At 39.8% G+C, this 144179-nt stretch overlaps 1 protein-coding gene across 3 annotated transcripts; it reads left to right on the top strand.

Annotated features, from left to right (window-relative positions):
- Positions 1-49604: 49604 nt before the first annotated feature.
- On the top strand, positions 49605-139828 carry HS3ST1 (heparan sulfate-glucosamine 3-sulfotransferase 1). Of its 3 annotated transcripts, none has more exons than XM_083365088.1 (2): positions 49605-49816; positions 137438-139827. In XM_083365088.1, exon 2 carries the CDS (start codon positions 137564-137566, stop codon positions 138488-138490), a length of 927 nt encoding a protein of 308 aa, XP_083221214.1. In that variant the 5' UTR covers positions 49605-49816; positions 137438-137563; the 3' UTR covers positions 138491-139827. The 3 variants fall into 3 exon arrangements, with proteins under 3 accessions (XP_083221214.1, XP_083221216.1, XP_083221215.1); XM_083365090.1 differs by lacking the exon at positions 49605-49816 and adding an exon at positions 49833-50016; XM_083365089.1 differs by lacking the exon at positions 49605-49816 and adding an exon at positions 108573-108836 and having other exon boundaries at positions 136946-139828.
- Positions 139829-144179: the final 4351 nt, after the last annotated feature.

Here is a 144179-nt window from a genome sequence, read left to right as displayed (position 1 = left end):
GAGCCAACAAACAACAGTCGGCGCCGTGGAGCACAGTCAGCTGGTCGGCGCAAAAAAAAAAAAAAAACACACACACACACAGCGCAAGGCTCAGCCAGCTCCTCCGGCCCCGCACGGCTCTCCCAAACTTCCTCCAAGCAGCCAGAGGGCCAAAAGCCGACAGTCAGCTGGTCAGCGCTGAAGAAAAAAAAAAAAACCAACACACAGCGCTAGACTCAGCTAGCTCCTCCGGGCCCGCACAGCTCTCCCGAACTTCCTCCAAGCAGCCGGGGCCCTCCGAGAGCCGACAGTCAGCTGGTCGGCGCTGAAGGAGAAAAAAAAAAAAAAAAACCCAACACACAGCGCGAGACTCAGCTAGCTCCTCCGGGCCCGCACGGCTCTCCCGAACCTCCTCCAAGCAGCCGGGGCCCTCAGAGAGCCGACAGTCAGCTGGTCGGTGCCGAAGGAGAAAAAAAAAAAAAACACAGCGCGAGGCTCAGCTAGCTCCTCCGGGCCCACACGGCTCTCCCGAGCTTCCTCCGAGCAGCCGGGGCCCTCCGAAAGCCGACAAGCAGCTGGTCGGCGCTGCGGAGCACAACCAGCTGGTCGGCGCCGAAAAGCACAATATGGAGCTCAGCCAGGTCTTCCGGGCCTAGACGACTCACCAAAGTCCTCAGGACAGTCGGGGCCCTCCGAAGAGCCGACAAACAGCCGGTCGGCGCTAAAAGTGACTTAGAAGTAGTTCAATGAGATCAGGATGCTAGGGGCCACCTAACAATGTGTATGTGTGTGTCAGACTCAACCTTATTGTCTGAGCATATATGCAAATGTTATTGGAATAAGATAGTCCTCGAAGTGCAACAACAGTTGGGACCAGAATTTCTGTTGCTAAGCAGGGTGGTTTTAAATGAGTCATACCCAACTTTATCACCTTTTTGTCACTGCAGTTGTTAAGTGAATCAAATGTCATTAAGTGGATCTAGCTTTCCCTATTGATTTTGTTCATCAGAAGCCAGCTGGGAAGGTCACAAATGGTGATAACATGACTGTCAGATGCTGCAACTATTATAAATATCTCCTGGTTGCCAAGCACCCAAATCTTGATCACGTAACCATGAGGATGCTGTGATGGTCATAAGTGCAAGGGCTGGTCATAAGTCACTGTTTTCAGTGTTGTTCTAATTTCAAAAGGTTACTAAGTGAATGGTTCTAAATTGAGCATTATCTATATTGTGCAGGGATCTTCAAACTTGGCCCTTTTATGACTTGTGGACTTCAACTCCCAGAATTGCTCAGCCAGCATGCCTGTTGGACAAACACATATGTGTACTTTGTAGAAGGCATCCCATAATTGTGGATTTTTTGCAGTACAGACTATAGTCAAATATTTGTACCATGTAATATAAAAGGTCTAATTATGTGAGTAGAGTGTTAATGAATAATAAACTACCATGCAGTGATGCAGCTATATAATTTTAGATCCTTGATTAATGATTCTGGAGGGGGTTGTAATGCTGCATTTCTAAAAATGCTTCTAACATTTCTGATTCATTAAAGAAAAAGAAGTGTGTTTGCCGATCTGCATAAAAGAAGAGATGTTTTATCATTTTTAATGCTCTTTAAATAATTATTATATAATGGCTTTAGGTAATGATTGTTTTATTTTACTGTTTTACTGAATTGTGGTTTACTGCCCAGAGTCACTTTCCATGAGATGGGCAGTTATATAAATCTGATTAATAAAATAATAAATACTTTGATGAACTATAGCATGTATATTTTCCTATCTTAAGTAATACCTTCATATTTATAGAAATAAAATTGATTTTATTGCCCTCACAATAAACACGTTTCCTCTGGAATGAGTACCATTTTCTTGCAGAAGAGCATGATTATTTTAAAATTATAAAATATTTGCAACCAAGAGGATGAAAGGCATGCAAGCAAGAAAGAAAGAATGCTGTGATGTAGGCATCTGGTAAAAATCATAATCATGTCACATACTTCATCATGTCATTCCACAAATTACATAATTCATTATATTTACACAATGACATCATGACATGTGCAGCATTGCTGGTTTCCCTTAACTCTCCTGTGCTGTAATGACCAGATAGGTCATTCTAGAATTGATGATGTGCCTATCTGCCACTATTCCTTTCTCTCACGAATGAAGGTGTACCAGGACATATTATATATTGTAAAGATCACTTGGAGGTGAGAGATACTTCCACTGTAATCCACCGGATCCCCTGCATGGATTGCCCCTGTGACTATGTAGGACAGATTGGGAGGAAGCTAAGCACAAGATTCCAAGAACACAAGCAAATGGTCAGACAAGGAGACCCAAATTCATTGGTTACCTCACAATGCAATAAACAAGGACATACATTCAATGTTACAGCTATTAAGATTGTGGGACGAGCAGGCACAAAAACAGCCAGGGAAGTGATTGAAGCCTGGGAACAACAGTCAATGCTGTTTTACCACCAGCTTATCAAGTATTTAGGAGGTGAGGGCTTGGCAGAAGGCACAAGGGAATAACATCCAATGACTTAATAAACAGTCAACACCCCAATCAACAGTTGAAAAGCCACACAGGTCAACCAGGCATCCTATAAATACCACACACACAAATAGCCCAAAGCACACACTCTGCTAGAGAGAAATTCCCTGAGGATAGGCTACAGCATGAGGCTGAAAACTCAGAAGACTAAACCTCTGGTTCCAGTGACTAACCCAGACTGGATCATGCACTATTCCTTTCACCTATCCTTCTCTGGGTGATAATCCATAAGCCCACAGTTTTTAGGAACTTGGATACAAGTCCCAAAGCAGCTTTAACTCATTCTGAAATTGGATTTTACCTGAAACTTTGTTTTCATTTGTCAGATATATCTAACATTGTCAGCATAGTAAGGCATATAGATGGTTATTGCTCCAGGGGAAAAAAATTGCACAAATTACACAGATAGAGTCTATCTGTTCAATTCCATCTAAAAACACATACACACTCAGAGATCTAACAGCTGGTGAACAAAAAACCAAAAAAGAATAACTGCTGACAAGGGAGTTATAATACAAACTTTAAATGAGAGATTGTGCCTGAAAGTATATTTGCAGGATCATAATGTATACTAAATTTAATTCATAATGTTGAATGAAAAATGAATTAGAATTGTTATTTTATATTAAGCTGCGGAAACTCATCCATTTGGAAAGAAAAACGAACTATTGTCTTAATTTTGTATAGCATTATTAGGTTTATATTAGGACAGATGCTGATGGAGAAAACAATGGACAAATTTATGTGCCTTTGTTGTCCTCTCATCTTAATTGTTGACTGGAAGTATTTTATCAATTCATAATATTTGGCATCCATTTGGCCACATAATGCTGAGGAATAGCCTAGAAGACAGGAGGATCAGCCACTACTACTAAGGCAGCTGTCCGATAAGAGGGGATTGAGCCGGGGCCAAGAAATTAGTTTGAGTAAACATCCCAGAAAAGCTTCTCTCTACATCATTGTAAATCTTCTTGGGTGTGGTTTTCTTTTTTTTTTATTTAAAAAGTTTTACAATACATTTTGACTTTAATCCCCCCCTCCCCCACCCCTATCCCTCTCCCCCACTCCCTCCTCCCCCCCCCGACTTCCCAGAGGCATACAGGGCATAAAATCAAAAAACAAACATAAATACCCCTATATTATCAACAATAAACTATAAATTCTATCTCTCTCTAGCTCATATAAAATGAATACAAACAATATTAATATTACAAATAAAGTAGAGAAGAAAAAGAGGAAAACAGAAAAAGATCTTTACTCAAAATAAATTTTCTTAATCCCAGTCCTTATTCATATTAATTTCAAAAAAAAAAAAGGGAAAAGAAAAAAAAACTTTCACCTGCTATTTGCATTCTCCCACCTTTCTCTAATTTCCAAACAAATTCTCAGTTACGCACCAAAAGCGCTTATCTCTGTTAATCTTAATAATCTCCAACCAAACTAAACTATAATCTAAAATAGTTCTTGCGTGTATCACGCCAAATGTCTCACAGTTCTAAATCATCCTTAAGTTCAAATAAAAGTTCAAATAAAAAGAGTATATATAAAAAAAAATTTTTTAAGCAATCTCTAAGACAACTTGTTATTAATTAGGAGCTTACATACCCACTCTTAGTTCAACACATACTTTAAGTCCATAACCCTAATATACTTTTCTAACAAGCAAATAACATCAATCTTAAATTGTATAAAATATTTAAAAAAAAAGAAAAAAACTTTCTTTCTCCTCTATAATAATTTTACTCCATTGACATTCTAATCTAAAAATTTAATCAGCAATCTTAACGCCCCAAAACTTTCGGAGCACCTCTATCATGACCCCCAAAACTTCTTTAGACCGCTCTCCTCCTACATCTTCATTGTAAGCACACTTTGAAGATTCCATAACTTTCCGCTGGTCTTGCTCTTGCTCTCGTCTCGCTCTTCTTAGGGCGGCACGCGTCATCTAATGGCCTCCTGCAGCAACCGATGAGACTGTAGCTTGATCCCCTCCACCACCATTGTCCTCTGTCTGTCTGTCTGCAACATCTTGAAACTTTCCCACACCGTGTCCTTTTGCAACTTCCAAAAATGATAGGGGGGTTGCTTTTAACACATTACTATAAAAATCACGTGCCTGAGCCACAGTAACCAAACGATGTCTTTTACCTTCGTGCGTTGTCACCAACCCAACTGGGATCTCCCATCTGAACTTAATATCACGTTTCTTAAGTTCCTGTGCTAGAAATGCGAAATCTTTCCTTCTCCTTAGGATCTTCGGAGGAATCTCTTTTAAAACCAAAACTTCTTGCTCAGCCACTACCAAATTAGTATCATAAGCAGCTTGAATGACTTCATCTCTAATTACTCTCTTTGTAAAATAGACCACCACATCTCTGGGTAACTTTCTCTGTCTTGCAATCCATGAATTTACACGAAAAACTTTGTCCATATTTCCCTCAATTTCAGATGCTGACTGGCCCAGTACCCCTTCCAGAGCCTCAGAAATCAGCTGCTTTAAATCTTCTTTACCATTCTCCTTTAAACCCCTAATTCTAATAGCATTCTGCATCTGATTATACTGAACAAGGCTCAATTCTCCGTCCATTTTATCCCTTATATCTTCATTTTCTAATACCTTTGCTTCTAATATAGAGTTCTTTTGACTGAGATCCTCCACTTTTATATCCAGCTGTAGCACACATTCAGCTACGGATACAACCTTAGACAAGATGTCCACCCTCATTGCTCTCAGCTTCTCTTCCATCTTCTTCTCCAGTTTCTCCATTTTCTCCTCCATTTTCTCCTCCAATTTCTCCTCCAGCTTTTTCAACTTTTCATCCATCACATCAGACATCAGTTGTGCGTGCTTTCCAAAAGCGTCTTGTAAATCCTTAAGCGTCAATACCGGAGGAGATGCAGGAGGAAGCAAAGCTTGCAGTGAGGTCTCTTGCACCAGGGAAGACCCCGCATTCCGAAGAGCTTTAGAAGTTTTAGCCGCCATCTTCCCCCACTTTCACTTATTACGCACTTTCACTTTAAAGCTATAAAATCCATTGAGCTAGAGAGTAAAAATAAAGAGTCCACTTCACCTTGACCTCCTGTACCGCTCTGCCTGCATCTTGATAATCAAAAGTATTTCCTTTTGGCAGGGGTGGTTGCTAACGCCTGGCTCTGCTCCAAGAATCCCAGAGCAGAGGTGCTGCGCAGCTCGGAGCAACCCAGGCTTCGGGGGGGCTCATCCTTCAGCCGCCCAAGCTCTCAGCTCAGGCGGCCCCAGAGAGCTCAACCCCTACCTGGGGCCTCACCCCCTCCTCTTCTCCTGAGGAGGGGGCTTCAAATCCATTTAAACAGCTGATAGACGCTGTTTATGATGGAAAAACACAGCTGCGGAGCGGGCAGCCCGAAAACGGCTGTCTTTCGACGTCGCGTCGCCACCGGAAGTCTTGGGTGTGGTTTTCTTATGCATGTTCTATCTTGCCCTCAGTGTTACCTGTTATGTATTCACATGATAATTGTTGTACACACAAGTTATGGATATACAAGTTCAACGGGGCTGAGGTAAAAGCCGCGGCAGCTTTTGACAGCTGTCAAAAGCTGCCAGAGAACAACTACGCAAGCGCGAGCTGGCTGACAGCTCTCGGCTGTCAAAGTCTGCCGGCTACCGCACAAGCGCAACCAGTTGACAGCTCGGAGCTGTCAAACCGGCAAGACACCGATTGGCTTAACTAAACGAGCGGGAAACCGGCACAGCCCCGATTGGTTAATGGTCAGACAGCTGTAGTATAAATAGAAGCTCTGTTTACTTGTTCCTTGCCTGGTTCCTGAATAAAAGTTGGTTCTGTTAGCCTGCTGTCCTGCCTGCTTCTTACAATAGAGCACTGGTGACGAGGATGGGATTCTCTGATCCGCGTGGCTGAAGTCACTATCCAAGGGAAGAAGAGATTTTTTCCCTTGGTCCCGAGCTAAAGTCACAAGCTGAAGTCACTGACTGGAAGCACAGCTTCCTCTGTAACGCGAGCAGTACCCTGAGAAGATTCCACAATACAAACAGTCCTCGACTTACACCCATTTATTTAGTAACCATTTAAAGTTATAACAGCACTGAAAAAATGATTTACAACAGGTACCCATACTGGTAATTACAACTGTTGCTGTGTCCCCAGGGTCACACAATCAAAATTTGGGACCCTGGCCCCTTCCATCATGTATTAAGGTTGGGCGCAGCATCCCAAGATCATGTGATTGCCATCTGCAACCTTCCAGTCAGCAACATCAATGGGGGAAGCTGGATTTGCTTAATGACTGCATGATTAACTTAACAGTTGCAATGATTCACTTAACAACCCTGCCAAGAAGATCCTAAAATCAGGCATGACTTCCTTAACAACCGCCTTGCTTCACAACTATGGTCCCAACTGTGGTTATAAGTTTGAGAACTAACTGTGATGGAAGGAAGGAACGCAGACCACATTCAGACTTAACAAGTTTCTTTGACTGCTGCAAAAAAGCAGCTCCTGGCTTCTGTGGCATGGTTTCTTAATCTGGTCTATTGTTTTGAGCAACTACCTCGTACAGTAATTAAGATCAATGAAAGAAATATTTCTATTTCAGCAAGACTATTGTGTGCCTGACCAGATTCATCTAGAACAGACATGTCAAACACAAGGCCCGAGGGCCAGATCCAGCCCGTGAAGTGGTTTCATGCGGCCCGTGAAGCCATCCTGGAAACAGTGAGGGAACGGCCCCCACTGTATTGGCCCTGGCCCAGAGACCCTCCTTCTGCCAGAGACCCTCAGATCTGTCCCACTCCTGCCCAGGCCCCCATAGGCACCCTTGATGCGAACGATGTAGAGCTGGCCATGCCCACCCAGTAGGCCATATGCACTTTAGCCACGCCTACCCAGTAGGCCACACCCACCCAGACCACACCCACCTGGCCCCCTGAGGGCAACCGCAATGCTGATGTGGCCCTCAATGAAATTGAGTTTGACACCGACTTCCGGTGGCGACGCGACGCTGAAGACAGCCGTTTTTGGGCTGCCTGCTCCGCAGCTGTGTTTTTCCATCGTAAACAGCGCCGATCAGCTGTTTATATGGATTTGAAGCCCCCTCCTCAGGAGAAGAGGAGGGGGTGAGGCTCCAGGTAGGGGTTGAGCTCTCCGGGGCCACCTGAGCTGAGAGTTTGGGCGGCTGAAGGATTGAGCCCCCCCGAAGCCTGGGTTGCTCCGAGCTGCGCAGCGTCTCTGCTCCGTGATTTTTGGAGCAGAGCCAGGCGTTAGCAACCACCCCTGCCAAAAGGAAATACTTTTGATTATCAAGATTCAGGCAGAGCGGTACAGGAGGTCAAGGTGATGTGGACTCTTAACTTTACTCTCTAGCTCAATGGATTTTATAGCTTTAAAGTGAAAGTGCGCAATAAGTGAAAGTGGGGGAAGATGGCGGCTAAAACTTCTAAAGCTCTTCGGAGTGCGGGGTCTTCCCTGGTGCAACAGACCTCATTGCAAGCTTTGCTTCCTCCTGCACCTCCTCCGGCATTGACGCTTAAGGATTTACAAGATGCTCTTGGAAAGCATTCACAATTGATGTCTGACATGATGGATGAAAATTTGAAAAAGCTGGAGGAGAAAATGGAGGAGAAAATGGAGGAGAAAATGGAGAAATTGGAGAAGAAGATGGAAGAGAAGTTTAGAGCAATGAGAGTGGACATGTTGTCTATGATTGAATCTGTAGCTGAATGTGTGCAACAGCTGGATGTAAAAGTGGAGGATCTCAGTCAAAAGAACTCTATATTAGAAGCAAAGGTATTAGAAAATGAAGATATAAGGGATAAAATGGACGGAGAATTGAGCCTTGTTCAGTATCATCAGATGCAGTATGCTATTAGAATCAGGGGTTTAAAGGAGAATTGTAAAGAAGATTTAAAGCAGCTGATTTCTGAGGCTCTGGAAGGGGTACTGGGCCAGCCAGCATCTGAAATTGAGGGAAATATGGACAAAATTTTTCGTGTAAATTCATGGATTGCAAGACAGAGGAAGTTACCCAGAGATGTGGTGGTCTATTTTACAAAGAGAGTAATTAGAGATGAAGTCATTCAAGCTGCCTATGATACTAAATTGGTAGTGGCTGAGCAAGAAGTCTTGGTTTTAAAAGAGATTCCTCCGAAGATTTTAAGGAGAAGGAAAGATTTTGCATTTCTAGTACAGGAACTTAAGAAATGTGATATTAAGTTTAGATGGGAGATTCCAGTTGGACTGGTGGTGACGCACGAAGGTAAAAGACATCGTCTGGTTACTGTGGCCCAGGCACGTGATTTTTATAGCAATGTGTTAAAAGCAACCCCCCTATCATTTTTGGAAGCTGTAAAGGGATACGGCGAGGGAAAGCTTCAAGATGTTGCAGACAGACAGACAGAGGACAATGGTGTTGGAGGGGATCAAGTTACAGTCTCATCGGTTGTTGCAGGAGGCCAGAGGATGACGCGTGCCGCCCTAAGAAGAGCGAGACGAGAGCAAGAGCAAGAACAGCAGAAAGTTATGGAATCTCCAAAGCGTACTTACAGTGAAGCTGTGGACGGGGCACGGTCCAAAGAAGTTATGGGGGTTATGACTGACGTGCTCCAAAAGCTTTGGGGTGTCAAGATTGGTGATTAAATTTTTAAATTAGAATCTCAATGGATTAAATTTATCATAGAGGAGAAAGAAAGTTTTTTTTTTAATATTTAACACAATTTAAGATTGATGTTATTTGCTTGCTAGAAAAGTATATTAGGGTTATGGACTAAAAGTATGTGTTGAACTGAGAATGGGTACGCAAGCTCCTAATTAACAACAAGTTGTCTTAGAGACTGCCTAAACCTTTTTTTATTCTTTTTACTTGAACTCAAGGATGATCTGGAACTGCGAGACATTTGGCGTGATACATGCAAGAACTATTTTTGATCATAGTTTAGTTTGGTTGGAGATTATTAAGGTTAACAGAGATAGGCGCTTTTGGCGCATAATTGAGAATTTGTTTAGAAATTAGAGAAAGGTGGGAGAATGCAAATAGTAGGTGAATTTTTTTTCTATTTTTTTTTTGAAATTAATATGAATAAGGACTGGGATTAAGAAAATCTATTCTGAGTAAAGCTCTTTTTCTGTTTTCTCTTTTTCTTTTTTACTTTATTTGTAATATTAATATTGTTTGTATTCATTTTATATGAGCTAGAGGGAGATAGAATTAATAGTTTATTGTTGATAACATAGGGGTGCTTATGTTTGTTTTTCGATTTTATACCCTGTATTTAGCTCTGGGAAGTCGGGGGGGGAGGAGGAAATGGGGGAGAGGGATAGGGAGGGCTAGATAGGGGTGGGGGAGGGGGGGATTAAAGTCAAAATGTATTGTAAAACTTTTTAAATAAAAAAAAGAAAGAAATTGAGTTTGACACCCCTGATCTAGAAGCAAAAGCAACTTGAACAGTTACAAGTTTTTTAAATGCCAGACTTTCCCCCTATAAATCATTCTTTCCTAATTCTTGGCTTTATGCCTAGTACAGATAGTCCTCATTTACTGACCACAATGGGAAATGATTGTGGCTGTGTTTATGATTTTACTTCAGCTTTCCTTTGCTTTACAGACCTGCAAAGATCCAAAATGAAAGGAATGGTCTCAAAGTTACTTTTTCATCAGTACTTGTTGCCAAGCGTCTGAATTTTGTCAAAACTGCAAAGGGTCACTGTACGAAGTAGTTGCTAAAGGAAGACTACTTGTATCCATATAAATGTTTCTTTGAATATTTTTTTAAGCATGGCAAGATGATTCAGTTTTAGAAAAAACAGAGAGGCTCAGGCCTCTTTTATCTGATGGTTGTCTTCATAGTGACTCTTCCTCCTGTGCTTCAAGGCCATTCCCTATTCCCTCTATATTATGTGGAGAATGGATACCAAATATTATGGATTAAGAAAATGACCCTGTGAGTATGTAGGACAGGAAGCTAGTACCAGATTGCAATAACTTAAGTGAATAGTCAGACGAGGAGACCCAAACTCATTGGTACTCTCACATTGCAATAAACAAGGACATACATTCAATTTTGCAGCTACTAAGATTGTTGGATGAGCAGGCACAAAAACAGCCAGGGAAGTGATTGAATCCTGGGAAACAAGCCCCTCATCAATCAACAGGAATGTTGACTTACCCCCAGATGATGATGATGATGATGATATTATTATTATTATTATTATTATTATTATTATTATTATTATTATTATTGATAATAATAATAATAATAATAATAATAATAATAATAATAATAATATGTGGTTGTGGGGCTTGTGTACTCTGAGGAAGATGAGAGCTATGCCAGAGGTTCAACCATACTGGACAGGTCTCATCAGAGGAGTCAGACAAAGAGTGTCTCTCCCATAAAAAATATGGTGAGACATAAATTTCAGAATGCCATACCGGCTCGGATGTCGCCCGGGTTAACAAGGTCCACACTACATGTTGGAGTTCCTGGATATCTGGTGAACAATGGGTTACAGGACTCAGGACTGTTGGCTAAGCAACCAGGGCCAGCAGCTGCAGAACTATGGAAGAAAAGGTGTTTACCCGTTGCAAATACACAGTGATTGAAAGCAAAGAAATAATGATCTGTTATTACAGATCAAGTCCAACAAGAAGAGGATATCTACAACGAATGCACCTGCTTTATCGAAGAAGCAGGCGAGACCAAGGTCAAGGAACTCAACTTTATTTACGAACCAGGCAAACAACAGAAGAACATGACATCTATTTATACTGGCAGCTGTCAACAGGTTAGCCAATCAGGGCTGAGCTGGGTTCCCGCGCCGTTCGTTTCCGCCAATCGGAGCCGGCTGGTTTTGACAGCTCGGAGCTGTCAGCGGTAGCGCGTGTAGAACTGTCAGTCAGTTGGCGCCTGCGTAGTTCTGTCCGGCAGCTTTTGACAGCTGTCAAAAGCTGCCGCGGCTTTTACCTCAGCCCTGTTAATCTCTGTTAACCTTTATGTGAATGTATAACAATATATGTAAATACACAACACCCCTTACCCCTCCCTCTGATTGAGTTGATTTTTCCCCAACTGTTTCTTTTTTGGGTTTCCCCATTCGAAGTCTTTTAAGTAGGCGGGGGGTCTTTTTATTCTTTCGGAGCGCCGGGGGGTTGTCTCAGCTGGTTGTTCCCTTTCCCCAGGCGCATCAAGGTCTGGCTCAGGGGGCATGGGGCATGGCTCCGTCATTTCAGCATCGATTGGAACGGGGTGTTGAAGTGGTACATTATGATCGGGGGGTTTTTGGCGTGAAAGTGTCTGCGGCGGGGCTTCTGCCTGCATTTCGTCGTTCCCCCTTTCCCCTATATTTTGAGGGCTGCGATGCCGAAGTTGGTCGATGTGTCTGCGGATGTGGGAATTGTGTCCTGTGTCTATGATGTATGATAGGGGACCAGTTTGTTCAATGACAACCCCCTGTGTCCATTTGTTGCCCGCTCCGTAGTTCCTTGCCCAGACAGCTTGCCCTGTACAGAGAGTCCTGTGCTGGAGGGGCAGTTCTGGGTCTGGAGGGGATCTGTCAGGATGTAAACGGTCCAGTCTGGTAGTTAGTCTTTTGCCCCAGTGAAGCTCTGCTGGAGACTTTCCTGTAGTTGTGCATGGGGTGGTGTGTTGTGATAGAAGGAATTGAGCAAGTCTGCGGTGCCAGTTGCCGGAGATAATTTTGCGCAGTGCCTCTTTTGTTGATTTCACCATCACCTCTGCCAAGCTGTTCGTGGATGGGTGAAACGGAGCCGTGGTGGTGTGCCTAATAGAGTTCGCCGTTGTGAAACTCTGGAATTCGTAGGAAGTAAATTGGGGCCCGTTATCGGAGACTATTACATCTGGAAGCCCATGTGTTGCGAACAACCCCCTTAAAACTTGTATTGTGGCTGCTGCAGTCGTGCTAGTCACTGGTGCCACCTCCAGCCATCTCGAATAGCTATCCACGACTATTAGGAATGATTGTCCCTGGAATGGACCTGCATAATCTATGTGGATACGTGACCAGGGTGTCTTTGTAGTTTCCCATCTGTGTATGGGAGCCTGGGGCTGGGCGGCTCTAACAAGTTGGCAGGAATAGCAGCCGGCTACATGCGTTTCAATTTGCTTGTCTAAACCTGGCCACCAGACATAGCTTCTGGCCAGAGCCTTCATTTTGACGGTCCCGGGGTGACCTTCGTGGAGGCTCTCTAACACCTTGACTCTGTGTTTGTCAGGAATGATTACCCTGCTGCCCCATAATAAACACCCCTGATGGGTGGATAATTCCTTTTGCTTTAAAATATAAGGTTGGAATTCTGGGTCTGGGGGTGTGCATTGCCAGCCAGACGTGACATAGCCTAAGACTCTGCCTAATATCTTGTCTGCAGCAGTGGCTGCAGAGATGTCTTTAACAGATAATGGGCATTCAGGCAGGTCTGAGATAGCCAGTATCTTCCCAGCTGGAGCTGGGTCTGGGTCAACTATCGGTTGGGGCAGTCTGCTCAGCCCATCAGCATGGCCCATGGATTTCCCTGGCTTGTATTCTAAGTTGTATGAATAGGCTGACAAAAAGGTAGACCATCTCAGGATGCGGGGAGATAATATTTGTGGCGTTAGTTTGTTTACTGTAAAGAGTACTAATAGGGGCTTATGGTCCGTAAAAATGGTGAAATGCCGGCCGTATAGATAGTCATGAAACTTTTTTACGCTGGCCACTATAGCTAAAGCCTCCTTATCAATCTGAGCGTAATTGCGCTCAGGTTTTGACAGCGTTCTGGAATAGAACGCTACAGGGGTTTGCGTTCCTTCCTTACTTAAGTGGCTTAGGACCGCTCCGATGCCGTAGGGGGAGGCATCACAAGTCAGACATAAGGGCAGATGTTCATTGAACAGGGCTACCGTTGCATTGCTAGTAAGTTTTTTAGTAGATTAAAACTCTTATCATGCTCAGATGACCAGTTCCAGGGTTTGCCTTTATCTAATAGCCGGTGTAGGGGTTCAGCGATGGAGGCTTTATGAGGCAGGAAGGTATGATAAAAATTAACTAACCCTAGGAAGGCTTGTAGTTCCTGTTTATTTTTAGGGGTTGGTGCTGTTTTAATGGCTTTAATTTTTGTTTCAGTGGGGTGAATTCCCTTAGCATCAATTTTAAATCCTAAAAACTCTGTTGATGGCACTCCGATGGAGCATTTATCTCGTTTTAATTTGAGGCCAGCCTCCCTGAATCTAAGGAGCACCTTTGTTAATTTGTCAGCTAAGTCTTTTTCTGATTCCCCTGCAATTAGGATGTCGTCGAAATATGGACAGACCCCGGGGATCCCTTAAAGTGTTTTTTCCATGATTTCTTGGAAGATCCCCGGGGCTGCAGAGATGCCGAATTGAAGGCGGTTAATTTTAAATGCTCCTTTGTGGGTGACGATTGCCTGAGCTAAGGCGGTGTCAGGGGTGACAGGCAGCTGTAAATACGCCTGCGCCAAGTCTAACTTGGCAAAAATGGTGCCTGACTTAATGGCCGCGAGGATGTCTTTGACAGCCGGGACCGGGTAGGCATGGGCATTTAATGCGCGGTTGAGTGTCGCTTTATAATCAGCACATAATCTTATTTGGCCATTTGGCTTAATTGGGGTCACTATGGGTGTCTCCCACTCTGCCCCTTCTACTGGTTCTAGGACTCCTAAGTTAGTTAATCGGTCTAGTTCAGTTTCTATTTTTTCTCTCAAGGCGAAGGGAACTCTTCTTGCCTTGATTCTGACAGGCATTACATTAGGGTTTAGTTTTAGTGATACAGGCGGTCCTGTGTACTTCCCTAGCGAGCTGTCAAAAACGTCCACGAATTGCAGGCAGACGGTTTCTAAGTTTGACAGCTGAATGGCATTGACGCCTGTCAACGCTATCCCTAGCGCCTCAAACCAGTCTAGTCCTAGCAGGCTGATTCTGTTTTCCAGGGTCACTAGTACAGGGAGGGATCCTTTAAATTGTTTGAACTCCACGGGGACAGAAGCCTTTCCCCGGAGTTTAATGGGCGTTTTCTGAAAATCAGCTAGGCGGAGTTTGGTGGGTCGAAGGGCGGGCCGTTTTCTACTGCGGTTACAAATGTCCCTGTAAGTTTGCCATGAAATTAGTGAGACGGAGGACCCAGAGTCCACTTCCATCTCACAGGGAATCCCGTGAATCAGGACGTCCACCTTGACTTTTGGCTTAAGGGTGCTGTGGACTGTTTGTTCCCTTGCCCTTCCCTTCACGTTAAGCACTAGGGGTTTGGAATTAGCCCTGACCCTGGGTGTGTGTCTGTTCATACCTGCGGGCGTCACTTCCAGTTCATGCAGGTTTTCTTGACTCCGGCTACGGCACACGGCTTTGAGGTGACCTGTCTTTCCGCATCCATGGCACTTGGCACTACGGAACCGGCACGTTGCTCTCGGGTGGCTTCCGCCGCAACTGGCACATTTGGACCTGTTTGGCTGGTAGCTAGCGCCCCTCTGGTTGTTGGCAGGGCCCCCTCTGTTGTTGCGTGGCAGCCTGAGCCTTTCAAACCGCCGCTGCACCGCATCAATGTCCGTGGGGCCGTCGTCATCTTCGGGACCGCTGAACCCGCCGTCCTCCTGGTGCACGGACCCGCTGGGCCCGCTGTCAGGGGGACGTTGGTTGTCACCGTGGCTGTCCTCGTAGGCGATGACTTCCCTCGCCACTTCAGCCAGTGTCAGTTCGGGCTTGGTGATCAGCTTTCTCCTCAGCCGCTCATCTTTAAGCCCAATGACGATCTGGTCCCAGATTCGGTCCTCTAAGTCCGGCAACCGACATCGCCGTGCGGCGTGTCTGACCCGGGTTATGAAGTCATTGGTGGGCTCGTCAGGGAGCTGTATTCTTCGAGCGAAATTTACCCTCCAGAATAGCTCTGACTTCGTGGGCATGAAGTGCCTACTCAGCCCCTCGGTGAGGTCAGCGTAGGAGATCGTGGCGATAGGTTCTGGACTGAAGAGTCCCACAGCGGCGTCGTAGACAGCGGGCCCGCTGAGCCAGAGGAGGGCGGCCGCCTTTGCCCGGTCATCTGTAATCTTCTTAACCACCAGGTACCCTTCTACCTGGCCCAGATGAGATTCCCAGCATTCTGGGTGGTGAGTGTTGAACTCCCGAATGTGGCCGTGGTTCGTCATGCTGTCTGTCTGGGCGTGGGTGCAGCTGCTTGCGAGGTGTGGGAGATAGGCTCCCAAGTGACTTCAGCGAGTGACAAGCTCAGGCTAAGGGAAAAAATCTCTTCTCCCCTTAGGCGGTGACTTCAGCTAGGCAAGCAGGCATCCCACCTTCGTCGCCAGTGCTTTATCGAAGAAGCAGGCGAGACAGCAAGGTCAAGGAACTCAACTTTATTTACGAACCAGGCAAACAAAAGAAGAACATGACATCTATTTATACTGGCAGCTGTCAACAGGTTAGCCAATCAGGGCTGAGCTGGGTTCCCGCGCCGTTCGTTTCCGCCAATCGGAGCCGGCTGGTTTTGACAGCTCGGAGCTGTCAGCGGTAGCGCGTGTAGAACTGTCAGTCAGTTGGCGCCTGCGTAGTTCTGTCCGGCAGCTTTTGACAGCTGTCAAAAGCTGCTGCGGCTTTTACCTCAGCCCTGTTAATCTCTGTTAACCTTTATGTGAATGTATAACAATATATGTAAATACACAACAGCACCAGTTCTGGAAAGAGCAACATCCAGAATCAGAAATAACAGAAGAGAGACTGGCAGGTCAATGCCAATTTATAATACGAAATACAGTATTCACAGAAACACAATTGGATGAACTGCAAAGGTTTACCCAGGGCAAATAAATCAAAGCCTTGCCAGAAGTAATTCAGAATGTAGAGGCAAGCCAGGGGGAGTTGGCAGTGAAGGAATCCAGCAGAGATATACAGTACAACTGTTCTCATCTGGAAACCAGGCACCTCTTCCTGAAGGAAGAACAAAGCCCTCTAATGAAAGAAATAAAAGAATTGAAACAAAGAATAATTGAGCACCTAGAACAGCATAAAAACAACAGAATAAGGCTGCCTGCATTGAAGCTTGTCCCAAAGAAACAGCTAGCACAAGCATTAAAAGATGCAAATACTGCAATATCAAGTATAAGCACCAATTCAATGCAAGAAACAAACCAACTAATGTACAGCACAGCTGCAGTTATAACTGAATACCTGGGATGCAAAATCAACAAAGAAGAAAAACAAAGAGCACACCACAAAAACGGAAAGTTAGACTAGAAAATAAGATCAGCAAGTTAAGATCACATGCAAGCAAGCTAGAACTGATGAAAGAAAAAAAGCTGAAAAACAAGAAGACCAAAGAATACCTAATCAAAAAATACCACTTAGAAACAAGGAAGATCATGGAAACATTGGAAATAATAAAGCAGCAAATAACAGCTCTAGCTGTTCTTAAAATTTCTAAGTTTGTAGACTCCTGAGCTAACTGGTTGGCCCTTCTGAGCTCTTCCACAATGTAGTAAGAATGGACCCCCTCCCCCCAATCCCTTCCCTGTAGCCTTAAAGACACAGTAATCAAGTGCAAAGCAAGAAAATAAAGAAACAAACTCAGTTTTTTTCTCTCTCTTTAAGCTGCCTCAGGCGTCTCACGTGTCACAATGTTGCAATTCGTGACTGAAAGGCTCCAGCAATTACAAAAAGCTTTAGCTTTAAATTAAGCCAGTTTACCTTCAAAGAAAACTTTCTAAAAGCCACAGACAGACTCAATTAAAGCTGCAGCTGCCTCTCCCTCTCCCTCTGGCTTGGCTAGTTTAGGCTCATTCCCCTCCCCTGCTACACTTGGCTAGCAATCACATACCCCCTGCCATGAGGCAAAGTACCACAAGTGGTACGCATACCACCAGTTGAAAAGCCCTGTTCTAGTCCAACCCCCTGCTCAGGCAGGAAACCCTATACCATTATCAAGTATTTAGGAGGCAAGGGCTTGGCAGCATAAGGAAACCACAGCCAAAAACTTAATAGCTAGCCATCCACACCCCAATCAACAACTGAAAAGCCACACACAACCAGGTATCATATAAATACCACACAGAGAATAGCCCAAAGCCCAAACTTCTGCTAGAGCGAAGTTCCTTCAGGATAGGCTGTAGCATGAGTCTGAAAACTTGAGAAAACTGCTGGTCCCAATGACCCACTCCGATTGGATTAAGAGAATATTTCCAGGCAACAGTCAAAATGAGAGGACCTCAAAGGGTGCTATCTTGCATGAGTTTGAAATCATCCACAACTTCTTGGACAATTTGCAGTTTTCTTAAAGTTATAGTCTAAAGCCAAACTATGTTTATTCTCAAGAACTTTTACTATTTGAGAGTTCTTCCTTTGGGCTTTATTCCCAGATTTCCAGATTAAAGGATCAGATTTATCAGATCACAGCTGTTTCTGTCTATATATTAGTTCAAAGTAGCCCTTGCCTGTGAATCTGTCAACAATAACACTCAGCTTTTATGTCAGTGACATGAAATCCATCACTTTTTCTCTCCCTCTCTAGCTGAGCTTCTTCATTATACAGAATAACAAACACCTGCATTACGATTTAAAATCTAAGAATTGGCCACTTATATCACTGAAAAATTGATGGTGTTGAACCAGGAAAAGACAGTGTGGATTACCTGAAGATACTTCTGATTTATGTGCATGATGTCTACTTATGCCTTCTTCCGTCAAATGTTTCACATCGAGAACAGTTCTGTATGCTAGAAATTTCACAACAAGGTCTAGAAGTACTCCTGTTCCTAAATGAGCTCTTCAGCATGCATAAAATGTTATGTCACCTAGATCAGGGGCCTCCAACATCCAGTGTGTGGACTGTCACTGAGCCACTGCATGCCAGAAACCGGGCCACGCAAACAAGCGAAGCCCCATCCATGGGATGCAGGCAGCATGCAAAACTATGTCCTCTGTGGTCCGCAGAAAAACTTCTCTCCACAGAACTGATCCCTTGTGCCCAAAAGGTTGGGGGTCCACTGACCTAGATATTAAAAGAGGCTGAAATTGCCCCATTATGGCATATCTATATATACTTATAATTACAATAGATGATAATGTTGTTTCTTGAATTTCAAGGTCCATTCACTGTCATTTGTATACCTGCATTTTTCATTGCAGCCATGGATCCATCCAAAGAATTAATATGGCCTGGATTGCTAGACTTAAAAGATAAGAATACAACTGCAACCAATAGCAAAGTAGCTTAGCGTGAAATAGGACTGTACAAATCCTTCAAAAGAAGGAGCTGGGAGGCAGCAGGGAACAATGTAGAAAGCAGTCAGAAAAAGACATGGCTGTTTTAATGAATCTGCATTGCAAAGCCTCTCTTCTGAAGCACCTGTGCAACTTTATAGGGCATTTCCTGTTTCACTACTCTAGCAGTCTGGAACAAGATAGTCAATGAACTACATTTGCTTTATTAATATGCTGAAATACGTTATTCATTATAAAAAAAGAATTCTTCTTTTCTAATTTATTCTCATTGTGCTTTATAATTTCTGTGGAATTTCAATGTTTTTAAGCTTACCTTATTGTTAAGAAATGAAGGGGGAAATTCACCTTATTCATCTTTCTATGATTTTAGCGTTTCTCTGGCTGTCCTTGCATTCTGATCTGAATTCGTCTCCCATTGGAAAAATTCTCATTTAAATCCCCACCCCACCCCAAATTTCCTTAAAACAAGGGAAATTAAAACACTAGAATTGCTCAATGAATGATTGACTAAACACTAAGGCACAATGTTGGCCACTTGAGTTAAGAGCAAGAACTTTACATTCCATCCAGGAAAAAAAAGTCACCATGAAAAACACCTGAAATCTATTTTCCTCAATGATAGATAGATAGATGGATGGATAGATAGATAGATAGATAGATAGATAGATAGATAGATAGATAGATAGATAGATAGATAGATAGATAGATAAGCACAATATTGGTCTATGCCTTAGTATGATATCTGAGGTATATGTTTAGCTTATTCCTTCCTCCCTCCCTCCCTCCCTCCCTCCCTCCCTTTCTCCCTTTCTCTCTCTCTCTCACATGCATACATGCAAACACTCACACACACACACACATCCCTTTTGCACAGCAATCTATAGTATCACACCATTTCCCCGGAATAGTTCTATTGTGGTCCCAGCTTCCTTCAGTATAGATACAGCACTTTCTGGACATATAATATATTTAGGCACTGTAAGTGCTATAGATGAATTGATGGCTATGAGATACTACCTTCCCTTACCACCCTTTATTAAGGTTAATATCATGCATTTGTGAAAATATGTACAGTCTCTTGCTAGTATATAGTCTGCTCATTATGAGATAGTTGTCTCGAAGATTTGCTGAAAGTGCTTAAATATTAAAAACATGCCCCAAATAAGCAAGCATTTTCCAGGATTTGAACATAAATGCTCAAAAATATAGGTTAACTGATAATGGCAACTAAATATTAAAGATTAAAAGTTATAGAAAAGTATCCATAATACAGACCTCCCAGACTAATATATATAAGGTAAAGGTTCCCCTGCACATGCGTGCTAGTCGTTTCCAACTCTAGGGTCAGTGCTCATCTCCATTTCAAAGCCGAAGAGCCAGCACTTGTCCGAGGACATTTCCATGGTCATGTGGCCGGCATGACTAGACGCCAAAGGCGCACAGAACGCTGTTACCTTCCCACCGTAGTGGTCCCTATTTTTCTACTTGCATTTTTCTGTGCTTTCAAACTGCTAGGTTGGCAGAAGCTGGGACGAGTAACAGGCGCTCACTCTGTTACGCAGCACTCGGGATTCGACCCACCAAACTGCCGACCTTCTGATCAACAAGCTCAGCGTCCTAACCCACTGAGCCACTGCATCCCTATAATATATATATATTATATATTATATATATTGCTCAAAAAAAATAAAGGGAACACAAGATAAGACATCCTACTATTAAATACAGTACATTGTGTTGTTTAAGTGTTCCCTTTATTTTTTTGAGCAGTATACACACACACACACACACACACACACACACACACACACACACACACACACACACATATATATATATATATATATATATATATATATATATATATATATATATATATATATATATATATATATATATATGTAGATCTAGAGTCTCGGGTTTCTTCCCGCGTTCCTTTCATCTTCAGAAAGTTGTGGCGACGTTTCGGCGAAATCCCATCCGTCATCATCAGGCCGGAGTGTTCCTCCTGCTGCTTCCAGGAGCAATCTACGAAAACATATATATATATATATATATATATATATATATATATATATATATATATATATATATATATATATATATATATGGATCTTTGGTTATTCGGGTTTTTCCCCGCGTAGAACTAAAGGTGTAGGGGCGACGTTTCGACGGAATCCCATCCGTCATCATCAGGCTGGAGGCTTCTGCTTCCTTCTTCTGGGAGAAGCATGTGGCTGTTTGTTCCTCTTTTTTAAACTGCCAGAGGGGGTGTGTTCTGTGGGTGGAGGTTGCTCTGATTGGGTGGGGGAGTAAGTGTGTTCTGATTGGGTGGGAGTGTGTTTTGAATGGTGGGTGTGTTCTGATTGGGTGGGGGTGTGTTTTGAGTGGATGGGCTGGTCTCAGCTGCCAGCCTTAGACCTGAGCTGGTGAGTTGTGCTGCTTTTGTTCGGCTTCGTGTTTGTGGTGGTGCCATGTTTTTATAGTGGGTGTCAGTTTGCTTATTGTGTGGTTTGGAGGGGTTTAAAGTGGCTGATGTTGCAGCTGTGGTTAGGTTTCTGTTTTGTGGTTGTGCCTCGTTATCATTGTGGGTTCGGATTTGCTTTTTGAATGGTTGTGTGGTGGTGATGTCATGTGTTATCATGAGTTTGGGTCTATCATTCTTGGTGGTTGGGACTCGTCTGTCAATCAAGGCGGGTTTCCAAATGGTTGGTAGGAGAGAGGTATCATCTCGTTTGTTTATGCTGTGGGGGCGTTTTTCTATCTCAATGGCTTCTCTGATTATTCTGTTGTTAAAATGTTCAATTTTGGCGATAGTTTTGGTTTTTTTTAAAATCAATTTCATGTCCTGTGGCTTCAAAGTGTTGGACCAGGGATGAAGTTTGTTCTCCTTTTCTGAGTGAGTTTTTGTCTTCTTCAATGCGTGCACTTATTCTTCTGTTGGTCTGTCCGATGTATGTGGTGGGACAGGTGGAGCATGGGATTTCATATACTCCTTGGTTTTCTAAGCCAATTATGTCCTTGGGGTTTCTTAGGATGGTGGATATTTTTCTGTCTGTGTAGAATGCTGTTTTGATGTTGTGTTTTTGGAGGACCTTGCTGATTCTGTCTGTGGTCCCTTTTAAGTATGGGAGGAGGGCTTTGCCATTTTCTTGTTCTCTGTCTTGGGTTTTTGTGGGTGTCTCTCTTCGGATTAAGTTGGTAATCGTGTTTCTTTGGAATCCATTGGCTGTTAGTACATTAGTGAGAGTGTGTAGTTCGGTTTTTTGGTGTTGTTCGTCAGCTAGGTGTTTTGTTCTGGAGATGAGTGTCTTGGCTACGGAGTTGATCTGTGCTGGGTGGTGGTGTGAGAGTGCATTCAGATAGCGGTTTGTGTGTGTTTTTTTATGGTAGATGGTGTGTCCTAGGGAGCCGTTGGATTTCTTGTAGACTAAGACATCAAGGAAGGGAAGTTGATTGTTAGCTTCTGTTTCCATGGTGAATTGTATTTTGGGGTGTAGGCTATTGAGGTGTGTGAGGAAGTCATCCAGTTTTTCTTTGCCGTGTGGCCAGATTACGAAGGTGTCATCTACGTATCTGAGCCAGAGTTTGGGTTTGTGGTTGGATTTTTCTAGAGCGAGGGGTTCAAAGTGTTCCATGTAGAGGTTTGCAATGACAGGTGAAAGGGGTGATCCCATGGGTGCTCCTTCCATTTGTTTGTATCTTTGTCCATTGTAGATGAAGTATGTGTTAGATAGGCAGTGGTTGGTCAGATCTAGGATGTGTTTTGGGGGGTTGTATTTATTTCGGATAGCTGTCAAGGCTTCTTTGATTGGAACAAATGGAAGGAGCACCCATGGGATCACCCCTTTCACCTGTCATCGCAAACCTCTACATGGAACACTTTGAAACCCTCGCTCTAGAAAAATCCAACCACAAACCCAAACTCTGGCTCAGATACATAGATGACACCTTCGTAATCTGGCCACACGGCAAAGAAAAACTGGATGACTTCCTCACACACCTCAATAGCCTACACCCCAAAATACAATTCACCATGGAAACAGAAGCTAACAATCAACTTCCCTTCCTTGATGTCTTAGTCTACAAGAAATCCAACGGCTCCCAAGGACACACTATCTACCAGAAAAAAAACACACACAAACCGCTATCTGAATGCACTCTCACACCACCACCCAGCACAGATCAACTCCGTAGCCAAGACACTCATCTCCAGAACAAAACACCTAGCTGACGAACAACACCAAAAAACCGAACTACACACTCTCACTAATGTACTAACAGCCAATGGATTCCAAAGAAACACGATTACCAACTTAATCCGAAGAGAGACACCCACAAAAACCCAAGACAGAGAACAAGAAAATGGCAAAGCCCTCCTCCCATACTTAAAAGGGACCACAGACAGAATCAGCAAGGTCCTCCAAAAACACAACATCAAAACAGCATTCTACACAGACAGAAAAATATCCACCATCCTAAGAAACCCCAAGGACATAATTGGCTTAGAAAACCAAGGAGTATATGAAATCCCATGCTCCACCTGTCCCACCACATACATCGGACAGACCAACAGAAGAATAAGTGCACGCATTGAAGAGCACAAAAACTCACTCAGAAAAGGAGAACAAACTTCATCCCTGGTCCAACACTTTGAAGCCACGGGACATGAAATTGATTTTAAAAAAACCAAAACTATCGGCAAAATTGAACATTTTAACAACAGAATAATCAGAGAAGCCATTGAGATAGAAAAACGCCCCCACAGCATAAACAAACAAGATGATACCTCTCGCCTACCAACCATTTGGAAACCCGCCTTGATTGACAGACGAGTCCCAACCACCAAGAATGATAGACCCAAACTCATGATAACACATGACATCACCACCACACAACCATTCAAAAAGCAAATCCGAACCCACAATGATAACGAGGCACAACCACAAAACAGAAACCTAACCACAGCTGCAACATCAGCCACTTTAAACCCCTCCAAACCACACAATAAGCAAACTGACACCCACTATAAAAACATGGCACCACCACAAACACGAAGCCAAACAAAAGCAGCACAACTCACCAGCTCAGGTCTAAGGCTGGCAGCTGAGACCAGCCCATCCACTCAAAACACACCCCCACCCAATCAGAACACACCCACCATTCAAAACACACTCCCACCCAATCAGAACACACTTACTCCCCCACCCAATCAGAGCAACCTCCACCCACAGAACACACCCCTTCTGGCAGTTTAAAAAAGAGGAACAAACAGCCACATGCTTCTCCCAGAAGAAGGAAGCAGAAGCCTCCAGCCTGATAATGACGGATGGGATTCCGTCGAAACATCGTCCCTACACCTTTAGTTCTACGCGGGGAAAAACCCGAATAACCAAAGATCCACATACGAACACCCGCGAAAACCTCTATATATTAGTTTATATAAATTAAACAACAGGGAAATCATAATGTAGATAAAAAATTGCTGGCAGATCAGGTCAGAGCAAGTCAGATTCAGTTTTGAAATAATTCCATTTATTCTGATCTGCAGACTCTATAGATGAGTGGAAGATTAGCAGGCAAGGTTTGCAAAAATAGAAAAAAATATTTAGAGAAAGAAAAGGGTGGGGCATTCCAATAAGGACTGGAAAGGCTCACTGGAACCCAAACGCTCAGGAAAAGAAGAAGATCAACATCAGAATTTCACATCGCAGCATTTTGTCGATGGAGATTCTCAGTCACCCAGGTCATGGTTGTCCCAAAGATGCTTTTTCAACCAGAATTTTTTTTCCTTGAAGATGCTTTGCTGCTCATCCAAGAAGCTTCTTCAGTTCTGACTGAATGGTGGAGGATGGAAGGATTTTCAGCAGTTCCAAGAAGGTTCCACACCAATTTGAACTATTGAGGTGACTCTGAGGACACAGGTAAACCTCCAAGTGGCCTCAACGACTCTCAGAATGAGTGCTAATGACCAGATGGCTGCAAGGAATATAAATCCTTCCATCCTCCACCATTTGGTCAGAACTGAAGAAGCTTCTTGGATGAGAAGCAAAATAGCTTCAAGGAAAAAAACAATGTCCAGTTGCCTTTTGAAAAAACACCTTTGGGATTGCAGCTTTTTCCAATGCAGCTCAGATTCAGAAACAGAATCACATGGAACCTATAAAGGTGCTTGTGCCATCTTGGTCACAACCATCAGCCTATTCTAGTCAACTGGTCAGTGGTGATTCTCAAGACTATATGAAGACTAATCAAATAGTAACCCTAATCACTTTCCATAATTATTGTTGGCTTTTACACTTTGCTGCATGTTGCCTGTGATATACAGTAATGCATGCAAGGAACATGCTGTGTTCCTTTTCCATGAAGGAAGGTGCAGCAAGGCTCAATGAAGAATTGAGACATCTATATGGTTAATAGCAATCGCACTTAGACTTATATACTGCTCCACAGTGCTTTACAGCCCTCTCTAAGTGGTTTATAGAGTCAGCCTATTGCCCCCCAACAATCTGGGCCCTCATTTTACCAACCTTGGAAGCATGGGAGGCTGAGTCAACCTTGAGCGAGTTGAACTGCCGGGAATCAGCAGAATTAGCCTGCAATACTGCATTCTAAATACTGCATTTGAAACCAAACATTAAGAAAGCCAAGATCATGGCATCCGGCCCTCTCAATTCCTGGCAAATAGATGGGGAAGAAATGGAGGTAGTGACAGATTTTATTTTCCTGGGCTCCAAGATCACTACAGACGGGGACTGCAGCCAAGAAATTAAAAGACGCTTGCTCCTGGGGAGGAAAGCCATGGCAAATCTAGACAGCACACTAAAAAGCAGAGACATCACCCTCTCAACAAAAGTGCGTATAGTCAAGGCTATGGTCTTCCCAGTTGCAATGTATGGCTGTGAAAGTTGGACCATAAGAAAGGCTGAGCGCCAAATAATTGAAGCCTTTGAACTATGGTGCTGGAGAAGACTCCTGCGATTCCCTTGGACTGCAAGACGATCAAACCAGTCAGTCCTAGAGGAGATCAACCCTGACTGCTCTTTAGAAGACCAGATCCTGAAGTTGAAACTCAAATACTTTGGCCACCTAATGAGAAGGAAGGACTCACTGGAGAAGAGCCTAATGCTGGGAAAGGTTGAGGGCAAGAGAAGAAGGGGACGACAGAGAATGAGGTGGCTGGATGGAGTTACTGAAGCAGTAGGCATGAGCCTAAATGGACTCCAGAAGATGGTAGAGGACAAGAAGGCCTGGAGGAACGTTGTCCATGGGGTCACGATGGGTCGGACATGACTTCGCAACTAACAACAACACTGCATTCTAACCACTGCACCTTGAAGAAATCTAGTGTGTTATATAAAATAATTTGCTTGCAAGTCCATTGGCCTTTGACAAAATTCACTAAGTTTAATGCCTATTTTGAGAAGAACACGTCCTGGAAATGACCATCTAAGGAGACAAAGCATAAGTAATAGATATATATCCTTCACAGCTAATAAGTTTTAAGTAGGGGTACCATCAGGGCTGGTTAAAGCCAACTGATGTCCTAAGCACAGTCCAACAATGATGCCCCTCCACAGAAGCAAAACTCTCATACTATGAAACAAATAAGATCTCTGACAAGACTTTCAACTCACACTTTTAAACTATAGCCATTCTCCGTGGCCAAAAACAAAACAAAAAAAATATTTTTAGTGATAAGGATGATAGTCTGGCATGGCAACTAAGGACAAAAAAATTGACTAAAGTTGAGTATGGTGGTGAAAGAGTTAAGGCACACTTCTTTTCAAACCTGCCTTGCCTCTGAAACAGAGAAACTCTTCATTCTAAAAGGCCATTGAAAAGATAAATAGCATCCAAAACAGTAACCACTATTTGAAATTGAGCTATCTGATTCCACCGATGCCACTGTGCATTTCACTTTTAACACTGTCTTCCAAGTAGGTGCTTAGTCAGAAATGAACCCCTTTAAATTTTGTGGAGGGTGGGCTTCAGCAGTAGAAACATACCTTGAGCTGTAAGATTATTTATTTTTTTATTTATTTTATTTATTATTGGGACTTATATGCCGCCCTATCTCCCGAAGGACTCAGGGCGGCTAACAACAATAACATACAATAAATACAGAAGTTAAGATAAAATTAAAATTAAAGGCCCCTGTACAATAAATTAAAATTAAAATAAATTAAAAATTAGAGTTAAAAAAAAAGATTATAACATGGACAAGCGATTTTCCCCATGTGTAGAGAGCCACAGAAGTGGCCTTGGGGAGAATCTGTGCATACAGTTAAATAAACAGAAACAAGCTGGAGCCCTCCCCCCCAAAAAAAAACAGAGAAGGTGTAAGAAAGAAAATCAAACTGGCTTCCCCCTAATTCTCTAGGGTAGAAGAGGGAGAGAAGGGAAAAGCAGTCAACATTTCAAGGTAGTTTTGCTATAGAGTTAGTCCTCAACTTACAACAGTTTTTTAGTGACCGTTCCAAGTTACAACGGCACTGGAAAAAAGTGGCTTATGACTGTTTCTCACACAACAGTGGCAGCGTCCCCATGTTCCGTGATCAAAATTCAGACGCTTGGTGCAAAATTCATATTTATGACAGTTGCAGTGTCCTGGCATCATGTGATCACCTTTGGCAACCTTCTGACAAGCAAAGTCAATGGGGAAGCCAGATTCACTTAACAGTCATGTTACTCAGGGCTTTTTTTCTCATAGAACACTCAGAACGGAGTACCGGCACCTTTTTCTTTTACAAAAAAAGCACTGATGTTACTAACTTAACAAATGCAATGATTCACTTAAAAACTGTGGCAAGAAAAATCGTAAAATGGGCTAAAACTCATTTAACAACTATATGGCTTAACAATAGAAATTTAGGGGTCAATTGTGGTCACAAGTTGAGGACTACCTGTAGCCTATCTCACTAGAGCAATGTTACCCAACCTGGGCAACTTTAACTTGTATTGAGTAACTCCCAGAATTCCACAGTCAACATGTTAGCTATGGAATTCTGGGAACCGAAGTCCACACATCTTAAAATTGCCCAGGTTGAGAAACACTGCAATATAATATAGTTCCACTTCTGCAGTTTATTTCTCAGACCTAGCTAAGGGCCTGACAGCTTTGAGTTTCCATTGTTCATCTATCAACAGGAAAGAGCAGCAAATGCAATTATTTGTTAAAAGCTTGTGTCAAGCAGATTGCTCTGGAGAAGGTCACCAAGCAGCAATATGAAAAAGTCCTATTAATTTAAAGATAGGGAGAATTTGAGCAGGGGATGTTCTCAAAGGATGGCAAATTCATTTAAGAAAAAAAAAACAGGAGAGGAGTTTATGTTAGGTTTCTGTTTTATTAGGGCTGCTTGGCCACCATTTAAATTCATATGATATTTTTATTAGCCATTGGTGATCAGAAAAAAAAATAGAATAAGATTTAAGGTGTTCTCCAGAACATAGCCCCATTGTTGTGTGTTCCAAAGGAGTATTGCTAACTCATCCATTGGCATTATTTTTTCCGTCATAAAATGCTTCAGATTTTCTCCCCATTTAAACTACAGTGACTATATCAGCTCAGGCACAAAACAGAGTCAAGTTTTCTTTTTCTCCCTTTTAGGAGATTATCCTATACATGGATAAATTTTAGTTTAGTTATCTTTTAAATATCTCAGTAATTTCATTCAAAATCCATTTCTTGCCACCTAAATCTATGGCTAGGATTAACTTTTGACTCCATGTGAACTCATGAAGAAACTTAGACCTAAAGAATTGAGTACGGTAGATCTAGTGTAAAATTGAAATATAAAATGAGAAATATACACAGTACTGCACTTGCATAGTATGCAAACCTAAAAACAAAGAAATTTAAAAGAGAAAGTTAAAGGTACAGAATATTCACTTACTCAAAATCTAACAGTTTATCAGAGAAACTCAGTTTCATTAAACTGATTGATGGAACTCGACAATTTCATTTTTAACATCATGCAACTGATGAGCCCAGTGCCTTGTTCTCTCTGTTTCTCTCTTCTTTATCTATTCCTGTCATCTTTTAAACCATAATGAATGTTTTACTTGATAAAAAGGATAATGATCATTCCCCAATGCCCAATAAATAAAATTCCCAGCACCAAGATGAACATAGAGAGAGTAGCCGCACATTACAGAATAGCATAAGCGTGCTATTAGATGGGATGGGATGTGGAGAGCAAAGAGAGTCACCTCAGTGTAATTATGCATAAAAGCAACCTTGGCTGTAAATTGGCTCTTGTGGGACACCTTGGAACTGCACAACTCCTGGTGACCTTAAAAGTAATTGAGACCAATCTTTCAACATCAAGCTGTAATACAGTATTCTCATTCCCCAAATCCCTGACAGGCAGCTTGCTGAGGGATCCCTAGAGCAGGAATTACCAAATCTACTCTGCCAAATGTTGAAATGCACATCCAAGAAGGCCACCAGGAAACAAAGCTAGGTGTTGAAACTCAGCAACAACTTGAGCCTTGGTGGAGCAGTGGGCTAATGCCTCCTTAAGTAACACCAGCTGCCTGCAATTAGTGCAGGTTCGAGTCCCACCAGGCTCAAGGTTGACTCAGCCTTCCATCCTTCCGAGGTAGGTAAAATGAGGACCCAGATTGTTGGGGGCAATAAGCTGACTTTGTAATAATGCGGCTTGGGGGGGGCAAAAGCCCTAATAAGCAGGCATACACATAGAATGAAGGCTATTGCTAAGCACATTGATTTGTGCTTTAGATTGTAAGCCGCCCTGAGTCTTCGGAGAAGGGCGGGATATAAATGGGATTTTAAAAAAATACTACAAGGGCCACGGGCAGATTTCCTACAGGAATACAGTTGTCCTTTCTTGTGGCTTTGGTCAGGATGAGAACAGCCTTGCAAAGTTGTTCCATGAGCTCTGCCCCTTTGGGGCAGTGTGCAATGGTCCTAAGCCTGGCGTTTAATGTTTGTTTTTTTATTTAATGGCACCTGTTTTGTTTTATGGATTTTATTATTAGAGAATTTTAATCTGGGCTCGGTGTTGATATACCGTAATCTTTTTAGCTGTTTTGATGTCTTCTTTGGCTGTGTGTCTTTCCCAAGTCCACTGGAGTTAGACCGATACATTTAAATAAATAAATAAGATGTCCTTTACTTGCTAGATATCTTGCGACCCCCTACTACTTTACAAACCTTTACTTTAGCCAGAGTTCCCCCCTCTCCCTACCTATTCTCTCTCTGTCTCTCTGTCTTTCTCTCCTCCTCCTTCCAAATTCTCATGCCTTTGGGTGCCTAACATTTAATTTATTTTTCCTAACCCACCTCTATAAGGCAGAGCACATAACTGTTTCAGTCCAGGTGCCAAAATCTGTATCAAAAGTATTCTAAAAGGTAGGGAATACATTTTTTACTTTGATTTTTTTTATAGATGATGGTGTTTTAAAGTTGGTGTAGTCATTAATTACTTTCAAATATTTTTAAAACACCTATCATTGCATTCCATCTGTGTATTACTAGGAGTCACATCATAAGCGAGCAGAAAATGAGTGCAGATGTTTGAAATCTATTGTAATTTTCTCCTGAACCACAGTGTTTCTTAGCAATGGATGACATTTTAATAGGGCTGCTTATCTTAGCATTGAATTGTCATCCATGGGATCTCATTGTTTTTAATATCAATAGATTTACATCAATCCTACTAGTTAATCTAGCTTTCTAATATATCTATATATGTGTATATATGTATTTGACAATTTGAGTATTCTGAGTAAGCATCTTGGACAAAACTCTCCCTAGTTCAAAAAACGTAAAAAGAGGAAGCACATTCAGACTTGCAAGATTCTATTATTGTAACTTTATAGCAAAAGTAGTATTGGCAGGGCTTTTTTTCTCATAGAATGCTCAGAACGGAGTTCCGGCACCTTTTTTGGATGGAGCCTTGTAGGGTAGGCAAGGTGGGTTGTATGACATGTGTGAGTTCCGGCACCTTTTTCTTTTACCAAAAAAGCACTGAGTATTGGCATTCATAATTTGGGGAAGCTCTGGGAGACAGTGGAGGACAGAAAGGCTTTGGTCCACAAAGCTTCCAAAAAGGTACAGATTGTCCATGTAAATGTGAGATTTTGTTAACATTTTTTTTTGCTGTTTGATAGCCAAGATTTATTCTCTTCAAAATCACTGCAAGTGGAATCATAGCTGTATCAAATAACAATGGTGATAATGAATCGCCCTGGAAGATGCCTCTCCTAATAAAGACAAGCCCATATTTTTCATTTCCAACCACCAATTCTTCCACTGCTTCATTATTTTTTCTATAGTCTGCTTTACTATTATGATAAATTAATAATTATATTGTTATTCCTTGCCATTTAATTAAACTGTATATTTTTGCACTAAACACCATCTAGTCTGATATTCCTTTATAGAGTCTAATCCAGGGGTGTCAAACTCAATTTCATGGAGGGCCGCATCAGAATTGCGGTTGCCCTCAAGGGGCCGGGTGGGTATGGCCAGGGTGGGCGTGGCCTACTGGGTGGGCGTGGCTAGAGTGCGTATGGCCTACTGGGTGGGCGTGGCCAGCTCTACATCGTTCGCATCAAGGGTGCCTATGGGGGCCTGGGCAGGAGTGGGACAGATCTGAGGGTCTCTGGCAGGAGGAGGGTCTCTGGGCCAGGGCCAAGGCAGCGGGGGCCGTTCCCTCACTGTTTCCAGGATGGCTTCGGGGGCCGCATGAAACCATTTCACGGGCCAGATCCAGCCCCCGGGCCTTGTGTTTGACATGTCCATTTTTTTCCTGATTCTTAAGAAATGGTTACCAAGGTAAGAAATATGTTCCTCCTTTTTCTCATATAGAACAGAAAACCCAGTTAGAGCTCAGTTAGAGATGGGAATGCATTTATTTACATGCATCCTTATTCAAAACTGCCTTTGAACTCTTTCATCTATTAAATAGCAGTTCTGGTAAACAGGGCAGATTAAAACCAGTAAGCTGAGTAATTTTATTAAGTTATTTTTTAATCTAACTTTCTCTTCCTTCTTACTTTTCTACTCTTCCTGTTATGCCTTTTATTTTATTCTCTGTTTGCTGCATCGGTTAGGCAGTTAGATTTTTAAATAGCATTTTTCTTTTGAAGTGCTAATAGGAGCACTGGAGCTTCCCTATAATTTAAATTTGCCGGCTGTCAAGTTTCACTATTAATCTTTGTTTTGCTTTTGTTATTTTTAATTGTCAGGAGAAAAGCAGCACAACAAAAATTTAACTTTAATTGTGGGTACATGTTTAAGTCCTGGCAAGTCCTGCTTCCTTCAAGTCCTTCCTTCCTTGTCTATGGAGATTCTCAGTCATCCAGGTCATGGTTGTCCCAAAGGCGCTTTTTTCAAAAGGCAACTGGACTTTGTTTTTCTTCCTCTTCCTGATGAACTTTTCAAAGCCTGTAAATAACAAAGGTTAAGCTAAGTAATTGGATAGAAAGTCGTCCACAAAAACAGGAACTTTGTATAATGTGGCTAGAGCTGAAGATTCATACTGGCTAGTAGTAACATGTAATTGATATAAGGACTGTTAGTCAGAAGTTCAAAACTAGAATCATACTTCAGTTATGAACCAGGAAGGATAATAGTATTAAGAGTCTGGTGTAGTGTTGTAGGAAGTCAGTGCACACACACACACACACAAATACACACACACACATACACACACACAGAGAGAGAGAGAGAGAGAGAGAGAGAGAGAGAGAGAGAGAGAGAGAGAGAGAGAGAGAGAGAGAGAGAGAGAGAGAGAGAAGGAAATATTTTGGGGGATAGTAAAAAAGACAGAATATTATCTTTTCCCAAAGGAATAATGGAGAAAAATCTTAGGCAGAAACTGAGCAGGCCAGCTTTTAGAAATACAGATTTGATCATCCTGTTCAGAAAGACTGGGCCATCTATTCACAAGCAAAATGCCTTCAGCCACTGCCCCCACAGAAGGCTGGAGCTGAGGGGATTAGAAAAGCAAAAATTCCAAGGGCAGGACATAACCTTTAGGACATAATAGGATTAACCCACCACCATTAGAATACCAAAAGGGCACACTGAAACTCAGGTCAAAGTGCTCAGACAGGAACAGACATTTCAAGTACAAAGTCCAAGAAGGTATAAGGACAACTCTATATTGTCAGCCACCCCAGAAACATGCGTGTCACTGACGTTTTTGGCAACTAAATAAACTAGAACCTTCTTTCCTAAGCAGCCTCCATTTTATTTCCAGCCTCTTAGTCTCCATTTTATTTACTCCCAACCTGGACTGGATGTTATGTCATGGGCTCGTGGGCTCTGGTGAGCAGGAATGAAGACACAAGGCGGCCGGTCCTTCTGCAAGCTCTACACGTGGCCAAGCAAAATTTACATCGAACTCTTTAAGCTTGCTGACCTTCGGCATCTTCCTTCGATTCCTGCGTTCTTGGATCCTGCTTCTTAGGCTCAGGGAATGCGTCCACTGAGCACGCGGCCGCTAATGTGGCTTTACTAGCCGGCCTAGAGGTGAGGGAAATGCCTCTTCCCTCCAGCGCGTATTGCCGACCCCTCGTTAACTTCAGCCCTTTTAAACAGTGAAGCAGGATCCCATCCTCATCGCCACTGTTATGTCATGGGCTCTGGTGAGCAGGAATGAAGACACAAGGCTGAGTACATAGAAACTCATTCTTTTATTCTTGCTGGAACTGTACTTGAGTTTGGGCCACTCCCAGCCACAATATATAGCCAAACCCTATGGTAGCAGCCAATAGGATTGAACCCGTGCTTGCCGCCTGGGGCTGACTAATTGCAGGACTGGAGACAGCCTGTCTGGGTTGCTGAAGAGCCGTTAGCTCTCCAGCAACGCACGTGGTGTGGTACCCAAAAGCCCAGTACATAACACTGGACCTGATGATTTTTTTTTCTTTTAACAGTATTTAAAGCATGGGCGTCAAACTCAATCACATCATGTGATATATTGCGACGTATCGCAACATTGCTTGCCTTTGTGGAGCCAGGGTGGGCATGGCCTGCACGTGACACATCTAGACCGCGGGCCGCCAGTTTGACAACTCTGCTTTAAGGCATCAGATTAGAAACCAGGAGCCGATGAATTCTAGTCCTGGCTGAGGCACAAAACCAGCTGGGTGACCTTGGGCCGGTCATTCTCTCTCAGCGCTAAGAAGGAAGCAAGAGCAAATACTTCTGAAAAACCTTACTAAGAAAATGCAGGGACTTGCCCATGTAATTGCCAAGATTCAAGACCAATTCAAAGGGACTAAAATAAATAAAAGCCTACTTCATATAAATATGCATAAGTATACAAGTTACAATCTATGTGACTTCCAATTAAAAATAGGTAGGAAGGAAAGCCCACTGTTTAAAGTCTGAAGTCAGATATAGACTATGGGGGGTGGGGGGGAGGAACAATATTATGTCTGCGAAATAGAAAAGAGGGGGGAAAAACACTTTGGTTTCTGTTATATTATTAGCAACTTACCTAATTTTCACTTTTGAAACCGATATGTGAACTGAAACAAAGTGGTAATTAAAAAATGGCACTTTCCCAAATGTTGTAATGCAAAAATACATATATTAAGGGAAAGTGGACATTGTGATATGTAAGCTAGTGAAAATTACACACAGTATATGAAGGGGAAATACAGTAGCTGCCCACAAAAACATGAGGAAAATACATATACATTTGGTGCGTTTTTAAACTAAATCTCAGTCTTTGAAATGTTAAATGTTAGTCAATCTATAAAAATACCTTAGTGGAACCTACCTAAATACAAAATGTATTTGTATTCGTTCATAATACAAAATGTTTTAGTTCTTGGTAGTATTGGATATCACAATATTTACTGCAATCCTGAGCTTTACAAGCATCGTACAATAAAAGCTATTCCCAGGTGCATAAAATTTCATCCTAAGGGATTGTACATATTTGGAATAAAGAACGTTAGCGAGGCACTATTAGAATGATGATTATTAAATGTTGTCATTCTGTTAAGGCCATAATATGATTTGGCTAATTCTGGCCTAGCATATCATGCCATGTTGGTTTGTGCACCAATTTTAGGACTTAGCGAAGAGCCAATACTAAGCAACTGTGAAACAGAGGATTATTATTGCACCTCATTATTGCACCTTGTGTGAAATGATGTTTATTTTTCTTGTATTTTGGTATGATGCTGTCATGAATTGCCTGGGATTATATTGTTTGATGGGTGATCATATCAATATTTTGATATTGCATAGAAATATGATATTTTTTTTAAATAAATAGCTGAAAGCACTTAGAATGTGAGGAGCAAAGGTTTCCCCCTCCCTCCCAGGTGAATTACCGGCTGCCCTATCACAGTTTAATTGATAACATAGGACAGGGGTAGGCAACCTTGGCTCTTTTATGACTTGTGGACTTCAACTCTCAGAATTCTTGAGCTGGCTCAGGAATTCTGGGAGTTGAAGTCCACGAGTCATAAAAGAGCCAAGGTTGCCTACACCTGACATAGGACATTCCAGATATGTTTGTCTGCTGCTCCTAATTCCAGTTGATAATGCAGGCAGAGAAGTAAGGTAGCAGTAGACCAACATCTCTGAAAGTGCTGGATAGGAAAAATTGTGTAGCAATTTTAATAGTGTAACCACATTAAAAGGGACGTGGTGGCTCAGTGGGTTAGGACACTGAGCTTGTTGATCAGAAGATCGGCAGTTTGGCGGGTCGAATCCCGAGTGCCGCGTAGCAGAGTGAGCGCCTGTTACTTGTCCCAGCTTCTGCCACCCTAGCAGTTCGAAAGCACATAAAAATGCAAGTAGAAAAATAGGGACCACTACGGTGGGAAGGTAACAGCGTTCCGTGCGCCTTTGGCGTCTAGTCATGCCAGCCACATGACCACGGAGACATCCTCGGACAAGCGCTGGCTCTTCGGCTTTGAAACAGAGATGAGCACTGGCCCCTAGAGTTGGAAATGACTAGCATGCATGTGCGGGGGAACCTTTACCTTTACCTTTTAACCACATTAAAAGTATTGCTATCTACATAGCTGGCTGTCAAATGTTCTATTCAGCACCACTGCCATCTGATCCTTTAAACAAGTCCTTTCCTTGTCATTACTAGTATAGCAGAGGAGTCATATTCAAGCTGTACAACAGCATCACTCTTGAATGAGTGATTCTTCCAGGAGAAAAGCTGCACAATTGTTATTTATATGTTAATGTGTACAGTATTTGGGGGGATTAGTGGATTAAACACGAACATGTGATATTATTAAAGGAAGAATTATGATATAAAGTTATAAGGTTAATTACCATCAGCAGGGAATGCCAAGGTGGCTTCAACAGTTGCAGCAGAGGAAACAAGAAATATAACTCAAAAATTCTGCTAATTTTCAGATTCATTCAGCAGCTTGGAACAGGTTGCACAGGGAAATGGAAATATTGTGAATATGCTGTGGTCAATGTATAAAGGTGCTGAGACTATTTTCATTTGTTAATCCTGAATGCCTCCAGTCCCACAGTAATCATGCTGCATAATTTCAACATTTTCAAATCTCTTCACAACTTAATTTTGCTTTGCTTTTTTGATGGAACAATATTCTCATGATTTTGCCTCTCTGTGGTGCCCTGTGAGAACCAGGGCATGTGAAACAGATTACTACTACTACTACTACTACTACTACTACTACTACTACTATTATTATTATTATTATTATTATTATTATTATTATTATTATTAAAAACTATAATTCAGAGGGAAACTAAGCAGTGTTAGTATTTTGGAATCTTGTTTTCTACATTGACATGTTTAATAGTGAACATCAGTAGGACTGTGCCAATTTGCAAAGTAAGTCAGGGTATTTTTCAGGTAAATCTATTTTAATTAATTAATTAATTAGATGTTTATCCCACTTTTATTAGTTTTATAAATAAGATAAAGAGCTTACATAATACTCCTTCCTCCTGCCATTATCACCAACAACAATGCTGTGAGGTGGGTAGAGCTAAGAGGGAGTTGGCTTTCATGCCTACAGTGGGACCAAAATTCATAGTCTGGTTTCTAGATCAGCACTTTAGCCACTATATCTATACCTGCTTTCCTGATCATTGCCAGATATGCTGGACCCCAATTCCTACCCTCCTGAGCCAACTGTAGTTAGAAAAAGGTAGCAGCCAATCCCCAATACTTTCAAAAACCAACGTGTTGTACAAAATGGGCTAATGCATTAAATATGCATTGCAAATTGTGTTGCAACCTTCACACTCACTAAAACAATGGTATGTCCTTTTATCTGTTGAATGCTAGACTGGGCTAGGATCCACAGAAACACAAGCTCGATATATTACTTTATTTATAAGACAGAGGTGGCCTTACAAACAATTGTTTTCAAAATGGGAACAGACTAATTGAAAAATGATGTGACATTTCTAAAACAGCTCCTGATTTGACAGGGAATGTCAGATTATTTATCATTAACATTAACCATTTGAGACAAGCATAGATCATTTCAGAAAATGTGTTTGCACTGGCACACTCCCACTTATTCCAGTCTGTCATTTTAATATTAATAAGTTTTCTAACTGGCTGCAGTTGTTTGGTGAAAAGCATTTCTTTATAAATCAGAGGTCAGGGATAATAGTACTTACAATTACTACAGAGACAGTTTTATAGCATTTTAAGCATCATGCTAAAATATTGCTAAAGCTACCCATCATCTGTTATATTAAATAACACAAGTGGCATTTGGACTTTTAAATAGGACCATAGTCCCATCCCCCAATTCTACAAACCCACTGAATGATCTTTCAAATATTGAATTTATGTACATACAAATAGAAATATAAATCATGTCAGGATTCTACAATTATAACATTCTTAACTCTTTTTTACTTTCAATGTGCACAATAAGCAGAACTAACTGACACTAACAATATTTTGCATGGATTCATTTTGTGGGCCAATTTCACCCTTTCCTGGATCAACACATCCTTCTCATAATCATTCATGCCTTAGTCAACTCCCAGAAACTATTGATGGTCCAGAACACAGCGGGATAAATAATCATGGCTACTCCTTGATCTGCTTTTGGGATATCTCTACTTCCAAGCTGCACTGACAATCAGTTGGTTTTCAAATATAATGCAAGATCCTGGTGGTCAACTGTAAATCCTTTATGGTTCTGGGCTTGCATCTGTACAGGCTCAACTCTTACCAAATAATTTTGCCCTACCAATAATACTGACTGCACATAATCTGGATTTCCATTAAAAAACCATGCCCACATTATTGGACACGGAAGTGTGCCTTCTCTGCTGATGCTCCTTTTCTTGGAAAAAGCATTGCCCTCAAGATGTGTTTGGTCTTCAGCCTGCTGGCTTTCAAGAAAGCTTTAAAAATTTGGTTGTCCTAGCAAGTCCTGAGCTGGAGTGATTTGGACCCCATACTAATGTTATTTCTAATTTTGTGTTCCACAGTGAACTATTATTATTTTACTGGTTCTTATACGATGTTTTTTAATCATATGGTTTCCTGCCTTGTACCACTTGCATTTAGAAAGCCTTACAAATCAAATCAACTAAATTACCCAAACATCCATATAAATTAATAAATAAAACAAAAAAGAGAATACATCAAAGTCATAATCCTACTGTAATGTAGGTACCTACATTCAAAATTGTTTCTCTGGGAAGGGTATCCCACAAACAGGAAGCCAGAATTGACATGGGTCTGTGTCTTTAGCTCCCTACCTTATATACTTTATAGTATATGAACCCTACCCAGCTGTTGAGGACTAGAATTCCTAAAATTTAACACAACCTTCCTGGGATGGTAACCAACAGACTGGGCAGGTATATTCTGTATGTGGGTGTCAGCTGTATTATAAGAAAGATGGGCAAATGTTATCTAAATGTATTAGTTTTATCTAGATCACATCAGAACTTAATTTTAGAATTCTAGAAGGATATATATTTGGAGTAGATTTTTTTTGTCATCAAATTCCATGCCTGGCTGTGAATGTTTATTAATTTTACTTCGATGTAGGAACAGAAAAAAAATACAATGAGTTCTGTTTTTAATACAAATTTGCAATAGTCAAATTTCTTGGTAAGTGGGCATGAGAAAAAGAATTAAGACTTACAAAACTCTTAATGTGGGAGAAGGGAAAATTGAGTGGGAGAAGGCTTTGATTCTATTTACATATTATGCAAAGCCTCCAAATCAGTGTTTTTCAGACTTGACAACTTCAAGATGTGTGCATTCCAGCTCCCAAAATTCCCCAACCAGCACATTGCTCTAAAATTAACAGTAAATTGACATGTCTTACAATAACTGAATTTGTTTGATATTCAACCAAACAAATGACATGATGCTTTTTTGAAAATCCAGGTTTGGTGTACTGTATTCAATAATATTGATATGGCTGAATTAGTACTGTCTTTTTTTCCTCCTCCAGATAGCTCCCTCCTGTTCAACAGTCATATGACACCCAAATACAACATAATATTGTGTTGGGAAAAGTTTGTCCTTGTCAATTTAGTCCTTTTGTTCAATTCCTTTATGGTTTATTATTCAGCTAAATTTGCAGATTGATTTATTTGAAATAATTCAGACTTTGAAAAATACATGTGAACGAAGCAAAGGTACCAACAGTGTCATATCTCCTTCAGATGTGAATTATAGTATAACATTATCCTATACGTGCTTACTTAGAAATAAAACCTTACTGTAACTTTCTAGCAATGAATGTTCTTTAGCCACATTTGAGCATTATCTTGGTATGTGTGTGTTTGGCCAGATCCTTAGTTAGCCAACATTTTGTCTCAGCAGAAATAAGCCTGATTTGTTCTGAATTGAGCTGGGTTATCTGATCTTATTTCTTGCCCATATCAGAAACAAATTTGTTTAAACTGGAGTTTCAGCCTCTCAAAAATGATAGAAAAACAGCATGGGAAAACACAAAATGATTGATAAAGTAGGGTTGTTGTTTTTTTGTAAATCAGTAAAATGAAATTAAATTTACAGATAAGCTAGAGTACTATTAGAAATTATACCAATGTTCACTTATATTCTTAGAATAGTTTTGGACCTGCATACCTTGAAATCCTGAGAGCCAGTGTGTAGGGGTTAAGGTGTAGGATTCACAGCAGAGAGATTGAAGTTCAAGTCTGCCCTCAGCTATGGAAGGATGCCATTGAGCCAGTTACTTTTGATTGGCCCAACTTGACTCAGAAGGTAACTGTGTGAGTCAAAATGGGAGGAAGGACCACTATCTATATCACCCAAGCTCCTAAACAAAGGTTGAAATATACATCTAAAGAATAAACCAGAAACTAGAGCAACCAACGCAGGATAGAATTTCAGAGTGACTCATGAAAAAATAAGCAAAGAGGTTGGGTTGTTTTTTAGTGAAATACAATATTTTAACTGCAGGTGTCTGCATGTATGCGTACTTTCTCCGAAGTGTCTAACCAGGATATTTGTAGACATGTTGCCTCTGCATGTGATCTGTTTGTGTATGTGTGTGAATAAGTGTGATTATGAGAATCTTATTTAAGGTGGGAGCATTGGTGTTGTATTGCCCAGATCTGGCCCATTTTTTTTAACTCAATCATTCTTTTGAGGGTTTCTCCTGCTGTATGAAAGTTGGTTCCATTCTCTTCTATTTTCAGCTAGCTTGCTGATTCTCAACTCCTTCTCATAATCTTTCCAATATTCTGCTTGGGGTGGAAAGAATCAAACACATTAGAAGACGGGTTAATCCCCCAACAGAATCAATGAAATGATTCTACTAGGGAGGAACTGATTGGAACAGAGTGAAAAGTGGATGGAGTTATGCTAATGGTAGAAAGTGGGGGGGGGGCTGGCCTGGGATGAGACAGAGAAAAAAGGTATATAAGAAAGATTGCTGTTAAAGATGTAAAAAAAGAATGATAGCTTCAAGAAACAAAGTGCAAAAAGAGCAAGGAACAGTTAAGATTAAAAGAAGCAAAAAAATGCAGTGTCATTTGATGGATTAAAAAAATGTTTTAGGTAGGGGGTGAAGAGGCTTCCAACAGAGGGAATGGGGTTAAAAATAAAACTAATGCAAGTATTTGGGATACAGCTGAAGTGAGAGGATGCTGGAAGCAGTATTTTAAAGAACTGTTCTGCCTCCACTTCAGCCGAAAGTATGAGAAAGACAAACGCAGCTGGGTGTCACTAGTCACTTCAGATCCCCAGATGAGTTCACTTAGTGATGATAAAATGCATTAAGGACAGAACAAAGACCTGCAGATAGCTTACAGCTTAAAACATCATGGAGATATAGTAGTTCTGCCGATTGCTAGGATAAAGCAGATACTCCATTTTCCTGGTATTCCAATATGGTGTTTTTATGTGGGGGAAATGGATATGACTGGACAAGGGAAATCTATATTCATCTCCCTTGCTCTAAGACGGTTTCAGAAGTATTACTTTGGAAAATCTCTGAATCAGTCAGGACAGGGTTTTGTGGAACAAGGATCAATCGATTAGAGCTGGATGGATCCTTGGAGGTCTTTTAGTCCAACCCCTGTTCAGGCAGGAGACTCTATATCATTTCAGACAAGTGACCGTCCCTTCTCTTCTTAAAAGCCTCCAGTGATGAAGCTCCCACAACTTCTGAAGGCAAGCTGTTCCACAGGTTAATTGTTCTCACTATTAGGAAGTTTCTCCTTAATTCCGGGTTGCTTCTCTCCTTGATTAGTTTCCATCCATTGTTTCTTGCCTTCTGGTGCCTTGGAAAATAAGTCAATTGGCACACATCTGGAGGGAGTGAATATTTGTCCCAAATCATCCTGCTCCACATCTGAGCTTAATTTGAACCCAATGCACATTCTAGTTCTCTCCCTGTGATAGAGTTGGACTGATCTCCAGGCATAATTAATAGGGAGCCTAAGAATAAGCAGACTTTCTGAATTTTTCATTCTGTTCCAAATATTCCTTATTACTTCCAGCATTCTGAAACCCTCCTTTTATTGCTTCTCAAGTCCTTACTGAAACTCAAACTCTCTTTAAAATATGCATGCATTTCTAACCTAGGTGAATCATTCTTTGGTGTAAACATATAAGGTGCATAAGATGCGTAATATAGAGTATGCTCAGGTGAGTGTTCCTTTTGAAATTAATGTGGTTTAAAGTTAAGGTCTTGGAACTAAGCCCTATTAAATTAAATAGGTTTGTTTTCAGGACATGGGTATAAGAGGCATGCATTCATTTATATTTCTGGGAAATCAGTTTTGCTAAAATTCCAGATTTACAAATCAAGGTTTTATTTATGACACAGCTGATCATTGTTTAATAGCTGTAGCTAGGCTTCTCTGTAGCAGGATGGCACAAACCAGAGTGTTGTGTTATATCGATTGTTAATACTCAAAGGAAATAAGAGACAAATAAGGAAAATAGATTAAAATTTTAAAACTGAATAATTTAAAAACTAAATAAATGAAAACACTGAGCTGTAAGATACCTACTTATGCATTTCCTTTATATTAGAAATGCTTTTTAAAAAAAGGTTAAAAATCCTCAGAGCATTTGTTCATGTAGATCTCACTTCATTTTGCTTTTGTGCCTCTTATAAAAGGAGTGTGCATACTCACGTGATAGGCAGTCATTAAAATTATGTCTTTAAGTTCTTCTGTGATGTGATAAAGGTCGAGTGCCATTTTAAAAAATTGCATTTGATTAGCATAGCTAAAGTCACAAAAAATCTAGTTTGTCAGAAATGCATTTGGCATCACCTGAGATTTGTCCGTTTTTTTCTTACAGATGGTTATGGTCAAGGCAATAATCCCAAGGCAGGAAGAACTGCAATATTCACTGCTGGATCAAAGATTCAAAACAGTGGTGCAAAGCAATACCAGCAACTACAGGGCTGATCCTGCTAATTTGAACTACAGTGACAAGTTATTAAAACTACAAATCAGTTCTGAGGCCAGAGAATTTCACAGTTTATCAGACTAGTCTGTGGAATCTTGCAGACAATTATTATGGCTTAGGTTTCCTAGCAAGGTAAAGCTTGTAACAGTTGGCTTTCTGGGAATATTGCAAGTAAGATCTATAGAGCGTCCTTCCCCAGGTTATTAGCATTTTTTAAAAAATGTAATGTCCCACTGACAGCCATAGAGACTCAAAATAATAGCAAATGAAATGACAGATCAGCGTCTGCAGAGCATTTTATAAGCATATGCACTGGAGACAAAAGACATCCAGTTCATCTCAGAGATTAACAGAACAACAGAATAGAATAACAGTTGGAAGGGATCTTAGAGGTCTTCTAGCCCAACTCCCTGCTCGGGCAGGAAATGCTATTCCATTTCAGACAAATAGTTGTCCAGTCTCTTCTTAAAAACTTCCAATGGTGAAGTACCCATAACTTCTGGAGGCAAGTTGTTCCACTGATTAATTATTCTGTCAGGAAATTTCTCCTTAATTCTAAGTTGCTTCTCTCCTTGATTAGTTTTCATCCATTGTGTCTTGTTCTACCTTTGAATGCTTTGGAGTATAGTTTAATGCCCCTCTTCTTTGTGGCAGCCCCTTAGACATTGGAATACTGCTATTATGTCAGCCATAGTCCTTCTTTTCATTAAACGAGACATACCCAATTCCAACAACCATTAATTATATGTTTTAGTCTTCAGTTCTCTAGTCATCTTTGTTGCTCTTCTGTATTCTCTTTCTAGAGTCTCAACATCATTTTTACATTGGGGTGACCAAAACTGGATGCAATATTCCAAGTGTGGTTTTACCAAAGCATTATAAAGTGGTATTAACATTTCACATGACCTTAATTCTATCCCTCTGTTAATACAGCCTAGGAGGAATAGAACAGTAGATAGATTAGATTAAACTTCTAGATTGTGGGAAAGGTGCTGAATCCCCCAAAGTGGCAATCTTTGTAACTCTCATTAACAACATTTCAACAGTGCATCCTCAAAACCAGGCAGAAATACAATTATTTACTAGGGTGTGTGTGTGTGTGAGAGAGAGAGAGAGAAAATAAGAACAACTCAAGCCCAAATAAAAATGGAGTGATATGGAGTAATTGATCACCATTATCCATGCTTACCAGAACAAATCACATTCTGGGACAAGCAACAGAGTCCAATTATACATAACATTTGTGGCAGAATTAAGGCTACAAAGGATCGGGGAGAGGGGAGAGTGGAAAAATCACCATTTTCTTTGCCAGCTATCTGTTAGGGTAGTGATGGATGAAGAAACAACCCTTGGGCTACCTATATTTTATCTAATATCATGGCATTGTGGAGAAAGAAATTTTTGCCAATGACCTCTTTGCTGATAATAACTAAATGTAATTGGTGGCATCCTGCCATTGTTCTGATAGGAAATTTCTTTCATGGTGAAATTTGTAGTTGGAGGAGATAGCTTTCATCTAATTTGTTCGTAAGTAATGGATAACATTCCTTGTTGTTGTTGTTGTTAGTTGCGAAGTCGTGTCCGACCCATCGCGACCCTATGGACAATGTTCCTCCAGGCTTTCCTGTCCTCTACCATCTTCTGGAGTCCATTTAAGCTCAAAACATTCCTTATAAGGTATTAAATCAAAAGCCTGCCAGCAAAACATTCTTAATCTGTAATTATCAACCAGGAAGGTTTTATTTATTCAAATATCTTATTTCCATCATTTGAAAAACAGAAGTTCTAAGTCCACTTTTTGAAAGGAAGTTTCCAATAAACTGAAGTGTTTTATATCTTATTTCCATCATTTTAAAAACAGAAGTTCTAAGTCCACTTTTTGAAAGGAAATTCCCAATAAACTGAAGTGTTATTTATTTCTGAACAGACATGGGAAAAATCTACCACTTTTATTTCAGTTCATTCAAGCAGCATACGACAAATTTCCTGAAGTTATTTTCCTGGTTCTGTGTCTCCTTTTTTAGACTTTTTCCATAGCTGTATAAATAGCTTTTGAATGTGATCTACTAGGCAAAAACCTCAAGTTCCCCAAAGGGGGAAACTTAAAATTTGTTTTAATTTTGATTTGTTCTCATCGAAATGAGTAGAGATAAGATTCTTTATAATAAAAGAGGTTACCAAAGAAATGCACTTTTATGCTGATATAAAGCTGGGTTTTCTTTAAAAAAATCCAAATTTGCAGAAACAGGGGGCCTTTTACTCTTTATTGCAGGGGTCCCTAATCCCCGGTCTGTGTACCAGTACCGGGCTGCGGCATGCTAGAAACCGGTCTGCACAAATAAGCAAAGCCCCACCTTTGTGATACAGGCAGCATATGCAACCACGCCCGCTCTGGTCCACAGAAAAACCTCTCTCCACGGAACCGATCTCTGGTGCTGAAATGGTTGGGGACCTCTGCTTTAATGTCTTAAGTCCCATTAAGTGCAGATAAGGGAGGAACCTGCCCCACTTTACATCGGGGAGGACTGTGTAGAGAGAGTTTCCTCCTTTAAATTTCTGGGAGTCTACCTCTGTGAAGATCTGACCTGGAAAGTTAACACAATCCAGGTGGCTAGAAAGGCCCAACAGAGGCTTCACTTTCTTAGGATCTTGCGGAAGAACAGGGTAGAACAACAGCTAATGACCCTCTTTTACCGGTCTACCATAGAGAGCGTCCTCTCGTATGGTATTGTGGTTTGGTATGCTGGTCTGACAGCCGCGGATAGGAAAGTATTACAGAGGGTAGTGAGCACAGCACAAGACATTGTGGGCTGTTCCCTGACACCACTGGATGACATCGCCAGGGCTCGCTGCCTTGGAAGAGTGAGGAAGATTCTCAGGGAGGACTCACACCCTGGACGGTATCTCTTTACTCTCCTACCGTCCGATAGGAGATATAGGAATATAGCCAGCCGTACCAACAGGCTGAAAAATAGCTTTTATCCGTGGGCTGTTAGGCTTTTAAATGGGACATAATCTTATGCAGAATTGACTTGGGAGGCCGGTGTGTGGTATAGTTGGTTCACATAGTGTGGTGGGATGGAGGGTTTGTTGTCACTGTGTGTTGGGGGGAGAGAGCATGGGGGGAGGCTCAGCTAATCTCAATGTACACATGTTGTACTTTGACAATAAAGGTTTATTATAACCTGGCCATGAAAGATGGTGAAATTACTATTCTACATAGAGTTTACTTCTCAAAGAAGAGAAATGTATGTTTAGACAGGAGACAAGCAATCTGTTCTTGCATAATCTAACTTCATGTCTGCATGTCCCTCTTCCCTAAAGTAAATGAAATCTTATGGTCCCATATACGATTACTAAAAGCTTACACCAGAATGTGAACATGTCACCAGGGGATCAGTAAACCTACATAAATACATTTTCTATGAGATCATTCCAATCTCATGCATTTTTAATCATCTCTAAAGATTTGGGTGAAAAATGTTTTGTATTTTATAGCGGGTAAGATGTTTATGAATGTCTTACTCTACGGCTCTCATTTAAATTTCTTAAATCATAGGCTTGCTTCAACACTAGAGGCATTTCATTTCTTACCCCCTTCAAATAAAACTCAAGTTTATTCATAATCAATCCTTACGTGTCATTATATGCTGAATTATAAAAAAAGGTTGTCACTGTCCCATAATTGAAGATACTAGCCCAAGAGATGTCCGAGTATTATACTGTCCTTGCATTCACTGGAGTATATTAGAAGAGCATAGGAATAAAGAAGTTGCCCAAGTATAGAATAGAGGATGCTCATACTGAATCCAGGTAGGGCCAAGATGACATAGTATATAGTAGTCTTCTCTGTGGCTAACATGGCACTATCTCGACAGTATCAAAGCCAATGGATCCAGGAATCCTCAAGAGTCTGCTCAGGCCCTTTCCTGTCTCCATTATGATGTCACACAAAATGTAGCTTAGAACGTGTGTGTCAAACTCGCAACGTCACGTGACGTGTCGCGACGTATCACTTTTTTTCCATTGCCGGCAATGGGCTGGGCACGGTTTCGGCATGATGCATCCAGCCCGTGGGCCAGCAGTTTTGATACCCCTGGCTTAGAATGTATGATTGGAACTAGAGTGTAACTTTGAATTAGAAAGAATGTATGTCGTTGACAAATAGTCCGTGTTTTTCAGCTGGTCTCACATTGTTATGATCTGGTGTCTTCCAACATGTAGTTGGAGGAAAGGGAAGAAGGAATGCCAGAGCTGCTGGCATCCACAACCTGTTTCTGTACACTGTTGCAACTGAAGGCATTATTTCTCACTGTTCTGAGGTAGAAACCAATTTTTAAAAAGCTTAAGCATCACAACGTAATACCAAGGAAACCCCTCCCAAATCCATCACCCAAACTCACCCCTTCAAAAATGGTACACGGTTTCACCCACTTTGCAGTACTGTAGTATTTGTACCATCTCTCCCATATGTTTAGTCTAGCACTTGTGTATTGAGAGAGGTTGTCTTGTACAGGATGCTGGTTTAACTATCAAAGAGGTTTTGAAGACCAAGAGATTACCCTTTTAATGCCACATCCGAAAGCTAAGAATTTACAGAAGACTAAAAAAAAAAAGCCATACTGTTTCCCCAAGGGATCATGGCTGGACTGAAAGGTAACAGCACCTTCTTTCTCAAGTAAACAAAATATGGATGAGACGCAACAAACGGCCTTCTGAAACTCTTAGGACAAATGGTAGAAATAACAAGTGGGTGTTCCTTTTTCCCCCCTCTCATAAACTCAGTTTTAGGGCCATTTCTGGGCCCTTTGTTCTTTGCCTATACTTCTGAAGCCCAGCTTAAGGTCAGAGAATTCCACCTACCTGGAAGAAACAAATTTGCCACCTGAACTTGGCAGCAACACAAGCGTTCATTACCCACCTAATTCCCTACCTACAAGCCAAGCCAAGGACTGTCCAGTAAACCTGTCCTTCTAGTTTTCGTCCACCGTTGTTTAACAGCCCTAGCTGGATGACAGCCCACTTTGAGATCTTGTGTGATCTGGGAGCAGGGAGGGAGTTAAGCAGAATCAAACCTGAGCTATAGGCTGAAGGAGAAGAAAAAAAAATCCTAGAATATATCGCGGCCAAGCAAACTACTGCTTGTGTGTCATGAGGCCACTGGCAGCTTAGCAGGGCTGAAAGGAGGCTTAACTTTTATCCACCTACCAGCTTCTTCTCGGAACAAGGAAGTGGGATCTCAATAAAAACAAATAAATCTTCTTTTGGAGGTGCAGTAACTTCTGGTGTACTGATTTTCCAAATGCGTAAGTCAAACGCTGCTTCGGTTGGAATAGCAACGACACAGCTCGATTGCGACTACTGCGTCGGGCTTGAATATTCGCTTGCCGCTGGAACCGTTGAACGGAGTGGCATTTCTTTCCGAGTTAAATCGCAAAAAAAAAAATAATAATAAAAAAATCAGAAGGCTGTGAAAGACCCCCGCACATCGCAAGGGTCGGTCTGGCAGCTGCACCACCCCGCAGTGGCGTAGCGTGGGTTGTCAGCACCCGGGCAAGACAAGTAATTTGCACCCCCTAACCCGTGGATTTTAGCACTCGAGTCTCTTCCACTAGATTAGTTAAAGAAACCCTTACCCCCCTAAGCACGTGTATTGTTTGTTATGAAAATACTGATGTAATTAAAGTAAAATGCATCTAATGCGCCCCCCCCAGATGTTGCACCCGGTGCGGCCAGACCCCCCTGCACCCCCCACGCTACGCCACTGCCACCCCGAAAGGTTCTCTTGATTTTTTTTTTAGCCTGTCACCACCCGGGAGCTAAACCCTTTTGGTCTACAGAGGAACACGCAGCGGGTCCCCAACTTCTGACGCCGGCGCCACGACGCGAGTTGCTCTCGCGTTTTGTTTTGTTGGTTTTTTTTTTTAAAAAAAGACTGCACGTAAGACAGGGGTCTTCAAACTTGGCCCTTTTATGACTTGTGGACTTCAACTCCCAGAATTCCTCAGCCAGCTCAGGGCTCTTCAAACTTGGCCCTTTTATGACTTGTGGACTTCAACTCCCAGAATTCCTCAGCCAGCTCAGGGGTCTTCAAACTTGGCCCTTTGATGACTTGTGGACTTCAACTCCCGGAATTCCTCAGCCAGCTCAGGGGTCTTCAAACTTGGCCCTTTGATGACTTGTGGACTTCAACTCCCAGAATTCCTCAGGCAGCTCAGGGGTCTTCAAACTTGGCCCTTTGATGACTTGTGGACTTCAACTCCCAGAATCCCTCAGCCAGCTCAGGGGTCTTCAAACTTGGCCCTTTGATGACTTGTGGACTTCAACTCCCAGAATCCCTCAGCCAGCTCAGGGGTCTTCAAACTTGGCCCTTTTATGACTTGTGGACTTCAACTCCCAGAATTCCTCAGCCAGCTTTGCTGGCTGAGGAATTCTGGGAGTTGAAGTCCACAAGTCATAAAAGGGCCAAGTTTGAAGACCCCTGACGTAAGAACGAGTTTTTCCCACCCCGCCTTGAGTTTTTCTACCCTTTTCTCCGGCCGCGGCGCTTGCCCAGCTCCTCACGCTCCCCTTGCGCTTCGTCAGCTTTTCCCCGCCGGCCAGGACGCCTCAGCTCGGGGATTGGAACCACCCTTTTCTTTCTTTTTTCCTTCTTTCTTCCTCTCCCGCTTTTCCCCCTTTGGGGGTGAAGCTTGGACCCCGCCGCCGCCGCGCGCCAAAGCGGCGGCCTCGCGTGCGACAGGCTGCGCCGCCATCTCCCCCTCCTCTTCCTCCCTCAGGCGTTGTCCGGGGACGCTCCCCGCAACTGAGCGAGGAGGGCAGGAGCCGGCGCGCCTACCTGCCCGCCTTTCAGCTCGAGCGCGGGCTGCCGAGGAAGTCACCTGCTCCCCAAGCTCCACCCCCTTTGGCAGCCCGGCCCCGCGGGGGGGGGAGGCAAAGGAGACAGGAGCGGCGAGTCGCCCTCTGGCATAGACGGCTCTTCTCGGCTCCGCTCCGTCCCTCCCTCCCGCCGCGCGCCCAGGCGAAGAAGGGCTGGCGCGCGAAGTCATGCATCCATTCGCGAAGTCGGCGCGCGGCAGTTGTTGCAGCGGGGGGCCCGGCTGGCGTTCCTCCGAGCTCCCCTCCGCTTGGCTTTCGCTGGTTCTGGTCCCTGGGACTGACGAATGAATCATGAGGTGGCTGCTGGTAAGGCATTATTGATCTGGGGCAGACGGCACCGCAGCCTTCTGCCTTCTCACGGTAGGGGTGAAGCGGGCGGGAGAGCGCGACCTGCTTTTCCTGGCCAGCTCCGGGACCCGCCGCCGACCCCAGCTTTGCCCGCTTTGCCCGCCAGCCCCTCGGGTCCTGCAGCAGAAGAACCGCGCTTTTCCATGGCTCCTGAGGAGGTAACCCCCCCAAAAAACGCGAAGTGGTTTGTTTTGGCTAGCGAGCCGCTTCTCTCTTCCGGGAGAAAGCAAAGAGAGAGAGAGAGAAAGAGAGAGAGAGAGAAAAAGAGAGAAAGAGAGAGAGAGAGAGAAAGAAAGAGAGAGAGAGAGAGAGAGAGAGAGAGAGAGAGAGAGAGAGAGAAAAGCTCGGATGTTAAAATTAGGGAGCTGGGGTTAAGAATACTTTTCCTCGGGCTGGTATCGGGGCGGAGTGTTTTTTTCCACAGAGCTTTGAACGCCGTTAGCCTTGGGAAGTGAAGTCCACGTGTAATCTGGTGCGCGTCTGAATGTTATGTCCCCGAAGTTCCTCAGCGACGCGCTGCAGCGCCTCAAAGCTCTCCTCGCCTCCTGCCTAAGATTCTACGTGCTGAGTTGGAACTCCTCTCAGCGGAGGCTTCAGGAAAACATTGCTGACTTAAAAAAAATAAAATAAAAATAAGAGGCCGTTGGCAAGAGGGAGAGCTATGAAATATTAAAAGCAGCTAATGCATTGATTTCATTTTTTCTTGCCCAAAAATGAACACTTGCAGATTAATTTGCGTACTTAACATTACCTTTGAAGAGAGAGAGAGAGCAGTGCCAAATTCATTTTCTCCCCCCCTTCCCCGATGCACTGCATTTAAATTTGCCTTAGAGAAAGACTTGAGTCACTTAAGTTGCCATCAGCTGGAAGATCACTAATTTACAATAAGTGGCAGCTATTTATTGCGTGGGAGGGGGCTGCCTTTTGAAATCTAGAGGTAATTCACTTCTGTTGCATCATTTCTTACAAGTCAACTGCCCCTGGGTTGAGTAGTAGTCACATGTCCTGATCTGGAAGATTGGCTGATATCACTGATTACTGAGAGGAAAAAAAACTCTGCATGTGCTTAGATGTACTCTGCTTGTTGCTTCAAATTGTTCCAGGGCTGAGTCCATCGTTATACAGATTCTGGAACTGAGCAAGGTCCATATGAACCCCTAATGCTCATTACGCTAGCTAATATTGCATAAATTCTTAGAGCAAAATTTGTTTAACCTTAAAATAAAGGAGTGGCCACCATTATTTAGTTTACTTGTGATTTTTTTTACCCCCACTAGGAATTATAGCCACATAACCTGTCTGGAAAGTATAATGACTAACAACTTTGGGATCAATTTAATAAAGCTGTCCTGTGGTTTGACCTAATACTTCAGTCCTAGGAATACAGTAGTAGGTCATATCCCTTAATGCGTGTTTAAAATCATTTTTGGTAATTTAGTTTGTAGTGGGGCTAAAATTACTGCAATTGAGTTCATCTTCTTTGTGTGGACACCCAGAGTAGCTAAACTTTTTAAATCTAGCTTTCTGACTTCATTGTTTGTGAAAATCTGATTTTGTAATGTGCAAATATTGAGAAAGGGAGGAATGAGTGGAACTGAAAACCAGCTAAGATACATTTTCAAAGAATAATCTATTTAACTGAGCAATCTGCATAGTAGTATGGGTGAACCATAGATAGGATCAGTGGTGGGATTCAAATATGTGAGCAACCGGTTCTCTGTGTGGATGCCGCTTCTGGAAGTCCATTCTGGGCCTGGGCAACAAAAATTTAGCTACCGGTTCTGCCAAAGTGGTGCAAACCATGCTGAATGCCAGCACTGGATAGGATCTGATAGATTTGCAAGTGCTTTTTTTAATCGCTCGGTGAGGGTACTTGGAATCCTGAACAGGAGCCGCACAATAGTTCCCTCTTAGTCTGAATGAACCTGTTGGAGTGAAGAATGCTTGGGTGAAAATCCCCAGTCAGAACTATCATTCTGCAACTAATTCTTGGATTTTAGAATCCAGGGAAATAGATCCCACAAAATCTGAAACGCCTCAAAAGTAATCCAATGCCTTTAAATAATCTTGTTTAAAATTGTCTTAAATGCATATCGTTCAAGTTATTTGTCTTAATGACTGCTATTTATTCGGTGACTGAAAGTTTTCTCCTTGTTTATGAAATCAACTATGGCTGTGAAACAAAGGCAGCAGTTCTTTGTGGGACAGAGAAACCATCCTGTCAGGTTAAGTTAAAAAACAATTCTGATATATTACTTTATGTTGCAGTCATTTATCGTTCTTGAAGGAGAACCATAAAGTGTTCATCTATTAAAAATTTACCAGAATATGCTTGTGTAATTGTTCCTAATTTCAGGAGGCTGTTCACATTTAGAAGACTAGTACTATAACCAATTGCACTCGCTTTTTTTAATTCTGTGAACCATATCATTAGTAAACATAGAAAGGATTGAAATGGGTTTGGTGTTTACTGTGCTGTGACAAACCCTCTATTTAATTCGTGGCTGCCTAGCAGAAGCATCTAACCAACCTTAACTGATCTTAAGCAGCTAAATAGGGCCAGATCTGATTAGTACTTTCATGGGAGATTAAAAGTTGCATCTGAAGGTTGTGGGCTAAACTGGAAAGTCGAAGAAAACATTTTGTAATAAGGCAATAGCAAACCACTTAAATCTTGTTGACAAGGAAACTACACAGACCTGTTCATGAACTTGGTGAGTCAAACTTGACCGTCTTTTAGTTAGCTCCAACTACAAAGGCATGTACAGTTTGCTGATAGTTCCTATGTTGCCATTGATGATAATAGCAAAATATATGCCTAACCTACCGTTTCCCATTAAAAAAATCTCAGAGCCTATAAAGTACTCTGCTTGTAGTTTTTGTGTTGTCAATTGAATTGAGACTGGACAGCCGCTTGTCAGAAATGGTAAAGGGTCTCCTGCTTGAGCAGGGGGTTGGACTAGATGACCTCCAAGCTCCCTTCCAACTCTGTTATTCTGTTTTGTTCTGAATTAAAATTCACCTGAGATTTATTTCAAAGGGACAAATGGCAACTCTGTTCTTCTCCCTACCCCACTCCCCCCACCATCTCCATTATTTATTTTATTCTTATTTCAATTCTTACGTGTTAATTTATGGTTGTGACTCTTGCTCTCCAGAAGCACTGCTGAATTCCTGATTGCCTTTTAATTTAATCCAAACAGTATGACACTCTTACATTTTCTTCCAGGACTCTTATGTCAGGATAGGAATTATGAAAATAAGGATCTGCTATAACTAATATTAAGTCTAGCAGTAAGAAAACTTCTAATTTGGTTCTGTGTACTTTTACTGATTTCCCAGTTTGTAGGTTACTTTACAATTAATCCATCTAATAAAATTCCCCTGATTCCAAGATTTGAACAATCATGTCATTAGAATATTGGTTTACTCCAGGTTTCTATGTACTTTGCTATGATTCACGCCCATAAAAACCTCATAGGAAATGAGGGTTATTAACTTCATATTTATGTGTTTAATTTTACTACTGGAAAGGAAGTTTTGAAGATAGACTTTCTCCAGAACTGGAGCCTGTAACAGTATTAATGACTTCTTTACTAACATTCTAAGGTGATATTAGTAACAGTTTGTTACTATGGTTTTGTTATTTGCTTTTGGATTCTAGAATATTAGCATTAATATTTATTTATTTATTTATTTATTTATTTATTTATTTATTAATTAAATTTTTATACCGCCCTTCTCCCGAAGGACTCAGGGCGGTGTACAGGGCTATACATATTAAAAATGAAGTACAAAAGTTAAAAAACAATATAACCTGGTAACACACTTTGAGTTAAAACTAAGAAACCTGGTTTTGACTTCTGTTAAACCTGCTATATTAGGGGTGTCAAACTGCTGGCCTGTGGGCCGGTTGCATCATGTGGAGGCTGCGCCCACCCAGCTCCGGCAATGCAAAAAAAGTCACGCTATGTCGCGTCATGTCACATGACACAGCACGTTTGACACTCATGCTCTATAGTTGGTATAAGGAATAACCTAACAATTGGTCTAAAGTTTTTAGTCCAACTTCTAAATATGCCAATCGGTGTTATTTCCAGGGAAACATTTTTGTTGTAAAGTTTGTTGTGTGCTGTTAATAAACACTCAACTTCATCTCACAATAATTCAGAGCACATGAGATATAATAGGCGTGAGATTTATGGTTTGTCAGTTTTAATGATGTGTCTTGTTTGGCATTATTGCATTTCACACTTTTAATGAGTCAGAAATTTATTGCAAAGGCACATCCTTTATGTTCATAAATGAGACCGATCCCTCATCAAGGGCACAGTTTTCATTTTGCCTCTGCTCAACTTTTTGTTTTTTTATGAATTGATCAAAAAACAAAATGCAACATATTCTAACGAATGTAAGATCCCTCCGAGATTCCTATTTATATTTATAATATATGTTATATATTGAAAGTTCTTGGAACAAGTTGAATTGCACTTGGAATATATCACATTGTACCTTTCTTCCTATGCTTTATAACACCTTCCCTTTCTTTGCTGATCTCCCTGCCCTAGCATCTGGAATACAATATGTTCAGTAAAGTTTGCTTTGTTTTGTTTTTTTTAAAGATCAGAAGTCATTCATTTCTTGCCTTTTAGGGAAACATAGAGTGACAGAACTTCAGACCTTTCAAGTTACAGAAATTTGCTACAAATTGGAATGTTCTTTGATTATTCTGTCACTCATATCAATGCAGAAAACAGTATATGAAGAGTTATGCTAAAACTTCAAAATGGAGGAAATTTGGACTGAATTTGGAATATCTAATGGTACATCAAATGCCCCAAACTGAAGTGAGAAATTGATGAGAGCTTCAAAGGGTTGGCTCACTGCAAAAACTACAATATTCTTTCCAAATTTTCATAGAGAAATGGAGCCAGTTGATTGACAGGCTGACCTTCTCATCACTGGCAATATTTTTTCAGGTGCATTCTGAATCATAGAGACCTATTTCAAATGGCTATAGAAAACCACTAGAAGATTTCACTAAATCATAATAATTGCCAAGATGAACACTGTATTAGGTTGTTAAGAACCATGCTCAAATCAAAATTCTTTATTAAACCATTGGTCTCCTAACAACTATAATGTAATTGTCTTAAAAAGAATCTCAACATCTCTGCTCCTGTTTTGTAATTTACAGATTTCTTATCCAAATGAACCAATTTGTGCAATTTTCATTGAAGTATTCTGTTAAACAGCGTTTGTGGAAGAGAAAGTGATTTAATTAAATCTTTTTGGCCTTTCAAATACTAGCTTTATATCAGAATTTGTATAAAACATAGTAGGGCTTATCTCCACAAGTGAGACAGCTATTCATGGACATTTCATCTAATTATTTTCCAAACAAAGCAACAGTGCAGACATTTTTCTAAAATAAAAAGCAAAACCCATAGAAGCTTGATTCCAAAAATCCTGCATTTGTTTCTGTCAGTTTGATGGTTTTCATTGCCTCAGACATATTTATTGTATCTTAAAATATGATTCTATTTTTTGAAATTTCAACTGTTCATGATTTTCCCATTCGCATTAAGGGGAAGCTTGAATCTTGGTTAGAGTGGGTAATAACTATCCAAGTTGAAATTGGACATTTATTATTCTAATTTATATCCTCTTTTTCTGCCCACAGACCACTCAAGTTGGCAACTATGCAAACTATCTAATTGGGTCCCAAACTAAATTTCTGTGGTCTGTGCATATTCCTATTAGAATTATCATTCTGGTAGCTTATATGATTTTATTTTGCTACCCTAATTAGTTAATGTCCTACATTACTGTGTCATAAATGAAGCTGTCGAATTTAGGTGTTTGTGGATTTTTATTCTTCTTTTCTTCCTTTCTGCTTTCTCACTGTGCTAGTCGGGTTTCTGGATACATATATTCCTTTTATTTTATTGCTCAATCTGTACCAATACTTTGCTGTAACTCAATGTGCCCAGTGCTTAATGAGGTGAGTCAAGACAGTCCCATCTGGTTTTTTAGCTCTTGTAACAGGATGAAATTGTTTGTCTCTGTAAATCTTAAAAGCACAGTGTTATATGATTCCTACTGACACATGGTTTAAAAGGAGCTGAGCCAGGCATAAGTGTCTTCAATATTGCATAATATATTAAAAATTAGATGTTTTTCTTTTGATGACTACTAGTCCATATTAGTGATTCTGAATATATATACCAGACATGTCAAACACAAGGCCCGGGGGCCAGATCCGGCCCGCGAAGTGGTTTCATGCGGCCCACGAAGCCATCCTGGAAACAGTGAGGGAACGGCCCCCACTGCCTTGGCCCTGGCCCAGAGACCCTCCTTCTGCCAGAGACCCTCAGATCTGTCCCACTCCTGCCCAGGCCCCCATAGGCACCCTTGATGCGAACGATGTAGAGCTGGCCACGCCCACCCAGTAGGCCATACACACTTTAGCCACACCCACCCAGTAGGCCACGCCCACCCAGGCCACACCCATCTGGCCCCCTGAGGGCAACCGCAATGCTGATGTGGCCCTCAATGAAATTGAGTTTGACACCCCTGGTATATACTCTTCCTTTCTTATTCAATTGAATATTATTCACCAATACTTGATACAATAAATTATACAATACTGTGTTTAGAGATTAAGATGTCAGAAATATATTTTTGCAGGGTTCAATGCAACTGTACATTTTTAAAGAATTGTGTGCACAGAATCTTATTAGGTGGCATCATCAATCTTCAGACTGCAAACCTGACAGTTCATGTTTGCTAAGCTGAGCTATTTGCTCTTTAATGACCTTCTTCTCTGAGATTTAACTCACGAAACAAAGTGAATTTGTTGCAGTGGCAGACATTTCCTTCAAAATATATTAAATCTGTGACCATGTTACTTTTACAAAGTGTTTATTTGTAGGCCTTGTACATAGAATAGGGAAAGCACGAAACTTGCAATGTAGTGAATTAACAACACAGAATACAATATCTAGGCACCTGTTAATATAAATTCATTTTTATAAATATTTGATAGAAAAAGTAGCATCAAACTGGGAGGAGACAAACACGTGTATGGTATTGGAAGGAGAACAGTATAAAACTATAATCAGTATTAATAATGCAATATATAAGACACAGCTTCAGAATTTTTAGGCTGGTTCTCTGGACGGTATCTTTGGAGACTTGAATCGGTTACTTTCTGGGTTTATTACTGATTAAAGAATGTTTGTAAACATTTATCCACTTTTTGAAGTAGAATTTGTTGATTTTCAGTAATACAAGTTTTACATAGCTATTTTTCCTATTTTTATGTTTTGTTAAGAATAATCAAATACTGAAACAATTTGTCATGCTGATTTCAGCAACTCTGCATACTATCTTGAGAATCAGGAAAGTGTGGGGGGAAAATCATTATAGGTAGTCCTCAACTTATGACTGTAATGGAACCTGCCCATCACAGCTATAAACTGTGAAGGTCATAAATTGGGACTTTCACATGACCAGCCCAATTTTACAACCTCTTTGGCAGCTGTAGTTAAGCCAATGTGGACTTAAAGCAGCTATTATGGTTGTGAAGTGAACATTGCTGTTGTTAAGTGAACTTTTATAAAAAAACTGGAAGTAAATTTTGGTGTTTAGAAAAAAGCATTATAAAATTGATGTGACCATCAGACACTTCAAACTGCCATAACAGTGGGCTGGTTACTCAACATACAGTCACATAACTGCGGGGTGTGTGTGTCAGTGTCAGAACTTTAGAATTAGTCATAAATATCCCCAGGGAAGTCCATCATAAGTTTGAACGGTTGCTAGTCATAAATCAAAGACTGCTTGTAATATTAATAAAGGAGCAAATTGAAAAATAGCACTAAAGTAGTGGATTGATTTCACCTTGTGGTTCAGATATCCTCTGGTCCCTTGAAGTTTTTGTTCAATTGGTCCTTTGAAACCTATTTTTGTGGGATGAAAGCAAATGAAGTTAAGGAGGAAAATTGGAAATTGTATCATAGAAATATTTGTTAGGTGTATAAGGAGAGATCTGTAATGAAGTTAAGGTTTAAGAGACAACACTGAAAAATGGAGGATGAAAAGGCAGAAGTAAATTATTCTGAATCTTGGAATATTCTCTTTTTTGCCATTTTTACTGTTATAAAATTGATAATTATTGTGGAAATATTCTACAATATTTCTCAAGTTTCTTAGTTCCATGAAAATAATTAGCAGGACTGCTTGCTAGCAAGAATTTGCTACTGCTCTTTTAATAGCTGTTTTCAAAAATATACTTACTGCATCTGTTTATTATCTTGTCTTCATGGAGTCATGTTATGACTTTGATAGACTTGTGAACAAATATTGGTGCAATACAATAACTTATATGAATTTTTGTTTTGAGTCCTTAGGAAAAAAGGGATGGATATTGTAGTATCATTATAGGAAATCAGTAAACTTTAAATTCTGAATAATGGCCTGCAATCTGTAGAAAGAAACATAATGGTGATGGAGAGGGGGTATCTATTGCCTTTAAGTTCCCCTAAAATGTCGAAGAGTTTATGGATTGTTTTATACATAACTTTTTTAAAAAATACAGTTGCAGTATTTAGTAAAATTTTCATATTAGTGAATTAAAAACTTTTCATTTAAAACACTGCCCCAGATTATTTTTAAAAAAACAAATACTGAAAATGTCATTTGCAGATGTTTGCTAGAGTTGTCACTACTTTCACCTCTATCAGTGTATTTGTATAAACTTTTCACTTGCCTTCTCTGTAATATAAAAACTTTTTTAAATTTAAAATTTTTAAAAAATCATGTGAGTTGTAGAAATTGTTAAGGCTTTTCTAACATATTTCAGTTTGTCTTTTACTGAACTAGAATTGTGATCTCATAACTGAACATGAGGAATGTTTTCCTAACCTTTTTTCTATCAGTTTTGAGTTTCTTTACTATTTTAAAAAAAATCTTTATATTAATCTGTTATAACAACAGATTTATGCAGAAGAAAAACCAACACATTATTCAAAAAGAAAGCCTAAAGAGTAGGATTTCTTGAAAAGCCTTTCCCAGCATGGTACACTCTTGATAGTTAAAATCCTGGCTGAAATTCTGAGGGTTGTTGACTTTTGCATTCCAGGAGGCATTAGATAAATTAAATCTCTTTCAGTCTGATTAAAAAAATGAGCTAGTGCATCAATTGATCCATTTGTTTCCAGGCCTTGAAGGATAATCCAAAATGATTTCTTGTCTTTCTTGGCAATGTTTTTGTGGCTGGATAGTACAAAGTTCGGATTTCTAAAACCTGTAAAGATGCAATAGTGAATTTATAGTTAATAGTGTGGTTATGCTTTTTGGCATTTGGTTGGGTTAAAGACAAAGTAGGTATGTTTACCCTACTGCAGAGGTCCACAACCTTTTGGGCACCAGGGACCAGTTCCATGGAGAGAGGTTTTTCTGCGGACCAGAGGGTGGATGATTTTGTGTGTTTCCTACATCCCGCAGATGGGGCTTTGCTTGTTTGTGCGGACCGGTTGCTGGCATGCTGCAGCCCGGTACTGGTCTACGGACCAGGGGTTGGGGACCCCTGCCCTAGTGGAAGCTTAACATACTTACTTTATATTATCTTTTATGTAAAATAAATTGCATGGAGGAAAAATGCTGCTGAGTATCAGTGGCACACACTTGATGAATATTTTTTGGGAAACCCCTAGTTGTTCAAGGGTTATGTGTGGGCCTTGACATTTCCTAAGGTGGCGCAGTGGCTCAGCGGTTAAGATGCTGGGCTTCTCGGCTGAAAAGCTGGCAACCCAGGTTCGAGGCCTGGGTTCCATGTAACAGGGTGAGCTCCCATCCTCATCCCAGCTCCTGCTAACCTAGCAGTTTGAAAGCATGCAAATGCAAGTAGATAAATAGGCATCACTTCGGTGGGAAGGTAACAGCGCTCTGTGACGTCATGCTGGCCACATGGCCACAGAAATATCTTCAAACAGCACTGGGTCAATAGCCTTGAAACAGAGATGAGCACCACCACCCTGTAGTTGGCAACAACTAGTAAAATCCACAGGGACTCTTTACCTTTGATATTTCCTAACAATTTCAAGAGTCCAGATGTACTCTGAAGAAATGAAGATGGAAGATTGCTGTGATCATCATGGCTGGGTTTTTTTTTTTGTAAATTGGAAGTCCTTGCGGTTCTGACAAAATCATCTAAGAATATCTTGTTGAAAAGGAAGCTTAAGATTCCATTCAGATGTGTTCAGATAAACAGATGTATGTAATTTACCCCTCCAATGGGTTCTTACTTCCTCAAATATGCTATTTTTAAAAAAGTAATATATAATTGTAGTATCCCAAAATCCTAGAAGAAAAATAAGGCCCATTTGTGGTTGCAATATTGGACAGACATCAGGAAAACCCGTGTTCAAGTCTGTCGTCATCCATTGAAGTTTATTAAGTGTTTTTTGGGATGCTGTTTTGGGAGAAAATGTGAGGAAAGGGGCATTATGCATGTTGCAGTATGCATTCCTGGAGGAATAGTAGCAAGATCTAGCTAAATCTAGCAAAAACAATTTGAAATAAAAATTATATGAAATTATATGAAACTTTTAATAAATTTAAAGTAGATATTGGATTTTTCTATCACTGTATTTTCTTTCCAATTCCAAAAGAAAGCACTGCATTTAAGAGGTTCTGACAAACTGTTTTGGGCCAGTTACAAAACCCAGAATGATGAAAGAAAATAGAGATGGAGAATGTACCGTAAGTCAAAATGCTCCATTTCCTTTTCACAGCTTCTACCACAGAACACCTCTTTCCCTTCGTTTAGCCACCCATTCCTTCCCTTTCTACACTCAGCCACTTTCCCCAGTGGGGAAAAACATCCCCTACCATTTCATCCCATCACTAACCGACTTCCCAGCCCATTTCCCCCCCTCCTTTAGCTACTAAACTTGGATTTTCTTCACTTCCTCCACTTATTCTGCCTATGACAAGTAGCCCCATTTCATTCTGTGCATGGAGCAAATCCAACTTACTTTGTTCTGCTGGGTTTGAGTTTAGGCATCTGCTATTCTGTGCATGGAATAGTTTGGCCAAGAACATTTTGCACATCCCTATATTCTTCATATCAAAATCATGATGTTGAAATGCCAAGGGGAAGAACAAATAACCTCTGAATGTTTGCTCTGTGTAGCAGACAAGCCTCTTTGGAACCTTGAAACATACAGAATTTTGGGAAAATAGCTGTGCGGTTGTCAATAGTGACAATCAAGGCTGAATAGAAATATCCCTAACAGTTTAGAACAAAGTAATTGCTAGTTTTTGATCTTTATCTTTATTTTGCCAAACTAGAAAAATGTAATCTTCTTTAAAAGATCATTTGAAGGCATCTTGACAATGCTTCTTTTGATAAAAGAACAATATCTTTTTTCATTCTGTTTATTGAACAGAGGTATCTGGTTATATATATAGAACAGTTACCTTGGCTGAGATTATTGGTTCCAAGTCCTTGGCACAGATTTGAACAGCTAGGCATTCCCAAAAGTTAAGCCTATGAGGAAAAAAACATAGAGAAAGCCAGTGAGGAATTATGAGATATTTTAACACTATTTTCACAAACCACATATATTTCAAGCAAGAAAAAACTTTTCTGTACCTTTGTTTTCTGCTCTCAGGTAATTTGGGCCCGTCCCCCTCCCCCAGTCGAATTTACCTCACAGAGTTTCTGCTTACTGTTTTGGAAGAAATAGGAAGAACTGCTGTGGTCAGGTAGTCCTCAGCTTATAGTAGTAATGGAGCCTTCCCATCATGGTCTTAAGTCATGATAGTTGTAAATGGATCAGTCGCATGAGTGACCTGTTTTTCCAACTTTTTCTGCAGCAGTTATTAAGCAAACACTGTGGTTGTAAAGCGGCCATTACAGTTGTTAAGCAAACCAGTGGTTCACTTTTGGTGCAGTTTTCCAAGAAACAAAAGTAAATGCCAGTGTTTTGCAAAACCATCATAAAACATGCTCACATGACCATGGGACCCTGCAAAGTGTCATAAATGTGGCCCAGTTGCTGAGCTTCTGAAGTTCAGCCGTGCAACCTTGGAGGGATTCTGACTATTGTAACTTCAAATCCAGGTTGTAATTAGCCTCCAGGTAGGCCCACCATAACTTCAAATGGTCGCTAAGCAACTGGTCATAAGTCAAGGAGTACCTGAATCAAATAAATAAAGAAATGCAAATAGGAATACAGGCTTTGCTTTGTTACTCGTAAATAATCTGTATTCTTCTTTTCTTGGAAGTAGGCTTCCTTTGGGAAGAACAGTGGTATATGATATTATACATACATACATACATACATACATACATATATATATATGTATGTATGTATGTATGCGTGTGTGTGTGTGTGTAAATTTTTTGGATTGCTAACGAAGAACTAAAGGGAGACTGATATAGCTATTTCAAACTTATTTGTTCTCATCAGTCAACCACACCCTTCTGAGATTCGAACCTGGGCTGATTGCACATTAGGCAGTTGTTTTAACCTCTAGGCCACAGGCTCTTTCTCACTTTTTCAGCTGCATCGGGGAGGGAAGAGACAGGGGAGATATGTCTTGAGTATTTTGAACACCTTGTCGGCCCAAATACAGGCCAAATCTTTTTGCCTGTATCAGCCCAGTCAGTTTTCCCCTATTATGGAAGAAGTTGGTCTGAAAGAAAGCAACGTGGCCATTATGCTTCCATGCCCAAGGGAGACTTGAACCCAGGCCATTTACTCTCAGTTCAAAACCCCAACCATTATACCATACTGACTCACAGAGTATCAACTTTTGCTTACATCAGAGGACAGAAGTTTACTGATCACAGCCATTGTACATATTGCATTCTGATCCATTGTAATAGTTTGCTTATTGTAGGAAAGCCCAGAATGTTGGCTCATACTGATGTACAGATATATGTGCATTGAAATAGAACTTCCTTTGGTTGTGTGAACCAAACTGTCAAATCCTCTGAAGCAGGACTTACTTTTGTTACCTTTTGCAACAGCAGGATGTTTGAATGTGTTACATAAGTAAATATATCATTTGAACAAGTGCTTAACCTAGTAAATTAAAGGAAGCGGCTTGTATTTCTGTTCTGTGCCTGGTCATTGTGTAAGTAATGTTATGTGGCATTTTCATATGTTGTATATGAAGCAGGCGACACATTTGCCTTTGAGTATGAAAACTTTTCATTGCAGGCAACAATGGCAGGCTTACAACATTGTTGGCATTATGGGGAATTGAATCGGTTGGTCAATTCTTACATTCCTGCTGTGTCTGGAAAAGTAAAAGATCAATGATGCTCAGCTCAGCCTCATTTGAAATTTCCATCTTGGGGCCCCCAGGCATATTTTGAAGGCTTAAGGAAAGATTTATTTCTCATTGAGATGCAGACATATTTATGAGAACTACTGTCTGTATTCCTGGCAAGTGAAGCAGTGAGATCTAGTGGTGCAACAAAGCCAGGTTTTGATATTTGAAAGGAGAAGGAATCAAATGGAAGCTTTTACAAATATTCTCATGAATCTTGTTCAGAATTATACAGAAACTCACTGAGTTGGACATTCAGTACCTAGCATTCTGGCCCATAAATAGAAGAACATAAAAAGTTAGGTTGTTTTTTTTTTTAACAAAATGAGATAGCTCAGAAAGAGGGGAGAAACAAATAAAAGGAAGTCTGACCTTCATGAATCTTTTGGACAAGAATTTTGTTTTCTCCCATTTTTAGCAAACCATTCTTAAAACTACTTACCGTATATACTTGAGTATAAGCCGACTCGAGTATAAGCCGAGACCCCCATTTTCACCCCCCAAAACTGGAAAAAGTTGTTGACTCGAGTATAAGCCGATCCGCCGTTCTGCAAGCCTCTGCCGCCAGCAGAGGCTCGATCCGCCATTTTGCAAGCCTGAATACACAGGAATACCCTGTGTGGCCACGGCTCTCGGGGAAGCCCTGGCTGTCCGCTTCCTCGCTCCACGCTGCCATTCGGGGCCCGCGCGTTCCCCGGGCAAATCGCGGCGCCCAGCAGGTGAGGAAACACGCCCGCTCCAGTCGCCCACCCTTCCCTCAGGAGACGCGAAGCAAGTGACCGCCCGGAGCTTACCAAGGACTTGTGCGCGGCCGAGGCTTCGGTGCTTCCAGGATCGCGCGCACCTCTCCCAAGCCGCCGCCGTCCGGAGACCTGCCGAAGTTTGGGGAGGTTTGGGGAGGTGCGCGCGCACCTCCCCAAACCTCCCCAAACTTCGGCAGGTCTCCGGACGGCGGTGGCTTGGGAGAGGTGCGCGCGATCCCGGAAGCACCAAAGCCTCAGCCGCGCACAAGTCCTCGGTAAGTTTTTTTTGTTGACTGGAGTATAAGCCGAAGTGGAATTTTTCAGCCCAAAAAGTGGGCTGAAAAATTCGGCTTATACTCAAGTATATACTTAGCTGGTTGCTTTTTCACCACAGCACATACCTTTTCCAGGGAAAATTGGGGTGCAGGAAGCCGTTCTATCTGCTTTTTACTTCCATAATTCACTTGTTTTCCAGTCCTGTTTTCCAGTTTTCATACAAATGAGAAGAAAAAAAAACCCCATCAGCAGTCAGAGGGAATAACCAGGAAGAATGAGAAAGGCTAGTAAGGTAGAAATTCACAGGAGCTTTTCTCTAGTGGCACCCCAGTTAAGAAACTACAACCCAAAGAGATCAGATTAATTTTCTCTCTTACTTTAGAAATAATGGAATATTTGAGATTGTAATAGTACTAAATAATCTCTGCCTTCTCATTTCAATGTAACTTGCAGTTTATTATTTTTGTGACACTGTTTTTGTTCATGCAACTTTATGATGGATGAGTTGTTATTATCTATGAATTGTATATTTTTGCAAGTATCTAGTATGTGGACAAATGATTTATAATTTTAATTAAATAAAATATGAATCTTCTGTCTTTGTTGACCTATTATTCATATGTATGTAATAGACATTACATTATAAACATGATGAGTAAAAGTACAAACAAGGATACTGACATTTTGGGGACAGCTGACTTAATTTTATGCAGCACTATTCTAATGGGATATCAATTTTCCAAATTTCTATGCAGCCAGCAGATTTTCCACAGTTTGGAAGACAAAACCTTATTTCACCTATTCATATCAAATCTATTATTATGCTGTACTGCATAAATATTTTTCTTTTCCTGAGTTGATATTCTGAGTTTGTATCAATAAAGAGCTTATATCTCCTAAGTTATGGAACATGAACATCACGTTGGCTTGCAAAGGAATCCCTAGATTAGGGATGATACCTTATATGAGCATTCTTGGAGTAAAATTGCCTCAAATGACCTTTTCATTAGTAGGGAATGCTGTGTGTGATTCAGATACAACTAAGGCTGTTAATATCACCTACAAGTTGATACGTAACCTGCAAGTTCTACATTTTGCTCAAAAATTTAATATGAAAAACTCAAAACAACCCAAAGTATGATGGGCACTGGAGATTAATAGATATGGACCCATCTAGTGATAAGCATGGCACAACAAAGGTTGCTGTTAGGAATGTAAGAGAATATGAAATAATAAATTAAACACAATGTGTAATACAATTTTTGTGAAAGTTATGAGAAAGGGAAATAATGTAGTAGATCTAAATGAGTGTGCCGTTAGCTAAGGAGGAAAGAAAAAAGACCAGAACATTTCCTTTCCAGCAACCAGCGCCCAGATAAGCAGGAATGAAAATTAAACAATCAGTCAAGCAGGAAACAATACCAAGGAGAAAAATCACACCCTCCCCAACTCTGGCATGACAAGCTTCTTTGTATAAATAGACAGCAAACCACACACTCACTAGGAGTGATCTAATGAGTAATGAAACATCTACAAGCAAACAGCCAAGCTCAGAGAGCACCAAGGACTCCACAGTTCAGCCCTGAGCTATATATATATATTCTTCTATTAGATCTAAATGAAAATGGCTTGATCTTGTGGTTGGGGAATTGAAGGAGTAAATTTAATTATGAATGAAAAGCTAAAATATGTCAAAAAAAATATGAATTACCATAATCGTGATTGCTATTTGGTACGTACAAAAGTAAGAATTCATAGGGTAGTGATAGGTACATGATATGCTTGATTGAATGGTGATAATGGAAGAACTAGCAATGAGTTTTTAGAAAAATTATGCATGATTCTGAATAAAGTTATCCCAGGAGAAAATTATTCTGCTAGGTGACATGAACTGATGGATGGTGATGAGATATTACCAAAAAAAGTGTGTAGGTCATTCACACATTTAAAAATAAGAGGATGACTAGAGAATGTGTAGAGAGAGTTTCCTCCTTTAAATTTCTGGGAGTCTACCTCGGTGAAGATCTGACCTGGAAAGTTAACACAACTCAGGTGGCTAGAAAGGCCCAACAGAGGCTTCACTTTCTTCGGGTCTTGCGGAAGAACAGGTAGAACAACAGCTAATGACCCTCTTTTATCGGTCTACTATAGAGAGCGTCCTCTCCTATGGTATTGTGGTTTGGTATGCTGGTCTGACAGCCGTGGATAGGAAAGTATTACAGAGGGTGGTGAGCACAGCACAAGACATTGTGGGCTGTTCCCTGACACCACTGGATGACATCGCCAGGGCTCGTTGCCTTGGAAGAGTGAGGAAGATTCTCAGGGATGACTCACACCCTGGACGGTATCTCTTTACTCTCCTACCATCCGGTAGGAGATATAGGAATATAGCCAGCCGTACCAACAGGCTGAAAAATAGCTTTTATCCGTGGGCTGTTAGGCTTTTAAATGGGACATAATCTTATGCAGAATTGACTTGGGAGGCCGGTGTGTGGTATAGTTCACATAGTGTGTTGGGATGGAGAGTTTGTTGTCACTGTGTGTTGGGGGGAGAGAGCACGGGGGGGAGGCTCAGCTAATCTCAATGTACACATGTTGTACTTTGACAATAAAGGTTTATTATTATTATTATTATTATTATTATTATTATTATTTATTAGAATATCTCTTACAAAAAACCTCTGTATTTCAAATGCGTGTTTTAGGTAAAAATATACTCATATTTAATCTTTAAAAGAATGGATATAAATTTAAAAACATGACTGATTTTATTGTTTATGATGAAATATTGAGATAATTAGTTAAAAATTAATGAGAAGTTAGTGATGAGGATAATTTCTGAATATGCAGAAAACCATTTCTTCTTGGGAAAACATTAACATGGAAGAAAAAGTTAAAAAAAAGTAAAATTAGAATTATTATAAAAAAAGTGAAAAGGTCCAAATACTGTATAAACAGTACTAGAATGTAGAATAATCTCTCAACAGAATGAATAGACATAAGGGAAAGGATATGGAAGCTGCTTCAAACAGAAAGATATAAATCAGAATGTCACAGAAATGTGTGGAGTTACAAAAAAAAAAGTAATGGAAAATGGCAGAATGATAAAAGACTATGGAAGTATGAAAAGGTATTAAAAAGCATGATTTATGCAAAAAAAATGAGGATAAGAAAAATATATACTATGCACCTTAACCACTAAACCAAGAAGGAAAAAAGAATATTACCAAAGAATAAAGAATGGTTAAAACTAAAAGAGGCAGAAAAATGGAGCCAGTTTTGTCTAGTGCAGAGGTAGGCAACCTTGGCTCTTTTATGACTCATGGACTTCAACTCCCAGAATTCCTGAGCCAGCTGGCTCAGGAATTCTGGGAGTTGAAGTCCATGAGTTATAAAAGAGCCAAGGTTGCCTACTCCTGGTCTAGTGATTAAGGCTAGAAACTGGACGCCATGAGTTTAAGTCCCACCTTAGCCATGAAAGCCAGTTGGGTGACTTTGCAGGATCCAATCTGAGTCAGTCACCGGGATCAGAGGTTTGATCTTCTAAGCTTTCGGACTGGTGCTGGAGCCCATCCTCAGGGAAGTTTTCTGTCCAGAATAGGTGCACTGAGCTGTTCTATGATGGCTCCCTGCTTCTTCCAGAATGCTTGTGTGGATGTTAAGAGCATTTTAGTGGCAAATGTTGCATTTTTCTATGCACTAATGCCACTTTCTTGGTGGAAAACCCAAATGATTTGCAGTGATGTTAGATATGTTATATGATGCAATAAAGAGTATGGATCTGAAAATTTATTTGATTTTTATCCTGCCTTTATTATTATTTATAAATAACTCAAGGCAACAAAAATACCTAATACTCCTTCCTCTTCCTATTTTCCCCACAACAATAACCCTGTGAGGTAGGTTGGGCTGAGAGAGAGTGACTGGCTCAAAGTCACAGGTGGCACACAGAGCCCTCTCTGTGGGCACGCATGCTGTCGCCCTAGTCCTAGGGCAGACATGTCAAACACAAGGCCTGGGGGCCGAATCCGGCCCGCGAAGTGGTTTCATGTGGCCCGCGAAGCCATCCTGGAAACTGAGGGAACGGCCCCCACTGCCTTGGCCTTGGCCCAGAGACCCTTCTTCTGCCAGAGACCCTCAGATCTGTCCCACTCCTGCCCAGGCCCCCATAGGCACCCTTGATGCGAACGATGTAGAGCTGGCCACGCCTACCCAGTAGGCCATATGCACTCTAGCCACGCCCACCCAGTAGGCCACGCCCACCCTGGCCATACCCACCCGGCCCCTTGAGGGCAACCGCAATGCTGATGCGGCCCTCAATAAAATTGAGTTTGACACCCCTGTCCTAGGGCTTCAGCTGGGTTTTATAAAACCTTTTCACTTTAGGCCTCCGCCGCCGCGTGCAAAAATAAAAAGGGTTCAATCAAGAAGAGCCTTGGTGGAGCAGTGGGCTAATGCCTCCTTAAGTAACACCAGCTGCCTGCAATTAGTGCAGGTTCGCGTCCCACCAGGCTCAAGGTTGACTCAGCCTTCCATCCTTCCGAGGTAGGTAAAATGAGGACCCAGATTGTTGGGGGCAATTAAGCTGACTTTGTAATAATGCCGCTTGGGGTGTGTGTGAAAGCCCTAACAAGCAGGCATATACATAGAATGAAGGCTACTGCTAAGCTTGTAAGCCGCCCTGAGTCTTCGGAGAAGGGCGGGATATAAATATAATTTTTTTAAAAAAATCAATCAATTTCAACTTCTCGCGGGGGGAAAAAAAATCTCACAAAGTTGGAATTGATTGATTGAACTTTTTAGTTCCACCCACTCTGTTGTTACCACCGCAGCCACACCCACCCAATAGGCCACGCCCACCCAATGGGCCACGCCCACCCAATGGGCCACACCCACCCAGCACCCGACGGTACATAAGTGGGTTTTGGGTTGCAGTTTGGGCATTCGGTCTCTAAAAGGTTTGCCATCACTGGACTAGAAGCTGTATCTAAAGCAGTGTATGGGTGTGGTGGCAAGGATATTTTCTAAGGATAGGAAGTTATGGAGCACTTTTAGGTATGTTTTCTTTCCTTTCTTATATCTCAGTTCTTTTATGTCTTTGTTTCACTATTTCTTGTTTAATGTGCTCTCTATTCTAGTCCTTTCTCCCAAAGGAAATAGTCTGATGAGTATGAATGTGTATTTCTTTTTTTTCCCATTGGAATAAATCTTATTATTCACTGTATTTCAGAAAATATTGGCAAGTGTACTTACATTTTATTACAGATTTAAATATGTATACAATGCACAATTCCATGAATATCTAAACAATTTAATATGCAGTGAGGAAAAAAGGTTGTTTTTTTTTCTATTTCTGTTCTAATCGTATTTTCGGATGTTGTGTTAGGAAAACACTCCATGGTCCCTGAATGTCATTTTAGCAATCTGGCATCCAATACAGTCAAATCACTCAAAGAATCTAATACAGATATTTGATTCTTGCTTGCTATATTCGTGTGTGTTTAGCATATCTTCAATAGAAATAATTTAATGATATGCCATTGATAGCATAAGAAAACATCAAGGTTGAATACTCTTGACTTAAGAAAAAGAGAGTGAAGAAATGATCCAAATGCAGAAACTATGATAAAACAATAAACTTAAAAAAAAACAAATGCAGAAACTTGTTTTTTATTTGTTTCTGACTTTTTCTTGATGAGCTAACAATTTTAAATCTCATCAGAAGATAAGTATATTACAACTTTGGTTTCTGGACAGTTATAAAATGATATTGCATTTTCCTCATACCTACATAGTGATACACATGGGAAACTTTCTGATCTGCAGGGAATTGATCTACTTTGTTCCTCTAATAAAGCTGTTTCCTTTAATCAAATGAAAGTCAGTAGGGGTTTGGAAGTATCTAGCACAGTTTTATTTTGTCCAGGGAGATGAATACATTTTGTATTATCTCTTATCATGTGGTGCTAGGAAATCTAATAAAAATATTTGATTAAAAACAATATAATATATTATAAAGACTTCACTGAATCCCTTCCAGAAATTCAAGTATAGTTATTTATTTTTTAAAAGTAACCTATGGTAATAAGAGGTTAAGGTTAACATATTCTTGCTATTGCTAAGTTATAAAAGTACAACTTTGCTATAGGAATGGTAAACTCAAGGCAGTCTAATGGACTTATCTAGCAGCACTCAAATATATATACCTCAGGGGTGAAGGGGAAAGAAATACTTTTATATTAAGGAGAATAAAAATGTAAATCAAATTTGGAATCCTTCTCTATTCTTTTGCAGTCTTGTCACATATTTATAAACTACAGTGGTGTGAACATGCCGTACATCATAAGTGAATAACAGATTCATTCGATTTATCTAAAGCTATGTAAATATTTCATAATTCTGTTGTATCAGTAGGACAATTGTGAATTTTGAAAGTGTGTAGCTTTATTTTTACTTTACTACTTTTAATTGCTGAAATGCAATGAATTAATTACAAACTCAAGTCATACTAGCATCCTATCCAACAGCTAGATATTTTCACACTGAAGCTTGCCAGAGTGCCATTTCTGTAGGAATCGTTACACTGTGAGTTATTTAAAGAGGTTTATGTGTCCAGAGGTCCAAAAATGTAAAACAGTTTATATTTAAGACTAAGAATGTAAAGCCAATCAAATTTATCAAATTTCTATCCTGCCACAATCATGGCATTCTTGAAAATTGGAAATGTAATAATAATTAGCAATTTGGAGGGAATAGAACAAAAATAATTATTAAGGATAAACTTAATTACTCAAGATGCAGTGCCTATCAAACAAGAAGCTGTAATACTGTATAAGAATTAAGGACATTGTTCATTGAAAGACAAAGGGAAGGTTAGATTTTTATTCTTTTTTTCATAAACAAGATGGCAAACATACCAATATTCCTTTTTACTCCTATTTTCCCCACAACAATCCTGTGAGGTTGATTGGATTGAGAGTGATTGACCCAAAGTGACCCAGATAACTTTCATGTGTCAAGTGGGACTAGAACTAGGATTAGGATTAGAACATTAGAACTAGTTCAAAGAGTTGTTTCAATGGGGGTGGGAGCAGAAAGTTTTTAGAGTAACGTTTTATTTAATGGCAAAAAAAGAGAAGTAACTGGGAGAAAGGCATTGGATTTTCAAAGAAAGAAGCATGAAATAGGGAAAATTCAGAGGTTTACTTTATACAGTGTATACAGTGTCCAATTGTAGAATTAAAAAGAAAGAAAGAAACATGGAGATTCTTGGTGCAGTGAAGGATTTTGGAAGTTTCCTGCTATAAACAGAATGAGAGATTTAAAAGAAGTATCATTCACAAACCTACGTAAGTTAAGTGGGCACATATTATGCAGAAGTATCTTTTCAGGAGAAATAAATATTTCTGGATAACGCAGAGGAAAAAAGGTACGGTGGGCTAGGATTATAAATATTTCCTTTGCACCTTGTGCAAAGATTTCTGATCCTAAAAGACTGGTGTTCGATTGTTCCTCTTACAATTGGAAGGAAAATCAGCATTTCTTCTGAATGACTTCAATTAAAACTTCAGCTCCGAGTAGAGATAGAAATAACAAGCAAGCTTAGCAAGCGCAAGTTTATTCTGAAATTAACCAATCTAGTAAAAAAAAAAAAAAGAAGGCTAGGATTTCCTAGCCATTTGGTCCTGAAGCCAAGAGAAACCTATCTTGGAAGTACTGGGGCCAAGCAAACAAGAACAGACCATTTCTCAACACGTACTTAACAAAGACATTCCAAGGTAAGCAGATGAGTCATCGATACCTCTTTATGCTCCGCTCTGATTAACAAAAGGAATTGTCCAGGAAGAGTGTATGACGCTGATATCTGGGAGAACCCCACAGCTTTACTCATCTCCCACCTACAGCAATACAGGAACTGTAGTTTGGCAGCACAAATCAAAATTACTACACTGCAATGGGGGGGGAGGGGGAGAAAGAGAGAGAGAGAGACTCTCTGCTGCCATCTGGTGGCCATTTTTATTTTATTTTTTTTAAATTTATTTTTTATTTTAATTCCATTTATATCCCGCCCTTCTCCAAAGACTCAGGGCAGCTTACAAGCTTAGCAGTAGCCTTCATTCTATGTATATGCCTGCTTATTAGGGCTTTCACACACACACACACCAAGCGGCATTATTACAAAGTCAGCTTAATTGCCCCCAACAATCTGGGTCCTCATTTTACCTACCTCGGAAGGATGGAAGGCTGAGTCAACCTTGAGCCTGGTGGGACGCGAACCTGCACTAATTGCAGGCAGCTGGTGTTACTTAAGGAGGCATTAGCTCCACCAAGGCTCACATATAATCAATGTATTGAAAGTGTATATGGTATTTGGTGACAGCATTTTCTGTATTAAAATTTCAGGCAGGAAACACCATCTACCCCTGCATTTACAGCACTGTGTACTGACAGAATGGCTGTGCTCTGCCACTATAGTAAGAGTATACTTTGGGCACAGCAAGATTTAGGTTGACAGGAGCTCCCCTTTTTTCTGGAATGAGAAGAAGTAAAGAAGCAAATGTGACTGTGAGGAAAAACCAAGTCCCATGTTTCCCTGGGGCTATTCCATACATTCTGGGACAGTGCAGGTTTATTCTCTGTGACAATATGAGTTTTTTCCACAGAGGATTTATAGATTAGTTATATTTTTCCCCCTGTAAAGTTATATTTTGCTTCTGGAATTATAAAGCTGGTGGTGATGGTGGTCATAACTCATGATTTTGTTTCATATCATAATTTTCACTCTTCCTTCTATCATGCCTTGCTTAGGTCTAAGAGCTGTATTTACTTTATTTGGGCTGCAATCCAGTACAGGGAGTCAGTCATTAAGTGAGTTGTACCCAGTTTTCTGGTCTTTTTTTGCCACAGTCATTCCCTGAATCCAGCTTCCCCCATTGATTTTGCTTGTTGGAAGCCAGCTGGGAAGGTCACTCAAGTACTTGAATTTTGACCTTGTCACTGTGGGGAAGCTGCAACATCGTTAAGCGTTAGGACCAATTGTAAGTGAATTTTTTTCATCACCATTGTAACTTCAAATGGTCACCAAATTAATGGTATAAGTTGAGGACTACCTATAATAAATACTTTGTAGCAGGTAATCCATTGGCCTACTCTGGATTTTAGTTGTACCTAGCAGTCTGTTTTGTTCCATGTTTGAATCCTAAATTGGGTACTGCTCCCCTCTTCCGCATACTCTGCTCCTGTCTTATCGATGATTATTAAGATGTTCTTTTTAATTGACTCGTCATTTTTACCAGGATTTCCAGTTATTGCTCTGACTTGGTGCGGCACCTTGTGGATATCACTCCCAGATACAAATCTGCTTTTCTGTTCCTTATTTCTTCAAGCACCTAATCTGAGGGTTCAAGAAGTGTAAAAGATGTTGGTATTTTACAGCCCTGGTAACACAGTATGTTTTAGTGAATCTCTGAAATGGAACTGGCACAAACAGGTAGAGAATTAAATCTGATCTAACCAGGAACAAAGTTAAATATGACATATTTCTGCAAATTTGAATTTTAAAAAGGTAAAGGTTTGCCCTGCCATGTCCGACTCTAGTGCTCATCTCCATTTCCTAGCCAAGGGAGTCAGTGCTGTCCATACACACTACTGATGTGCAGTACATCACTTCAAAATAAGAAACCTGAAATGTAGCAAGTGCTGAAGTTTGAACATCGTTTCATTCAGCTCTCTCTAATAGTATCTTTGGCAAAAAAACCTTCCAAATATCTCTTGTAACTAATCTTTTTTTCTTACTTTTCCTTATAGAACCCTTCTAGCTGAAAACTATCTTTAACTCTCCTTTTATGCACAGCAGGTTTGAGATCCCCATAGATTTTTTCAGTATTTAAGTCTAAGGACTCTGAAACTTAGATGAGTATTAAAAATTCCTGATTGCAAATTGTACTAAATTAGAAAGAATGATGCAGTCACGTTTTGAGTTAAAGAACTTAGGTTCAGGCAAAGAGCTGACATGTTTGGGCTAAAGATTAAATATGAAATGCATACTTAATTGAAAGGTATTAGAAATGACTAGGAGAAATCTATTTAGAGCTTGATAAAAGAAAAACACAATAACTTAATGACAGTGAGGATAAACATTCAGTCTCTTATTCATAGAGCGGGATGAACAGTGCTGTTAAGAGTGATTTATTTTAATTAGCTGACAGTTGACTTTACTGAACACTTATTATGCCTGGTTCCTGTGCCTTTCATCTTGTTGACTAATTTGACTGAATGCAGGAAAGAGGATGAGAGTATCTTTGTTTAATAATTATGATGGTTTCATTTTTTTTCTAAAACCACACCTGCCTATCTCTGAATACAAATAGGTGGTGACAGAGGAAGAAAATGTCTTCCTTATCTGTTCCCATAGGGAACTGGTTGGCCCTTATGAGAAATAGGATAATAGATAATTATCACCTCTGACATGGTCTGCCAAGAGTGGGCTAACTTAAGAAAAGCTCTTAAGAATATTAAGAACATCTATATATGTAGAGTCAGGGACGCGGTGGCTCAGTGGGTTAGGACACTGAGCTTGTCGATCAGATGGTCGGCAGTTTGGTGGGTCGAATCCCGAGTGCCGTGTAACAGAGTGAGCGCCTGTTACTCATCCCAGCTTCTGCCAACCTAGCAGTTTGAAAGCACGTAAAAATGCAAGTAGAAAAATAGGGACCACTACGGTGGGAAGGTAACAGCGTTCTGTGCGCCTTTGGCGTCTAGTCATGCCGGCCACATGTCCATGGAGACGTCCTCGGACAAGCGCTGGCTCTTCGGCTTTGAAACGGAGATGAGCACCGGTCCCTAGAGTTGAAAACGACTAGCACGCATGTGCGGGGGAACCTTTGCCTTTACCTTTATATATATAGACCATTTGTTTTTGTTCAGTATTATTTTCAAAGTAGTTTGTGTAAACACAATCTATAAAATCGGGAATCATCAATGTAACAACCAAAAGAGGTAGAACAGATTGAATATTTATTTAAATCCTGCCTTTTTTCCCCACTACTCAAGGTGATAGCATTCCCACCACCTGTTTTCCCTACAGCAACACAACATGGGAACTGGGTTGCAGTTACAGAGAGTAGCTAGGCCAGAGTCACCAAACTGGCTTCCATGCTGAAGGGAAAACATATTGAAGTATAACAAACTAGCAATAAAGTTAAGCAGATTTGTTTCCTGTCAGAATTATACTCCTTTTCAAAGGCTTCAGACGTGGGATTAAGTTGCATTGAATTTGTTACAGTTTATTTTGATTAGGCATATACTGTATAAGATTGCACCATAATCTTATAATATATTCTGGTTATATTATGATAAAGTTGACACATTTAATAATGTATTAAGTTGCATGTCATTAATGTCTTATTAGGTTGCATATGTCATGGATGTCTAATGCATAATTAAGATTTACCTGTATGAAACTTTCTTCTACAGTGTGTATCATTAGTTTAGATCAAGTCAGGTTTGTATGTATACTTCTAAATTTGTTCTAGGAAAATTCATTTTAAAAAGGATATTTTTGAATGCATATTTCTAAATGTGTTTTTTTCCCTAAAAATATCAATTTTAAAGGAAATCTGGACAGAAAATCCAAGGGATAATTATGTTCAGAGATGTACACGATTTCAATTTACATTGGAAATCACAAAATACAAATTCCATAAGCATGTGTAGCTACAAGTAATAAAATAGCCATAACTACTTTATTACAATAAGCAACTGACTTGTAAGCTATAACTTTTTGAGTATATAAAGTTAGGGGTGTCTATAAAATTCTCTTCAACTAATTTTTCCCAATAATGTGGTATGCTAAAATTTTACTTTTTTGGGTGAGAGTGCACTTCATCTGGATCAAGGTTTCTGTAGTTTTTGTTTTATATTTTACAGACTACTAATTTCCCCCGCATATTTGCAACTTGATTAAATCACAGTCCAGTCAGGAGCTAATTTGCCTGCACAGCCAGGCAAATCTCTAGCAACCTCAATCTGGAATCTGTGCTCATAGTAATCAAAAAGTTAAGCCAATGGTTCCCAACCTTTCCTATACCCTGCACCCTTAGAACACTTCTGATATATTCTCGCACCCCTTACAAAAGTTCGAAATAACGGCAACAAATTATGCATATACACTATAATTTTGAAAACCCAAGTTTTTGCACTCCCTAGAATATCGTCTCGCACCCCCAACCCTGAGTTAGGCAGAGTAGAAACAAAAAACAAGTAGCACAAAGCCACTCTACAAAATGGAATTAATGAAGGATCTGGTGATTTTGATATAACAGTTTTAGATAATAAACCAGGACAGGATTTGGATAAATATAATTCATATTGATTACAAAAATGCATCTCTATTTTGTACACTTCAGGAGCTAAATATCCCGTTGAATGTTACCTTCAGTGGATACTTTCACATTTGAAAGATTTGTTAGGCAGACCACGCAAAGAGAACGGGTCGTGACCTACAGCTTATAGTTCCAGCCCACCAAACACTTTATGGATAAACTGCAGCCCATACTGGACAATAGCAGTGCATTTTTTCAGGCACTTGGTGGCACCCAATACTTGCATACAAACATCCTCCCAATCTGGGCAGATTCTGACAAACAGCAAGAACAAATAGGACAGTGACATTAACATGAGAGCCAGATCTGCTTCCCCCCCCCCCACATTTACACCAGTAGTGCCATCAATATCCCCAACAATGTCACTTCTTCCTGATGGATGTTCTGGGTGCTTGAAGAAATAAGGAATTGTGGAATCCAAAAGGGACGGTTGAACATCCATCAGGAAGCTAAAAGGTTTAGAGTTTAAACCTTGATCAAAATGAGTTATGTTGAAGGGCATCTGTGGGCGAAGCAAAGGGTCAAATGACATCACGACATGGTCTAAATACATGCATCAGATACCATGATGTAAATTCCATGTTATATCCTTTGCACAATGGTATCATGACATATAAGCTGTCACTTTTATATCCATACAGCTTATTAAGGATGCCCCTTGTGTTTTGGAGTTAGCAAATAGCAGGATTCTGAATGAGTTACTTTTCTAAACTTATGTTTCAAGATTAGCATCACCTGGTTCCTTCACCTGTTGAACTTCAGTATTTTAAGCCTACATTACTAAGGCATCTACATCTCCAGAGGAACCGGTCTGGCAGAAATCTGTCACAAGCTCTTCAGTTCTCAGATAAATGATGTAATAAAGCAGCTTATTCAGATAATATTTTCTCTGGAAAGATGAAGCAGAAATGACCTATGATACTCATGTAAAAATTATACAGGTTTAGGGATGGAAGCAGAGTATGCCAAGTGCAGGCAGGGACAAAGTAGAATTGGCAGAAGCCCCAGAAGTCATTAAAAGCTCTTATCCTATCAGGCCATTTGTGGTATTCTTCTTTTTCCCTGTTTAATATAGCCAGACTCTTTCAGCTGTGCTTGCCCTTTCTAATGTCTAGGAAAGCTGTATGTTATCTGAATGCATATCTAGCCAATTCAGACAGATGTAGAATGGTAATTTGATGTACAAGAATATCTAGAGTTTCAGTAGGGAAAACTCTGGATAAATTAGGCTAGCCATGAAAAAAAAAATCACATTTGGACTGAATAAATGGCAGTCAGAGTGGTGTCAATCTTTAACAGGAATTGCAAACAATAATTAAAAAATAAAAATCCTGTACATACTTGTCTGTCAAACAGACTGTTTCCATCTTTAAAACTCCATGAATGTTTATGGAGACCTTGATATTTTGCTATATTAAAAATAAAGTAAAACAACAAATTAACACCTCTAGAGGATTAACGCTTCAACCTTGCATTGCTGTAATAATTGGACATAACTGGAGAAAAGAATTAGGTAAAATTAGATAAAAACAAAATAGGTTTAAAATGTAACTATGAAGTGATGATACCTACCGAATCACAAATTATGCAGAATAAAATTGATAAGGATCATAGTAATCTTCTAGCAGCTTTTTTTTTAACATTCTTTGTACCACCTATGGTGCAGATATGAAAAAAGAACGCTTTTTGTTTTGCCCACAAGTAATGTGTGTAAGAGACACAGATGCGAATAATATAAGTAAACAGACAGAGCTAACAATAATTTAACAATAGAGTTTAGCAGAAGAAAGAGACAAGAGAAACAATAACCAAAAATGTTGTATATTCTGCAAGGCCACCTCTCCCTGGGTATATATATCCGTCCTACCAGAGCAGATAGAATGGGCACACTTCAGGTCTTTTTTTTAAAAAAAAAAACTTAAATGTTGCCTAAAAAAGAGCCTTCCATCTATTTACAGTGGTACTTAAAAGTTTGTAAGACTTTTGAATTTTCAATACTTTTGCATAAATATGACCTAAAACACGATCTGTTCTCTACACAAGTCCTAAAAATAGATAAAGAACCAATTAAGCAAATGAGTCAAAATTATATTTGCTCATGAGTTATTAAGGAAAATGAATCACTCCAATTGTTAAGTTAGTAACACGGTTGTAAAGTGAATCTGGCTTCCTCATTGACTTTGATTGTCAGAAGGGCACAAGAGCTAATCACATGACCCCGGGACACTGCAACCATCATGAATATGAGCTAGTTGCCGTGCATAGAAAATTTGGTCACATGACCCTGGGGGAATGCTGCAACAGTGTGAAAAACAGTCGTGACTCACTTTTTTCAGTACCTTTGTGACTTCAGACGGTCACTAAACAAATGGTTGTAAATCAAGGACTCCCTGTATTTTTCAGAAGTCTCAGAAATCTCCTTTGTTTGAGCCCTGATCCATTTCCACATACCTGTTTTGTGAAGAAGTGCATATGTAGGAGATGACCAGTCTGAGCCAGAGGGAGGGGTCAAACGCATCATTAGTCATGAATCACTTCTTGCCCACAAAAGATCTACGTCCAGCCCACCTTGAATTCCTGGAACTCTTGTCTACTGCCAATTTGCTTGGACTATTAATTGTTCAGATTCTTGCAGAGAGCTTAATAAACCTCTATACCCATTTGAACTGCCTGGATCTCCTGACTTCCCTGGCACTTGACAGCATACCCAGAATTCTGTTCTTTAAATAAAGCAGGGCCTCCCACACTCACTCCTGATTATCATCCCACTGATTGAAACAGCTGATTCTCATTTCCTCTTCAAATGAATTAATAATCCTAGAGGTATACACAAATATGTAGCTTTGGATCATTTTTCCCAAGTCAATGAACAAGTATAAAGTTTTTGATTCAATGTTTAATTAGGTTATCTCATTCTGGGGTGTGAGGACAGATCACGTTTTAGTTCATACTTATTCAGAAATGGTGAAAATTCAAAAGTGTTCAGAAACTCTTAAACATCAGTGTGCAGCAAATGGAATCGCTTTCGCTAGTGCTTGAAGACAGCGAGTGAGGAATGGAATAGCAACTGGCCATACTTAAGCTGATAAAAAAGGGCATCTTTATTAAACCAAATAAAGGAGGTGTTAAAACTGGAGATGACAGGGAAACTATAACAATATGAAGACAAAGAGCAAACCATGTGGAGCAGAGTGACCATCAATAACTATAAAACATATTCGTCACCGTTGGAACTCAGAATATGTTAGATGTCCCTTCAGAAATATCAGCGTCTAAGCTTCACGGAAGGAAAAAGAGACAATGCTAAAACAACAGATAAGGTAAATCCTGCAGAATCAAAAATAAGTGATATGTGCCCTGGAAGAAGAGCTATGATAGTTGGCAGTTTACTGTCTTACTAATATAAATAACAGAAACAGATATGTGCTGGCAGGCCCTCAGATTTTGATTTATGCTGCTTCCTAGGGACATGGACAAGGGATTTGATAGAATTTCTTCAACACTAGTTAACGCCTTAGGGAACATCTGCTGCCGGCATCAACTTCCCTCCGCCCTGTGCGTTCCCACAGAGAGGGCCTCCTCAGGGTGCCACCGGTCAGAGAATGTCGATTGGTGGCCCCCAGGGGGAGGTCCTTCTCTGTGGGCGCCCCGGAGCTATGGAATCGGTTGCCGGTTGAGCTCCGGATGGCGCCCGACCTTCGCTCCTTCCGTCGCGATCTAAAGACATTCTTATTTGAACAAGCTGGCCTGGCCTGATGGGGGATGGGGGGGTATTGTTATTTTAATATTTGTATTTACTGTTTTTAGTTGGGCATATATTTAATCCCTTTTAACTTTTGTATCTCTGTATTTTTTTATGCTTGCCCTGTTCACCGCCCTGAGTCCTCCGGGAGAAGGGCGGTATATAAATAAAATTATTATTATTATTATTTTATTTGTCATCCACTCTGGATGATGTCGTTTAGTCAATATCTAACACGGAACTATAAGAAATAAAAATACAAACTATAGCAACTTTAAAGCTGTATCCCTTCTTGCTTGTCCATGTGAGATGATTCAAGTGTAGCAATCAGTTCAAAAGCAGCAGAAGCAATAGGAAAAAGGGAATCGCATTCGCTGTTAAACGATATCACACTTGCTCAGAAATCCAAGTGAATTATCCTGACAATGTTATAGACAGGATTTGTGCTAAAATAAGGGAAGGAAATAATAAAAGCATTATGTTGCTCAGGAAAAGGAAGGGGTGGATTATGTTGTTCAGAAGTAAATTACAGATAGTTCAGAAAGAGACATAAAGTAGTAATGATGGAGAACTTTAATTATCCCAACATCTGTAAGAGCAGACTCCTCTAAGCATAGTCCTTTTAGGAATTCCTGGCTATCAAATATCCACAACAGTGAGAGAAACCAGTCGAATCAAAGTGGAATGTGTTGTGTACGGTGTTGGTTTTGTTCACTTGAAAGAAAACTGAAGCTGAGCATTGTTGAGGGAATGCTTTGGAGTTGAGGAAAGTGTATTTTGTTTATTTCAGAACAATTATTAATAAAATTCTATGGCTGAAGAAGCCAATTTTCAAAGGAGTCAAGTTGGAAAACGTTTCCTAAAAGGAGATACCAGAAACAGCTGAAAACAGTTTCGGTAAAAAAACAAACAAAAAACTATAGAATAGAACAGAAAAACAAATAAACCTGCCCCCAAATCTTAATGAATTTTTTTTTTAAATAAATAAATAAAAGTTTTTTAAAAATCAAATCCAGTCCCATTAAGTCAGTCTGGTTTCACAACCAAGGTGCCTGACAACTATTGATCAAAAAGATGTTGCAGTAAAAACAGGCAATACAATTTGTGTGGAAATCTATGATAATTAAAATAAATGAGGGGAAATAGGCTTATTTTGATGGACCATGCTCAAATTTAATCAATCTCCAGCTTTCTTAGAATCCGAGAAAGGCCCTTCCTGGATATTTCCAACCTCAGTGATACCAGAAAGGTGCTAATTCTCACGAATGAAGGCAAATATAGGTGCTTATTCTAAGTGCAGGATTTCATATCAAGCCTTTGCCCACAGTGATCTCAGGATAAAGTTAATGCAAATCTTTTCAGCTGTTTACAGTACAACAGCATGATCAAGTATCTGCCCCTAAAAATTACCATAGTTGCTATAGCACCGTCTATTTAGCATTCTCTAAATGCCTCTTTCCTAGCTTCCACTATAAATCATTGAAACATAAGAAATTATCAAATTCTTGATAGTTCCTGATTTACGAGCGTGTTAAGATTTCCATCTCTTTCGATTTACCACTACCAGCTGTCATAAGCCTGGCATAGTGCTAATTCTTTTTAATAAAAGCATTATACCTGTTTGAGCCATCACAACTACACGGCAATCACATTCATCTACATGACCTTCATTTTTTCTCATCCAAATTCCAGGTTAGTCAGCTGCATCTTCCATTAGCTCTCATTTACACTTTGCTGCCTGCAATCCATAAGGGGCAAGGATTCAATCTTAAATTGTTCTATCAGTTCTGGCGCACAAAAAGCCTCTATTTAAGCAAGGATTAAGTAGTTAAAATGAGGCACGTGTGGGGAAAAAGTGTGTTAAACATGAAAAAGGTTTCAGTCGGGTAGTACAAGTGGTAAAATAAACAGCAGCGATTCAAAATATTCACCAAATGAGCTAGCAATTTTTAAAGGGTTTAATTTATTGTAAACTTAGATTATACCTTTTTGACCCATTGGGAAGAGGGAATAATGGAATAAAGCGAGGCTTCCAGAAATAAGAACTTGCATTAAAACCTTACTCTGAAGATCTTTTCAACTACAAATATGAAATAATATTAAACGTCACTTTGTATTATTGTGATTTTCTGTTTGTACAAATTGATCTTCTCTTATTGTAAACTGATTGCAGCTGCAGTTTGTATATCGCAGCTTTCTTATTGGCATGTAAATCTTATTTGCTTACTGTTGGTGTGATTTCCACTTCATAAAGTAGTATGTAAGTAGTATGTTCCGCAGTATATTCTATCATCTTTATGGTAACTGCTAGATCTTCTTTTTGACCTTGATTACTGGTATACATTCTCACTTTTTCTGTGTCTTCCATCTAACATTTGATTGGGTCAAGCATATCTGTTGAAATTAGTTGGTTTTTTTGTCCCTTAAAAAAAACCTCTTTAAGGCTTTTCTTTTCAACAGCGCACTTTGTATTGTGCATCTCCTATTTAATCCCTCTTTCAGTTCTGTCTCTGCAAATCTTTCAGATATCAGCTACAGCTCCAAAGAGATCATTACTGCTTTATATATACAACAAATTGAAATGGTTGCTGATAAATATATATTCAAGAAAAGCAATGATCTCTCAGCTCATCCTGAAACACAATGAAAATTCTCAAGAACAATTTCATGGAACAAGCTACCCCTTGAAAAAGTGAAGTTCTTATTATGCAGAGTTAATGAGTATTGTTAATTGCAATGTATCTCCTCTTTGGCTTACAGAATAACGAATGAAACACGAACATTTTAAACGTGGTATTTCTTTGCTATATTCAGGATATGTAGGTCTTTCCGTTCACATTTGAAGACAAAAAAGATGCACTTTTGATCTAAACGGCACAAAACAAAACTTCCTAATAATTATGTACCAGCTGCCAAGGGTTCATTTGAAGCTACAGGATTTTTAAAGCTAATTTTCAGTTCCTACTTCAAGAACTGACGCCTGCAATAGTCTTACTTGGATAGTGGGCAAATTATGAAAGAGGCAAAATTCTCCTTTAGAAAAGACACCACTAATGTTTGATTAGTTGGCTGGCAAGGCTGCAGACAGTTAATCTGTTGCCACCATTAAGAATTATGCTAGCTCTGACCTTTCATTTTCCTTTAGGGGAACCAGAACCATGAAATTTGGTATCTACTACTCAGCCACCTCTTTAGCTAAAGCAATAATAACAGCCCAGTCTCTTTTAAGGATATGAATATTTCATTAGAGAACTGAATTCTGAATATAATAGTTTCCTTTGCTATGATTATAAGGGCATGTGTACAATACATTTAGGTTTATAATCTCAAGGGAAAATATACATAAAATTGCAGTTGATTATATCATTTAGAGGGAGCACAATGGCTCAGTGGTTAAAAGACATTTAAGTTATCAGCTGGACAGCCTGGGTTCGAGACCCGGGCACCTTGCAATGGGGTAAGTTCCCATTCCTGCCCCAGCTCCTGCCCACCTAACAGTTTAAAAGCATGCAAATGCAAGTAGATTAATAGGTACCACTTCAGTGGGAAAATAATAGTGTTCTGTGAGCCTTTGGCATATAGCTGTGCTGGCCACGTGACCACAGAAAATGTCTTCGTGCAACTCTGGCTCCCTCAGCCAAGAAGTGGAGATGAGCATCATGTCCTAAGTCAGACACAACTGGACAGAGAAGCCTTTACATAGATACCATTTGGACCCAGAGCAAACCCAGGATGCCATACCTGCTACCCTTCCCCATTATATGTGGCTTTTCTTGAACTGCTAGAAAGTGAAAATCACTGGTAGTGATTTTTATTACAATTATAACCAGTGTGACTGGTTGCAGATTGGAACTATGGAGGGCAAAGGAAAAATCCTGATCCTGGTTTTATGTCTGTTATCTACTCTGGCAATGGCATTAAAACATTTGAACACTCTAGGACAATAATTTAATTCATCTAATTGAATTTAGAAGGAATCTCTTAAATGGGTTCAGAAGATGTTTTGCCATCTTACAGGTAGTATTCAACTTATATCCATTCATGTAGTAATGGTTCAAAGTTACAGCATTGAAAAAAGTGACTTGTAACCAGTCCTCACACTTATGATTCTGACAGCATCCCCATGGGTCACGTGATCAGAATTGGTGCACTTGGTAACCAGCATCATGTAATCACCATTTGTGACCTCCCAACTAGGTTCTGACAGTGACTGCATAATTCACTTAACAAGTGACTCAATCATGGCAGAAAAGCTTATAAATACCTGGATTTCAGGCATTTGGAAAGCAAATCTTGCCTTACTGTGTCCATATGCCCAGAAGAGATAAAGATTAGCCATTAGCAAATGATAATATCTGCTTCAGAAATGTTCCATTGATCTTTTTACCACTTGTTATCTTTTTTAATGCTTAGAAATAAAGAAATTTGGAATAACGTTCTCTATGGAAGCATATGAAAAACTTCTCAGATGCATTAGCTTACTGGCAGCAACTTCAAAATTAAGAATCTCCCACCATATTTGAAGAGTTGGAACTGGGAATTGGATTCATAGAGTTGGATGGTGCTTTATATGTAAATACTTAATGAATCACAAAAAGGAAGAATTTTGGCAATGGAAGATTTGTCAGCCTTCAATTTGGGAAGAGAGAAAGAACTGGAGGAGGGAGGGAGGGAAGGAAGGAAGGAAGGAAGGAAGGAAGGAAGGAAGGAAGGAAGGAAGGAAGGAAGGAATCATGTATACTTTGTGCCGTTATATGTCTTAACTGTTCTTAATAAAAGGAGGGAAGGAAGGAAGATCATTTATCACTTTATATGCCTTAACCTTAATGAACTAATTTTCTATGGCAATCCGCTGCCTTTATATCTGTGAAATATAAATTTAACTTATTAATAATATGCAGTAACACAGCATTGTGAATATCTAAAAGAAAATAACATTTCTTAGAATATCTATGTAGTTCTATGAATAATGTATACAAGTATTAAAATGCAATCACAGGACGCTCTTATGCTTTTTACATTTTCTTCTAACTTTGATCTCTGAAGGAAACTTAATATTAACAGCAGCTTTTGAAACACTTTGTGTATCCAAAGCAAACATCAAAGGCTTGAAAAGAATATTTGTTTGCCTAACAATATCATAACATTCCTAAATTTATTACAAGCAGAATAAGGATACAATTCAGGTAATACTAGTTAAAATATATAATTTAAATAAATGCAAAAAACAGGACACCTATTAAAATTCAAGATTAAACACTTTCAATGCTGTGTGTTGGTTAGCACAGTTAAGACTTAGAAGTTGTCGAGTCCTTTTTGTTGGACAGTTAGTCCTAAACATACAATTAGTTGCTTAATATTAGTAACAACAGACTTTTAAAAAGCTACTTATGACTTGTTCTTGAGATTATGACTTCTGCACACACCCCCAAGTCATGTGATCATATTTTGGGTGCTTTTCAACCTGCTCACATTTACAACATGACCATGATATGCAGTGTTTTTTGGCAGTTTCTGGCATTGGAAGTGCTGTATTTGCAATAACCATATGATTACTGTTGTGGGGGAAAAGAGGAGAAAGGAGTATTATATTTGTTTGTCACTTTGAGGTAGAGCCAGTTTGGTCTAATGTTTAAGGCACCAGGATATGAACCTGGAGACAGTGAGTTCTAGTCCTGCCTTATTAGGCATGGAAGCCAGTTGGGTGACTTTGGGCCATTCCTTCCTTCCTCACAGGGTTATTGTTGTAGGGAAAACAGGAAGAGAAAGGAGTATTAGGTATCTTTTCAATCTTGAGTTATTTATAAAATAATAAAGGTGGGGTTTAAATAAATAAAAATAAAATAAATCAATAAAAAGTAATCTAGGTGGGATAAAATAAAATCTAATGAATATATTGAGACACATTTTTTGACCAATCTTTTAGTAATCTGTGGATCATTCATTCTAGTAAAAGAGTGAACTGGAATGCTTCTAGGGTGAGAAATCAGAATCTCAAAGTTCTTCCATATTGTTAGATGGCGTTGAGCTATTTAACAGGCAAGTTATTAGTTTAAGTACCATGTTGAGCACTTGAAATACTAAATTGAAGATCAAGTATAAACCCAAACAGTAGAAATTTGGTGTTTTCTAGAATGTTCTTTCAGTTTTTCCAATGGTATACTCATCTACATTGTAACTAAGTCCATCCACCTTGCTACTGGTCGTCCTCTTAGTCTTTTCTTCCACTTTTCCCAAAATCAGAATTTTTCCAGAGACTTCAGTATTTGTATAATGTGTCCAAAGTAGGATAATTTGTTCCTTGAGTGAGAACTCTGGGTTGATTTGTTCCATTGCTTTTGTTTTCCTGGCTGTCCACAGGAATTCAATATTCCATCTTTTCCATCATCTTACTCCCCATCCCCACCATATGACATACTTTTCATGATTTGTTTTTCTTGGATGATAACAGTTAGACCATTCATTTCCATTTTATTATTCAGCTTATCACTTTCATTCCCATATAGTTCTCTAAACTATGTTTCCAAGCATTTTCCCACTTCAGTTTCAGAAATCATAGGTTGACAACCCTTTTTACAAGAATTGCTTTTATTTTATTTGCTTTTTATATTTTTGAAGTTGGAACTAGTTTTGAAAATTCAGAAGCTGTTGCTAAGGCCTGTATTATAAGAAATTTCATAAAACCTACTGAAATCATGATTGTGCTTAAACTGATCAGAACAAAAAGCCAATTTTAAAGGCATTGTTTACCTTAAAGAATCTTTCTTAGAGTGGCATAGCTTCGGCACATACATGGTCGAAGCCGAAATCTGAATTCCCCTCCCCTAAACACATAGTATCAAAGCACAATTCCCTCCTCTTATTAACAGTCATAAATCATAAATCACATTCTCCAATTAGTTTGAAATGCAAGCTTTCCCTCCCTTTTCCAACCCGGCCATTTCTTACCATCTCTTATTCCAAAACAGCCTTGAAAAATGCTCAACTCCTATGTTATTATTATGTCTAACTAATCCCCATACACATTCTTCCTCCCCCCCCGCATCATCCCCAATTCTAACTCTAAAAGTAACACACAGGTTAAAGAGAAAATGGCTGCATCTTCATATATTGTCAAAGCAAAAACATCCGATGTTAGCAGCATCGACAGTAGTGTTAGAACAGGGCTGGGCAATTATTTTTTCCCAAGGGACCATATGCAAAACTGGGAATGTTGTGGAAGGCCAAACCAACAGGGCCACCAACTGTTCTTACTACTGCTGCCGCCCCCTCACTCTCACTGCCCACCATTACCTTACCACCAGTCCCCCCCCCACTGCCGCCATTTCCCTTTACTCTTATTGTTTACCAAAGATCATTCTTGTTTCACAAGCCTTATAAAAGAAAAAAAAAACTTGTACGCCAGGCCTACTCTTGTATTTTCCCATATTCCAGATATTATAAGAACTGTGCAGGCAGAAATTTAATAAGTGCAGTTTCCTGTGAGTTTTGGAGCATGAGTTAAAATTACAAGCATCTTTTACTCTCATTAAAACTCGAAGTTTGTTTTGTTTTGTTTTTAATGTGGAACATTATCATAACATGTAATAAGATTTGTTGAACATAACTGACTGCTGCAGGAGCAAATTGGAAATAAGGGCATGACCCCTCTTTGTTTACAACAGGGAATTCCCATTGGGTCTTTGATTTAATATACTACTGTTTCTCCAGGCTTGTACTGCAAATGTTGTGAAACTGCTAAGCATGGAAGGAAGTAGAGCCTTTAGAACAAGGGTGTCAAACTCAATTTCATTGAGGGCCGCATCAGCATTGCGGTTGCCCTCAGGGGGCCGGGTGGGCGTGGCCTACTGGGTGGGCGTGGCTAAAGTGCGTATGGCCTACTGGGTGGGCATGGCCAGCTCTACATCGTTGGCATCAAGGGTGCCTATGGGGGCCTGGGCAGGAGTGGGACAGATCTGAGGGTCTCTGGCAGAAGGAGGGTCTCTGGGCCAGGGCCAAGGCAGTGGGGGCCGGTCCCTCACTGTTTCCAGGATGGCTTCGGGGGCCGCATGAAACCACTTTGCGGGCCGGATCTGGCCCCCGGGCCTTGTGTTTGACATGTCTGCTTTAGAATCTTTATAAATGTTGCAAAAAGAACATTTTTTCTTGTTGGGCAAGCGTGTTGCCATACATCTGGGCAACCAAGGACTTAATATATTTTAAATCCATTTTATATTTAAATCCATCTTGGTAGAAAAAGATTTGCTTGTCTGAGGATGATATGTCCCATATTTGAACATTTTCATGTACAACTATGTTTTTAATATAGGATATTATATTAAATATAGGATAGTTTCAGAAAAAGATCTACCTAAAAATATTAACAGTATTTGGCTGATAATTCCACTTAGACTGTATTTGTTGTTTCAGTTAAATTCTTTTATCAAACTTGGGTTTGTACATCTGGTTCCTTCTATTGTTTGGAGCCTTTTAACAGTAAGTAAATCACTCTGAATGTAAAATAGAAGCTAAGAATACATCTTAAATGAGAAAAAAAATGTGCTGAAGAAAAGTAGCAAATAAAAAGTTTTTTTTTAAAAAAATGTTCCATACTGAAACTGTTTTGCTGAGCAAATGTTCCCTGCAGCAAGAGATGTTTGGCTAACCCAGGGGTAGGCAACCTCGGCTCTTTTATGACTCATGGACTTCAACTCCCAGAATTCCTGAGTCAGCTGACTCAGGAATTCTGGGAGTTGAAGTCCATGAGTCATAAAAGAGCCGAGGTTGCCTACCCCTGGGCTAACCTTTTACAGCATGTTATCCTTCAATCACAAGTCAGGCACAATTTTGATATGTAACCTGATTTGGCTGCAGAGAATGGATATAATTTGGTGTGGCTGTTTTTTTCTTATTTTTTATTTTTATTATTACTGCTTCTCATATTACAGAAGAAATGATAGGGTATAAATTCAATAAATAAATTAGAATAAACAATTCCCTTCTAATATTCATCTGTACATTATAGCAGTTACTATTTTTGCAAAGAGGAAAGCATATATGGGTGCTGGGTGGTTGATAAGTCTGTAACTAGTGCTGAGAGACATCTGGCTTATGATTACAATTTAATTTCAGTAATTGAACATTATTTGTTCTATATTCTTTGAACATTTATAATTACTTAGGAACAAAATAAATATTTTCAGCTGTACAAGTGTTTCACATGACCTGTTTTCTTCAGCCTGAATGGTAAATATAAACTGTTTTCTTGCATACTGGCAACACACAATTAAAACACGATTAGAATTAGGATACTGTTCTGATTTTTCAAACAGTAAAATTCTATATTTGAAACAGAATGATTGGGTTTCATGCAGAAAGTTAATCCAAATGTGATAGAAAAATCAAAACAATTATACCAGTGTAATTGGGGAGAAAAATCCTCTGCTATTTGAAAGAGAAATAACTAGAATATTTATTCAATATGCTTGATAATTCGGTTCTATTTCTTGAATTAAAAGCCATCTGCATGAACCCATTGGCACAATTACATATTAATATATTCTGAAACTCAACTCTGATCTAATGTTTGTGTCTACTGTTGAATACTAATATACAGCTTTGTTACATTCTGAATAGTATATTTGGAAACTGAATTCATCTCATTTGGCTTATATTTGGGGTTTTATTCTAGAGTAATGTAATTTACATGTGTACCCACTGCACATGTGGTTACATTACTGCTTTTCTACAAAATGCATTGCTGGCATTTGGGAAAGGGTAAAACTCCAGTTGATATTTTTGCTGAAAAGTAGTTATTTAAGTAAATTTGCATTAATAATGCTGATACCCAAAATGTTCATGTTATCAGCAACTCTGTCAAGCTTGCTTAATTCTGACTTAATTTAATAAAGAAAAGCTCAATATATATTTTTCAGAATACTGGTTGCTTATTGTGCATTTGGTTGAGGTCACTTGATGAAACTGAAAAAAATAGAATAAACTCCAGTGAGGTGCTAATAATTGTTTTATTGTTTTATGGAAGATTAGTAGTAAAAAATACCTTGAACTAAAATACAGCCTTCTTTCTGCATTGCTGCTTTTCACGTGGCAATATTGGCTGGAAATTGTATTTATTGAAGTTCAATACATCTGCAGAGCTCCAGCTGGGAACATGCTGTGGCTAAAAATGAACCCTGATAATTATTGGTATGCATTCTCTGTGTAAAGTATTTTTTTTTAATACAGGTAGTCCTTGAGTTACGAATGTAATGGAGCCTGCCTATTACTAACCTGAAGATTCGTAGGAGTGAATCACTTAACCTGACCGTGATTACTCCCTCCTTTCACCCATGCATTCGCTAATTGAATGTGCAGGTTGTTAAGTGCACATGAGGTATCTCTGGGTGGGGAAGACCATGGGGCCTAGTGATGGAACAGGCCTCCTGCTTCAGACCATCCAAGGCCAACCCCGACCCACTGAGATACCTCATTCTCCCTTCCCTGGGGTCCCCACAATTGCTCTCCCCCCCCTCATCCTGCCAGGCCAGGTCACTTACCATGTGAAGATCTGTCTCCTCTCCAGCCTCTTTGTTTCTTTGCCTGCTCCCAGCAAGCGGGGAGAGCAGGACAAGTGCGCTCTGCTCGGCGTCTCTGACTCATCGAGGTTGCCTGCCACTTCTGGAACGCCAGGCAGCCTCAATGAATCTCCTCCAAAGGCTTCCAGGCTCAGTGCGGAAAAGCGTTTGCATGCCGAAGAGAGTTTGGGGTAGAAAAATCGTGTTGCTTCAAGCCTCCCGTTGGCATGCAAACACTTTTTATGTCCAGACTGGAAGCTTCTGGGTGCCCTGATCTCACGGGACTTCAAGCACCCATTCTCTGCAAATGAGGATGGGTGCCTGAGGTTGCACGAGATCCTGGCCCCCAGAAGCTTCGGCCTCTAGCCGAAAAGTGTTTATATACCTATGGGTTACCTCTTCAAAGAGCCTCACAGGGCTTGAGGAGGCCTTTGCCAATGAGAACAGAGGCCCAGAGGTACGCACACTCCCCTCTGGGATTCATTTTCATCAGCAAGGTGCTTGAGGAGGCCTTTGCTGACAAAAAAAGAGGCCCGGTGGGTGTGTGTGTGTGTGTGTGTGTGTGTGTGTGTGTGTGTGCATCCTTCCTTGCCTCCGTTCTCAGCAGCAAAGGCTATTTGCAAAGATAGCAAAAGGCTTTGCAAATGGAAGGAAGACTTTGATGTTTCAGGCCTTCCCTCCATTTACAAAGCCTTTTGCCCCAGACCAGGCCTCCGTTTGCAGATAACAGAGGCCTAAAACAACAATAACAAAGAAAGCTTATTTCAACATGTAAAAAACAAGAAAAGAGTTAAGGAAACGATTGGTTCATTAGTGGGGGAAAGTGACAAGGTAACAAGCAACAGGGAGAAAGCAGAACTATTTAACTCGGTTTTTTGCGTCTGTCTTACACAAAGGGGAAAAAACAGTCCAACCTATCAAAAGCAGTGTCATAAAAAGCAGAATAGAAACACAAGTTAAGATAGGCAAGAAAATGGTAAGTGAGCACCTGTCCAGCCTAGATGAGTTCAAATCACCAGAGACAGATGGATTACACCCCAAGGTTCGCAAAGAACTGGCAGATGTGATCTCAGAACCACTGAACTATATTTTTCAAAGACCCTGGAGCACTGGGTCTTTCCAGAGGACTGGAAAAGAGCTGATGTAGTTCCCATCTTCAAAAAAGGGGAAAAATGGATCCAGGAAATTACAGACCTATCAGCCTGACCTCAATATCTGGGAAGATTCTGGAAAAGATAATCAAACAAAGAATCAGCGAACACCTAGAGGCAAACAAAGTCATTACTGAAAGCCAACATGGACTTGTCAAAAACAGATCATGCCAGACAAATCTTATTGCATTCTTGAACCAAGTGAAAAAAATTAGTAGACCAGAGGAATGCTGTGGATATAATTTACTTCAGTAAGGCATTTGCTAAAGCAGATCACAACCTACTACTTGATAAGATAGAAAAATGTGGGTTAGCATCACCATGAGATGGATTCGTAGCTGGCTAACCAGCCGTACTCAGCGTGTGGTCCTCAATGGAACTGCATCTACATGGAGGGAAGTGTGTAGTGGGATGTCCCAGGACTCTGTTCTGGGCCCAGTGCTCTTCAACATCTTCATTAACAATTTGGATGAGGGGATAGATGGGGAATTCATCAAATTTGCAGATTACACCAAGCTGGCAGGAATAGCCAACACTCCAGAAGACAAGCTTAACATACAGGAGGATCTGGACAGACTTGAACACTGGGCACTATCTAACAAAATGAAATTCAATTGTGAAAAAAGTAAGGTTCTACATTTAGGCAAGAAAAACCAAATGCATAGGTGTAGTATAGGTGGTACCTTGCTCAATAATAGTAACTGTGAAAGGGATCTCGGTGTCCTAGTAAACAATCACTTAAATATGAGCCAGCAGTGTGCTGCAGCTGCCAAAAAAGCCAACACAGTGCTAGGCTGCATTAACAGAGGGATAGAATCAAGATCACGTGAAGTATTAATACCACTTTATAATGCCTTGGTAAGGCCACCCTTGGAATATTGCATCCAGTTTTGGTCACCAGGATGTAAAAAAGATGTTGAGACTCTAGAAAGAGTACCGAGAAGAGCAACAAAGATGATTAGGGGACTGGAGGCTGAAATATATAAGGAACGGTTGCTGGAATTGGGTATGTGTAGTTTAATGAAGAGAAGGATGAGGGGTGACATGATAGCAGTGTTCCAATATCTCAGGGGTTGCCACAAAGAAGAGGGAGTCAAGCTATTCTCCAAAGCACCTGAGAGCAGGACAAGAAGCAACGGATGGAAACTAGTCAAGGAGAGAAGTAACCTAGAACTAAGGAGAAACTTCCTGACAGTTAGAACAATTAACCAGTGGAACAACCTGCCTCCAGAAGCTATGAATGCTCCAACACTAGGAGTTTTTAAGAAGAGACAAGACAGCCATTTGTCTGAAATGTATAGGGTTTCCTGCCTGAGCAGGGGGTTGGACTAGATGACCTCCAAGGTCCCTTTCAACATTATTGTTGTTGTTGTTATACCGTGAGATTTCGCGTTACTGATCTCACATGATCTTGTGGTACTTTAGGCCTCCATTCTTTGAATGCACGGAAGGCCTGAAGCACCAAAACAGGCCAAGAAACCAAAGGCACTCTAGATGTTCACAAGGTGAATATCTACAGGCCTAGTACCTATGGAGACCCAGCCCGGGGGGGGGGGCAATAGGCAGGGTGGATGTTGCAGTGCCTCTGCGGTCATTTGTAAAGGTGAACCACATCTGTAACTTCGGGACTGTTGTAAATACTTGGGGGGGGGTTATGTTGCAACTTTGAACATTTGCTAAGTGAACTGATATAACTCAGGGATTACGTTTAGAGGTATATTTTTAATACAGACAATTTGGTGTAGTGGTTACTGGCCTGGAAATCAGGAAACTGTGACTTCTAATCTTCTCTTAAGCATGAAAGCCAGCTGGGTAACTTTGGACCAGTCTTTCAGCCCAATCTACCTCACAGGATTGTTGTGGGGAAAATAGGAGTAGGAAAGAGTATTAGGTATGTTTGCCACTTTGGTTACTTATAATGATTGGGTTTCATGCAGAAAGTTAATCTGGAAGGTATAGAAAAATCATACTTGTAATAAAGGCAGAACAGAAAATGTAATTAATAAGTAATATTAGCTGCTTTTAAGAGACCAAAGGGAAAGAAATACTGCTGAATAAAATTTGAAGCACTATAAGTAGTCCTTGACTTAACACCATAATTGGGACTGAAACATCCATTGCTAAACAACATGGTTATTAAATGAGTCCTGCCCGATTTTCCAACTTTTTTTCTGTAATCATTAAATGAACCACATGGTTCATAAGCAAATTTGGCTTTACCCATTGACTTTGTTTGTCAGACACAATCTGGGAAAGCTAGGAATAGCGATCATGTGACCTCAGAACACTGCAACCATCATAAGCACTTGTCAGTTGCAAGTACCCAAATTTTGATTATGTGATAATGGGGACACTGTGACGTAAGTATGAGGGCCAGCTGTAAGTCACCTTTTTCAGTGCCATTCTAATTTTGAATAATCACTAAATAAATGGTTATAAGTTGAGGGCTATCTGTGTTTAAGAATTTTATATTTATATTGAAGTCCACAAGTCTTAAAAGTTGCCAAGGTTGGAGACCCCTGGACTAGAAGACCTCCAAGGTCCCTTACAACTCTGTTATTCTGTTAAGATTGGTGCTTACGTGAAAGAAAACAAAACTTTATTCAGGAAATAATGACATGCTGGTGAGAGAATTATTTAAATCAACTTATTGCTTGAGAAAGATTAAAAGAGGTTTTCGTTTTAGGATTGGATAATAAGATTCCTTATGATTATAGAAATATTGTGTATTATTACTAAATACATATATTGTATACAGTTAATGTTTAAGTTTAATCTTAGAATAAGTGGTCATTTGTTTATTTATTTGTTTATTTTATTTATTTTAATTCCATTTATATTCCGCCCTTCTCCGAAGACTCAGGGCGGCTATGTATTGAATTTATTTGCCACCCATCTCATAAAAAAATGACCCTGGGAGATTTACAGCATTGAAACATTAAAAACCTAAGAAATAAATATCTTTAAAAGGGTAAACATAGAAATCCCAAGATATAGTTAACAGATGAGGAGGGGGGAACAGGATGCACAAGGGGGGAGGGGGTTGCCCCTTAATTCAACAAACACCTCCAATGTGATGTTCCCCCATTGGTGCCTCCAAGCCATGTGGCAGAACCAGGTCCTGGCAGCCAGTCTCACCTGGGATAAAATCTTCCATTTTGTTATATAGTTTTAGGATATTTTTTTGCATGTTTAGTTTGTATATTGTTTATGCAATCTTTTTATTTTTAATTTAGCACAATTTCATTACATTTTTGTATCTGCGTTGAAGAAAGTCGGAAGTCCATTCTTTTTGTATTCTCTTTTCTTTTTCTCTCTTTTTTTTCTTGACACTTTTCCCCTTTTGATCCTCTCCCTGTTTAATCTTTTATGTTTTTGTTACTTTGTATTTTATCTTTCTTTCAAACTTAATAAAGTTGATAAAAAAGAAGAAAAGAAAACTATTTATCTACAGAAAGATACCAAATCAGGCATTTAAACTACAGAGATTAGAGAATTTAACAGAGGAGGAAGAGATGGCAGCTTGAGAATATCTAACAAGTGAGAAGCATAGTATATAGAGATGTGTAATATAAGTCTTGTAGAGAAAAAAGGAATTTAAAGTGTATTTAATTGCTAACTATCTACAACAGGGGTCTGCAACCCCCAGGCCACAGGCCATTACCAAGCTGTGGCCTGTTCGCAACTTGGCCAAGGGATGGCACACAGCCATAATATATTTAATTGCCTTTGTGTCTGTAGCGAACTCTAATCATACAAGTATTATTTCTTCATTCACAGTTTGATATGATGCATGTTATAATTTATGCGCTCATCCTAAATAGAGGCTCAATGCTGCAATGGCCTCTTTATAGTTGGTATTCAAAGTACAGTAATTACTTACTAAATAAAGTACATATGGATGCTGTTGCCTCCACAACCCCGTAGAAGCGTACATTGTAATTCATAAATACCCAACTGTAATTGAAATAATTATTTGTGTTAAAATCCTATAATTACAGTTCCTTATGCAGTCTTATTAATATGTCTTGGTAGAAACTCAACCAAAATGGATTTTAACCAACTAAGAAGAGAAAATCTGCTTTAATCTTTTTAATCTTCACATTTTTACATTCAAAAACATAAGAACAAGTAGTCTTCATGTAATGGCTGTCCTGTTTAGCAACTATTCAAAGTTATAATGAAACTGAAAAAACTAACCGTGCAACCGGTATTCAGAGTTAACAATTGTTGCAGGATTTTTGCTGTCACGTGGTCAAGATTAGGGCACTTCTCAAGTGGCCAGCACTGACAACTGTTTCAGTGTCCTGCAATAAAGTGATTGCCTTTTAGATGCTTCACAACTGGCTTTCAATAAGAAGAATCAAAGGAAAAGCTGGCAGTAAAGTTGTGGTCATATGATATCTCACTTAAAAACTCCAGATGATGTGCTTAATGACCATAGCAGAAATGAGGCAATCCATCACAGTCACTTGTTATCTTATTTGACTACCACATTATTTAGTGACAAAGCTGCCAGTCCTAACTGTGGTCATTAGGCAAGAAACAAAGTATTTTGCTTAGAGAAAATACTACAGCAAATTAAAAAAAAAAGAATTGATTTCAAACCCAGATTAAAATGTTGATCAATATGGGAAGGGGGAAGATATATCATCTTCTTGGAAAAAGCCCAGAACCAAGCCAATTTAAAGCCATTAGTTCATCATTTTAAAAATATTTCATACTACTGACCTGTACTGTAGTGATCACCAATTTGCTTGGCTGAATTAAAAATAATAACTAAATCAAGCAATTGAAGACTGTTAATCAAGAAAACCAAAGAAATTGTTGCATTTGAACTGACTTAAAATTTTAGCCAATATCTGTACACAGGTAGTTTTTGACGTGCAACCACAACTGAGCTCAAAATTTTTGTTGCTTTCCCTCTAATTCGTTTATCTAGCCATTGATAAAATTTATTCCAAGTTCTATAGTAAACTAAATGCTCTTTCTCTTTAATCTCTAAAGTTAATCTATCCATTTCTGCACAATCTAATATTTTCTTAATTAATACTTCTTCAGTCAGTAAGTTCTCATTTTTCCAATATTAGTAAAGGTAAAGGTTCCCCCGCACATGCGTGCTAGTCTTTTCCAACTCTAGGGGCCGGTGCTCATCTCCGTTTCAAAGCCGAAGAGCCAACGCTTGTCTGAGGACGTCTCCGTGGTCATGTGGCCGACATGACTAGACGCCAAAGGCGCATGGAACGCTGTTACCTTCCCACCATAGTGATCCCTATTTTTCTACTTGCATTTTTACATGCTTTCGAACTGCTAGGTTGGCAGAAGCTGGGACAAGTAACAGGTGGGCATAGATAATTCTTGCAGCTGTTAGTACATGTAATATTAGATACTCACTCTCTTTGTCATAATTGGGACCTATCATTCCTAACAAAAACAATTCTGGTTTAAATTCTATTTGTTTTTTAATCATCTTCTCCAACCATAAGTGTATCTTGAGCCAGAACGTTTTAGCTTTACAACATGTCCACCAGATATGATAATAAGTACCTGGTCTTTGGCTGCATTTCCAACAAACATTTGAAGTATTTTTAAACATTTTCGCTAGTCTCACTGGTGTCATGTGCCATCTATAAAACATTTTATACAAATTTACTTTATATGATACAGCTTTACTTAATCTAATATTTCTATCCCATAACTTTTCCCATTGTTCAAGCTCTATAGTATGACCAACATTTTTTGCCCAGGTTATCATTGTTTCTTTGGCTTGTTCTTCCTCCATCTTTAGATTAAGCAGAAATCTACAGAGTTTTTTTAATCAGCTTTTCATCTGTTTTTAACAATATAAAATCAAGTTCTGTCTGTTCCTTGTAAAGCTCCGTTGTTTTCACGTCTTTCATATCTTGTTTGGATTTATAGGTATGACTACCATGCTAGGTCAATACCTTGTTGTAGGTCTTGTCTAGATTTCAGTCTTCCTTCATTATCCAATAAGTCTTTATATGTTACAAGTTTATCATATTTAATTAAGTTTGGGCAAGCAAAAGCTTCCATTGTTGAGAGCCATTCAGGTATCTTAATATAAGTTTTTTCTTTTATTTTTTCCCTTTCTAAGAGAAGCGCATTTCTTATAGTGTGGTCCTGAAAGTATCTTTGCACTTTACTCTTCCCATACCACAGAAACGCATGCCAGCCAATCTCTAGGTCATGCTCCTCTAGGTATAATAGTCTTTTATCTCTGAGTGTTATCCATTCTTTAATCCACTTTAAAATAGCTGCTTGGTAGTATAACTTCCAATCTGGGAATCCAAATCCTCCCCTTTCTCTAACATCCTGTAGTATTTTGACTTTGATTCATGCTTTCTTCCCTTGACAAATAAATTTCAATATTATGGTATTCAGTTCATCAAAAAAAGCTTTTTCTAATTTTACCGGAATGGTTTGAAATAAAAAGAGTATTTTCAGCAAAATATTTATTTTAACTGTAGTTATTCTACCCAGCATTGACAGTTGGAGGTTTTTCCATTTTTCTAAGTCCAATTTTATTTGTTTTAATAATTTTATATAGTTATCCTCTTTATACATCTTGCGGTTAAGTAAATTCCCAGATACTTAACTTTTTTAACTATTTGAGGATTTGTTTTTCTTGCAAGTTGCATTTTCTGTTTTTCTGTTAAGTTTCTGTGGTATGTATTTTTGACTTTATTTTAGTAAGAAAAATATTATGGATTGAAAACTTAATATTGCTTATTATAATTTACTTGATAGAGGACAGGAAGGCCTGGAGGAACATTGTCCATAGGGTCGCAATGGGTCGGACACGACTTTGCAACTAACAACAACAACAACAACAACAATAATTTACTATTCTTATTATTATCAATTATTATTTTTACCATTTCTATTTATACATATTTACCCAGACAATATGCTGTTTGCCAAATATTGAATGTTATTGGGGGAAACCCCCAACCCTCATCCCAACCTTCTCTGTACCCCAACCCTAAAACTTACCCTTTTAGCCCCCTCCCCAGACCTATAAAAACCAATAAAATCTTTTTTTAAAAAAAATTTGTTGCTAAGCAAGGCAGTTGTTAAGTAAGTTGCACCTCGTTTCACGACCTTTTTGCCACAGTTAAGCAAATCACTGTAGCTATTAAGTGCATTATGTGGTCATTAAACAAATCCGGCTTCCCCCATTGACTTTGCTTCTCAGAAACAGCTGAGAAGGCTACAGATGCTAATCACACGATCCCGGCACTGTGCAACTGTCATAATGACATGCCAGTTGCCAAGCATTTGGATTTTGATCACATGAGCCTGAGGATGCTGCAACGGTTGTAAAAGTGTGAAAACTGGTCAAAAGTCATTTTTTTCCCAGTGCTGTTGTAACTTCAAATGTTCACTAAATGAATGGTTATAAGTTGAGGACTACCTGTACACTGCTAATATTGGGAAGAAATGTGAGAGAAAAGGAACCATGGGGAATGCTCTTGTATCTTTTTAGCAAAAGGAACGATACTTTGCCATCAGACTTTGCTCGTATTACCTGAGGATTAGAGAAGATCAAACAGGAATTGGTATCACTAGTCATAGTTAGAATTTCTTTGAAGAGTTGCTTAAGAAAAAAATGTTCATTGATATTTCTGTATTAGAAACAGTAAAGGGTATTCTGATACGTGTCCTCATGTTAAACACATGTATCCGTTCTGATCAGAAAGTAGAAGTAAACTATTGTAGTTTTATAGCAATCAGCAACATTGTAGGTTAACATTAGATGACAATTAAATTTGAAGTCAATAGAAATCAAATTTGATAGCGTGCCTAACACTTTCAGGCATGCAATATCCCTGCCAGTGCTCAATTTCTGTTTTTATTTCATCTTGTCGTTCTGTTTGACTTTGAGCCAACAAATGCTCTGCATACCATCTCTGATTAACTTGCTTATTTTGTGGTTTTTATTTGATCTTTATTTATTACACCATCATCTAAGCAATGCAGCCACGTTGGTATAAGTGTTGAGTTGCCCACTTCAAGGGAGACATTAAATCATTTTGACTTGCTGTGTTGCATTGGATGGTTATTATAGTTTGTTCATTTACAGAGGGTTCATTTTGCTAATTAAAATTTGATATGCATAAACAAGTAGCTACGAGCAGATCGTTAAAGTTGCTTTTTAGGGCATCAATCTTTACTTAGTAAAAAATTCAAACTTCTTGAAATGCAGAAAAGCCTTCTGACCTTTGACCAATTCTTAATTAACACTAGACAACCCATGCCCTGTTAGGTCATAACTCAGATTTCTTGATCTTTGAGAAACAGGATGACCACAAGTGGGCAAAATAGCAGTAAGAACGACTTCTGAATTTCTGGCTTCCCCATTGAATTTCCTTTTGGGAAGTTGGCAGGGAGCATCAGAAATCTCCCTCCCTCAAATTCCTGCCACTTTCCCCATTTACTTTGCTTCTGAAAAGCTTGCAGGGAGAACGTCAGTGAGGATATTAGCAGGAATAATAATAATAATAATAATAATAAGAAGAAGAAGAAGAAGAAGGAGGAGGAGGAGGAGGAGGAGGAGGAGGAGGAAGGGACCTTGGAGGTCATCTAGTCCAACCCCCTGCTAAGGCAGGAAACCCTAAACCCTCACTTCATCTTTGCAGGCACGGGCTATTTGCTGATATTCTGCCTTAGTTATGTGCCCCTCTTTCCAATTCTTATACTTGTCCTTTTTATCTTTCAATTTATCAGAGAGTTCTTTATGCAGCCATGCTGGTTTCTTTTGAAAGCTGTTATTTTTCTTCTTTGTTGGTATTGTGCTAGACTGGGCCTTTATTATGTCACTTTTCAAAATTTCCCAAGCTTCTTGAGTTGTTTTCCCCTTTAGGATTCTCATCCATAGAATTCTTCCCAAGGTCTCTCTAAGTTTATTGAAACACCAAGGCCAGCAGGCAGGTTAGGTTGATGCCAGGTGGGGGAAGAAGCAAGGGGGTGCACAGGGGTGCAGGTCAGGAATGGTATGTGGAGGTACTGAGTTGGGAAACGGGTGCAGGTTTGCACCAGAGATGCTGCACAGGTCAAGAAGATTATGTGGATGAGTGGCATAGGGGAAGATCCCTGGTCTAGGGGCACACAAGAGATGCTGTGCAGATCAGATAGGGTGCACAGGTGGGTAGCATGGGTCAAGAGTGTCTATGGAGGTTCTCATCCAGGTTATGGTTGCCCCAAAGGTACTTTTCAAAAGGCAACTGGACTTTCTTTGTGGTTTCCCTTGAAGATGTTTCTCTTCTCGTCCAAAAAGACGTTTCTCTTCTCATCATCTCATCAGCTTTAAACTGAAGAAGCTTCTTGGATGAAAAGCGATGAAAACACATTTTTTTGTCTGACCTGGCTAATTTTATATAGCCTCTAATTCAGGATGTACCCAAACCATGAGGTGTACTTCTGTTGGGGAGTTGCAGATAGAATCCAAAGATGATATGAAGATTTTTAGTTTTGATGTCTTATTAAGAATTAAGTTGCATTGTTTGGTTTTCATTGGTTTTATTGTTGTCCTTCTTGGTGTTTGGATTTTAAGGGGGGGTGTCTGTACATCAAGATTACACTAAAAAGCTAGATGAGACAGTCTACCCACCGATTCATTATTTTGTTTTACCAAAGGGGCACATATAGATTCTATCAGATGGGTTGCCTTAACAGGTTTTCTTCCTGTCTAGTGAAATTAAATGCCGTCCTATGGTACATCAAGATTTGATGTCTAGTATGTGGACTAAGAGGGACGCGGTGGCTCAGTGGGTTAGGACGCTGAGCTTGTCGATCAGAAGGTCGGCAGTTTGGTGGGTCGAATCCCGAGTGCCGTGTAACAGAGTGAGCACCTGTTACTCGTCCCAGCTTCTGCAAACCTAGCAGTTCGAAAGCACGTAAAAAAAATGCAAGTAGAAAAATAGGGACCACTACGGTGGGAAGGTAACAGCGCTCCTTGCGCCTTTGGCGTCTAGTCATGCCGGCCACATGACCACGGAGACGTCCTCGGACAAGCGCTGGCTGTTCGGCTTTGAAACGGAGATGAGCACCGGCCCCTAGAGTCGGAAACGACTAGCACGCATGTGCGGGGGAACCTTTACCTTTACCTATGTGGACTAAAATATGAAATAAGTGTTGGATACCAATTTGTTTACTTCGTGGTGCAGAATAGAGGCGGGATCAGTTGGTGTCCTAATTTCTGCCTCTGTGCTGCCATCATTATGTATAAAAAGGGGTTAGGGGTGGAATAACCAAAGGCTGCTCTCTTGGGGACTATCTGTGCTAATTATCCACAAGTATCCTTTCCAGTGATTCAATTCTGTTCTCTGCCTTTTGATGGATTATTTAAGTCCTCCGCCCTTTTTGTCTTTTCCTGTTCTTCCTCCCTCCCCGTTTATGCCTGATTTTTGTCCCATTTTGCAGGTTATTTTTTTTCCCCATATTTGATGATGTTTAAGAAATAAGCATCAAGTGATATTACTACATGCTAAACTAGCCTTGTGTGTGCTTGCACTGATCTGGGCACTGTTATTGAGTGGGAGGGTGCTGGGTTAAAACTAAACTAGAAACCAACAAGTAATCTTTTACCAATAAGAGCACTTTAGAAAAAAAAATGTTCATTATATCCATTTCAGTAAATGAATCGAAATATTTTAACCCCTTTAGCAAAATGAAAGTGAGATGGCTGGAATGACTTGAGCAGCAGAGGGAAAAACGAGAAAAATGAGGAAAGACTATAGCCCAGAGGATACAGTGCATGTTTTCCATATAGATGTGTCCAAATAATGATAAAAGGTACCAGCCAAAGGCCAGGTGAGGCTTGTATTACATCTTAATTTGTCCTGTAGTCTTTTCTCTAGCTTAGTCTCCCACTGGCCCAAAAGATTCCTCTATGGAGGGTTCCTACTAAAGATATTTCGGAGCAGCTGTTAACGGTTATTTCTCATGTCACCAAAATGACTATCCAGAAATTGAAAAAAGAGGAAGGATTGAGGGAAGGGGCAGGAATCAAAAGCTATAAAATGGGGCATAAGGCAGATTGTGAAAAAGAAAAGCAAATAGAGAAAAGCAGAGAGTGGAGTACATTTTATTCATTAGTGAATGTATACGCTTCCTTTCTATTTCATCCAACATTCAAGAGCATAAAAATAAACAGTAAAGCCTGTTTTGGTGGGGTTATGTTTCAATAAGAAGAAGCATATTTGCAGTTTAGGAGCGCTCCTTGACATCCAGCTGTCATTGTATTTACTATAGTGGCAGCTCAAGAAATGCCCTTGCACAGTTGCAGTTAATAGTAAAATGCTGCTCTGCCTGAGCCAAGGTTCATACTAGGCCAAGTCAAGAAACAGACATCCCAGGTATTCCAAAAATGCTATTTTATTGATTTAGGGTACATGAACAGAATTTTGAAAGCCTGCCCAAATTTTTCAATTGCCATTTTAAGGACAACAAGGTCAAAGCGGAACTATTCTCTCTCTCTCATAATTTGACTTTCCCAGAGTAAGGTAACTGGTTTTCCCGCTTCATCAAGAGCAGAGTAAAATTACTCTAATAATCACTCATTCATGGTAAGCTTCCCACAAGCAAAATCAATGGGGAAGCCAGCAGGAAGTCAGAAGTTGTTATCACATGAAGTGCTGCTTAATAATCCATGCAGTCCTTGCTTAACAACAGCATTTGCTGGAATTGCCATTGCTAAGTAGCGTGGTCATTTGATAGCACTATTTTTGACTATGTCACTTAGCAATGGCAATTCTGGTCCCAATTTCTGTTGTAAGCTGAGAACTACCTCTATAGTTTATGGAGTTTCCAAGAATTCAGAAAATATTCCATATAATGTACATCAGGTGCCTGGATTGTATCATTTTAATCCACCCTGCACATGTTTTCAAATTCTAATCCATTTCAATTCGCTGATGCCTAAAATGTCAATGTATACTTTATTCATTTCATCTGCAATGAAATGTTCATAGAATCATAAGAGTTGGAAGGGACCGTGGAGGTCTTCTAGTCCATATTTTTTATACTCTCTATTCCCACTGTAATTCTGTCTTTGCGAGCTTTAGTGTTTCCTACACAGCAACATCCGATTGAACTAAACACCTAGTTCAATCTAGACACATCAGAAACACCATTAGCACTCCAAAAGAGCCTCAGCTCTTTCTCAGAAGGATGTTGAATGTTATCCAACTTGTGACCTGGCATTATATTGTTGACCATATTATATAGTCGTATCAGTACAAGACTGATTTACAATCTAGAATGAAATGATGCTTCTGCTGATTGTCGTCGTTCAATATCTTGCCGACCAATATAGGTACCTGCTTTCTTTAACTGAGCAGAAACCAGAATGGTATTATATAGTCTTGGCACACACTTAAGGCAGCACAGCTGGATATGGGGCAGTTCAGTGTTACTATATGTGTGTGTGTGTGTGTGTGTGTGTGTGTGTGTGTGTGTGTGTGTGTGAGAGAGAGAGAGAGAGAGAGAGAGAGATATGTTTTTATGATTGTTCTCCTGCGCCAGATTATTTTGAAAACACAAATCTCTCAAGGGAGATGCGCTTTAATTCAAAATTATTCCAAGCTAATCTGCCTTAACTCCCAAGAGAGGTCAGAGCTTAATGTATCTTTAAAGAAATCAAACATTTAAATGCAAATGCAACGTTCAATATATACCTGGATAAAGATCATTGTGACATTTTTTTGTATTCACAGTAGAAAGATGCCTGAATCTGTCTTTTTAACACAAAAGTCACTAAAGGATTTCAGACAGGAAGGGCCTGTTTCTCATGAATTATTCTTTCTTTGGAGAGGGAGGTATGGCAAATAAAACTACAGCTATCCTTTTTACGTGCCTAAAAACCTTTCTTACATTATGAACCCTTGCAATTGTTTTTTTTTAAAAAAAAAATACTGAGAAGGCAGGATTTTGTGAATATGAATGTGTAAAGACCCTTACATCCTAAAAAGGTTTAATGGATAATATAATCCAAATGGAGGTGGCAGTGACAAGAGGAAATGTCATGGTAAGTCACTTGAGATAAATGATTCCCTGCAGGAAGGAGCAGTGTCTGTGTATTAGTTTGTTCATGCGCAACAGATTTAAAGGTGGGAGGATAAAAACAGCAGAGGGGGAACTAGCAAGTTTTCATCCTTCAGCTGTTTATTATCCTAAAATAGATACAAATAACTTCCTGAGAAACAAGGACGTGCTATATCTGTGGTGTGTCATAAACAGCCATGCATTGTTCTTCCATAGCAAATATGAACTATCTCCAGGTGGTGGGCATCAATTCATAACCAGTTTTTGATGGATGATGACATCTGTAGAATAATTTGTAAGATTGCTATAGACAAAAGCAGACTATCTCATTATCTCATGCAAGCACTTGGTTTTAATTTGAGGAGAGAAAAAAATCTGATGTCCCATTCAATTGAAAAGTGCAAGAAATAAATCTTGTTCAGCATTTCCAATTCCAATACAGTGCACTAGTTGGGGGAACTAGCAATATCTATAGCACTTAGACTTATGAGCTTCTTCACAGTGCTTTACAGCCCTCTCTAAGCGGTTTACAGATTCAGCATATGGCCCCCAACAATCTGGGTCCTCATTTTACCCGTCTTGGAAGGATGAAAGGCTGAAGCAGCCTTGAGCGGATCAGGATCAAACTCCTGGCTGTCAGCAGAATTAGCCTACAATTGTTGTGACTCAGGGCCAGCCTGTGGGTCCGGCAGCCGGCTCAGATGTCTCGGATGACTCAGATGAGGGGGAGGAGGAGGGTGTGGAAGACGAACTGGCTGATGATGGCTTGGAGGCTTCGCAGAGCCCCCAGCCAGGGCCCTCTTCTCAGCTGCGCAAGCCCGATAGTGCGGAGGATGATGACCCACAGCTGGCCCTGTTCAAGGACGCCCGACGCAGGAGGCAGTCGAGCAGGAACAAGCAGAGAAAGGCTGTGGGACTCCTCGGAAGGAGGCACAGGGAGGCCACACCCTGAACTCTAAATAAAAGGAGTGTTTGGGGAAGGGCTGGTTGCTGAAAGCAACCGTTCCGTTTGAGGATTCAAGTTCCAGTGTTTTGTTTCTTGTTTTGTTGTTTTGCTTGTGAATTAAACTTGGCAGACGCTTTCCAGCCTCAGACGCTCTCCAGTCTCTACTGTTTGAACAGGGGTTTGCCTTTCTGCAAGGCCGGTAGCAGGCTGGTTCAGAACAACAATACTGCATTCTAACCACAGCGCCACCACAGGTCTCTGACTTTTTCCAGAGTTCTCTGTAGCAGGGGTCTCCAACCCCCGGTCTGTGGATCAGTACCGGGCCGTGGCATACCAGCAACTGGGCCGCACAAACAAGCAAAGCCCCATCCACAGGATGCAGGCAGCACACAAAACCATGCACCCTCCAGTTCGCGGAAAAACTTCTCTCCATGGAACCGGTCCCTGGTGCCCAAAAAGTTGGGGACCTCTGCTCTATAGAAGGTTGATGCAGGAAACTTTAATGCTTATTGATGATCTTTGGAAAGACCGGGCTCAGGGAAGTCCAACCATTGTCATCATTTCTAATCTCTTGATTCTTTTTTGATACTATCCATCAAGATATCTTCCTAGACTGTTTTATGATGGTTCTCCTCCTCCCTGATGATATCTTTTGGCATTGGTAGAACATTTACCCAGTTCTCTGATTTGCATTGAGCCTCAGGGATCCCTCCTGTCACTATTTCTTTTTACCATCTAAATAGGAGACACTATATTTCAGCACAGAATCTGATATCATCAGCGATATTCAACTGTATAACTCAGCCTCAGGCTGCCCAGGCAATGAAAATTTTTTACTCCATGCTTAGAGGCTATCAGGATCTGGATGGGGATGAGCAGACTTGACAGAATTGCTCCAGGACAGAGTGAAAAGGGCTTGTGGGCTTGTCAATTCCAGGAAAATATTATCCTTGGTTTGGAATGGGGTTATATTCCCCCACTCAGAGATGGGATGGGAGTTCTTCTAGACCAGGGGTAGCCAACCTTGGCTCTTTTATGACATGTGGACTTCAACTCCCAGAATTCCTGAGCCAGGATGGCTGGCTCAGGAATGCTGGGAGTTGAAGTCCACAAGTCATAAAAGAGCCAAGGTTGCCTATCCTGGTCCTAGACCCAGAGAACCTGCTTGAAGATCAGATGACAGTTGTGGCTAGAAGAGCTTTTGCTCAATAGTTCCATGGGATGCCCCAATGCAACCATTCTAAAATTATTATTGTATACATTTCTCCCTCATTGAAAAGGTTGCTCTAGGATGGCCCAGTGCCTGGCAGATTGCAGAATATATAAAATACCTTATGTTACTGCACATCATTTCCTAGATGCATTAATTATTGTTCATTTATAGTATCGCCTGCTTTTTTAAAAAAAATCTAGCTGCTCTTTTGGCTTATGCCATCTCTGTATACAAATGAGATTTAAGATGTAAGAAAGTATAAGACATACTATTCTAGTATAAATCATACAGAATCTGGTAACACCTTTTCCAACTAACACATTTTATTAAAAGGCCTACACTTTCATGAGCTTCATGCAGTGACTAAAGTAGTTAGACTGATTACATTTTCTTTAAGCAGCTAATGAAAGGGGTTGCAATTCATAAAAGCCTATGCCTTTTAATAGAATTTGTTCTCTTCCTACAATGTCTATAAATTCTTATGTAAATAATTACAGGATGATTTTTTTTCCTTAGCATATGTTTTTCTAGTGTAGCACCTTCCAAATATGTTGGATTCCAATTCATATCATCCCCAGGCATTGATCATGTAGGTTTTAGATAGAACTTGTAGATCAACACACGTGAAATGTGCCACATTAGAGGAACTGCTTTTTAGCATTAGTTTGAAAGCTTGACATCATACTTCATTTCTCTCAGAACCAGTTTTGCATTTAACATGAATATTCTGAGAAATTAAGCATTTGATGTCTCACATTTAAAGGGCATATGAATATGACCATAGTTTTTAATGGCATTCAAAAACAAAAATTATAAAATGCTTAAATTTAAAATTAATATTCTAACCCATACCACATTTTGCGGAATTCTTGGTGCTCTCTGAACTTAGTTGTTTGCTTGTATACATTTGTTATCATCCATTACCATGAATAGGATTCGCAGCTCACAAAGCATCTGCCAGGACTCTCTATATCAGACATGTCAAACACAAGGCCCTGGGCCCGGATCCGGCCCGCGAAGTGGTTTCATGTGGCCCGCGAAGCCATCCTGGAAACAGTGAGGGAACGGTGTTCTGAACCAGCCCTCTTCTGGCCTTGTAGTAAGGCAAACCCCTATTCAGATAGAAGAGACTGGAGAGCGTCCAAGGCTAAAAGGCGTCTGCCAAGATTTAATACACAATTAACATAACAAGAAACAAAAACACTAGAGCTTGACTCCTCAAGCGGAAGAGTTGCTTTCAGCAACCAGCCCCTCCCCAAACACTCCTTTTATTGAGAGCTCAGGGCGTGGTCTCCCTGTGCCTCCTCCCGAGGAGTCCCACAGCCTTTCTTTGTTTGTTCCTGCTCGACTGCCTCCTGCGTCGGGCGTCCTTGAACAGGGCCAGCTGTGGGTCATCATCCTCCGCACTATCGGGCTCACACAGCTGAGAAGAGGTCCCCGGCTGAGGGCTCTGCAAAGCCTCCAAACCATCATCAGCCGGTTCGTCTCCCTCCTCCCCCTCATCTGAGTCATCCGATACATCGGAGCCGGCTGTCGGACCCACAGGCTGGCCCTGAGTCACAACAAACGGCCCCCACTGTCTTGGGCCTGGCCCAGAGACCCTCCTTTTGCCAGAGACCCTCAGATCTGTCCCACTCCTGCCCAGGCTCCCATAGGCACCCTTGATGCGAACGATGTAGAGCTGGCCACGCCCACCCAGTAGGCCATGCCCACCCTGGCCATACCCACCCGGCCCCTTGAGGGCAACCGCAATGCTGATGCGGCCCTCAATGAAATTGAGTTTGACACCCCTGCTCTATATAAATGGGGCAGTGTGACCTCAGTGTGACTTCAGGATCCTACATCAAATTGTAGATCAGAGTTCCCTAATGTTTCTGACTTTGTGGACCAGTGTGGGGGAAAGGGGATGGTTCTGCGCGAGCAGCCGGCAAGCACGTGACCATACACGCAGCTCCATTTGTGCGAGCGGCCTGCCTGCATGCATGCCTGCCGCTCACACAAATGGAGTCCACACACTCACCCACTGCTCATGCAAGTGAGGATGCACACGCTCACTGGCAGTTTCAGTGGGCTGGTTGCAATCCCCTCACAGTCCACTAGAGGGCCATGGCCCACAGGTTGGGGACCCCTGCTGTAGATCACATTGTGACCAACTATAAGCTTAGGACCATATACTGGTCCAGTATCTGATTTTTTTAACATAAAACATGCTGCACTTCAGTGGTAAGATGACCTAGACATTAACATTTGAACATAGATCTTTTGACATCTATATTTTATTGGGTTCTACTAATCTAGTTAAAGTTAATTTATATTGCTAGTCCATGTATGATATGACAGACATTAAATAAATAAATAAATAAATCATCATCACTGTGATGACACCTAGTCTGGTAATAAAATGTCTGCAGAGAAACAACCAAGCTCAGAGAGCTCCAAAGAGTCTGCAATTCAACTCAGGGCCTGTATACTGTATATTCTCTTCTATTGTTACTAGGTTTTAATTGTGATCTGTTCAAGAAATCATGTTGGCCTAATTTACACATTAAACTAAAACAGATCTAAGTCGAAGAACTACACTGTTGCTGCACAATATATGAACCAAGGCAATAAAAATGTGTTAAAAACTATTTCCTCAATATCATGCATCTCATTTTCATAACACCGTGTACAATATAAGCTATAGATATGATTCACAGTGTTTTCACTGTTTGCACACTTTAAAAAATAATTAAATAGTCTAATGATGGATTGGGCCATATGCTACTTAAAGCAACTCAACACAAAACTCATAGTCTTTCCTTCTTATTTTCCTCCAGTAGAGAGATTTATGGGTAATGGTACTGTATCAAAAATATTTGGATGATTTATGGGTAATGGTACTGTATCAAAAATATTTGGATGTTATTTTTAAAGCCCCCTGTACCCTCTTGTCCATTCGGTTGCACTCTAAGTGGTATGTATCAGCCGCCCAGCGACTACTTAATCTTAGTCAGTTAAAGCTGACAGTTGACTGATAGACAAGAGTTCTCTTCAGAGAAAAAAATCTAATAGGCAAAATCTCTGTGGAAACATCAAGTCTAGTTTAAGGAAGAAATGTTATTCCAAGCAATTTCATGGAGCATAAATGTAAAGGTTTGCCAATAGTCCATGGATCTCATTAGAGAAAGAAGTGAGGTGTCTCATCAATCACCAAGTAATAAAGATGGGTCAAGACAACAGTATTATGGTGGCTTCATCTTTGGGCTTAAAGAAATCTGGATTGTAGGAATCGTGTTGAAAACTAAAGTAACTGAGAACCAATACTATTTTCCCCTCTATCTTTGAAGTCACATCATCATCATCATCATTATGATTAGTTTTGCTGAACTATGGTAGTATCTGTCATCTCAATTTGCCAGAACAGGCTACTATACAGATAGTCCTCAACTTACAGCTATTCACTTAGCAACCATTTGAAGTTATAACAAACCCATTTTCTGTGGTAACCAGGGCTTTTTTTCTCATAGAACGCTCAGAACGGAGTTCCGGCACCTTTTTTGGATGGAACCTTGTAGGGTAGGCAAGGCAGGTTGTATGACATGTGTGAGTTCCAGCACCTTTTTCTTTTACAAAAAAAGCACTGGTGGTAACAGTAACAGAACATCTGCAAGCATAGCTACGCATAACCTGGGCCTGAAGTTGTGACAACAGGACTCTTCCCTGCAGTCACATGGCTGCATTTCAGATGTTCAGCAACTGGCCCGCATTTTTACAGCTATTTGCTGCATTCTGCAGTCACATGACCACAAATTAGGGTTGTTTTTGCTGCAAACCTGCATTTACTTCTGATTTCCAGCAAAAATGCCTCATAGCAAACAGTGGGTTCACTTAGCCACCACCATAAAAAAGGTCATAAAATCAGGTTGGTCACATGAGCGGTCCATTTTACTATCAGCATGACTTATGACCAGAATTGCCAAGTTCAATTCTGGTCATAAGTCAAGGATGACCTATAGTCAAGTCTGCAAATAATTATAAGATATAGTGCATACAATTTTTTAAAATGTTTCTGAAGTTTAATAAAATTAAATATAATAATTATAAGTTTTTTACAATAACAATCTTTAGTATTTAGTAAGCAACGTATTGTCTGGGTTTACATATTTAACATTAATAGTAATACAGCTTCCATTCCTACCATTTTTTCCATTTTTCTAACCATTTGTAAAAGTTTTGCCATGTTTGAAAGTATTGTGAATCTTGTTTCCTTTTCATTTTCAATGTATTTCTTCGTTTTTCCAATATTGAGCAAATGTAATTCTCGCTGCTGTTAATACTGTAATATTAAGTATACACATTCTTTATCATAGTTTTCTGAAATTATACCTAAAAGAAATAGTTCCGGTTTTATAGTCTACATGTGTTCCTGTCATCTTCTCTAGCCACATACCGTATATACTTGAGTATAAGCCGAATTTTTCAGCCCACTTTTTGGGCTGAAAAATTCCACTTCGGCTTATACTCCAGTCAACAAAAAAAACTTACCAAGGACTTGTGCGCGGCCGAGGCTTTGGAGCTTCCAGGATCGCGCTCACCTCTCCCAAGCCACCGCCGTCCGGAGACCTGCCGAAGTTTGGGGAGGTTTGGGGAGGTGCGCGCGCACCTCCCCAAACCTCCCCAAACGAAGCCGGGTCTCCGTTCCTCTGCGCCCTGCCTGCCTGCTTCTTTCCACAGCGGAAAGAAGCAGGCAGGCAGGGCTCGGAGGAACGGAGACCCGGCGACGTTTGGGGAGGTTTGGGCGCCTCTCCAAATATCCCCAAACGTCGCCGGGTCTCCGTTCCTCTGTGCCCTGCCTGCCTGCTTCTTTTCACAGCGGAAAGAAGCAGGCAGGCAGGGGGCGGAGGAACGGAGACCCGGCGACGTTTGGGGAGGTTTGGGCGCCTCTCCAAATATCCCCAAACGTCGCCGGGTCTCCGTTCCTCTGTGCCCTGCCTGCCTGCTTCTTTCCGCTGTGGAAAGAAGCAGGCAGGCAGGGCACAGAGGAACGGAGACCCGGCGACGTTTGGGGATATTTGGAGAGGCGCCCAAACCTCCCCAAACGTCGCCGGGTCTCCGTTCCTCCGCCCCCTGCCTGCCTGCTTCTTTCCGCTGTGGAAAGAAGCAGGCAGGCAGGGCACAGAGGAACGGAGACCCGGCGACGTTTGGGGATATTTGGAGAGGCGCCCAAACCTCCCCAAACGTCGCCGGGTCTCCGTTCCTCCGCCCCCTGCCTGCCTGCTTCTTTCCGCTGTGGAAAGAAGCAGGCAGGCAGGGCACAGAGGAACGGAGACCCGGCGACGTTTGGGGATATTTGGAGAGGCGCCCAAACCTCCCCAAACGTCGCCGGGTCTCCGTTCCTCCGCCCCCTGCCTGCCTGCTTCTTTCCGCTGTGGAAAGAAGCAGGCAGGCAGGGCACAGAGGAACGGAGACCCGGCGACGTTTGGGGATATTTGGAGAGGCGCCCAAACCTCCCCAAACGTCGCCGGGTCTCCGTTCCTCCGCCCCCTGCCTGCCTGCTTCTTTCCGCTGTGGAAAGAAGCAGGCAGGCAGGGCACAGAGGAACGGAGACCCGGCGACGTTTGGGGATATTTGGAGAGGCGCCCAAACCTCCCCAAACGTCGCCGGGTCTCCGTTCCTCCGCCCCCTGCCTGCCTGCTTCTTTCCGCTGTGGAAAGAAGCAGGCAGGCAGGGCACAGAGGAACAGAGACCCGGCGACGTTTGGGGATATTTGGAGAGGCGCCCAAACCTCCCCAAACGTCGCCGGGTCTCCGTTCCTCCGCCCCCTGCCTGCCTGCTTCTTTCCGCTGTGGAAAGAAGCAGGCAGGCAGGGCACAGAGGAACGGAGACCCGGCGACGTTTGGGGATATTTGGAGAGGCGCCCAAACCTCCCCAAACGTCGCCGGGTCTCCGTTCCTCCGCCCCCTGCCTGCCTGCTTCTTTCCGCTGTGGAAAGAAGCAGGCAGGCAGGGCACAGAGGAACGGAGACCCGGCGACGTTTGGGGATATTTGGAGAGGCGCCCAAACCTCCCCAAACGTCGCCGGGTCTCCGTTCCTCCGCCCCCTGCCTGCCTGCTTCTTTCCGCTGTGGAAAGAAGCAGGCAGGCAGGGCACAGAGGAACGGAGACCCGGCGACGTTTGGGGATATTTGGAGAGGCGCCCAAACCTCCCCAAACGTCGCCGGGTCTCCGTTCCTCCGCCCCCTGCCTGCCTGCTTCTTTCCGCTGTGGAAAGAAGCAGGCAGGCAGGGCACAGAGGAACAGAGACCCGGCGACGTTTGGGGATATTTGGAGAGGCGCCCAAACCTCCCCAAACGTCGCCGGGTCTCCGTTCCTCCGCCCCCTGCCTGCCTGCTTCTTTCCGCTGTGGAAAGAAGCAGGCAGGCAGGGCACAGAGGAACGGAGACCCGGCGACATTTGGGGATATTTGGAGAGGCGCCCAAACCTCCCCAAACGTCGCCGGGTCTCCGTTCCTCCGCCCCCTGCCTGCCTGCTTCTTTCCGCTGTGGAAAGAAGCAGGCAGGCAGGGCACAGAGGAACGGAGACCCGGCGACTGTGTATTCAGGCTTGCAAAATGGCGGATCGAGCCTCTGCTGGCGGCAGAGGCTTGCAGAACGGCGGATCGGCTTATACTCGAGTCAACAACTTTTTCCAGTTTTTGGGGGTGAAATTTGGGGTCTCGGCTTATACTCGAGTCGGCTTATACTCAAGTATATACGGTATGTATTTTTGACCAAAAGTTCTTTGCTTTAGGGCATGTCCACCAAAGATGGCAATACATGCCTGGATTTTGTCTACATTTCCAACAATTGCTAGACATATTTTTAAACACTTTTGCCAGTCTTGCAGATGGTAAGCGCCATCTATAGAACATTTTATATAAATTTTCTTTATAAGTAGCTTCCCTTGTTATTTTATAGTTTCCCATAGGTTTTGCCATTTTTCTTACATTGTGCCCAGAATATTTTGCCCAAGTTATCATTGTTGCTTTAACTTGTTCATCTTCCATCTTTAGATTTAGCAGAAAACTGTACAATTTCTTAATCAATTTGTCATCTGATAACAATAGTATATGGTTAAACACTGTCAGATCTTCGTAAAAACCATATATTTTTGCATCTTTCTCATATTTTATTTGCATTTGCAAGTGTGGTCACCATGATAGCTCTATGCCCTGTTCTTCCAATTGTTGTTTATTTTGTAGTTTCCCATCAGTATTCAAAATATCTTTATAAGTTACAAGTTTCCCATAATTAATTAAATGTGGGTGTACAAACGCCTCCATAGTCGAAATCCGTCCTGGTATTTTCATGGAAATTCTCAATTTTATCTTTCCCCATGTCAAAAGCAATGCATTTCTTATATAGTGGTTTTGAAAGTATTTATGAATTTTGTTCTTCCCATGCCATAGAAAGACGTGCCATCCAAGTTGTAGGTCACAACTTTAGTTTTTTCTCTATTTATTTTCATTCTTGCTACTTCTCCAAATTCTTCAATCATTGCTAATAATTTAGAACTTGTCTCCAATGGATCCTCCATTTTTTATTCTTTTGAAAACATGATTAAGAAAAAGCTTCTTTTCACTGCTTTCAAGATGCTGAGTTCTGGAATATTTTTTTAATGCATCTTAAGTGCTTTCTGTGCTTAAAGTATTCCAAATTGAATGGTGTATATCAGGGGTGTCAAACTCAATTTCATTGAGGGCCGCATCAGCATTGCGGTTGCCCTCAAGGGGCCGGGTGGGTATGGCCAGGGTGGGCATGGCCTACTGGGCGGGCGTGGCTAGAGTGCATATGGCCTACTGGATGGGTGTGGCCAGCTCTACATCGTTCGCATCAAGGGTGCCTATGGGGGCCCGGGCAGGAGTGGGACAGATCTGAGGGTCTCTGGCAGAAGGAGGGTCTCTGGGCCAGGGCCAAGGCAGTGGGGGCCGTTCCCTCACTGTTTCCAGGATGGCTTCGCGGGCCACATGAAACCACTTCACGGGCCGCATCCGGCCCCCGGGCCTTGTGTTTGACATGTCTGGTGTATATCATGTTACTAAAACCTTCAGCCATATTAATGATTAAAATAAACTCTGCCAACATTTTGATACCGCAGTGGTTATAAAAATAATCTTTCTATCATATGTACACATCTGTTCATTTTAATTGTAGTAGACAATAGATAGTAAGCAGAAAATTGGATGCTGAATGGAATCTGTAAACTAAAATGAGCAGCTTTATATTATTTCAGGGTAAAGCACCTTGCTGTCAAAGAGAAAAATGCACCCACGTAATTACACCAGATATAAATTTTATTTTGTTTTATACATCCTCTTATCCATCTGTTCATTTGGCTTATTAGACTGGAAATATGTACAAAAATAAATGGATCAAAATATCTATGACTAATTTTCAAATTAATATTCAGCCTGATTTTGTCTAGACATTTTATCCCTCTTTGCTAGACAAAAAGCCATTTCTAAACATTATAATTGTGAAAGCAAATATGTTTAACTAGATGGTCAGCAGGTCATCCAAGTAAAAAAATTATATACCTCTGAGAATTCAAGGACTTCATTTGAGGATATGCTGAATTGGGCAATTTCTTCCTGGGAAAATGGATGCCAATTTTGTTTTCCCCAGTTTAGAGAGATCTAAAAATTACCTAAGTACCACCCCTGGCCACTAGTTATACTGTCTGGAATTGTAGGCAATGACATCTCAATGAACTCAAATTGGTAGTCCTCGACATACGACCACAACTGAGCCCAAAATGTCTGTTGCGAAGTGAGATATTTGTTAAGTGAATTTTGCCCCAATTTACAAGCTTGCTTGCCACAAGTGTTAAGTGAATCACTGCACTTGTTAAGTCACTCACACGGTTGTTAAGTTTATCTGGCTTCCCCATTGACTTTGCTTGTCAGAAGGTCACAAAAAAGCACCACTTAATCCCTGGACACTGTAATCATCATAAAGATGAATAAGCTGTCAAGTGTCTGAATTTTGATCACGTGAACATGATGCTGCCACAGTCATGTGAAAAATGGTCATAAGTCCCTGTTTTCAGTGCTGTTGTAACTTTGAACAATGTTGAATGAACTGTTGTAAGTCAAGGACTACTGTAATTATACTGTCGCCTACATATGAGAGGTTAAATGAAAACTGAAAGGAAAGGATACCAGTATCCTCAGATTATGACTACAGTTGAGACTGGAATTTCAATCGCTAAACAACATCATAAAGTGCAATGTCACAGGACCACAACACATAGTGATAACAATTACAGCAGTCCCAATTGCCATCTTAACATGAAGACCACATAGATCATTAAGTGAGGACCTCACGTGATATTAGCTTTTGACTTCCTGCCAGCTTCCCCACTGACTTTTCTTATGGAAAGCCAGCAGGGACTGTTAGAAATCACGATCATGTAACTGTGGGAACATTGTAACAGCCAAAACTCTGAGGACTGATATCCTTTACAGGACTTAATCTCCTGGTTTGGCTTTATTAGAACATTATTAGTATAAAGGAAATTCCATGTTTAGACAATTACAACAGTGGTTTGGTTTTTACAATTCGTTTGTGAAATAAGCCGATATACTGTATTATGTGCATGTTTTAAGGAGCTGGCTGCATAACTTTAGGTACACACATACCTTTTGAGAGAGGTGGCAGAAAGAATGAGGAAATACACCTCAAAGCCATATTTTCATCAGGGAACTTTCTACTAAAGTTTTCAGAAATAGGAATTAGAAAAAAAAGTAATTCTAGCCGTGGGGAAATAATCTTTTTTAAAATGCCTATCTAGATATATCACCTGCCAGCGATTTAATACACTTACAGTTTATGTTAACCTTCCATAGCATTGCTTTTTAATCTATCCTTTTCTGTGCACCAGGTAAGAAGACAGCCTGAGGCCCACAGCAATTGCTTTATTACTCATGTTTGTAGACCTCGAGTAGCTGATGTGCCTTTCCTCCCCAATTTCTTTTTGTTTCTTGAAGTTCATGACTCCAAGTTCCTTAATGTAAATGAAACTGCTTCTTCATTAACACGAGCATTAGCCTAGTAACTTCACAGGAGACATTTTCGGCTGAAGTTTACCACTCCCTGTGGCATTATGTATTCTGTCCTGTATATCTTGAAGTTCCATGAAGTAATGTCTGGAATGATGAATATGCTCCTGTGTATTTATTGTATCTTTTTAAACGGTCTCCATAAATGTTCAACATCATCTGCAAAATCAGGGGAATAGGGGAAAGACAGGATAGAAATTTAACAATTAAATAAGATGGAATTATTTGGGAAATTACAAAGATAATTAATTCACTTAATGATTAAGCAGACATTCATTAAAAGCTTCAAAATTGTTTCTCATGGATTTGACATAGAAGAAGGCTCCTCATTAAAACTACACCTGTAGATTATTGAAGACCATCTATATAAAATCAGATGTTTATGCTTTTCATTTTACCATTTCCATTCTTCCTTTGTATTTCCTTTTCCTGCCACAACAAAAATTTACTTGTTTCTCCGAATGATATGCTTAAGTAAAAATAGATTTATCTGTCTCTGAAATGCCATAGGGTTCTTGGTTTTGCTGCAATAGGCTGACATGGCTATTTCCCAGAAAACAAGATTTTTATTATTGTTCATCTGTGGTCACTATTCAAGTAGATTTCCCATCTTTAAAGTTATTGTGTCTTTTGACTTTAACAACAACAACAATAATAATAAATTATTAATAATATTAATAATTATTGCTTCCTGCAATAACTCCAGCAAAGCTACAAAAAACTGCTCTACTCAGAACATTTTACATTTTAAGGAGATACCTGGTTGATACCTAGGATGCTGGCAGCAACTCGTGTCAACCATTAAAGCCAGTCAATTTGAGAGTTCAGTTGACTGAGTTTCGTGTTTAATGAATAAAAGTTTGATGATGATGATGATGATGATGATGATGATGATGATGATGGAAGGGACCTTGGAGGTCTTCTAGTTCAACCCCCTGCTTAGGCAGGAAACCCTATACCATTTCAGACAAATGGCTGTCCAGTATCTTCTTAAAAACTTCCAGTGTTGGAGCATTCACCGCTTCTGGAGGCAGGTTGTTCCACTGGCTAATTGTTCTAACTGTCAGGAAATTTCTCCTTAGTTCTAGGTTGTTTTTCTCTTTGGTTAGTTTCCATCCATTGCTTCTTGTCTTGCCCTCAGCTGCTTTAGAGAATAGCTTGACTCCCTCTTCTTTGTGGCAACCCCTAAGATATTGGAACAATGCTATCATGTCACCCCTCATCCTTCTCTTCATTAAACTAAACATACCCAATTCCAGCAACCGTTCCTTGTATGTTTTGGCCTCCAGTCCCCTAATCATCTTTGTTGCTTTTCTCTGTAGTTTTTCTAGAGTCTCAACATCTTTTTTACATCCTGGTGACCAAAACTGGATGCAGTATTCCAAGTATGGCCATACCAAGGCATTGTAAAGTGGTATTAATACTTCACGTGATCTTGATTCTATCCCTCTGTTAATGCAGCCTAGCACTGTGTTGGCTTTTTTGGCAGCTGCAGCACACTGCTGGCTCATATCTAAGTGATTGTCCACTAGGACTCCGAGATCCCCTTCACAGTTACTACTATTGAGCAAGGTACCACCTATACTATACCTGTGCATTTAGTTTTTCTTGCCTAAATGTAGAGCCTTACTTTTTTCACCATTGAATTTCATTTTGTTAGATAGCGCCCAGTGTTCGAGTCTCTCAAGATCCTTCTGTATCTTAAGCCTGTCTTCTGGAGTGTTGGCTATTCCTGCCAGCTTGATGTCATCTGCAAATTTTATGAGTTCCCCATCTATCCCTTCATCCAAATCTGCTTTTCCATTCTCCTCTAACAACTTTGTATTTACACAAATATATCCTTCCTTCAAGATGTATTCCATATATTCAGTGAAATGGACTGTGATCCAAAAAGTTTATGTTATAATAAAATTAGCCTAAGGTAGGGTTTCTCAACCTTTCAATTTGAAGAGATGTAGACTTCTGGGAGTTAAAGTCCATACCTTCTCAAGTTGCCAAGGTTCCACACCAATGGTCTAAGGAGATACAGATCTTGTTTTTCTCTCTCAAAACTTTCCCTGTAATGTTCCAAAATTTATTTATTTATTTATTTATTTAATTAGATTTGTATACCGCCCTTTCCCGAAGGACTCAGGGCGCTTTACAGGGTAATTAAAACAAGAAATACAAAAGTTAAAAACGATTAAAAAAATTACAACAGTCCCTGAAAAAGTAAAAGCCCCCAATTAAAATTAAAATTAAAATTCTCAGCCTGGGTCAGAGAGCTCGAAGAGCCAGGTCTTCAGGTCCCGGCGGAATGAACGGAGGTCTAATGTAAATTAGATTTGTTAAAATTACATCTTGTCTTTCTCCAGGAGCTCAAGGCAATGCTATAACATTAGTTAGGCTTGAGATTTCCAGAAAATTCTATAGCTATGGATGGATTTGAACTTGGGTCTTCTCAGCCCTAATATAACATCTTACCTTATTTGCCTACTAGATTTATTTTAATACAGCTATCTTGCCTTTCTATATCTTTGAATCTTATTTAGGAAGACTTTCCTTCAATTTTCTACTACCAAAATTAAGCTAATTAATCTTTTATATCCCAGATCTCTTGCCATTGTATTGGCCTTTGGAAGTGAGAGGCTGAGTTTAGATTATGTTAAATCTGAGCAAGAATTATCTAGATCCAGTTATTTTATTTTCTATTTATCTTAGCTCTTTAAAATTCTCTTCAGGGAGAGGATTCAAATAATTCATTTACCTCTCTGTAATCTCTTTACCTACAGAAGAGTTTTCTTCATTACCCTGTCATTCCTGGTAGGTTTCTTATGTAAAACGTATTTATAAAAGAATTATTTATGTTCTTACTATTATTACCGGTAATTATTCTACCAAAATCTTTAATTGTTTCACTGCACTGCATTTTGTTCTCAGTTCTCCAGTAGTTTTCTTTTCACTGTTTATTAGTCATAAAGGAGAATAAATCTTTTTTGGTGTCATGGCCATTTTTCCTTTTATCTTCCATTTCATTAGTCCTGTACATCATCAATTTTGGGATATTTTATTTCTAATTGAGTTAACTGCACACACATCTTAGTTGCTACCTAAGATTAAATTGGTAGTCACTCTCCTTGGGTCAGTTCCATGACTTAAATGACTGTCCTAAATCATAAAAGTAAAGATTTTACTATATTATCATGAAACGTAGGTACCGGTAATCTATATGTAAACAATTGAAATCATTTATTACTTTCTCCTTTAGATTTGTTCTCCATTTCACAATCATTCTCAGCACTTTAACTGAGTAATAAAAAAGCCTAGTTTAAATTATTTTCACAGCCTGATATTCTCAATTCTGAGAATTCTGTTTTGAAATTTTCAGATTCTTGGGTGAAACAGATCCAGGACTCTGAATTCATTTTATTTTCAAAACAACATAATTCGGTTTACGATATCAGATGCTAGAATTTGCAATTGTATTTTGGGTTGGTATGAGAAGTATTAGCTCTAACATGAAATCACATCACTGAAACATGTTAGATCGATGTTTCTCAACCTTGACAACTTTCAGATGTGTAAAGTTCAACTCCCAAAATTCCCTAGCCGGCCATGCTTGAGAAACCCTGGTCAATGGCATTACATACATTTTCTCTGGAATGGAACATTTTGCACATCTCTCGAAATTATTTAGAAATGCTTAAGAAATCGTACAAAGCCATGGGAGCTGTGCCAGACCAGCAACTCCTCTGGGAGCCAAAGGGATCCTTTTTTCTTTATCTTTCTGGCTACTGCAGTTGCAAATATTTGCTTCAGGGTGCTAGTCCTCAGGATTGCTTTAATGATGCTTGGGCATTAGGCTTGTGTTAATTGTTTGTTGAATGCACATGCAGAAAGACGGAGCCTATGACAGATGTTATAACTAAGAGACAACTCTTGCAAGAGTGAAGCATGGCAAGACCATGGATTTGAATTCCACACTTCTGAAAGCTGCCAAGGTTGAGAAACACTGGATTAGATAAAAAAATGTCACTCCCATTATGCTGTCTTTGCAGTACTAGGAATGGCACCTAAGGAGACATTTGCCCATTTATATCAAATAGTCTGCTGCTCCTAATCACACAGCTGAAGCCATGTCAGCACACAGCATTAGTTTGCAAGCACTAATTTAGCTGGACTAACGTTTTAATTATAAATGTCTACCTTCCCCTTTGCAGGTTGCTTTCTTTAATTAGTGTTGGATGGGATAAATTGGAGGATTGTCTATCCCAAATGCTGGTCTTATACCAGCTGGAAATTGTAATATCAGACTTGATACTAGCAATAAGGCTTTCTCTTCTGATTTCAACAGTCATATTACCCTTCTTAAAAACCATCCTCAAGGTTACCCACATTACTGCAAGGATCAGGGTGTTAACATAGGACCTTAATGCACAGCCCTGGAAAATGTAGACTCTGTGTATTAATTGGAAGAGCAATCAGTGACTTTAACAGTAAACTCACTTATAGAGCAGTCATTGAAAAGCTATTATGTCTCAACCTTCTATGGCCTTTTTAATCTGGTAGCTGAATTTAAAGTTGGATAACAGCCACTCACCAGCTGACCTCTTTGGACAGTGCAACCTAAGTTAGGGTCAATAATATAGGTTTATCTATTTCTACAATTAAATGGTCTGAAAAGGCCACTAGAACAAAGCAATTATTTCTTGCCCCAGAGAAGTCTCTGAAGGTTCATGAACTCCAGACTTCTAAAACTTCTGGCCCTCCAGACGTTTTAGCCACATATAATACTTTGGTAACCAACTTCCAACTCATCAGCCTCCTATGAGCAAAGACTCCCATTTCAGATAGAAACCCTAGTTCAACAAGGATTGTATGCAAACCAGGTCATCTTTAGTGATAGCTTTCAAATGCTATAAATCTAGCAATTATTCCATTTTTAAGAATTAGCTATTTTATATTATAAAATTAATGTTAAAAATGTTAACCAATTAGGAATTGTTGTTTTAAGCCACAAAGGATAGAAGAGTCTTTCTCTGTAGGAAATTAACTGAAAGCATTTTCCAAAGCAATAGGTGGGACTTGCAGACACTAATATTCCTTCCAAGAGATAAGAAGAGTTTTATAGTAAGCTGTATAATAGTAATAGCACTTAGACTTATATACTGTTTCACAGTGCTTTACAGCCTTCTGTGAGTGGTTTACAGAGTCAGCATATTGCCCCCCAAAATCTGGGTCCTCATTTTACCAACTGCAGAAGGATGTAAGGCTGAGTCAACCTTGAGCTGGTGAGACTCGAACTGCCGAACTGCTGGCAGTCGACAGTCAGCAGAATTAGCCTGCAATACTGCATTCTAACCACTGCACCACTATGGCTCTCTTCTACTAAACATTTCCCTCAATGTACAGGCTCTCTTCCACCAACCTTTTGCCTCAACTTACATTTTAAACAGTATTCCTTCCTGGTCATCAGTTTCTCATTTGCAAATTGTCAAAATAATCAGTTTAAAAAATGGGAACACCTCCATCAGTGGTCTAATCCCTGCCAAATCATTAACATTTGGTGGGCTCCCCCTTTGCCCTTTTGTTCACAGATAGTAATGACACATCCAATTGCCTAAAGACTGGAATTGTTCTATTACTGTCACACTTTTTAAGGAAGGGGCATAATGGTATGTGGAAATGACCTTGGGTGACCTGGCAAAGAAATGCTGCCTAGGGAACAGTCAGGTAAGAGAGAGAGAGCATAGCCCACAAAGCAATTATGTTTGGAAGAGTTAGTGGTAAAAGAAAACCAGGCCATCAAAGAACACAGTAGCTGGATACCATCAAAGCTGACACCAGCCAGAGTGTAGAAAATCTCAAAGAAATAGTGCAAGATTGGAAGATGTGGAGAGACCTGACCCATAGAATTGCCGAGAGTTGGACTCAACTGAATGAATAACATCATTATCATCAAATCTTAACCATGGGTAGATTTTAAAAAGAGAAAAAGTGAATCACTTATCTTTAAAGTAAACTAGAGTATAAAGTTAGCTAGAAAAATGGTTTCTGTTTATATCATTCTCCATTTTTTGTTAATTTAAAAACCATATTCAGACAGGAAGAAAAAAAATCCTAAAGAAAAATATTCAAGTTGTTTGTATTTATTTTCCATGCCTATAATACAACTTGCCTGAATACATAAATCTTGTTAAACAAGAATATTTTGTGATCTAGATACAGAGGAATCGGTGAACATGTGCATGCTGAGATTTTTAAAAATGCAAAAGAAGCCAGGATGCCCATCTCACAGCTATTAAGAATTGTTTATGAAAGATGTATAAATGAAGATGAAAAAATTGTGTTTCCAATGTAAGCTATGCAAAATAGAATAGAGGGAGGGGGGGCATCGCGGAAGAACGGTGAGGTTTTAGATTTAGTGTTAAGAAAATAAAATTAACATTTACAATCAGAATGAAGAAATCCAAGAGAAAATCTATGCACACTCTGTAAAAGACTGAATTGGTCTTAAATTGACAGCAAAACTAACATCTACACAGAGACATCAAATAGAAACTGATCACAGCTCAAACCACAGGTATCGAATTCCTGTGATAAATTTCTAGTCTTTTAAAAGTTATAAAGGTAAAGGTTCCCCCACACATGCGTGCTAGTCGTTTCCGACTCTAGGGGCCGGTGCTCATCTCCATTTCAAAGCCAAAGAGCCAGCGCTTGTCCGAGGATGTCTCCATGGTCATGTGGCCGGCATGACTAGACGCCAAAGGCGCACAGAACGCTGTTACCTTCCCACCGTGGTGGTCCCTATTTTTCTACTTGCATTTTTACGTGCTTTCAAACTGCTAGGTTGGCAGAAGCTGGGACGAGTAACAGGCGCTCACTCTGCTACGCGGCACTCGGGATTCGACCCGCCAAACTGCTGACCTTCTGATCGACAAGCTCAGCGTCCTAACCCACTGAGCCACACCACGTCCCCTTTAAAGTTATACTCCTTCCTAAAGAAGTTGCTGTGAGACACTATAAAAACATGCAACAAGAAGACGGCAAAAAGAACTAAAAAGGGAGAGACCTGAACTGAATAACAGAAAGGTACCAAGTCATAGTGAGAAATACAAAGAGAAAAACTGTATTGGCTATAAAAACGCGTATAAAAAAAGAGATCGAGAAAAAGAGAATGCAAAAGTCAATAAAAAGTCTCCACTCAATGCCTAAGCCACGGGTCGGCAACCCGCGGCTCCGGAGCTGCATGCGGCTCTTTGAGCCGTCTCCTGCGGCTCCCAGCCGCCAGGTGCGCGCGCACCTCTTTGAACGGGCAGTGGTGCGCGCGTACCTCTCCAAATGGAGAGTGGCACCGCCCGTTTGGAGAGGTGCGCGCGCACCTCCCCGAATGGGCGGAGGTGCGCGCGCACCTCCCCAAACTTTTGGAGAGGTACGCGCGTACCTCCGCGCGAAGGGGCAGCGGCGCCGCTCTTTGAGGAAGCTGCCGCGGCCCGTCTGCGAAGCTGCCGAAAGCGGCAGCTTTGCAGACGGGCCGCGGCAGCTTCCTCAAAGAGCGGCGCCCCTGCCCATTCCGAGAGGTGCGCGCGCACCTCTCCGAATGACCGGAGGTGCGCGCGCACCTCCCCAAACCTTTGGAGAGGTGCGCGCGTACCTCCGCGCGAACGGGCAGCGGCGCCGCTCTTTGAGGAAGCTGCCGCGGCCCGTCCGCAAAGCTGCCGAAAGCGGCAGCTTTGCAGACGGGCCATCGGCGTCGGGCAACCGGGAACCAGTTCCATCTCACTTTAAAAAAAATGGCAGCCGCGTGCATCCGCGCATGCGCAAAAAAACGTTTTGCGCATGCGCAAATTTTTTTTGCGCATGCGCGTGCATGGACACACGCACGTGGCTCCCACTTTTTTTAATTTGTGATGGAACCGGTTCCCAGTGGCTCTTTTCCTTTTTTAGGTTGCCGACCCCTGGCCTAAGCAAATGGAAGCAACTCCCCCCCTAAAAAAAAACCTTGTCAATTTTGACAAACTGACTTTATGAAAGTGCCAAGGAAACAGACAACAACAACAAAAGTTTAAATATTGTTGGTTCTAGTTGATATCTTCACAGTAAGTAAAAACTTACCTATCAGAACCAAGTCTGTGAGAGGATAGGCTGCCTGCAAATTAAATAGTATTTGAATTGCTGGTGCCCAGTCCCTTTTAAGGGCTCTTCCTAGCTAGCCCAACAACTGTGTAGTTTATACATGTTGAACAGAAAAGCAACTGAATGACCATGGTGTTGATAGAGTGAGAATGAATAAACGAGCAATTTTGGTTTGTTAAAGTAACACACCTAAGAAACGCAACAAAACGAGTAGTAAAAGTGCTACTTAAGGAAATCATTCTTAAATATGGAATTTTGCAAACTAAAATCAGATTCAATGACAGCTCACGTTTTGTAGCTGAAATTGTGTGAGTTTTTTGTTTTGTTACTTTTGTTCGTAGCCAAGTAGAAAAAAGCTAAAGAGCCCATTTAAAACAGCACTTAGTTAAAATAGCTCAAGAAACCTATTTAACTTCCTTCCAGTTGCCCAGTGCATGTAAAGTCACAGCCATAGAGAATTATTTGCTAAACAGAGACTTTTCTCCCAGAAGTAATCTGAGCGATGGGCCTCCACAAATGACTCAGTTAACTGGAGCTGGCTACTCAGATCCATCTCAAACCACTGTGGGAACAATCCAGAGAAAAATATTTGGGGGAATATTAAAAAGGAAGAAACTTCTCCACACAAAAACACACCCAGCCAGACAACTCAGCAGACACCAGCGCAGATGTAATAATCCATTCAGGAAGGTTGGAGCCCCAGCTAGAAGATGAAGAGATCAGGAAGACAAAGACGCTTAAAATCTACATACCCCACCCAAAGACAGGACATCACCATCAGAATACCAGAAAGGCACACTTAGACTGAGGTGAAAGTTCATGACACAGGAACAACTCCAAATAAAAGCCCAAGAAGGTATAAAAACCCACTCCCTACTACATGTGCTTCCTTTTTTTCCAAAGCTATCTTTCTGTCTGGCTCTCCTCTTCAATAAACTACAAACTTCTTTCTAAAGCAGTCGCCATGTTGTTTATTCCCGGCTTGGACTGGACCCTGATGAAGATTTTTCCTTCAACACCATGTGGTATCTTTTTTTTCCTGTAGCAATTAACCAAAGCTCAACTCAAGGCCAACCACACACCTAGGATTAATTGGAATGTCCAGCAAATGATCAAGTCTCAGACTCTGAACTGGCCAAGTCTTTCTCTTCCATATTTTTTCATAGTTTATGAGAAAGTCTTACCTCTTGGTTATCCAGTCTTTAATAGCTGAAAATCCTACTTATAGCTATTGTATTTTTCATAAGTATGATACTCTGCAGTTGTATCCAAGCCAACCTGTGATAAGCTCCTGCAGTGCCACAGTTTTGCAGAAATGTGCCTCATTCTGGGCCAAGACAAAGCGGAAGAGGAGGAGACATTATCTGGAGTGAAAAGTCAGAATAGAAAAGGCAATCTTGGATCTGTCTCCCGTAGAATGTATGTTACAAAGAAGAACTGCCACAAAGAAGAGGGCAGGACAAGAAACAATGGTTGGAAACTGACCAAAGAGAGAAGCAAGCTGAAATTAAGGAGAAACTTCCTAACAGGGAGGACAATTAACCAATGGAACAGCTTGCCACCAGAAGTCGTGGGCACTCCAACACTGGAGGTTTTCAAGAAGAGACTAGACAGTCACTTGTCTGAAATGGTATAGGTCAGACATGTCAAACACAAGGCCCGGGGGCCAGATCCGGTGGTTTCATGCGGCCCGCGAAGCCATCCTGGAAATAGTGAGGGAACAGCCCCCACTGTCTTGGCCCTGGCCCAGAGACCCTCCTTCTGCCAGAGACCCTCAGATCTATCCCACTCCTGCCCAGGCCCCCATAGGCACCCTTGATGCAAACGATGTAGAGCTGGCCATGCCCACCCAGTAGGCCATACGCACTCTAGCCATGCCCACCAAGTAGGCCACGCCCACCCTGGCCATACCCACCCGGCCCCCTGAGGGCAACCGCAATGCTGATGCGGCCCTCAATGAAATTGAGTTTGACACCCCTGGTATAGGTTCTCCTGCTCAAGCATGGAGCTGAACTAGAAGACCTCCAAGGTCCCTTCCAGATTCTATTCTATTCTATTCTAATGAGAGAATGTCCTAGGATGACGTTTTTCAAGTGACCCATTATTGAGGTTTGACATTTATTGAAATGTCTTAAAAATGCAAAAAAAAAGGGGGAAGTGAAGGCCTAGGACCCCAAAATCCATTTTTGGGACCCCAAAATTCATCTTTCCAAACTTCATCTTTAAAAAGCAGCCATTTTACCGAAGCTTCTGTTTTGCTTTCCACACGTCTTTTGCTTCACCTGTCTAAAACTCTGCTGGTTAATAAAGATTCATCTTATTCTAAGCATGACTTCAATTGGTTCTTGTGGTTGTACTGAGAAATTTCTTTTAGCTGCTACTGCTTTACTCAGGAAATTACATCTTTGTTTAGGATCTCACTAGTATACAATTTTTTTTAATGCCTTCTGTGTTTTTGTTGTTATTGTTGTATTCTAACTTGTATATCCCAACAGGATATTGTGAGTAGATGGATGGATGGTTGGATGGATAATTCAGATACAGATTGAGGTTTTCTGTGTCCCTTTGTGAAAATGGTGATTGGGAGAAACAAGTAAACATGAACTATAATTTTGCAGGGGGGGGGGTTGTATCTAAAAGGGAAAAGAAAGTTAGGAGGGTTGGTTAAATCCAGTGTTGTGAATCATGTACGAGTACCGGCCTGGTCTGATGGGTTTAGGGGTATTTTAATGTTTTGTATTAATGTATTGAATTGAGCTGTAATATTTAATATTTTTTTAATTTTTATATGTTATATTTTATGGTATTGCCCTGTACACTGCCCTGAGTCCTTCGGGAGAAGGGCAGTATAGAAATTAAATTATTATTATTATTATTATTACTAATTATGAATGCAGACAAGACACCAATATCTATAACATTATGTCTCCAGTAATCAGGGATGCATTCAAAGGAAAATTCAGGATAATATTGTTAAAATTGGCATATTTATCTAATTTATAACCAGTGCTTCTTGGCCTTATTTAGAGAGCCAGCTGATCAGCAAAAAAAAAAGTACCAATAACTTAGAGGTCAACAAATTTTGACCTGAAGCAGTAAAAATTATAATATATTCCAAACTGTCTTCCAGAATATGTTTAAACACAAATCTAGTCTATAATATTAAATGAGTTAACATCACTTCTTAGATTATTCTTATAAATATTTTGATTCAGATTTGGCTATTTAAAATAACTTCAGAATCTTCATTCAGAAGCCTCAATTTCCTAACAAGCTGCTGGGGTTTTATTATTGGTTGTTTTTTTTTTTTTTTTTTTTGCTTAATGCATGCCATATCATTTTGTTACCCAGCAACCAACATGGGCAAATATAAAACATATAACTTGTATAGGGTGCTATAATTTTGATGCCGTACAGGGGAGTTGAGGAAGAAAGAACAGAACTAATTTTTAAATTATGCACCATGAAGCTATTGCAAATGCGCTATATGATAGGAAAAAAATGAAGTGTTGCAGTTTCAAATCCATAGTTTTCATTATGCAAAGTTGTTTGTGATGTTTCTAAATGTGTGCATTTAATTCCACAAAGATAGCAAAATGCAGTTATTATTTAGATAATATTTCCCAATGATCTGCTCTGTGCATCGTTTAAACCCTCTTTAGGTTTATTGACCAATTATAGCATAAGCATATGCGCTAACACTCCAAGTTTCATCAAAATCAATCAATTTCTTAGAGTGAACTTGGAATGTTCCTCCAATGGAATTGCTCCCTAAAGCAATTTTGATACATTTAGGTTTCAGTTTCACAATGCCTTTTGAATCTGATTATCCTTTGTAATGTATTTCTGGGCAACATTTTATTTTGGTAGAAACTGCTGCCATATAGAACAATTCTGCAAAAGCACTGGATCTGTCTAAAGCAGGGGTCAGCAACCTGAAACAGTGAAAGAGCCACTCAGAACCGGTTCCCTCACAAAAGGATAAACTGGGAGCCGCAAAAAATGTGTACGCATGCACGTACATGCGCACATGCGCAGAACAGGGTTTGACTGAAGAGTGGAGCCAAGGCGAGATATGCACCTACCCTGCATATTTGAATTGATTGGTTGAACTTTTTTAGTCCCACTTTTTTTTTTTGGACTGCACATGGCAGAACACTGGGAGCCGCATGCGGCTCCGGAGCCGCGGGTTGCAGACCTGTGGTCTAAAGCAACAAGTATAACAGAGAGATAGAGACAGAGATACATAGACATAAATATATTCATACACACACATTTTCTTTCATAGTCAACACATAGAAGCAGGAATTAGGAACCTTTTTTATTTAAATTAAAGATACTGATACACAGTCTGTAGGGATATTGAAAATGTGAATTCCAAAAAAGCAGAGTGGGGAAGAGAACTAAGTAGAACATTTTGGCGGTCAGGGGGTACCCTTCAATTGATTCTAGAAACTTTGAAGAGAAATGTAATCAGAATGAGCTGGAGAGTGAAGAAGCATAAGTAACCATGAAAATGGATGAAGATTAGTGTGTTCATTCAGCTGCAGTCTAGTATAATGGAGTTGTGGAGTAGGAGAAATCTAGTGTTTTGAAAATAACATTTTGTATTGCTACATACAAAGTTTAGCCAGCCCTGGCCAAACTGATCTTTCTCATGTTTAACTTCATACCGTGTAGCAGTTATTTCAGCTTCAGTTCATTTAGGGATTCATCAAAATATACAATTTGATTAGGGGTTCCTACCCTTTAGCCTACAGTTGTGTTATGTTATTTTGTAAAAATGCCACTTGCTGCTATCAGTATAGATGCTAGATGTTGATAGTTGCACAATCAGCTGTAGTACTTGACTGTTTAATACATTTGTTCTTAGTCTGAACAGTTGATATTCAAACTGCAGATTTTCATTTCTCCCATCAGTGATCACTAGGAGTAAAATGGCCTTTATAGTTTCTCCTATTCATTTTGAGGAGGCTTGTGCAGAATATTTGGGGGACCAGTAAAAATAAGTGGCCAACCAAGGAACACTGTGTCAATTAAGTGCTAAAGTGCTAAAGCAGAGTTAAAAGAAGCTTTCATGGAATGAAGAAAAGGTGGATACACCATTAGGAAGAAGGGATGCTACACTGTGAGCAGCATAGATATTTATGGTGCTATACGGTATCTGCTTACAGCAGGATATAATTGTTAAAAAACTGATTATTTTCAAGGTGGCACACAAAAAATGAAAGCAATATATCAGGAATGAGGCTGGAGAACAAGAACTGGCAGTAACTAGAATCAAGAGTAGTTTGTCCTCTACCATCTTCTGGAGTCCATTTAAGCTCACGCCTACTGCTTCAGTGACTCCATCCAGCCACCTCATTCTCTGTCGTCCCCTTCTTCTATTGCCCTCAATCTTTCCCAGCATTAGGCTCTTCTCCAGTGAGTCCTTCCTTCTCATTAGGTGGCCAAAGTATTTGAGTTTTAGCTTCAGGATCTGGCCTTCTAAAGAGCAGTCAGGGTAGTTATATGCATACAAATAAGGTACTTTCCACAGCCTTGAAAAAAAAATACAGGTATTTCTCATTTAGTAACTACAGTTGGGACTGGCAATTCAACTGTTAAGCAAAGCAGTCCCTGAATGAAACTGCAACTGTGCTTACTCTCTTAATTCAGCTTTCTTTTGCTTTTCAGGCCTGCAAAGATAGTAAATGCAGGCATTGGTTGCAAAATTACTTTTTCATCACTGTCTTAAGTGCAAACAGTCACTTAAGGACTACCTTTGTCCATGGACTTAGAAACATAGAAGGAAAAAGTATAAAATTTAAACGTTTGAGGACATATCGAGGCAGTTTGATCACTGTATAGCACAAAGTTAAACATGATAAAGATCAATTTGGCTAGAAGTGTCTAAAGTCCCCCTTGAAACATACAGGCCTTAACCCCTGTGCCTTCTAGAAAGCCATTAAAATCTGACTCTTCTCAAAGACTTGGATCAAGATGGCATTTTTTTTGTTGTTTGGGGGGTGGGGGTTGAGTGGGTACTGTCATAGTGCTGATGCTTTTAGAGTTTTAAGCTTGTGTTTTTATCACTTGTGAGTTTACTAGTTGCCTAGGGTTGTTTACATAGGCAGCTACATAAATTTTTCGAAGGAATAAATAATCAAATAGACAGGACCTCTGTGTGAATATGGTTGCATCCTACATTGCAATAAAAAAAACTAATCTGTGAGACTTCTTCTGAGACATAAAATTCTGGACATGCAGCTAAGTGAAGAGTTGAAATTTACTGCCATGTCTGATGTGAAGTCTATTATCTTGAGTGCAAGAGTCAAAAGGCAGACCTACGCTAAGGAAAATGCAATTCAACCTAATTCATAGATGCAATATGCAGAGCTTTAGGGATAAAAATGTGTTTTATTATTTATTTATAATGTTGTTTATTGCCTGCCTTTTTCTTATGGAGGTCAAAAGTGCATACATAAAGATCTCCCTGACTTTATCTCCACAACAGTAATCTTGGCAACTTTAAGACCTGTGGACTTCAACTCCTAGAATTCCCCAGCCAGGCTATGTTGGCTGAGGAATTATGGGAGTTGAAGCCAATAAGTCTTTTTTTTCCTAAAAGTTTTATTTTTAAGAATTACAATCTTAGTAAACAACATGTTGTCTGGGTTCAGATATTTAATATTAACTTTTTCAATGTAAATCTGTTCAATACTACACAATCCAGTATTTTTTCTCTAATCCTTTCTTCCCCATATTTTTCCATTTTTCCCTCATTACACAGTTACAATTTTTGGTACTATTGATGTATACAGAGTTAAATATAAGCATCTTCATGATATTTTACTAATATACAAATAATAATATCAATTCATAAATCAGTAATGTCAATTAATAAGTCAATATCCTGTTTTTCGTGCTCTTGTTAAGGTTTGATTTCCCATCGGTATTTGAAATAACTTTGTCAGTTATGATTTTCTAAATATTAATTACATTTATATAGCTAAAAGTTTTATTCATATCAATCCTCCTCTTATTTTCTTATTTCCCATATAAAAAGAAAAAAATGCTACTTTAGTTTCTTTAGTTCTTTCATTATAAAAGTCTAATTATATCTAAGGGTCATCTGTTCTTTTAATCTTATTCAAACAAGTATTTAAACATATAATGTCCCTTCTAAAAGTCATATCTTCTGTTTTTTAAATCTGACTCTCGCTTTCTTTTTTTGCCAAGTAGCTTTCCAAGCCAGGGCAATTAGATCGCCCAGGAATTTTCTTTCTATTTTTGTGAAAATTGTTTGGCATGAGGAAGACAATTTAGGTAGGGTATTTGGGGGGGGGAAATCCACCCATTTATATTCATTAAACAACTCCCAGTTCCTTTCTTCCTCTATTTCTTTTTTCATTCCCTGTCTCCCAAGTTGTGACATTTCCCCTAACAGCTCTATATTCCATTTTTTAAAACCTTCTTCCTTGCCATCAGAAATATTTTGCAGACCTAAGGGGTAAAGGGTCTTTTGCATTTTCACTGTTATAGCTAAGTCTTGCATATATTTCTTTGAATATAGTCATTTATATTTCTCTTCTTTTATCTCTTTGATCTCTAAATCCATTTCCTCTGTTTTGTCTTCTGATTTCTGGTTTATTTGTTCATATTTTGTAGTCGTTATCTGGGAACTTTCTAGTTGTAGATTTAATTTGGAGATTTGCTCATTTATATTGTTTAAATTATTTTTAGTCTCATGATTTCTTTTTATGTTCACTTTGTATGCAACAACAGTTTTGTGACTTCATCACATCAAAGCTTTGGGTTCGTGTAAAGAGAAATTTTAGTAAAAATCAAGTCTTATTTTAAAGAATAATTATATAGTGTTTGCAAGTCAACTCTCTGTACTTATGATAACTGGACATTTTGTATTAACATTCATAGTAATTTAATTCTTTCAATTGCTAAAAGGCAAGTTAACTCCTATTTACTGAAATTAAAATATTTTTATTGTAGTAAAAAATAATGATTTGAATAACTCTGGTTGTTTTCCTAATGCCATATGTTGAAAAGGAACTTTCCTTATATGTAACTATATTTTCTTAATTAAAACTTGTGAATCATCCTGATATTAGCTCTTATTTATAGTTAAAGTCAATGCCTGAACATTTTTTTCAAGAACATTTTCATCCTTCTTTAGAAAATTGTCATTTAAAATGCTCAGACATATACAGGTACACAACTTCTGTTTCATTTCAAATATGCCCTTTATTTTTCCATAAATAATCACATTTTTCAAGCTGCACTGACAAAAGGTTCTCTTTTTGACAAGTTGACATTATCTATACAGTATTGTTCAGGTGGTTGAAAAGAAGTTAACTTTTACCTATTGCTATTTTGTTGTTTGCTTCACACCATCAACAGAGCTTCAATTTCAACGCGACCTACTTGAAATTGAAAAGGCAACCTTACCCAAATAATAGATATGGGATTCTCTGGGTTGACATCTTGAACAGGGCTTATTCTCTGAGCCTGTGACCTAACACATGAAGAAACTTCTACAAACTACCTACGTGCAATACCAGTAATAATTATATTCTCCCAGGGGGCTTAGATCCGTTGATCTTCACTTGTAGTGTTAACTTTAATGATCACAGAGGTTGAAAATAATAGGAGAAATGAACAGAGAGGCAGAGCTAAATAACTTAAAAGACTGTTGTCTTGACATTCAAGGTGTTCCTAACTTTACAAGTCAAACTAGCAAGACCTGCAAATGCATAAAACACAGTCAAATAGACCTACAATTGACAGTACAATAAAATAATGATACAATTAGAAAACAAATGAGTCTATGAACGATTCATATGCCCCAAGATTATGATCAATTACATAATGCATTTGCAAATTCTTGGTGGGATGCAAAGAACAACATAAGTTGTTTCTTTGCAACAGAACATTTAATTTGAAGAACAGTCATCCCCTCGTGCCACACAATAAATGCTTTCAAAACTACCACGATAAACATTCATTCTGAAAAGTGAAAAGCCCTTTAATTAGAAAGGAAGATTATACAAGTTCTTTATGTGCCTAAAAAGTATTACATTGTTAAGCTGAGAATTCTTGATCATGTCTTGTGTGCCAGGAGTCTTGGTGACTAGTATCTGCTTAGGAAAAGCCTGTAGCTTAAGTACATAGTTTACCTGGTTATCTGTGGCAGAATGAACTGAGAAGCATAACTGATTTGATTTTAATGATCAAAATTCAGAAAGTAAGTGTAAAATTCAAATGGGATGAGATTTTCTGGATGATCAATGTATTGTTATTTGTAGTATCAAGATCTTGAGGGAAAATAGACATAGAAGAAAAAAGAAAAAGATACAAGTAGAAGAACCAAAGAAAGAGAATATACAAATATATAAATCCTGTACAGTATGCAAATGTATCAGGAGATAAACTATTTTTCCAATAGAATGAATGGAAAGGCAATGCAAGAAAATAACAATAGCATGTAGATTTATATACCGCTTTACAGTGCTTTACAGCCCTCTCTAAGCGATTTACAGAATCAACATATTGCCCCCAACAATCTGGGTCCTCATTTTATCGATCTTGGAAGGATGAGTCAAGAGTGAGCCGTTTAGAATCAAACTTCTGGAGTGAGCATTGAATTAGCCTGCAGTACTGCATTCTAACCACTGCGCCACCACCATAGAATATGGAAGCTGCTCAGAACAGAGGGATTATGATACAAAATATTCCAGAGATATGTTGCACATATATTAATGGGAAGTGTGAGATGTTTGGGAGTAGCAGTGGTATGTCAAAAGTAGACTGACATTATTACAACATTAATAAACAAGAAAAAATGTTGAAATCATAACTTCTCTCATGCTCTTGAAAAAAAATGGCAACGCCGCAAGTGTAACATACAACTTGAGATGTGGTATACTTGCACAATTCTACAATTGTTTAGCATGTGAAGACTGTACCACTGCCTGATAATTGGAAGAATTCTATTAATGTTCCCCTATAAAAGTGGAAAGGTACTACAAAACTAAATGCAAAAGAAAATAAGGACATTAGTTTATTAAGTTTATTATGTCTGTTGAAATTTTAATAGTGCAAAAGGAATAATGGGCAATACGTATTATTTGTTTGTTTGTTTAGTAAATGTATTTCCCACCCACAAGTATTGTGGCTTTATGCTGAGCAGAAGGTGCACTCAAGAGTTTTTGTCTTCAAGACTTGTTAGAAAATATATAACTGCTAGAAAGAAAGTTTAATGGGCATCTGTTTACTTAGAAGAATCACAAGATATAGCCTTAGTATTGACTATTTTGTACCAATATGGAGTTTCACATTCTACATTGATTGTAGAATGTGAAAAGGGCAGTAGAATGAAAGAAAAGCATATGTAGAAATAAATTGAATGCTTGGTAAAATGTTCCACGTATTAGGAATATGACAACTATAGACTAAATATGACAATTAAACAGACTGTTTAGTTGTGATAAAAATAGATAGATGATAGATAGATAGATAGATAGATAGATAGATAGATAGATAGATAGATAGATAGATAGATAGATAGATAGATGATAGATAGATAGATAGAGATGTATCATTCAAGAATATAAGCTTTTATGTATGTTTAATGCAGAGGAGGCTGTGTTGTTGAGCAGAGAACCCAAATGATTTGTAGAGACTGTTAAATAGATTGTATGATGGATTGAGGAAAGAATCTGGAAATTAATATATTGAAGACCAAGCTATCTTTCAATAAGTGAGAATTTGTTTTATTATTATGTATGCCTAAATACCAAGAACAAGTAGCTGAACATTCATTAAAAATGGAGACATTTTAAGACATACACATGCTGTTAGAAAGACAATGGGACCTGTGGTAATGTTTTTTTTCCCTTCAAAATATGTGAAAATATCTACATATAAGAATATGCTTTTGCCTAAAAAGACCAGTGTGAAAGAATTCTATTGTATTTGAATCAGATAACTGAATGGGGATCAAAGTGCAAAACAAATATAGCAAAAATAAAGGAAGTGAGTTGAATGGGAAAGGAAGGGGAAGTTAAATAAACTGTGGTTGGATAAAGTTGATAAGACCCACAGTAAGAAAGAGGTAGGAAGCTTGAAGAAAAAGAACAAAGTATTATGCCAGACATCTCCCAACAGGCTAATTAAATAGGCACAGAAGATCCAAGAACTTTTTATAAGGTAGTTTTATTATAGAAGCGCTAAGGAGCTTTTTAAAGAATTCTTACAAGAATTTGAGTGACTGCTGGGTCTGAAGTACAAGCTTTGTGTGTTTAGATTTCTTGTACGTGTTTATCTTACTGGTTTTATTTGAACAGCAACAAACAATTATCTTTTGACTTTGGTACCGGTCTGGTGTACAATAGGTTGTTCACTTTTGACAACATGAAAGCTAGCTCAGATTGTGTATGAACATAGTGGAAAGGATGATGGTTTACAAGGATAGAAAAGGATTGCTGATGGTGTTGCAGTAAATAAGTTTAATAAGATTTTTTTTCCTCTTTGTTTTTCTTTTTCTTATGTTTCTTGTATCCTTTCTATGCTTTGCAGAACTGTTTACTCCAAAAAGGAATAACGTGAGGGGTATTCATATATGATATATATTCCCAATAAATAATTGATAATATCTGTTGGCATTTGGTTGTGCTTATTTCTTGAGGGTGTGATGGGGGGGGAAGAGGAGGCAGACTGATACAATATAAGGCATTGGCTTGTTTTCCATTAAGTGACTCAGTTTAGAAACGGAATTAAAATTAAAATCTCATTTACTCTGAAACCTTGCAGATGAATAACTTAATTAGTTCTACGGTTTTCCCCTGTTAACTTTCTTCAGAGATCTAGGAGGTTTTGTATCTGAGTCTTTGGCTAAGAGAAAGAGGTGCAAATGGATACTACTACTAATAGCTTTATTGTCCTTCTGCTTTTCCCAACCCTGCAGATGCCTGAGAATTCCACCGCTGCTTTGGTCCCAGCTCCAACATCTGCTTCCTCCACGGGGGACGAGTTCCATGTTTCATCAGCCAAGCACAACAGCATTTTGCACTGATTGCTCCTTCCTCTCCACATGGCCTTTCTACTAGTGTCAGCATACCTTCTGCTGACTCCTGCTCAGGCTGCTCCAGTTGAGAATGGGGCTCTCGTGGAGATGCTGACGCCACAAGTCCTACTCAGCAATAAGAGTGAATACTATTTAGCACAAGTAAGACCTCCTGGCACAAGCAGACAAATACCTCAGACAATTATCATTGGCGTGCGGAAAGGAGGGACCAGGGCCTTACTTGAAATGTTGGATGTTCACCCAAACATTGTGGTAGCAGCTACCGAAGTCCACTTTTTTGACTGGGATGAAAATTACGTGAAAGGAATAGACTGGTATAGAAGCCTGATGCCATTTTCATATGAAAATCAAATAACTATTGAGAAAACACCAGGCTATTTTACCTCACCACAGGCTCCCGAAAGGATTCATGATATGAATAGCTCTATTAAACTGCTGCTTATTCTAAGAGACCCCACAGAGAGAGTTATCTCTGATTACACCCAAGTCTATTACAATAGACTGGAAAACCACAAGTCTGTTCAGCCCTTTGAAGACATTGTTATAAAAAACGGAGCCCTTAATACCAAATACAAGGCTATCCAGAGAAGCTTATATGACATCCATATGGGGAGATGGCTTAAATATTTCCACTTGGATCAGATTCACATAGTTGATGGGAATACCTTGATCAGGGACCCTCTTCCTGAACTGCAAAAAGTGGAAAGATTCCTTAATCTGCCTTCCAAAATTTTGTCTTCAAATTTTTACTTTAACCAGACCAAGGGCTTCTATTGTATTAGGAGCGATGGAAGAGAGAGATGTTTGCATGAATCAAAAGGGCGCCCGCATCCTATGGTCAATAGTACTGTCTTAGAGCAACTTTACTCCTACTTCAGAGAGCACAATGAAAAGTTTTATAGAATGATTAATCATTCTTTTGACTGGCATTAATAACTCTTGGATTTTGAAGAAAAGGGTTTCCTGGTAAATGGTCCTCAGATAAATTATTTTCAAGTTCTTCCTGTTAAATTCTGGGTTGCATTCATTTTGATAAGAAGATGGTTATTTTCCTCCTTGTGAGAGAGTCCAGGCACGCGTTAGTGTGCTCAAGAAAGATAGGCTTAACTTTGGCTTTTATTAACCGCCGGAATGAACTTTGCACCAGCTCAAAGTCCCCTGACCTCATAACTTAGTTGAGTTATGTCAGAACTACACTTACATTGTCTCTTTTTATTCAGATTTATGAAAGAAGCTTCGCAGAAAACCACTTTAACTGATGCTTTAAAAATGTGTAGCTGAAATGTTACTATTCTACTTAACAGGTTTTGTTGGCTGCTGTTATTTTTCTATCCAGCTCCATGACAGTGGGACTGATTTTTAGAACTTTTCATACTGTAAGATAATTATATATTAGAAGAAAAGATGACTTAGTGGTTCCATTATATCATTTTATTTATTCAGTGAAATTATAACTGTAAAGTATATGCCATTTAAATACCAAAAGTGAGTTTAAACAGTTTTGGTTATGTTATGGGTCCCTCCATGTAGAATATTTGTAATCAGTAACACAGTTATTATTCGCATAGGTTTAAAAAAAAAGTATTAAGCTTTTAATATTCCCAATTGAAGCAAGAAAGCTCTAAAGTAACCCACTATACCCAGTAGACTTCAGGAATTTTAAGCTGTATTCTTAGACATCATATCAATTATGTAATCATATAATCATATAAATTATGATTAGATGATTAATCGTATAAATTGTATGAGCCACCCTTCATAAATGCATAATTATTAGTCTTGTTTGTATTTTGTAAACACTTGTTCCAATAGTTTATCAATTAATAGTGTTAATTTGGCACATTTATGGGAAAAAATTGCCTGCTCTCCAAAGTGTGGAATAATTTTTGTAATATCTATTTGAAAACCAGATGTATTCAAGTGCAGAGTAACTTTATGTGGTACTGTATACTATTCACACAATATTCAAAATAATCAAGTATGGGTTTCTGATTTATCTATAAAACTATAAAATCTACATGGATGCATTGGGATTTGTTTATAATACATTTTTACTGGATAGTGTAACAGCCATCTCTGCTTCTCATATTTACCATCTCTGAGGATTGTGTAGATCTAAACACATATCACTATCAAACATTGTTGGCAACTGAAAGTGTTTGGTTAGCAGTCAAGGGTGCAGACTTTACGAAAAAGAGGATGCTAATTTTTTGTAGGGCGTAAAATTGTAGAGTTAGAAGGTACTTTAACACTCACAAAGTCAATCCCCAGTCAGTGCAGAAAATTCAGTTTTATAATATCCTTGATGGATGGCCTTTATTTAAATGGTCCTTAAAAACTGAAATACATGAGATCTCTCAAATATTTAAACAGTTTGTATTCTCAGCTGTTTTAAATATATGTAGTCCTCGACTTACAACAGTTCATTTAGTGACCATTCAAAATTACAGTGGGATTGAAGAGGGTGACTTATGACCATTTTTCACACTTATGACCATTGCAGCATCCCCAAGGTCACGCGATCAAAATTAAAACACTTGCCAACTAACTCATATTTATGATGGTAGCAGTGTCCCGGTGTCATGTGATCACTTTTTGCGACCTTCTGAGAAGCAAAGTCAATGAGGAAGCCAGATTCACATAACAACCTTGTTAGCAACTTAGCAACTACAGTGAATCGCTTAACAACTGTGTCAAGAAAGGTCATTAGATGAGGCAAAACTCATTTAACAAATGTCTTGCTTAGCAACAGAAATTTTGGGTTCAATTGTGATTGTAAGTCAAGGACTACCTGCACTTATTTGAAATTGCTATTCTTACAATTTGAACCCATTGGTATATTTTGCTCTTCTAAATAAGAACAAAGATTACAGATAAAGAGTGGACTGCAGGGCACCTAAAGATACTTTGGAAATATGAGGCTGTATATTTTCTACCAGATCTATTAAAAATATTTTTTTCATTAATTAAAAAATCAAATTAAAATGGAAGCTGTCATGCTGCAAAGTAAAGCAATCAGCATTATTATTATCTTTATTTACCAAATTGCCTCTGAATCAAAAGAACTTGCTTGGAGCTCTCCGTAGAGAACACATATAAAATAGAATCTAGCACCGTAAAGAGTCCATAGTACCTTTTCCAGTATAGACTTTGATCAATCATGCAACTTATGATCTCTTAATATTATCTACATACAGAAGCTCTGGTTAAATTGTGATACATCAGATTTGTCACAAGCGTCATTTTGCTAGATAAACTTTATATTTTTGTATTGAAAAATATTTTTGTATTACTGTTCCTGGCAAAACCTTCTTAATGCAGTATATAAAATCTTAGAACCACAAAATGCAAATACAACTTGAACCACTGCATAGAATTTTAAAGCATTGGTAAGAATTTTAAAATAAACATGGATATCCAATGACATTAAACTATAGGGGAACATAGAGGCATTTTAAGAACCTTTTAAAGTCATATCCTTAGCCAGAGGTGGAACTGTTCAGAAAGAGTCGTTGTAACCACTAACCTAAAAGATATCACCAAAAGACCCCTGAGCAGGTTTTTAACTGCTTTTCTTAGATCCAGACAGGTTCTTTCTAAGTACAGGCAGTCCTTCAAAAAACCTAATCCCAAGCTATGCTTAAAAGTGCTTAAGTTTTAAATTTAATTTTTAAAGGCCACTCAAATTTATTATGTCCAGAGCAGGTTATAAGCCCAGTAAATAAAAATAAGTTGTACTTTACTTGGCTCCAGAATTTCAGCCAGTGCATATGGTGCAAATGTGATATATAGATATATAGATATAGATATATATATATTATATATATGTAGAGAGAGTGTGTGTTTGATCTTCAGAGCAAGCAAACAGTGGAATTTGGTCCTGAATTGTATTTAAAATAAGTTCTACAAACAACATTATAGCAGTTAAACTGTATATAACCAGATTGCATCTCACAAGGACTGAGGAGAATATGTTTGGTCAATTGTCAGAAAGGATTTAAACTTAATCCTGAAAGTCAGAGCTAAATATTTCAGATATAACATAATATATACTAGAATTATAATGGGGCCTTAAAGTCACTTAACTGCTCCAGGATTTGCTGGGTGAAAAAAAAAATCATTGCCAAGAACGGGCTGTCTGGTAAATTTGTGAGTTGGTTCCCTGATTTTTTTTTCCTTCAGAGATGGAGAAAGGCATAAAGGGACCAGTTGTTCTTGACTTGCTCCCAACAAGTAGACTAGAAAATAAAAATAGTGGGACTTTTAAGAAAAATGGACAGCCATTTGTCTGAAATGATATAGGGTCTCCTGGTTGAACAGGGGTTGGTTAGAAGATCTTCAAGTTCCCTTCCAATTCTGTTATACTGTTAGTAACTATTTAATGTTTTTTTTTAAAAAATAATGAGTATTGTTAGATGTATATCTTGAACTTCAAACGCAGATTTTAGTAGTGTAATGATAATAGGATCCCATGGCAGGAGACACCACTGGAGAAAAGATCTCAAGATGTATGGAAATTTGTAAAAAAAAAAAGGTACTATATGCACAATAGCAAATAATTTAACAACCAAAAACACCGCAAAATTTTGTGATGACAAAAATAGCAGAAGATAGCAGAAACCAATCTAATTGCACACACAAATAAACACAAGGTGCTGAAAATCAAAAAAGACGCATAGAAGAAGAGGAAAAGAATTAAACCACCTCTCTTCAGAAGACGAGGAAGAAATTTGGTGAATCACAGTTTGACAGCACTTGGGAAGTCTCCAGAGCCAGACACAAAATGATTGGCCATAAAGCATCGTGAAAACACTACAGTGATTAATAGAATTCAGCATGGATTTCTCAAGAACAACTCTTGTTGGGAGTTACCTGACACCATTTCTATTATTATTGGATATATATTTTTGTGGACTGCAAAAAAAACGGTATAAACATAATTATCTTCATTTTGACAAAGCATTTTTAAATTAATTTTTATTGAAGACTTTTACACAATAATTATAGCAGCTTCCAATTTTCTTTACAGTGGTTACAAATTCATCTATCATCTATATTTCCTCTTTAAGACTAAATCATAATTTCCTTCTTCCCATATTTTGCCCTTTCTAATAATGAAATCCATACTTTCCAGGGTTCTTTATGTTCTCAGCAAATAGTCCTCAAGAGGTTTCCATTTAGGAAATGTTTTATGATTAGCAAAATGGCCCCTTTCTCTACTTTGAGTCTGTTGTTCAGGATATCCAAGTAAAGTACAGCAATGAATTAATTGAAGCTGCTAAGGAAGACTCCTGATTAATAAAGGCATCTGGGCTCCCACAGATAGTACATAGCACATTGAAGCCTTGTATACCTGATGTAATTGCATCCCATATCAGTTTTCCTCCTTCAGATTTCCCCTATTACAAGACTTCTATTATCTGGACTGTGCCTCTGATCACATCAACCTCAAAATTGTTTTCAGACATCTGTCTAATGATGATAACTTTATTGTCACTTTGAATGTACACCAATCGGCATACATCAAAATGAAATTTCGTTTCATACAGCTCTCAAAGGGTCACCACCTCCGATATATACTCCTTGTTCGGGGCCCGCTCAAATTTCACATTGTCCATTTTAGTCTCTAGGGAGTGAACGATGGCAAACAGGACAGATGGAAATGGGGCTCCATGTGGATTAGCCCTCAAGTTAGCTTGTATTCTGACAACCTCGCCTTCTTTCCTTTTTCTGATCCTGACTCTTCCACCCTTTCCTTAAAGAGGCCTTGCTTCTTTTCGCCCCTGGAGCACGCTGCTGCTGCCACCAACGCCTCCAAAAGCCTCTCTCTCTTCCTCTGGGCCTGCTGACAGCCTCATCCAGTTCCTTCGCCCCATAAGCTCCAGGTCCTCTCCTCCTCTTCCTCCTCTGGAAACAGCCCTGATTTGCAGTAGAATCCATCACTGGGCAGATCTTGCTGCTTCAAGAGCCAATGCAGCCGCAGCCATTCCAGGAATGTTTCCCTGGAATTAATTAGAGAAAAAAAGAAAATAAAGCTGAATGTCACTCATATATAGATGGCTATTTAATCTGAAGCTCCTCATAAAACATCTCAAATTTAGGCATGTAAATGAGAAATAATCTGAGGGCCATGGAGCAGAACAACTTACCACCACCACTTGTTCAGTAGCCATTCTAAAACGGTTATCATCACCCTTTGAACTTGGTGTTGGGATCCTGAACCCACCTTCTACATACAGTTTTGCACTGAGCTACACAGCTAAGATTGTTGGATTTATTATCCTGTAGTGATAGCTAAAGTCTCAAGGAAAGCTCCTATCAAGCTATAGATCCCTTCCCATGAACTACCCTGTTGTCTCTTGGTGCATGATTGGAGCATTCCTATAGGATGACAGGATTCTAGCCCTTTATTTTCTGCTTTTCCGTTGAACATAAAAGTCTTGCTGGATCAATCAAAACCTTTCTAGCCTAGCATCTTGTTTCCTTCTGTGACAAAAAACACATGCCAAGAAATCTATGGCAATCATAAGCACAGCATGAATACAATGACACTGTCCATTTCATAGTTTATTATTTATTTATTTTATTTATTTATTTAATTAAATTTCTATACCACCCTATT

The sequence above is a fragment of the Vipera ursinii genome, assembly GCF_947247035.1.
Source record: "Vipera ursinii genome assembly, chromosome: 5".
In the NCBI taxonomy this organism is placed as follows: Eukaryota; Metazoa; Chordata; class Lepidosauria; order Squamata; family Viperidae; genus Vipera; species Vipera ursinii.
Note: the sequence above shows the minus strand (reverse complement) of the source record. Positions and strands in the feature narration are given on the sequence as shown.

Coding starts and splice junctions, on each gene's coding strand:
- HS3ST1 (XM_083365089.1), top strand. CDS start 137,564: ATGGCCTTTCTACTAGTGTCAGCATACCTTCTGCTGACTCCTGCTCAG.